Source organism: Myodes glareolus, chromosome 24 (assembly GCF_982192425.1).
Source record: "Myodes glareolus chromosome 24, mMyoGla1.1, whole genome shotgun sequence".
Lineage (NCBI taxonomy): Eukaryota > Metazoa > Chordata > Mammalia > Rodentia > Cricetidae > Myodes > Myodes glareolus.
In genome coordinates, this window is record NC_142049.1 from 15,068,067 (window position 1) to 15,185,169 (window position 117,103).

Sequence of the window (117,103 nt, forward strand, 5' to 3'; positions counted from 1 at the left end):
TATCTTTTCTATTAAACTTCTCGTCTGCTCTGACTAGCTGGGAGTTTGTTTGTTTGTTTTGAGGTGGACTTTTGCTGTGTTTCCCAGGCTGCTCTCGAACCTGTGGCTTCAGCCATCTCTCTGCTCCAGACTTCTGAGGAGCTGGGATTACAGATGTGCCCCATGATGTCAGCCTTAGTCAAGATTATTCATGGAATATCGTTGTGGTTTCGATAAAGCTAGACTTCATGCCCCAGAGGTCACACGCCAGATGGCTGGGGTGTATGGCAGTGTTGAGATGTGGAACCTGACAGAGAGGGAGCCTAGCCTAGGTCATGGGGTGATACCTCAGCGTGTTAGGTCTTCTGGGCACATTGTCATGATTTGGATGCCACATGTGATGGATGCCACACAACCATCATGTACTATGTGCAAAAGTAAGAGGAGAAAGAGAGGTAGGGGAAGAAAAGTAACTTGTTCAGAAGACAAAGTGATAAAACAGTTAATGCAATGCTCACATAATTTAAGGGGATCTCTGAGTAGATGGACGCCCAGCTTTGTGATGGTTTGAAGGAGGTAAGGAGTCGGCTGACTGAAGAACTACAAGGAAAGAGCTCTCACGTGCAAAGAGAAGAAATCACATGAACAGAGCAGGCATGGCTAAAAAGGAGGAGTATGTTAAGAGGCAGCCTTCATCCTGCGGGCTAACCCGGAGTGGGAAGGACAAGGAACCACAGAGAAAATGATGAAAGCGGAAGTCTCTGTGGATGGGGCGTGACTGGGGGGAGATCAGCTGGTCTTTTACCTAATGTGGCTAGAGTAACAATGTCCTGATTCAAAGCGGTGTTGTGTAGATTCTTCGGTTGTCATCCTTGAAGTGGCTGAGCGAGGACTGCAACAGACTCGGCTGTGGGAGAGGTGTGTGGCGTGGCCATCCTTGCTATCCTTCTATCCCAGCCAGCGGCAGGATCATCTTGCCATGTGCAGGAGGTAGGAAAGGGCCACAGGTGGGCCTTAAAACAGTAGCCACGGATTGGGAGGGGCAGCATAGGCAAGGGCTTTGTGTGACATCCAGAGAGTTCACTGCTAAGCAACAAGGTGAAATAGATGGTTTCTAGAAAAGATGTCACCTACTGTGAGGACCTAGATTTGCAAGAAGACTGTTTGGAACCCGTGACTTGGAGGCGGGTTCTAGGAACCAGAATCACCGAGGTCTCCCAGATGGGGCTGAGAAGAGTGTGGGAGTGGGGCTGTGTGCCTGATAAACTAACCAAGCCAGCCAAACCATCTGTGACCAATCTGGCACTTAGTAGGCGTTCAGTAAATATTTGCTACATTGAAATGGATGGTAAGCCTACATGTGCCTTATTTTGTATTATTTGGGTTTTGTTTTGTCTTATTTGTTTGTTTCATATGTTTTTAATATGCTGACAAAGGATCTTTTCATATTTTATCAGCTGGTATTTGGTGAAGATAAATTGGAGTGGAGGGGACTTGATCTACATCTAGAATAGGGTGGCCCGCCTGGGTGCTAAGACCACACTTTCATCTCTAGACTTCTGGTAATTACTTTAATTACTTTCTGGTAATTTTCCACCCATGTCTTCCCTCTCTCTGCTTGTGTTCACTTAACACAGTCTCCTGCATTCAGAAACCAGCTTGTGAATGGCTCCCATCTCCCTTCTACACGGTTTACATATGATATCTAACTCCCTGCTGGCATCTCCTTTTTCTTTTTCTCAGGGCCTGGTGCATGCTGGGAAAGCGCCCTATCACAGAACTAGATCTCTAGTCCAAGTGCGGCTCCTCTTGTTTGTTCCTTAGATCCCTGCATCCCAGTATGTCTAGTTTCTCTTTCCCTCCTGGATTCCACATACATGTCCACATACATGTGCCACCCTATTATCACCAGGGTACTCCATGACTCCAGGGTCTCTCATCTTGTTGATTCTGCCTCAGACATGGCTCTGGGAGTCAATCTCATGTGTTTGGTTTTTCATTAATTTTCTTTTTTTAGTTAGTGACCTAGTAATTGTTGTTAGTACTCTGATGAAAAAAAAAAAAACAAAACTGACCAAAACCAGTTTTCATCTTATAGTTACCATGCTTGGTTGAGGGAACTCAGGGCAGGACTTCAAAGCTGGAAGCTGGAGGCAGGAACCGGAGCAGAGACCACAGAGGACCGCTGCTTACCGGCTTGGTCTCCGTAGCTTGCTCTGCTTTCTTTCTTACACAACCCTGGCCAGGGCGGAACCGCCCACAATCATCATTAAAAAATGTACTACAGACATGGTCACAGGCCAATCTGATGGAGGCAATTCCTTGGTTAAAGTTCCCTCTTTCCGGGTGATTCTAGTTTGTGTCCAGTTGACAGAAACTCACCAGCAGTTAGCATGCATGGCAAGGGTTCATGTAATATTATAGTTTGTTCTATGTGTCTCTCAGTCACTCTCCTTCACTATTGCTGGTCCTCTTCTTCACCCCAAGTTGTCCCTGCTTCTGCTTTCATGCCTCATATGTTACATTACTGTCACATATGTCCCCTCTCCTTTCTCCCTTAAGGCCTCTTCATAGCTACATATTCATGTATAGATATATGCACAACTATATAGTCTAAATATAAACTTCACACATGAGAAAGCATGTAGTGTTTGTCTCAGTCTGATGTAGTCTGCTCAACACAACTATCTTCAGTTCCATCCATTTCCCTGCAAATGTCGGGATTTCCTTTGTTTTTGCGGCTGGTTGGACCCCCCTCAAGTATCGTATCTCATTGTGTTTGTTCATTATCTGCTGATGGACACCAAGGCTGGTTCCATAGCTTAGGCCTGACCAGTTTGTATCCATTGGCAGCAACAGAACAGATAGGCACATGTTTGTAAATCAGGACTAGCTAGGATGGGCCAGGTTCAAGCAGTCCCTGCAGTGCTGGTGTCTCACGGAGAGAATCCCTGAATTTAGAATTCATTTTGTTTTCCAGCCCTGTGTCCACAGAAAGTTGCTGTGGGACAATGGTCTTGTACCCTGTAAAGATTTGTCATGTGTATTGGTTTAATAAAAATGCTGATTGGCCAGTAGCCAGGCAGGAAGTATAGGCAGGGAAACCAGAATAGGAGAATTCTGGGAAGAGGAAAGGCTCAGTCTACAGTCATCACCCAGATACAGAGGAAGCAAGATGAGAATGCCTCACTGATAAAGGTACCAAGCCACATGACTAACACAGACAGGAATTATGGGCTGATGTAAGTTATATGAGTTAATAAGAAACTTGAGCTTATAGGCCAATCAGTTTATAATTAATGCAAGCCTCTGTGTGTTTCTTTGGGATTGGCTGAACGGCTGCAGGACCTGGTGAGACAGAGACCTCTGTCAACAGGAAGTATTACACTTATTTGGTTTCACAGTGTCCTTGGGGTTTTTTTTTTTGTGTTTCTTCTTCTGCAGAGCCCTAACTCTCAGGATAGCCCAGGCAACGAGCTAGGGTATGTTCCTTTTCATCACCAGCGATTTCCAAATTCCCGGAGCTCTGGGGCTACCATCTGATTCTCTTTGAACATCAGTAGGCTTTGAGAAGGCTACGCTTTTGATGGAGGAGGGCTAACTGTCTATTGTTACTTTCATTGGTTAATAAAGAAACTGCCTTGGCATTTGATAAGATAGGTGGAGAAGACAGAACAGAACAGAACAGAATGCTGGGGGGAAGAAGGCAATGAGTCAGACGCCATGACTCTCCTCTCTGAGACAGCTACAGGTTAGAATGCTCCTGGTAAGCCACCACCTCGTGGTGCTACACAGATTATTAGAAATGGGTTAGATCAATATGTGAGAGTTAGCCAATAAGAAGCTAAAACTAATGGGCCAGGCAGTGTTTAAAAGAATACAGTTTCTGTGTAATTATTTCAGGGGTAAAGCTAGCCGGGAGGCGGGCAGCGGGCAGCGGGAAGCGGCCCACCGCTCCTTTTACACGCTTTGAAATCCGCCCGGAAGTTTAAAGGCTAACTGGTGTTTGGACACCTCTTAGACCAATTATGCTCTCTGGAGGTGGGGTCCTGGTGTGAGTAATTTGTCAAGGCTCCCCAGTTGATTTTAAGGTTTAGCCAAGGTTGAGAATAGCCTGTCTGAAGCATCTATTCCTACACTCCATCCTCCTGAGAGGCTCAGCACTGTGTACACTCTCCAAATTTCTCCTTGCAAATCCTCCAGCAATAACTTGACCCTGTCCGCTATCTTTCACCCAGGAATTTATCTGTCTACTCTGTAGCTAGGACTGGGAAATAAATGTAATTATACACCTCCATGGGTATTGGATATGTTTTTGCTACTGCCCCTAATCTCTTATTCTTGATTTCCTTCTAGGTTTCTGCTTTCGTCTCAGTCTCAGACAGTGGCTGTCTTGAGACTGCTTCGATATCTTACCCCACCGTGCACGTTAAACAATCCATTTCCCTCAACCACAGTGATGGGTTTGGGGATGGAAGGGCCTGTTCCCAAGGCAGGCCTGTCAGTCCCAGTGAGACCTAATGTTTTGACTTGACCTGTATTTCTTGCTAGACTTGAACATAGGAATGGGACTCAGAAGAGAGCTTCTCTGAGCATGGGGCCCAAAGAGAGAAAAACTAACCTAGTCCAGGGGAGGGACCCTGTTCTTGAAGACCACAGTCTAGTGGAGGAGATTCAGAAGGCAGAAGGAACAGAAGGAACAGGACAGGTGACAGTCTGTAGGCAGCTCAGGTGTCGGGGCAGCTCGACCTGGATGTCCCTGTGCCCCTGTAGGCAAGTTCAGCTGGCTGGGTGGTTACAATCATTTCTATTTTTGCTTCGGAGAGTTGGATTTTTTTGGGAGTCAGCCAGTGAGGTCCAGCCTCTCAAGGTTGTGGGCTACAGAGGACAGGCCCCTCCCCCAGCAGCAACAACTTCCCAGCCCTCTTGAACTTCAGGCTCATGGACACCCCTTCTCTCCTTTCCTTGTCTTGTAGATCTTTCTAACAAGTTTCTCTTGCCTCTGGTCTCTGCCCTTCTAGATCATTCTTTCCGCCGATGCTAAGAAGATATAAGACACACATCTAGGTATCCCCTGCAGTAGACAGAAACAAGTTCAAACTTCTCACATGACTCCCTGGCACTTCCCACTATCCATCACTGAGCCAACCGCCCGGGCATTTCTGTCACCAAAGCATGTTTGTGTCATTCCCAGTAATGCCCTTGTATCTCTGTGTTGGCTCTCTGGGTGTAGACTTTCCCTCCCAAATTTCCTTGGACATCATATATGCCTTTTCTGAGGTCTCATTTTGGCAGAGGAGTACCTCATGAAATTTATTAGTTCTCTTTTGCTAAGTTGTCTGAGGTCCTAGGCCTGCTCAGAATAGGTGCTCAGTAAAGATTCAATCCGTGGATAAACCCTACCAACATCCTTGGGGATTTCTGGGGTGGATGGATTTCAGAAAGATGCAGGCCAATAGAATACAGAAGATCGTTTATAGCTCACTTTTCTTTTTTTTTAAAAATTAATTACTTTATTATTTTAAAACAATCTTTTCATTTTACATACCAATCCCAGTTCCCACTCCCTTTCCTCCTTCCACTCCTCCCACCTTCCCCCCACCCCACAACTCATCATCTCCTCAGAGAAGATAAGGCTTCCCGTGGAAGTCAACCAAGTTTAGCATATCACTTTGAGGCAGGACCAAGGCCCTCCCCCCTATTTCTAGGCCGAGCAAGGCATCGCTCCAAAGAGAATAGGTTCCAAAAAGTCACTTCAAGCCCTAGGGATAAATCCTGGTCCCACTGTCAATGGCACCACAGACTGTCCCAGCCATACAACTGTCACCCACATTCAGAGGGACTAGTTTGGTCCGATGCAGGTTCCCCTGCTGTTAGCCTGGAGTCAGTGAGCTCCCACTAGCTCAGGTCATACAGCTCACTTTTCTAAGGGAAAGTGCTTAGCTTGTTTGGAAACTGAAAGGTTGGAGGCTGGTGGTCCAATTTTATCTAGTATCTTAAAGAGACAGGTTATACACTCCTCTCTGACCACCGTGGAAGGCTCTCCACATAGGTGAGCAAGAAGTATGTGGCAGGGAGTGCATTGAGCTGCTTCCGTTAAGGGAATAGCCTCCAGGGTCCTCTGACTGACTCTAATCAAATTTGTTTATTGAGGTAGGGTCTCATATGGCCCAACAGGCCTCACACTCACTGTGTTGTTCAGGATGATATTGAATTCTTGATCCTCCTGGCTCTACTTCCCAGCTGTGGAGATTGCACACAAGGACCACTACATCCAGCTTCCGGTTAAAATATTGATTATTATGACCATATCAATTCAGGGAATGGAAAATTTCACCCTAGTTCTGCCTCCAGAGTCAGTACGCTAACAATGACTCTGCTGTATCAATGGCGTAATACAGCAGGGACTAACGGTTACCGACTCATCTATCTTCCTAATGTCCAACAAAGCATCCCACTTCAGAGATGGGAGAAGTGAGGTCGAGAGGGGGAAGCCCTTGTCCAAGGTCACACAGACAGCCAGTGGCTGAGCCAGTACTCAGGGCTGTGCCCGGTGTGGGGCCCGTTATCCCCTGCAGTCTCTCCTGTGATCCTACAGCCCTGTCCATAGGCAGCGTACGTACAGAGCATCTGTAATCCATGTTATCTCGTGAGCTTTATGTCTTTACACACATGGTGCATGCCACTGAGTCCTGCTGAGTCTCTCTCTGATCTATCCTTTGTCCTTCGATGGCGGTGGCTGGGCTGGGACCCGTTCTGGGGCCTCTTTTACTCTTTCTAAGCCAAACTTCAGCTGAGATTCCTTTCCTTTTCTTTTTTTTTTTTTTTGGTATGTTTTATTTATTCTTTGAGAATTTCATACAGATATACAATGTGTTCTGATTACATCCACCTTCCCTCCACCTCCTAAGACTCCCCGTTCCCAATTCAAATCTCCCTTCCAACTTCATGTCCTGTTTTTATTTTCTTTTTCAAAACTCGCTGAGTCCAATTAGGAAACCATGGCAGTATTCACAAGGGTAGAGGACGTTCACCCAGTGGTGTTCGTCCACTAGACTCTAGTGACTAGAGCATGGACCATCAGCGGGGGACTCCATCTCTGAAGAAATCTGACACTTCCTCCCCCTAAAGCTTGTTCCCTTCTTGTCCCTTCTCTCAGAAAACAGACTGACCTTTTACATAGGGAAACAGGTCGTAGCATTTTCAACCCATTAGTGGATTCTCGTTATGTTTGGATAAATCACAGATTCTCAGTCTAGTCTCAGGTCCTGTGCACCTCTCTCCCCTGTCTGATGCTTTGCCTGACTTCCCCTGCTCTCGCCACAGTGGCTGACCACCTTTGAGTTTTTACATGCCGTATTCTCCCTCACTCTGGGGCCTTTGCAGTTTTCCCTGCCTGGGATCTCTTGCGCCACAGCCTCCCTGACTAACGTCTTTTAGTCTCGGCCTTCCTAAACATCTCTTTAAAGAGGCCATTCCTCACTGACCTAAATTAGAGTCCACAACTTTGTATCTGCATAGTCTTTGGTTAACATATTCCATAGTTTCTTCATGAGCACTTTATCCCTAATACCATCATGGAACCAGGTATATAGTAGGTAATCATATTTTTTTATTTATTCATTTATTTATTTTTTGATTTTTCAAGACAGGGTTTCTCTGTGTAGCTTTGACAGTCCTGGAATGAACTCTTATAGACCAGGCTGGCTTCAGTCTCACAGAGATCCACCTGCCTCTGCCTCCTGAGTGTTGGGATTAAAGGCTTGTGCCATCACCGCCCGGCTAGGTGATCAATATTTGTTGAAGGAATAATTGTTTCTCTATCTTCACAAATGTGGCCTAATAGCTTTACAACAATGAATAATTATTCATTAATGACGTTAAGGTATTTGCTTCATATGCAATTGAGAGAACTGGATAATCACGCTTGGAAACCATGTCCAGTCTTTATCAGTAACAGCAGAAACCCAGCTCCCTAATAATATCATGTCTACACACTCCAGCCTAAATTTGCTGTTGAAAGAAAAACTATTTGCATAGATAGGATGCAGGTTTTGGAAGCAATTTAGTAGGCTGTGAGCAGGACTGCTTCCAGAGACAGCCCAGAAGGAAGTGTCAGCTTGCCCCGCAGGTGGGAGGAGAAGAATTGTCTTGTGTTAACTTGTTTGCATTTGATGTAGATAAGACTAGAGAGAGGGCAAGGATCCAGCTGTAGCATGAAATGTATTTCTAACCCGGTTTCAATTTAAAACACTGAAATTTGTTGAGTTCAATGGCTTGATGTAGGAGGCATGCAAACATCACTAAATCCGCAGGTTTCGCCTCGCTGACACAGAGACCGAACGTGGTTCTGATCACTTGTTCTGCGTGTTCACCCTTCTGGTCCTGCAGCTGGCTAACATATATGAACGTGTGAGAGGGTCTCAAGAATATTCCTTTTCTTTTTACAGTTATTGATAGTTTTGTGTGTGTGTGTGTGTGTGTGTGTGTGTGTGTGTGTGCGCGCGCGCATGCACACTCGTGTGCACAGGAGGATGTGTCAGAGGACAATTTACCAGTCACTTCTCTTCTTCCCCATGTTCAAGAGACCGCTCTCATGTCCTCAGAGTTCAAAAAGTGCCCTTACCTGCTGAGCTATCACCTCCGCCTATTTATTTTTTAATTAATTAATATTCTACTTCAGATGGTTTTAGACTCTGGGAAACATTTCAAAACTACTATAGAAAAGTCAGTTGTGGTGGTGCACACCCTTAATCTCAGAATTTGTGAAGCAGAGCCCAGCCTGGTCTACATATCAAGTTTTTATTCAGCCAGGGCAAACAAACAAACAAACAAGCAAACAAGATAGCATAGAGCTTTTCCATGGTTCCTTCTGCCAGATATTCCTCCCCCTTTTGTTTGTTTGTTTGTTTTTAAGGCAAGGTCTTAGTACAGCTCTGACTGTCCTGGAACTCACTATAGGGTTTAATTTTTTTTAATCTTTAAATTTTCATTTATTATTTGTGGCGGCAGGGAGGGCTTGCATGCCATGTGTACATGTATGGGGAGGTCAGAGTATATTTGTGCAGTGGGTTCTCTCTTGTTTATGTGTTTCTGGGGATTGAACCCATTAGTTGCCAGGCCTGTTTGGCAAGCACCTTTACCCAATGAGCCATCTGGTCAGCCCAAGATTTAACCGGTTTTTCTCCTGTCTCAGGATCTAATCTAGGCCCCACATTGGAAGTCGCTGTGTTCCGTAGTCTCCTCTGGCCTTGGCAGCTCTTCCATCTCTTCTTGTGTGTGATGATGTGACAGCTTTGAGGACTGGACGGTTCTCACACTCTGTCCGTAGTATTTCTCTCTAGTGGACGGGTGTTATGGGCTCTGAGGGAATATCACCTAAGTGAAGGCCCTTCTTGTCCCCCTCCCGGAAGAAGGATGTAATGTCCACGAGACATCATTGGTAATACTAACCCTAGTCTTATGTTAAGACAGCAGCTGTGAGGGGCTTTCGCTATAAGGGAACTGTTCCATTTTCTATAGCAAGTTCTTCGGAGTCACGCCATTAAGCCCTGCCTATGCTTAAGTGGAGTAGGGGTGCAGTGATGATGATGATGATGGTGATGATGGTGATGATGGTGGTGGTAGTGATGGTGATGATGGTGGTGATGGTGATGGTGATGATGGTGATGGTGGTGATGATGGTGATGATGGTGATGATGGTGATGGTGATGATGATGATGATGGTGATAATGATGGTGATGGTGATGGTGATGATGGTGATGATGATGATGATGATAATGATGATGATGATGGTGATGATGATGGTGATGATGATGGTGATGATGGTGATAATGATGATGATGATGATGGTGATGATGGTGATAATGATGATGATGGTGATGGTGATGATGATGGTGATAATGATGATGATGATGGTGATGATGATGATAATGATGATGATGATGGTGATGATGATGATGATGGTGATGATGATGGTGATGGTGGTCTAAACCATCCTACACATACTTAGTTTACACATCTTACTAATAACTTGCTGTCTATCCTTTGTATGTGTGTGTTGGGGTGGGGGTCAAAGTCCTGATATTTATTTAGCCCTGCTTGGCCTGGGTCTTCCTGCCTCTGTCTCTGCCTCTGAACTGTGGGGATTGTAAGCATATGCTATCATGCCTAGCTGTGTGTTTGTATTTGCTGCTATAGTTGTGTAGAACTCACCTAACTCTCTCTCTCTCTCTCAAACTGTCACTCTGGCCATTGGGAACTCCTTCGGTGGACCTTTGTGCCCTTTGACCCGGTGTAGGTTAGTTTGTTTAGAGAGAGCATCTCACAGCACAGCCCAGACTGCCCTTGGCCTGCTAGTGCTCCTCCTTCCTGCTGGGATTACAGATGTGCGTGCTCAGCTACGGCTGGAGTATAGGGGCATGTTCTTGTTTTTTTTTTTTTTTTTTTTTTTTTGGAATGACAAGATGCTTTGGGTGAGGGCAGCAAGATGGCCCCATGGGTAAAGTTCAATATTTAGGACTCACAGTGGAAGGGGAGGACTCCCTAAAGTCCTCTGACTGCTACATGCGTGCCCTAGCATGTATACCGGCACTCACACAAATCAGGCACACACCATGGATAGTAATAATAACAATAACTATAAAGATGTCTCAGGGATCAATTTGTCACCTTATTGCCTCACATCAGCCGTTTCTCTACGAGTTAACTCTCGAGAGCAAGAAACCAGAGAGCTATGGAGTGCTGGCTTGTTGTTGGAGCATGCGCACACTGCACACTGCTCCTTTGCCCAGGGGGCTTGGGTTGAATTAGCGGGCACAAGGGAGCCGCTGTTTCCTTTTGTTTTGACGCTAGCGGTGGAGCTTTAAGGATGCTGGGCAAACACTCTACCACGGAGTCACAGCCCCATCCCTTCACTTCCTTATCAACTGGCTTGGCTAGAGCGGGTTGATGAACTACCCAAGGTTATGTGACATGGTCCAGTTAGGAAGAAGACTCCTCAGCCCAACATCTGTGCCTAGTGGTCCTTTCTGGAAGCCTCTGATGCTTGCACAGAATGACAGGCAAGTCCCTGAGCTTGTGGTGGTCAAAGTCTGGCCTCCAGTCTTCTAAAGCACGGCTTGCCCTGCTCGTCTCCAAACACGGCTGTATCCTAACGCTCGTTTTCATTTTCCCAACTCCTCTGCTTCTCCTCCGACTTCTCCCCTGTCTGTTCTCGCCGGCTTGCTTGCTAGGTCCTTGCTTCCATAGAGGCCCTCCAGGTAAACATTCCCTCCACCCTTCCAGCCTGCCGAGGTGGTACCTCTTCCCCTCTCCAGGACTAGCTCCCACTAGGCCTAGATCCCATCCTCCCGGCTTTCTCCAAGACCACGCCCCTTTCTCACATCTTCAGCTGTCCCCAGCACTGTCCCCTCTTCAACCCAGTTGATTGATCTACATCAGCTCTCTTTGGCCAGGCCTCAACCACCAGCCAGCACGGAATCTCTCTCTTCATTTTGGCCTTCTTGAAATAGCAGGTTTCACCCACCCTCTCCATTGTCATCTAGGGCTACCGAGACCACAGGGAGAGATGTTTCACAGTGCAGTTTGCCTGCACAGGCTCCCATCGAGAGCCTCTCTAATAGGGAAATAAAACGCCGATCTCTTGGGAAGGGTCCAAGATGATGAGTGAGCGCCCGTAAAGACTGCTCCAGAGGGTGAAACGGAGTGCAGAGCCATCAGAGAGAGCTCTCCAGAGAAGCCCCCAGCCTTAGTTGAAGGAGAGGGGTCGAGAAGCAGAGGCCGCTCTCCTCGTGCCTCACCTCCGGGAGTAGCTTGGAGAAGGTGGAGGAAAGACAGCAAGTCCCTTCCCAAACCTGGAGTCTGAGCCACCTTTCCTGCCCCTCCTCCCCTAGAGCTGTCTACGCAGAGGACAGCCAATTTAATCACAGGGCACTCGACTTCCAAGATGGTTCTGCCTTCCGCTGACCGAAGCAGCTGGTGTGATTCACCAGCCCACGGGCTCAGCCTCACTGCATCTTGCCAAGCTGATGGGGGTGTGGGTGTGCCCTCTCCATCAGTGGCGCAGAAGGGAACGCCCAGCCAGGCTTTGGGTCACTCCTTGGCTCCTTCACTCAGAGACTCTGTCTTCCATACCCCCCAATACACAGGAGCTGGCTTCTGTTTGCTATTCCCCATCTGCTGACTTCTTTCTTGGACCCTACTAGTGACACCCGTAGGCACCTTGGCACCTGTGCCTGGGCTTTGGAATCCAGCTTGTGTTAGATGGACTTTCTCGAGGACTGAGTGGTAATTAGTCTTGGCTCTCAACAGGCTCACCTGTGTGCACAGACCCTGACCAATTTTGTGTAGAGGGGGTTGGGTCTATTTGCCTATGCAGCCAACAACTGTTTGTGGAAGACTTTGAATTCCCATGATAGGGAGTGGGGCTACAAAGATGGGCAATCCGCCATGCTTTCTAAGAGTTTGCAGGTGTGTCTGGAATAGTAAACCAATAATTTTACATTGGATACTACCAACAATGAGTGCAAGGAAGAAAAATGCACATGTGCCATGCCATCCATGGCCTTGGGTAGAGTCTCTAGAGGAAGTGACCGTTTAGCTGAGCTCTGGGGTATACAAGTAGGAGAATTCGGAGAAGAAAATCGTCCCAGACAGAGAAAATAAATAGCACGTGGGAAGGCTGAGAGCATGACCAGCTGGCTGGAGGGCAGAGAGCAAGGGCAAGTGAGACCAGAAAAAGCTGAGGTGGTAGTGGACTGGGCAAGCTCATCCCAAGGGCAGTGGAAGGGGAGCCATGAATCAAATTGTATTCGAGAAACTTCTGACCGCAGTTTAGACAGGGGGGTGGTGCTCGGCGGGTGAAGAAGTTAGCTAGCAGGTAACAGCTGTCCACAGGGGTATGAAGGCAGGGGCAGGTGGTGGCCCTTTCCAGTTGCCTGTCCTTGTCTTCCCTGTCCAGAGATGGTCGGTCTTCTGTGGGCGATGTTCGTGGGGCAGCAGACAATCCCGTGGAAGGCCCAGGTGTGGCGGGGTGATAGTTAGGTTGGTACCTGCGCTGGTCTTTGGTAAGGAATCAGGATCTGGTGTGTTGAAGGGGGCTGAAGAGGCCGCCTTTAGCTAAGCATAAGGAAGCCTCTTAAATTTTGCTAACCCGCTATCTTGAACATGTGCGTATCTGTCTTTACCCAGGGAAGAGTCAAGGCAGCAGTTTTGTACAGTAGGAAACCTCCCTGCTATGTTAGCCTCCAGGATTTTAATGGGGTTGTTACTCTAAGGCCACCAAGCCATACAGTAGGCAGGAAGACAAAGGTGGGCTTTAAGGGGGAAGCGGGAGCAAGTCGTGGTCCTACTGTTTCAAGCTCTGGGGACCTGAGCTCTCATGTGAGTATGTGACCTTGGCCACATCATTTCCCACTTCTGAGGGACTTGGGTTCCCCCATCTGCAAACTAAAGGTGGCCAAAAAGTCCCTGCCCAGCTTCGACTTCAAGTCCAGCAGGCGGGACATCCCGCCCGAGGCGCAGCGCCAAGCCTGGCAGGGCGCGCGGGTGCGGGGTCGACCCAGGAGAGGAGGGGGCTGCGGGAAGAAGCGGCGACTGCGCGGCAGCGCGCGCACGGTGGGGGCCGGGAGGGGGGCGCTGCACGCGTTGCCGCGCCCCCGGCTCCAGGCGGGCGGTGGCGGCGGCGGCGGCAGCCCGGGGGCCACGAGGTTACGTAAGGAGCGGGCGGGAGGCACCGGCGGCTCCGCCCGAGCGCGGCCGCCCAGCCCCCGGCCGCCCAGCCCCCGCCCTCCCGGCCGCCTGCGCCTGGCGGCGGCCCCAACACCGACAGAAGAGCCGCGCAGCCGGCCGAATGGAGCGGCGCCGTGGCTGAGCCGGGCGCACTCGGGCCGCCGCATGTGCCGCGCGGGGAGCAGCTGCCGAGCGGCCGGAGAGCGAACGCCAGGGGCCCCGTCGGAGCGGCCGCAGGAGCAGCGCCGGAGATGGGGTGAGTGAGCTCGCGGGGAGCCTGCGAGGGGCTCCGGGCCGCCGGTGGCGTGCTGCGGCGGGAGCTCGGGGGTCTCCCCCGGCCTGGGCGCGGACTTTGCGCCGGAAACCCACGGACCTTCCCCTCTCAGCCAGCCGGGCGCGGGGACACCTGGCGGGGACCCGCACCCTGGCTGGGCTCGGCGCTTCAGCCATTCTGTGATCTCCTTGCCCCTGGCGCGACCAACTCCAGGGCCTGGGTCTAGGACTGTGAAAGGCAGCTTGCGATCTTCAGGGCTGCACTTAATGCCAGCGACAGGGAAATCGAAGTTTTCCTGGAAAGGAAACACACCCAATAAAAACCCTTCGGTGTAGGGAGAGTGGACTTGCAGGCGGCGTTGAGATGGCTGAGGATGGTGGAAATCTCGAAGGAACCTAGGTGAGGCTCCAGATGCTTGGGAGGGAAGTTGGAATACTCAGTTGAAGTGACTAATGTTCTGAGTATATAAAGTAATTTTAAAAGCTCGATTGATTTCTCTTCGGCGTCTCTCCGAGCAGCAGGCGCTGTGAGTCAGGAGCCACGGTGCTAATAACACAGTAACTGCTTTCCTCTGCTCACCGGTGTGAGCGCACGCTCACGGTGTTTCTCCATGCAGGGAATGGTTAGCGTGCATGCTCTCCACCTGAGGAAACTGAGGCCGGAGTAGTTGGGCGACTTCTTCCAGCTTGCACAGCTGTTGTCTTTGTTAAAGGGGAGAAACTAGTGCGTGGTTGCTCATCGGCAGAGGCCAGGCCACGCTGCCTGACAGGGACCATGAGAATGGCTGAGTGAACCAGAGGTCTTGAGTCTCTGTCCCCTGCTGCTGAGCTCCGAGTTCTTCAAACAGCCCTAAGTGGGACCCAGTTGCTTCTGCTGTATAGGTCTAGAGAACTTGCTTCCCTTTGGGGATGGGTTCGTGTGGGAAGGCTTGGGTACAGTGAAAAGAGGCAAGATTGCCCTGGCGGCCTGACCAGTCCCTATAAGTCAGTCAGTGGCTTTGCAGTGCCTGCTCCAGGCAAGTCTCTGGGGTGGCTTTCTCCCAGGGCAGGTAGAGTTTCGGAGGGAGTGGAGGCAAGCAAGAGAGAGCTTGACTGTGGCCAAAAGGAACACGGGGGACAGAGGGGCCCAGCGGAACTTTGCTTAGGAATATTGATGCCTATCCAAGAGATTTAACATGTTGAGCAACTGGGGTGGGTGTGGGGGGCGGTGATAGACAGAGTCTACCCTAGCTGGGAGGCAGATTTTTGTAACATTTTCAGCCGTCTCTCAGCAGATAGGAAAGAGCTGATCTATGAGCAGTGGGGAATCTTTGAGGCTCTCCGATTTCATACTTAAAAACAAAATCTTTGGGAAGGAGTTAGCAGTGTAGGTCTCAAGATGGAAGATAAAAGGACCTGGTAATTTTAATTCTTCCCCTGCCCCTCCCCCTCGACTGACACAAACCCAGCCGAGCCCACTTACCTATCAAAAACAAATATTGAAACTCAGTGGTTAAAAACATGTCTGTGGAAATGAAAATGTTTACTTACAAAAGCTTAAAGAAAATACCAGAAAATATATTTTTTGTTGGTTTTGGAAAAAAACAGGGAGGAGTAGCTTGGGCATTTTGTTTAAACACCGAACATGTCTTTCATGTAATTTTAACATCACTCAATAAATATTTATTACTCATCCTTGTAGCTAATAGCTGATGTGTAGCTCTTACCTCTCCCTGCCATTTTAAAATATATTTTCTGCTGTAGTTTATGTGACTGTGCAAGCCGTAATGGTAAATTGAGATGGCACTAAAGCCTGGATAAAGGGTTCAGACAGAGGAGGTGGATGGAGGGAGCCATTTTAATAAAAAACCAGGACTACTGCCGTCCTTTCTGAGAGTTGTGTGGGATGGGAAGGAAGAGCCAATAAGAGCAGCCTGTAACAGACCTGGCTGTGGTCCTTGTCAGAGCCCTGTTGGGGCTCTATAGGAGAGACCTGGCAAGGACAGAAGGAAACAAGAAAACCAGCCAGCCACCCAACTTTACTTTCTCCGCTGAGGCTGCATTTCCCCTCCGGTGTCTACTGCCCTTTCGCTTCTGTGAAGTGTTGTCTCCAGGGTTGGTGCTAGCATTCCCTGAGGCGACTACTTTGTACAGGCTCCTTTCAAACATCCGCTTCCTTCTATACTCTTTGCCTCCCCTTCAGGGACAAAGTAGCAGCCATAGACCAAGGCAACCCCTCCGTCTTCCTGCCTGTTTGCTGAAAGGCCAGTCTTTCTTGCTGCCCAACAGCTCTCTACTGGTGTAGACTCCACCCATCCCCTCCCACCTTCCGAGGACTGCCCTCTTAATGTCCCCCAGCATCAGTACAGTAGTGTGGTCCAGTTCAGCACTGTCCGATAGAACTCTCTGCAGTGTTGGGAATGTGCTAATCTCTATGGTCAGTTACGGCAGCCATCGGCCACTTGATGCTCCTGGGCACTTGAGATATGCCTAGTGTGTTTCGGGACCTGGCTTTCCATAGCCACAGGGAGCTAGCGGCTGCCATATTGGGCAGCACAGTTTGGCCTTACAGAGAACTCCCCATCCCTGTCCCGTCCCCATCCTGTGTACCTGTCCTGCTTCTGTTCCACTCCTTGTCCTTCTCAGGATATCTCGAAGATTGGGCAAACCCTTAGTCTGCATTCATTTTCCCTTCCTACCGTTTGCTTGACTTCCACGCTCTAGCCTGGCTTCTGCCTTTACCTCAGCATAGACCCTGCCCTATCTCTTCCCACCCCTCATCCTCCTTGAATCAGCTCCCTCCCAGCTCCTCTGAGGCCACACCCTCACACCCTGTCTTTGCTCTCACTTTGTTGATGTTCCTCCTTTGACTCCCAGTGGTGAGATGCTGAGGAGCTTGTCCCGGTTCCTGTCTCTGCCAATACTCTCTTGCTTGGTCTTCTTATCCGATTCCCCGGTTTACCCTCACTGCCCACATGGCTTGAGGTATGACTGCCTAGCTGCCGTCATCCCTCCATTTTATTTCCACCATAGCCCTTTCTCCGTGCTTCCAACTCATCCGCCCTTGGAGCCCTTGCCGTTGCCTCGAGTTCCCAGCTTCCCTCCATCCTCCCACCCCAATCGATGGCCCCACTGCCTTTCTGATAATTTGCCGTCACCCTTGGCTCACCCCATCCCATATCCTGTGGGTTGCCATTGGCTCTGAGTTCTACTTCCCAGGTTCATCTGGAGCATGCCCACTCTCCAGTCACCATGGCACCGACTCCTGTCCTGGCCACCATTGCCTCCTTCCTGGATGGGTAAGCTTTCCAGCCCACTGCCATCTTCTGCCCTGGGTTACTGTCAATCCACTCTTTTCCTGGGAGCTGAGGGACTGGCTTTTAAGATTGCAAATCAGATCTTTTCACTCTCTTGTCTAAACACCCTCCAGCAGACAAAGGCAGGGGAGCTCTGCCTTATCTCCAGTGTCACCAGTCACTCACGGTGCCACTTCACACATTCTGGAGATTCCTGGTTCCCTTTCCATCCATCGCCTCCCAGTTTTCCCGAGGACCTCTTTCCTTCTTAACCTCCCTTCAGCATCAGAGTAGGAGCTCAGCATTGTCCTGGAGGACTTTGCATGCTGGGAATGTGCCAATCCATTTTCCTGGGGGCTGTGGCTGCCTGAGATCCCCCTACCCTGGCTTCGCAGACATCCTCTCCCCCTCCTTCACACTTGGACCCCAGGATGAGCCTTTTCAGCCACCACCACACCCAGAACGCTGGTTCCCCTAACTCCTACAGCCCCACCTGTGTAGCCCGCAGTCCCTTGCCGTAGCACACCTGTCGTCATTCAGGTTTTGTCGACTTATTTGTACCCCATCATCCTCCAATCATTGCACAATGATAGGATTTACCTTTACACCATTGCACCCCAATGTGCATACAGTGACTGCCATAAATACTTTACGGTCGAGTTACCATTTGCACGGTGGGAGCCTTACTTGGATGCCAGCTTGAAGGTTACAGTGCTTTTTTGGATCACCTTCTATATTCTTTTCTTGAGTGGGGAGTGCCAGGACCAAGAGAGAAAGGGATCCCATTTGGATCCAGTTTTGTTTTAACGCCCAAGCGGGCATTCTGCTTTTATGGTGATGCGGGTTCATTTTCGGGCTGTGCGCTGGCACCCAAGCCCTGGAGCTGTGAATTAGCCTCTTTACTGTTTATAAGAGGCCAGCAGAAAAGGCCGCTTGTCAGCTGTGTGACTCCTAGCTGATTTTCTCAGTGTTTACCAATAAGATCCACTGTTACTGGCTCGCCTGTGTTTTGCGCTTGTTCTCTTGAGCCTCGATTACTTGGCAGCGGATGAACCCCACAGCGTTGGTGATCTGATACAGCTGGCCGCCTTCCCTTGATCTATACTGCCTAACTTCTGATATTCTTTCCCACCTGTGTTCTTTTACAAGTTACAGGGCTTTCCTTTGGGCTTTTAGTTAACTGAAATAGAGTCTTTCAGGGACCGGGAACTTGGCTCAGTGGTTGAGAGCACTGGCTGCTCTTCCAGAGGGACACAAGCTTAATTCCTAGTGCCCACAGGATGGCTCACAACCATCAGTCCAGCACCCTCTTCTGGCCTCCTCTGGTACCAGGCCCACACGCGGTGCATAGACACGCATGCAGATAAGACACCCATCACATGAAGTAAATATTTAAATATTTAAAAACGAGTTTGTCTTCTCCTGGTCCAGTTTTTGTTGTTACTCAGCTTCACTAAGGTTAATTCGAATCCTTCATCTGTGAGGCAGGTGTCCGATGCTATTGGGGACCCAGGGATGAGCAGGCCCATGGTTAATTCCTGCCTCAGGGGGTTTATGTCTTTTAAAAGGGAGATAAGCCACATGTGTGGATACTTGCTTTGTCTTTAATGCTGTGCTGGAAACAAAATGTTCCCATCTGAAGGGTATAAAAGGTGATGGTGGGATGGCCATACATCTGGGGAATCTAGGGAAGATGTCTCGTTGAAGAGGTATCCAAAGGCTGTTGTCAATCAGGATCACTCTGGTTCAGTTAAAAAGCGGTCTCCCTCAGTGTCTGCACTGGAAAAAGCCACAAAGTTGGGAAGGGCTAGATACAAGATACATAGATATCAGCTGAGCAAGTATGCAGGTATGAAAAATATTCTCTTTGGATTTATTTTATCAAATTTATAAAATTTTAAAATTTAAAATTATAAAATTTGTTTTGTTTTATAAAATTTGACTTATTCGACAACCTTAAAAAAGTAAGGGAATGGGCTCCAAGGTGTTGAGGCAGAGTAAATTTTAGATAACCAGTTGGAAGGCCTCACTAAGAAGGCAGCTCCCAGGCCTACAGGAAGAGAAGCATGCCACAGAAGATATTTGAGGAGAGAGTGTTCTTGGAAGAGTCAACAGCAAGCACAGAGGTCCTGAGGCAGGAGCATGCCCAGCATGTTAGTGAGCAGTGAAGAAGGCCAAGTGGTGTGGAGGTGGAGGGTAGCAGGGGCTGGCAAAATGTCTAGGGTCATTTCTATTTGGGGGAGATGTCATCATTCATATTGGAAGCCTCTTGCCATCCTTAACCTTGCTGGCTATTAGGACTGGCCAAGGTCCCGTGTGTAGCCTGTGCCCAGTCCCCTGAAGGACTCGGAGCAGAGTAAGTGGTTTGCTTTTCTTACTGGACTCTGGTGTGTAGACATTACCATGTCTCTTTTCTGTGATGCCTCTGGGGGAACTTGGTGTCAAGTATGTGGTCACCCTTGGCACACTCATAGAGCTCATTTATAATTGTTCTTCCTGGCTCCTAGTGTATGTGTGCACGCTCGTGTGTGCACATGTGTGTGTGCTGTTCAGTATCTACATACATGTGAAGGGAGACAAAAGATTGGCATTGGGTGTCTCTGTATGTGTCTGTCTCTCTGTGTGTGTCTGTCTTTCTCTCTGTATGCCTGTCTGTCTCTGTGTGCCTGTGACTGTCTCTGTCTGTGTGTCTGTCTGTCTCTGTGTGCCTGTCTGTTTCTGTCTGTCTGTGTGTCTGTCTCTGACTTTCTCTTTTGTGTTTTGAGACAGGGTCTCTCACCGAATCCAGAACTCACCATGCCAGTTAGATGGCTTGGCTAGTGAGCCCCTGGGATCCACATTGGAGCTGTGACACCACACCCAACTTTTATGTGGGTGTTGGAATCTGAACTCAGGTTCTTATTGCTTCTGCACCAAGCACTTTACCCTCTGGGCCGAGCCCACAACCCTCTAACAACACTCTGGCGTAGCTTACGGCCCATCCTTATGTTGCCTCTACCCTTTCTCATCTCCTGTTTGGTTTGTTGTTGTTTTTAAACAAAATGAAAATAGCTTTGCTTTTTTTTCTAATTATAAAAACATTGCATGCTCGTACTAAAGAAGAACAGTGTGAGGAAGGAAGTGAAAGTGATTTTGCATCCCACGTCTTAGGAAGAACCTTCTTCAGCACTTGGGTATCTATCTTTGCAGACTCTCTTCCCTGTGTGTATGACTGTGTGTCTAGATGTATGTCTACAAAGGGAAACATATTTTTAACAAGATGAAATCACTCTATATGTCTGTTTTGTAGCACAATTTTTACAACAACAACAACAACAACAACAACAAAAAGTCTTGAATGGCCATCTTCTCCTGCCAGTAATTGTAAGAACACATCATCATTTAAATCTACACCTAATTCTAAGTGGTCATTTTGCCAAATGACCTGATATGTTTTTGTAAACCTGTTAAGAACAAGGCAGTATTTTTTTAAAGGACTTTTCGAGAATTCCTAAAGGCAGTTCTTGGCTTTAAGTGAATTACTGAAGGAAAAAAGAAACGGCAGAGGAGACCAAGATCACAATTAGCACCGATTGGGAGCCTGTGCGGTTCTGGGTGAGTCACTGCTCCGGAGTGAACCGTGGTGAGGATGTTAAGGACTTCTTGTTGTCGCTAAGGGTGGCGGTGGACTGAGACCCAGCACACCACCCTGTTTAGAAATGCGAGGCAGAGTAATTCTGCCCTAAGTCTCCTCACGAGCAAAAGCACTATGTCTCACTTAGGAACCTTTCTGTGTTTCAAAAGACCGTTGTCCTTCTATCTCTTCAGAGATATTCCCGTAAGGAAAGGGTTGACAGGTATGTACATGCAGGAAGGACCGTATATTCCTTTCTTAATTTTAAGACTCTTTTTTTTTTCATTAAAAAAAAAAAAACGGGACTGGGGCTGTAGCTCAGTGATGAAATACTTGCCTAGCATGCATAAGGCCCTAGGTACGATCTCCAGTACTTCAGAATACACGCAAGAGCGAACACATGTGTAAACCCAGCAGTGTCTCCTCAGCCTGCAGAACCTAAAACTTCTCTTTGGCCAGTGGGGTAGACACAGAGACCTTTCATTTGAGAAGACAAGAGCGTCCCTCAGCATTGTCTAATGCGAAGCAAACAGCATCCGCACAGTGTATTTACAATAGAGAGAAGGGACTCGCAGAACTCAAGTCCCTAGTGTACAAGCCCTAACCTTATGGATGTCGAGGGTTATATTTTCTTAACGAATTGAGCAAAGAGCTGCGTGGCGAGGAGCTGGGGTGGAAAGCTGGGGGTGCTGGTTTCGATTTCCTGGCCTCTCAACCCTGCTGTGCTGTGTTCCCGCATCTTCTAGGTACTGGGTGTGCGGGTGGCCCCCAGTGTATTTATAGGTTTGGAGGTGAGAGCTGGCATCATGCACCGGGCTCCTTAGCAGGGTGTGTTCTGTGTGGGAAGAGGCAGGATGGGAGCCTCTTTGACAGCGCAATGCAGTCTCCGGTACTTCTGCCACCAAGGTGCCGTTAGTCATATGGTATCATCCTGGTAGAAATTATTTAAATTATATTTCAAATTAGCCTGTTAGAATAGAAATACACTGTGGGGAACACATTTAGACATTTGTCAAAGACTAAAGAGATTTTTTTTCAACATTTTTATTCATAAACTCGATAGTCTCAGTATTCCTCGGAGAAATTAGAGATCATGGACTCTCTCTGCCTTAAGAAACCATTTGGTACGTGGGTGCCTCCTAGCCAAGGAGGACTATTGATCCTGGCTTCCCACTGTTCTGGCATGGGGAGGCTCAGGCAGCCTCTGCTGTTTGCCCTGCCTGGGGAAGCCTGGGTCTGGATCCCTCATGAGAATAGCTGAGGCCAGCCAAGCCTTCGGTAGCCTGGGGTATCCTGTCTGGGTCAGGGGGCAGGGCTGTCCATGGGGACCTAATTAGTGAGGAACATTGCAGACTCACTTGCTTATGCTTTGGAGCCCTTCTGAGATCTTTAATTGGGAAAGTGCTTAATTGGAGTTGTTCAGATAAGTGGAGAAGAGAGGGTTGCTTTGGCTTCAGCCGTCCTGGGAGAGAAGGGTAACCGAGAAGGGCCTCATGGGAAAAGAGATGCCGCCTGTGCCAGCCAGGATGTTCCAAGGGGCAGGGCCAGGGGCTGTTGGTGATGGTGGCACCGAGGTATAATTTAGCTTGGATGATGTGAAGAAGTGGCCTCTGCCTCCTCCAGGTGGACTCAAGCTAGGTGAGGCTGTGTCACCTGCTGATAAGCATGTCCTCTTGCAGGGCTGTCTGTCAGTGGAGCTAGAATGGGTGTGAGTGAATAGATCAAACTCCGGGCCCCCCGGCTGCTATGTGAGCATGACCAGTCCACTTGTCTCTGTAAGAAGCCCCTCTCTCCTCCCCTCCTCCCGTCTCATCCCGCTGACCTACACCAGAGTCTCAGACCCACTGTCCTTCGCTTGTTAACTGGTGGGGATGTCAGGGAGCAGTTAATCCTGCTACCAGAGTGAGACCTGACCTGGGCAGTTGGTGCACTGGCTGGAGATGAAGCAGCGACCGTGGCTGCAGGGCAGACACATGCTACCACTGGACTTCAGTCTGCGGGCGGTGGGGGGACAGTTGCCATTCCGAAGGGAAGAATACTTATTTTAGGGAAATTATTCTAGAGACAGTAATGAAGGGTGGCACGGAGAGTTAGGAGATTAGAAAAAAAAGAGACCTCACGCCAGTGGCTCTCAACCTTCCTAATGCTAGTGACCCTGTAGTACAGTTCCTCATGTTGTGGTGACCCCCAGCTGCACAATTATTTTCCTTGCTACTTCATAACTGTAGTTTTGTTAGTGTTATGGGTTGCCATGTAAATGCCTGTGTTTTCCAATGACCTTGGTCAACCCCTGTGAAAGGGTCATTTGTCCCCAAAGGGCTCGTGACCCCCAGGTTGAGGGCCACTGCCTTACAGAAAAGAGCCACCGTCCAGGCAGGAGGAGATGAGAACAGAACAAGATGAGGGCAGACACTGCACATGGTACTGTGCGAGCCTTGGGATGGAGTCCACACAGCCCAATAGACATGCGTGCGGGGATCTAACCGGGGTGGGGGGCTCTTTCTTACATACTTGTTTAATCTGGACTCGGTGAGACTGAGGTGTTCATACTCTCACATCTCATTTCATTCTTTTTTTTAATATTTATTTACTTATTATGTATACAATATTCTGTCTGTGTGTATGCCTGTAGTCCAGAAGAGGGCACCAGACCTCATTACAGATGGTTGTGAGCCACCATGTGGTTGCTGGGAATTGAACTCAGGACCTTTGGAAGAGCAGGCAATGCTCTTAAGCACTGAGCCATCTCTCCAGCCCCCTCATTTCATTCTGGAGAGAGGTCTCGCTTTCATAGTTGAAACTGGGTTTGGGAGGCTCAGTAGCCTGTTCAAGCTCTTAGCCAGGAAGAGGCTGAGTTGGGAATCAAGCGTAATCTTGTTAGAGAATAAAGTTCACATTCTCTGGGTGCAGTTGCTGGAGGCCAGTGTCTTCGTGATGGGAATCGCTGGGATGAGGGATGTAGATCGAGTTGTCAGCAGCGCGGCTGTTTCTAGGGTTTGTGGCTGATGGTGGTGACCCTGGCTTTGCTAGGTCCAGAAGAGTGGGGAAAGGCCACTTTCCCAGAGGAGTTTATTGTTTGGAGATGAATTTCCACATATGGCCCTCTAGAAGTGCAAACTCAGCAACTGGGATAGAGTCACACACGGTCTCTGGAGCCGTCGCCTGAGATGGATTGACCACCCATCTAGAGGTGGAGATAACACTTGAAGAGTCACAAGGAATGAAGGGAATGAGACTGAGACGCTGAGACTAAGATGAAAGGCTGATTGGAGAAGTGTGGGAGATAAGGCTCTTATGTGGACCGTCCTCAACAAGACCAGGGACTTCCTGAAGCGCAGAGGATGATGGGACCCAGAAGGTGGCTCCTGCAAATGTTGTGGCAGTGGGGGTATCGGGGCCCTGATGGATTTGAGAGCAGATTCAACTCCGTGGGAAAGCACGGATCCAATTACAGCAGAAACTCACTTAAGGGGTGAATGTTGGGGAGGGAGGAGAAGGTGACTGTGGACGAAGGTGTGAGTGAGGATGAGTCGGGGTCCAAGGAAGAGTGAGTTTTGTTCTGCAAGTGGAACACATTAGGAGGCAGAGAGCAAAGCAAAGGGGCTACTGGAGACATGAGAGAACGAGGCGGTGAGGTTGGAGGATATAGGAGGAGTGGAGCCTCCAGAAGAGATTCAGGAAGAACTTCAGAGCAGGTGTGTGCTGCAGCCCTCTGGTTTATCCACTTACTTGTTTGGCAGTGCCAGAGATGGAAGTCTGGGCCTCACACGTGTTGGTGAGGGCTCCGCCACAAAGCTGCACGTTCATCCCCAGGATTATTACACTTGGCAGAAGGAGGAGGGGACTTGAGCTACCGACTGTTCCCTTTCAGTGCAAATTTAGGATTATCTAGGAGCCAGGGGCTAGATCAAGGAGAAAGGGAATGAATTGATGGGGAACTGTAATGGATTGGAGCAGGGAGTTAGCTAAAGCAAATACAGATTTATCACCAGCCTTCCGGGGACTCTTGAAGAGTCAAGATTATTTTAAAGGTGGCCACAGCTAGGCAACTTGCCAGAACAATGAGAGATCTCAGTGTAGGAGCAGAGGCAGCCCTAAGTCCCGTGGTCAGTGATAGCGGCTACTCTGACCAGATTCTGAGTGCTTTGCCGTTGTACATAGGTGGGGGACTCGTGAGGAAGGAGCACCTGCTCCATCCTCTGGGTGACCCCTCTGCCCTTGCATCTTACAGTAGCATTGTTCCGCTGTTAATATCCTTCCAGACTTTCTCTTTAAAAAATGCATTAAAATTCTCACCAGCATGACCCCTGTGAGTAATGAGATCTGTAAGTTTATTAACCTCTGGGCGAAGTGGATTTTCTTACTCCATGGGAGCGGATAATCTCCGGGAGGGACTGAACGTTAATGTACAGACTTGAAGGGTCAGTGTGGGGGTGGCTGTGGGGTTCTGCCCTTCCACACTGTGTGGCTTAGTGCCCGTCCCACGGGAGACTGATGGGTGATTTCCCTACACTGCTGTCCCTCAGCCCACTCGGAAGCCTCTAGTTGAGATGGATGGAGAGACAGAACAAGAAGCCCTTGTTTCTTCAAGTTAATCCAGTTCTCTGGGTATTGGGACGAGAACGCGGAGACAGGAGTGCTGAGCCGCGAGCAGACGGGACTGTCTAGACAGCATGCCATTCACGTGGTCCTGTGTGATCATGTTGACACGCATTCTCCTCTGTCACCCCAATGATGGCCTTCAGATCGCACAGGTGTGGATACCTGACATAAGCTACTCAGGAGGCGTTTGGCTGAGTAGCGATGACGCATGATTTCAGCCTCATTAGTTTGACATGTCCAGTGTTGTCACCTGGCCCAGCCTACCTGTCCTCTCTGTACCCTGCAGCATCTCATGCCCCTCTATGTGGTTTACCACATAAAATATGTCGTTATCATTTGAAGCCATGCCACCAGTGCCATAATCTGGGCTGATGCCACCCCCGCTAACCAGTACTCTGTACTGGAAACAATTACGGCCACATTGGTAATTAAATATTTTCTAATATTATATTAAAAAAAGAAGAGACAGATGAAGCTAAAATTTTAATATGTATTTTAATTTACCAAGTCCAAAATACTATTCCACATGGAATCGTTGGTGAGTAAAACAGACACCCACCCCATCCCCTGCTATTTGCATTTTAATGAGTGGGACAGACTCTGCTTGCTCCTGTGAGCAAACCCTTCCACCTCCAAGAAATCAACCCTATAAATGAACCCACCAGTAAAAGTCTCTGCAAGTTGTCCTCAGAGGGAAAGGCACGGAGGCTGAGACTGACTTGGGAATGGTGCATGGGAGATGCGCCTCTGATGTCGCCCCTGCATGTGAAGCAGGGGATCAAGTGTCCGGGTGGAAGGAGAAGCCAGGGCACAGACCAGGAGTGGAGAGAGTGGTCCTGAATGCTTGAAAAACTGGCAGCAGATCATCCTGGCAGGAGCTCAGCAGGGGAGGGAAGGGCCCCAGGCAGGGGTTGGAGGAAGAAGTCGTCCAGGCCCAAATCCGATGTGACTGTGGCAAGTGGCAGGGACGCAGGTATGAGAGTGAAAAAAACTGAGCAAGGCTGGCAAGATGGCTTGGTAGGAAAAGGCACTTGCTGTCAAGCCTGACGACCCTAGTTCAAACCCTGAAACCCACCTGATGGAAGGAGAGAACTGACTTGTGTAATCGTCTAATCAGTCAGCTAATATCTCTCTGTGTGTGTGTGTGTGTGTGTGTGTGTGTGTGTGTGTGTGTGTGAAAAGCTGAGTAGTGCTGAAAGGTTGTGACAAGATTCTTTTTTTTTTTTCTCAAAGTTTATTAAAATACAAAAGTCTCCATTTCCGCCCCTCCTCCCAACACCCTCCCACTCCCCCCACTCCCTCCCCTCCTCCCTCTCCATCCCCAAGAGCAGTCAGGGTCTCCCGCCCTGTGGGTAGTGTGGGTAGTTCAAGCTCCTCCCCCTCCCTCCAGGTCCAGGAAGGTGAGCATCCAAACAGACTGGATCCCAAAAATCCAGTATATGCAGAGGAAACAAGTCCCAGTGTCATTGTCAATGGCTTTTCAGAAAGACTCCAGGCCAGCCACATTCAGAGAATCCAGCCTCATTCAGAGAATCTGGCTGGATCACGTGCTCGCTCAGTCCCAGACAACTGGCCTTGGTAAACTCTGATTAGATCAGTCCCCTTGTATCAGTGGGTGATCGCACCCTTCGAGGTCCTGATTTCCTTTTTCATGTTCTTCCTCCTTCTGCTCCTCATTTGGACCTTTGGGGACTCAGTCCGGTGCTCCAATGTGGGTCTCCGTCTGTATCGCCATCCATCGTCGGATGAAGGTTCCCTCTGATCTTGCCTTCCTTGCTCACGTTCTCTTTCCTTTTGCTTCTCATTTGGACCTAGGGAGTTAAGTCCAGTGTTCCAATGTGGGTCTCCGTCTCCATCTCCATCCATCGCCAGTTGAAGGATCTGGGACTCTTGTGTGACAAGATTCTTAACAGATTCCAAGTCATTGGCAGTGGCATTCTGTCTGTGGAAAATGAGTTGGAAGGGGCAAAAATTGACTCTGTAGGTCAGAGTGAATGCTGAGGCTAGCACACCACGCCACGCCACGCCGCAGCGGTTTCCATACGTGGTCTGTTAGAAGTTAGAATGTCACAGGAGGACATGACGTACAGGGCCAAGAAGAGAGAGGAAGTCAAGGACTTTGGCGTACGCTGCTGGTAGAGGTGGAAGATCCTGGAAGAGAAACCATTAGGAGGGAGGCGAGGAGGCCCAGTCACATACCAGCATGCTCTCTTTGGGAAGGAAGCAGTTGGTTATGAGACCTGGCTCGGCAGGGATGTTGACGGAAAAACCTGGGCAGTGTCACTGAAGGAGCAGGCAGGGATGAGCCTGGAGCACCCATCCTTTATTGGGTGGCCAGATAGAAGGAGCTACCAAAGAGGATGGAGGAGGGGTGGCTGGCTGGGGAGGGAAACATCCCTAGAGATAGGGTTCAGCATTGGTTGAGAGCTCCCGGGAGGTGGTGTGGTGACTGCTGGTGTCCTGGCATAAGTCAGTGTCAAGGAAGGGCAAGAAGCCAGGTGGGTTGGAAGGCCCACGGGAAGCAGGAAGGACCGTATGGAAGGACCAGGGGTGAGTGTAGCTGTGGAATAGAATGGCTGCTACAGGAGAAGGCAGGCAACAGAGGAGTCTCATCCTTGAGATGACGAGAAGCTTGGTTCAGAGCCACAGGGAAGGGCTGTCCCTCGGAGAAGCGAGGGGGACGTCTTTCTCTGACACAGGAGGCCATTGTGAGGCTTGGGTGTGATGGGAAGGTACAGGAGTCCCAGGTCTCCTGCCTCTGACAAGTGGGAGGTTGGGTCATCAGCTGAGCAGGGTGGGAGTGGAGAAGAGAGGACGAGAAGGTTTTGTCTGGAATGGACGGACGGCACACCCACCAAAGAAACACAAGCCTGTGAGTCGTTGGAGACTGACAGTTTGAGGTCAGAGAACGTGAATGTGAAGTGAAACTCATCCACCCAGTTTGCCCAGTGGCTTGGGTGTGGGCTGCCTACATTAGGTCGGGGTTTCTAATTGGGAGGCAGGGTTTCTCCTAGGACTGTAACAGTGATGGACCACAGGTGGGTGTGGGCTCTCCAGTGAAGACTGTGAAGCTAGGTCGTGGCCAATGGAGAGGGCTTAAGTCTGGATTGGAGAGTCTTGTGAGGTGGGAAAATTTGAATGGGTTAGAAGGATGGGTCACAAGAAGTTCAAGGTGGGTCCCGCATGTGGCTGTGGGCAAAGGTCCCTGAGGGAGCATGAGGAAGGAGGCACTGCCGTGGAGGGACCAAGGGACCTGGCACAGTGTATCTGGGTTTTCTATAAGGGGGACATGACAAGATTGGGGTGAGAAAGCTGGAGCTCTTGCTCAATGACAAAGTGATGTAGAGGCAGGTGCATAGGAAGCTGGTGCCTGGGATAGCCTCGCCTCCCAGGGCTTGGAGTGAGCTGCAAGGGCACCAGCTGCCTCCATTTGTGCTCTGTGTGCTCGTGTAGAGGGAACAGAGCAGCTCATGTTTTTGGTGGGGATGGTCCTCAGTCGTCTGGGTTTAGTTAAGGGGTAATGGGGAGGCGGGTTATTTGAACGGGGCAGCCGGTGCTGATCAAATTTCAGTGTTTTTAGAGAGCCCATGTAGTCTTTGGAGAATAAAGGAAGACTCACCCAGACTTGGAATACAGAGAGCCAGGGGATCTTGGGTGATGGGTGACCAGTAGCACCACTGGGTTCTCCCTGGGCTGGGGTGTGGACCCAAGACAGGGCTTTTGTAGTGAGAGAGACCTGGAGATATCCAGAGACAATGAGCTCGCCCTGATTCAGCTTAGGAAGGTGGTTGCCCCAAAGGTAAGGCTTTAGCTAAAGTATGAAGGAATTCTAAGAAAGGAGGGAGCAAGCAACATTACATTTTAGCTCTGGGCGGGTGCCCAAGGGCAGCCATCCAAATGCAGACGGTGGAAGGTCTTTTTGAGAAGCAGAATGAAAGAGTCTGGGTGTATGTTCTATAAGAATGCTTCAAGAGAAGAGTTCTGTTATGTGACTTTTCCAGGGAAATGAACAAAGATCCGTCCATCCTAGATCGTTAGTGATGGACTGAAGAAACAGTTCCACCAAAGTCTAGCTTGGGGAGCCAGTGAACTTAGTCAGTGTCACCTACAGGACAATGGGCGGGGCTACCTACAGGAAGTGGGTAACTTACTGGCTGCTCCATCACTGAAGAAAGCACTTCCCACTCAGCACTTAGAGATCCATTTGTATGTTCTCTAGGAGGGTCAGGCCCAGTGCCCCTCCCTTCTTCCAGGAGGGAATGTTAGTGGTCCCATCTCAGCAGGGTCTTGTTGGGTAGTCCTACCAACTCTGATTTAAAATGGTAACAGCTGTGTTGGGTCTGGATGAGAGAGTTCCATAAAGGGTTCCCCCCCCTTTATAATTCTGATTTCTTCCATTATAGCCTTTCCCTTGTCTTCTCAGATAAATATGTGTGAATAAGTTTCTTTTTTAATTGCTAGCATATATTACTTGTACAAAATTATGGGTTCCACTGTGACATTTTCATGTATGTGTGTGAGACACTTTGATCGTATTCAGCCCCCTTTGCCCTCCTGTCCCCTGACTCCTCTTGTTCCCACTCTTTCCAAATAGGTCCCCTTCTATTTTCATGTCTTCAAAAATCTATTTTGTATATGAGAAGGGCTCTTTTTCAATGTTTTAATATATTTAACTCTTTGAAAACTTCATACAATATATTTTAGTCATATTAGTCCCGGCCCCGTTCTCTCTTACTCTTCCCAGATCTCCACCCTAGCTTCATGCCTTTTGCTGTTTTTATTAAATCACCCATCAAGTCCAAGTTGTGCTGCCCGCGTGCTCCTGGGTGTGGGGCCAAACTCCCAGGGGCCACACCCTTAAATCTGATGCTCCCTCTCTCAGAAGCCCTGACAGTAGCTTGCTCCTCAGTTAAGGGTGGGGGCTTGAGAACCCCTTCCCTCTCCGCGCTAGAATATTGACCGGCTTGATCGCGTGAGTCTTGTGCAGGCGCCCACGGCTGCTAGGAGTTCATGAACACAGTGGCTCATACTTGGGCTCTCTCAGTCTTTCCGTGGCCTCTTCTATGAAGTTCCTGGACCTTGTGGGGGTGGGGGTGATGAGAAAAGGGGTTCTCAATGTAAAGTCTGGGACTCCCCCTCTAACAGAAGTTGGTAGATATAGATGTGCCAGAGTTTTTACCTATTTCCAAAGGGTCCATGACCCCAAAGAGATTGACCCTGCTTAAAGAACTTGGGCTTATATGAACTAAAGAACCCTTAGACCCGGGGTGAGGATAGGGGCAGGAGAGGGCTATCTCCTCATAGCTACCAAGGGGCAAGGGCCTGGCTCTGTGCTTAGCCAGCTGGTGGGATGTAGGTCAGCAGGGAAGAGTACCTGTTTGGTTCCCTCCGATCAGTCAAGGAGCCCGAGAGCATCTGTTACCCTGGGTCTGCCCAGGACAGATGGCAGAAGTAGGCGGCCCGTGATGCTGGCAGAGGCTCTGTCTACAGCTTCTTGTGTGGAGGAATAAGCAAGCTTGAGTGTGGCCAGTTGTTCCTGGTCCCCAGGAGACGGAGGGCTGAGCCCTGCCAACAGCTACAGAGCTCTGTAGACTCCTAGGCGTGCGGCTAAGGCACAGTAGTCGCGGGCTCCGGCCCATTTCCTTCCCAGAGACAGCTGTTAAATCCTGCCTTAGTCAGTGTTTAGGACTTAAGACCCCAATGCCCATGGTCCTCAGCTTCCTCCTCTGCAGCGGGAAATGTTTTATATATCACCTTTAGGTGTTAGAGTCCACCATTTAGTGACCTCAGTCACCCAGCTACCAGGCTCTCTCCTGTGATCTGGAGTTGAGATCGCAAAGCCTGGAGTCAGCACACTACCCCCCCTCTCCCCCAGCACCCGGCACTCTGTATTCCCAGTGATGGGGAGGGAGAAAACTCGCTTACTTTGGCACCAACAGAATCTGTTTTGCTAAATTTAAAGGTGGCTCCCCTGGGACCAAACTGCTTCATACATTGACTTTCTCATGCTGCCTCTTCAGACTTTTCCGCTATTCGCACCCCTCCACACAAGTTTTGGTAGGTGTTTGGTTCTGTTCTGCTTTGTTGTTGTTGTTGTTTTTGTTTGTTTGTTTGATTGCTTTTGACACAGGGTTTTGCTGTGCGTCTCAGGCTGGCCTTGAACTTGCCGTAGTCCTCCTGCCCCGTCTCAAGTCCTGGGATCACAGGCCTGCTCAGCTGCCCTGTACCTGGCTTGGTTTTTGTTGCCTTTCTTTTTCCTTCCTTCATTTTTTTTTTCTTTTTTTCCTCTTTAAGCAGGCGTGCTTTATCAAGAGAAGAATATTCTGGAAAACTGGAATTGAGGCCTGACTGAAAGACATATCATTTGCTTCAAGGGAGGGATCTAAAAAAAGCTACTCCTTGGCTTCCCCCATGAATTTTAAATGCTCTACGAGCTCTGCCCCATGAAGAAAACAAAGCCTCGTGGTCTTAAATAATTAAATGGAGAACACTGAGCGTGGCGGTATCGAGCCAGGCTCGTCACACCGTGGGCCCCAGGAGCCTCTCTCTCAAGGGTAAAACCAGCTGGGGGATCTATGGAGGTTGCAAAAAAAAAAAAATCAGCTTCAAATGCTGCCTGCTAAGCATTTGGCAAAATTGGTACAACTGCGGAAATGTCACGGAAGAGGGGGAGGTGGCACGTGTTACCACAAGAGCGTCCTCCAAGCGGGATCAGCTGTGCCAGCCCAGTGACCCCTTGTCTGGTCTCATCTGCTTCTCTGCTGCCAAGGGCTGGCCATCTGAGACGACTGTGGCCTCAGACAAGGTCCTTGTCTTCCCTACCACTGTTATATGGGCGCTGGCTTCCCTATATTCTCGATGGAAATTTCTGGAGAATCTTTGAGGAAAGGAGAAGGCTACTTTATTTTTCTTCCTTCACTGGCAATGGCGACATTTTGGGATCAGCCCATCATTTCTTGGCTGCCTGCCCATTCTGTGACTTCACGGGCTCTGCCTTTCAGGCCACAGAATGATATGGTATACAGACATAGGGGTGGCCACAAGGCCACTGTAGGACCTCACTTGCCGTCTGTGGATGAGGGCGTTCTGCCAGGTCAAGGGATCTAGTCTTTCTTGATCACTTATTATTTCATCCAAGCTTCACGTTTCAAAAATAAAGAAATTGGAGCTAAGAGAAGTCAAGCCATTTGATTCAAGTCACACAGGCCGAGAGGCACAGGATGGAAGTGGTAGTTTACATGTTGTCCTCAGAGGCACGTCACTCTACAGTTCATATTGTGTAAGACTTTCCCGGTTCCACAAGAAAGGGAAAGCAGCCTTTCAAGAGTCCAGCTAGGGATCTGAAGGATAAGGCCAGGACGTACCTTCAGGGAGTGGTAGCCACAGCGCTTTAAGGAAGCAGGGGTGAAAGGTATAGATTTGCCCCATGTGAGTCAGTCGCCTGACTCCATCGCCCAGATCAGGTGATGATGCAGCTCTCTTCCCTTCCCCGTCTCTGTCTCCCATCTCTTTTCCTGGTCCTTCCCCCAGGTTTCGGTAGAGATTCTCAGAATGGCTGGCCGTTCATCTTTTTGTGTTGCTCCTCACAGTCACACTTATTAAGGTGTTAATCCAGATTATGTAATAGAAATCCAAATGTCAAAGAAGTAAACCTGCTGGGCTGGATCTGTGGATCCATTGAGCTGATCTTGACCTTAACACAGAGTGTGGTTATAAACCCTCCGGAGCCCACACTACTTGCTTGCTTTTGGCTCTGACTCAGAATCCTTTCTTTGCTCCTCCGTCCGTCCGTAGTCGGTGGTTATTCATGTCTGAGATGCTCAAAAGCTGGTCTTTCCTCCACTGTTAAACTGGAAGGAACCTGTAGCCATGTAGGTTTCAGAATTTGGTCCTCAACCCTTCATGGAAGTTGGGATTTTTGCTGAGTGGTGGTGGCACACGCCTTTAATTCCAGCACTCGGGAGGCAGAGGCAGGTGATCTCTGTGAGTTTGAGGCCAACCTGGTCTCCAAAGCTAGTTTCGGTGACCCTGTCTCAATTAAATAAATAGACAGACAGACAGACAGACAGACAGACAGAAAGAAAGAAAGAAAAGGAAAGATGAAAGTTTCAAGCCTTGGTGGTCACACTGGCTTCTCTTTGCACATGTTACAAAAATGATTTGTGTGTAGACTCTTTCTCCTGGAGCAAATCTTTTATTCACCAAAGGATAAATTAACCTAGTGAATCACAAATGCAGCTGATGAGGAACCCAAATCCTGGACTCGTTGATGGGAAGCTTACCCTGGGACTCTCCAAGTGCTTGTTCCTGGGAAGAACTCCCCACTGAGGCCCACTGAGTAGTCTGCTTTGGGAGGAAAGTTTCAGGTGGCCTCTGAAATTTTTCTTGGCAGAATTAGTTTCCTCTGCCTCCTTGGGTATCAAATATCTGGATGGCTGAGGTAGATGTGTGTTTGAAATCCCGCTGCGCTGAAGGCCGTTTGTGGTTTGTTCTTCGGCTCTGAGGTAGGTGTATGCTCAAAACCCTCTTGCTCTGAAGGCTACCAATGGTTCGTGCTTGGGCTCCTCAGAGCCGGTAGCTTCATTAGGTTGCCTGCATTTGAGTGGCAGCCAGTGAGAGCAGCTGCCTTTGAGACACCCAGGTGGAGGTTAGCCTTGCAAAGACAGCAGATTGGGCCCAGCAATGGCCTCCTTAGATCCTCCAGCCACCCATTTAGTCGATTGATATTTACTGCCACCAGACACAGCCGTGGCCTGTGTTTGTAGACCTTACAGTATAGCCTGGAAGATGGATTGAGAATAATTATGAAATAAGTACTCGATTATAATTAGTTCCTTCACTGAGTTTTGTTCTCGGTGTTGCTTGTGGTTTCAGGAAGACAGACATATAAGAACTCTTGCTTTCATGAAGCTGACATTCTAATGAAGTACACAGTAAATGGAAACACAGGGAATAAATCTTACGCTGTATGTGTTAGGGCAGCGGCCCTCAACCTTTGGGTCACAACCATTTTCGGGGATCAAAGGACCCTTTCATAGAGGTCACCTACAACCATCAGAAAACACAGCTATTTACATTACGATTCATAACAGGAGCAAAATTACAGTTATGAAGTGGCAGTGAAAATAATTTCATTGTTGGAGCTCACTGCAACGTGAGGGAGTGTGTTAAGTGTGAGGAAGAAGGTTGAGAGCCCTGTGCTAGAAGGAACAAGAGGCAGGGGAAGTGACTGGGAGAACAGCTAAGCTGGCAGCCTGACTGTGTCCGCTAAGTTCTGAACCATTTGCTGTATCTCTGCAAGACTCTTGTTTGCAAACCTAATCGCCAATGTGATGGCGTCAGGAGGTGGAGCGTTGGAGAAAGGATTAGGTCATGAACACAGAGCTGTCAGGAGTGGAATTCATGAGAAGTCGTCTCAAATATCTTCCTTGCCCCTTTCACTATAAAGGAACAAAGCTAGAAATGCCATCTAGAACTGGAAAGTAGACCCTCCTTAGACACCAAATCTGATGCAACCTCCATCTTGAACTTTTCAAATTATGGAACTGTAAGAAATAAATTTCTATTCTTTATAAATCACCAGGCCTCGTTGTGTATTGTGATAGCCCTGGGATGGACGAGGATGAGATACATCAGTTGCAGAGAGATGGGCCACTGAAGTGAACACTGTAGAAGGATTGGGATTACTGGTCATGACAGGTGAAGACAGAGTTGAAAGAGGACGTTCAAACCTAAACGGCCGGTTGGAAGGGCCATCTAGAGATGCACAGAAGTCACCAAGAATCGAAACAAGGGTGCTGGAGGAGAGGAGGGTGATTCAGGAGCCCTAGTCACCAGGAAGCAAGGGGAGTAACAGGGATGTTCGTAGTGGATGTAGCAGTGAGGGCTTCTGGTTGACAGTCTCAGGATGAGTCAGAACATGAGGATCATTCCGTTTGGACTGGAATGATGCCCAGAGATGGACCTGGTTACTCAGAAACCAGCCAGACATCTCCAGAGCACTTCATCCTGACCATGGAAGAGAGGCAAAGGGCTGAGGGATTCTGGAAGCAAGGTAAGTAGGACAAAGGTGTGGGCAGAGCAGAATGCATACAGTGGAGCGGATGCAAGGAAGCCTGCAGCATCCCAGGGATCAGGTGACACAGGGACCATTATCTAATGAATGTAGATGAACTTGGGCAAGCTCCTTCATCTTTTCTCTTTGCTGGTTTCCTCTGCCAAATAAGCAGTGATGCTCATCTCAACGTTGTTGGGGAGATCAGGAGAGGTCAAGCGCATGCCAGTGGCCAGCGTGATGCCCACCACATGGGAAACGATTGGTAAACATTGCAATCTCTAGAAGCTACCTCTTCCAAAGCACTGCTGAGACCTTGGTAGGATGTATTTCAGCCTTGCTATGGGTCCATAGTGGGGCCTTTTCTGTTTAGAAAACAAATTCCTCGTGAAAGGAGTATGAACTACCTTGAAGCCCAAGATAAGGTGTGCTCGGAAACAGGCAAACACAAGTGTGACGTGTGCTCTGAGAAGGTGACGACGAAGTGGGAACGTGTTGGCACACACAGAGCATCTGGCCCCGAGGAGGAGCCGGGTGACAAGCCCTCAGTTCACAGAAACAAGCATGGGCTGTTCTGAGCCAGGCTGGAGCCAGGACATATGAGCCCCAGCTGTCGGGACCCTCCTGCTGGCAGCCAAACCCCCGACCTCTTCCAGAATTGAGAAGGGGCTCTAGAAGATCCTTCTCATGAATGGAGGCCCAGCCTGATGGGTCACAGCCCATTATCCACACAGCAGCCAGTGTAGCCACAGCGTGAAGGGAAACCACATGATTCTTTGCTTTTGGATCACTTTGATCTCCCAGAGACATCCTAACAGAGCCTGACGAGGTGTTTGTGCCATCCCATCCCCCTTCTCTCTGTGTGTCCTTCCCTCTTGTCTCTCTGTTGACACAAGCTTTGGGGGGGGTCGGCTGTCTCTCTGTTGACTCAAGCTTTGGGGGGTCCGGCTGTCTTGAATCTGGCTCTGAAATGGCATGTAAGACATTGTGATAGCCTGTGAGTTCACCCAGTAAGCTGTGCTTTCACTTCTTTTAGGCCAGGTAGGGCACACTGGGAAAGGTCACTTTTGCGGGACACAGGGAACAGATTTCCAGTGGGGAAGAACAAGCTGGGGTTCCAGATACATGGAACCGAGAGGGCTAGAACATGTGTGTACGTATGGGTGCTTACATGCTTGCCTAGCCAGCAGTTCTGCTATAGAAAGGGTTCTCGGGTCCTGATATCATCCAACAAGGCTCTGCTTGCTTGACTTTTGGAATTATGTTGGGTCTTGGTAACTTGGTATTGGTTTCTTTATGCTGTGTAAGTCTTGGGTTTAGTCAAGGCTTCAACTTCAAGCCCCCTGTCTAAGATTTATTTTTATTAGTTTAAATTGTGTGCATGTGTATGTGTGTTTATGTGCGTGTGTAGGTGTGTGCGCGCATATACATGTGTGTGCACATGAGTGCAGGTACCAGTGGAGGCCAAGGTTGTTAGATTCCCCCCTGAGCTGGAGTTGTAGGTAGTTGTGAGCTGCCTTATGTGGGTGCTGAGAACTTGGGTCCTCTGCAAGAGCAGTAAATATGCTTATCTGATGAACCATCTCTCCAGCCTGACACTTCCTCTCCTGAGGGACTTCAGGGCCCAGGGAAGAGCAGATCTGATCCCTGCCTGAGGGAGTCAGAGACTCGAGGGGACACCTCAAGCTACTCTGAGGTGAGTCAGAATGCTGCACAAGGGCCACAGAAGAAGCCCAGACAAAGCCAGCTTCAGTGAGAGGACTCGGACTGGTGGTTCTGATGGAGGAATTGACTGACTTGTACCGGCCTTGGAGGGTGGGAGAGTTTTGACTGGGTGGAGTGGGCTGGGCGGCAGGGGGGGGTGCTCTGAGAAAGGCATTTCTGGGGAGGGCATAGCTCATGGAAAGACAGGTCTAGCCTGCCAGGAGCTTGCATTGTGTTATGCCCATTGGCCGAGTACAGAAATTGAAGAGGAGGGGGAGGCGACATCAGATGCAGGTGGAGACCGTGTTGGGTGGTGACTGGGTTTCAGGTCAGGAACATCTTTACAACTGGTTTATGATTAGCATGGCAGGGTGGACGCCTGCGGCTGGAGAGAATTGGGCACGGATGGCCCTGGATAGCAAAATGAACCCAGCACACATCAAAGACTCTCTTTCCTGGTTTCTCGCTTGTTTGAGGTCCGTGAGGGCTTTTGTGTTGAATTTGGCCTCTCTGGGTATCCTCCAAGCCAGCTTACACCTAGTGCCACTGGGCTCTGGAGAGCCGAGGGCACAAACTATTTTTGTGTTCCCTCTAATGCCTGTGTTTATTTTTAAACCCGGGCCTTTGTAAAGTGGGATGTATCATGCAATCTTTGCTTTTGAGTAAAAAGGTTCTCCGAGGCCGATGGGACCCGCAGAAGGTGTTCCTGAGTCGTGCCGTGACAAATGCCTGTCTCTGGCATTAGAAGGAAGAACTCATTTGCTTGAAAACAAATCCTGGAAAGAGGAAGCCCTCGTGTGGTTGGCCAGTTCGTAATGTGTGCTTGAGTGATCTGTGGCAGGCAGCAGTGCACGTCCACGAAGGGCTCTGTGTTGGAGACAGGGCCAGTTGGCAAGCTGGGATGCACATCTGAACCTGCCAGTCTCCATGATCCCCCACTGACAGGAGCCTGTGGATTTAGACCAGAATGTCTGGTATCTTTTAAGCGTACACACGTTGTAACTGAAAATTAGAGATTAACTTGGAGTTCAAGATGGAGGAGTCATCTTGGGTGTATTTATACTTTCTCTGCCCAGAACCCATTAAATGATAATCAAGAGATTAGGGAAGTATAATCCCAGGGTGCCCCAATGAATAAGAGGGAATTAACAGCGATCGAAAGATTTCCACAAATTTCTGGATGGCAAAGAGCAAGTGGAGGAAAGGCAATGTCAGAGAAAGTGAGAGGAAGTCAGTCCGGCCTGCAGATCCCCAGAGGGTCTCGGCTGAGCCCACCATGCATCAGAAGACAGGAGTGAGAATCGGGGTGGTAGCTGGGCCTTTATTTGGAGGCCTTAGGAGCACTGTGCTTAGCAGAGGGTATAAGGACATCATCGAATGAGCCCAGACTGGAAGTGTGGGGTGGCTTCCTTCATCTGCACAGAATAGCCAACACTGGGGCAGGAAGAGGAGGAACCACTGCCTTGAACCTCACCTCAAATAAGGTGGACACATGAAGAGTTAGGCAAAGCCTGCTAAATGGTTCCTGAGAGAAACCTGTGTGTGTGTGTGTGTGTGTGTCTGTGTGTCTGTCTGTCTGTGTGTCTGTCTGCGTGTCTGTGTTGTGAGAGTGCAGCTATGTCCGTGCCAGAGCTTGAGAGTGGAGGCCAGAGGCCAACCTCGGGTGTCGGGCTTGACTTTCCACCTTGTGAGATGTTGTCTTTTGTTACTTTGCCCTTGTGTGTGCTGGGCTAACTGGCCTTGAGCTCCCCAGACAGGATTCTGCTGTCTCTGCCTCCCATCTGATTGGAGGGACTTCTGGGGTTACTGGTGTGTGCCACCATGGCTGTCTTGTGATTCTAGAGATCTGGACTCAAGTTCTCCCACTTGTGGAGCAAACACTCTACCCGTTGGGCCATCCTCCTGATCCTGACCTTGAAATTTCAATCCTCTTGCCTCTGTCTTTGTAGTGTTGAGATCATAGGCATGAACCACTATACCTTGTTTATGGGATGTCGGGAATGAACCCATGTTCTCATTCATTGTAGGCAAGCCCGCTACCAAGAGAGCTACATCCTCAGCCCAAGTTTTATTTATACCTGCTATGGTAGGCTGAAAAGAATGCCCCAGAGTTAGCAGTCCTAATCTCTGGAGTCTAGACATCTTACTACATATGGTAAAGAGTCTTTAAAGAGATGAATAAGCGGATGGCTCTGTATAGGAGACCATCCTGCACTGCCATGAATAGACACTGTACTGGGACATTATCCTGCATGGTCATGAGTGGATTCTGTAGGACAGACCATCCTGCATTGTCATGAGTGGACTCTGTATGGGAGACTATCCTGCATGGTCATGAGTGGACACTGTACTGGGACATTATCCTGAATTACCAGTGCAATCCTGAGTGTGGAAACAGAGAGGACAAGGGAGAACTTGCTACCCAGCCAGAAAATGGCAGTGCTGGGAGAGAAACTGGAAGATACCTTATGGCAGGTGTTGAAGACAGAAGAAGAGACCATGAGCTAGCGAGCTAGTCTGAAAACTGGAAGGGATGGGAAGGGTTCTCCCTGCAGAGCTTCTAGGGAAGCATTACCCTGCTGACATCATGGTTTCAGCTCAGTGAAACTCGTTCTGCACTTTTGGCCCCTGGAAGTGTTTGGAAATAAATTTATTTAAAGCCAGTAAGTTTGTGATAATTTGGTATAGGAGCTTACCATATTAGTACATCCAGCTACAGCAACCAAGTGTGAGGGCCAAGCAGAGAGCAGAGAGACAGAATTTCCAGTTGACTTCTCTCCCATCCTGAGGCTCAAGACCAAGAGAACAGGGCGGAGGGTGTGAAAGGGGCAGTTCACAGGGAAGGAGAATTAGTGGCTCCTGGGAGGAGCATGAGAAGAACTCCAGACAGAAGGCTGTGGATGGTGCCGCGAAGCACTCAGCCCAAGTTAGAACGGGAAGCCACGGGCTCCATGGGTACTGTCTTCAGGGCAGAGACCAGGCTGGACTCTAGACAATGGTCAGCATGGGGTAGGAACATGGACTGTGTGTCTTTTTTCCTTAAAAGGGGGCAATAGAGAGAACGGTCTCAGTGACCCAGGTACCTCACGAAGGCACTGCATGTTTGAGACAGTTGGGAGAGAGTAAGAAAGGGGGTCCCTCCAGACTTGAAAATCTTCCCCCACACACACTCAGGCCATGACATCAGGGCCACACAGAAAGAATTCCACTCCCAGCTCGTGCCTTGCCTCCACAGGGGACAGATCCAGTCAAGTGCTATTCTCTTCCTCAAATGGTCACATAATGTTCAGTTGTTTCTAGACTGACAGGACTCTTCCTGAACTTAGCAGTTAATATCTGGTTGATCTTTATACGCAATGCAGGACTTTTTGAGCTCATTTCGATTACAAAGCTTCTTTTTTGGAACTATGGGAGAACCGAATTATTGTATTAGTAATGTATAATTATGTGTAGTGGGAGGGGCCCCAAGTGCACAGGTGCCAGCTGAAGTCTAGAAGGAGGTGGTTGGCTGGCGTGGCTAATGATTGGTCCCTTTCCTGGGCAGAGCCATTTGTACTGGGCATCTGGCCAGTAGAGACCAGCCCGTCCCTGGTCTTGCGTTGACGAGCAGCCTATAGTGACTTTGCCAAGGAGGATGTTGGGTGGAGCATGCATGCTGAGGTATGAAAGGGAAAGACTCGAGCTTGCTTATCTGCCAGCAGAGAAGATCAAGAAACAGAGAGGCTATTGTGATCTAGCCAGCATTTCCCAATCTTCCAGTGTCGTGGACACACGGGAAATATTTGTAGAGCACCCAGGCGAGTAGACAAGACTGTCCCTAGCATGCAGCCACGGGACTCCTATTGCCTGGGCCCTGCCCCGCCCGCTCAGGGTTAGGGCATACCCTCCCAACAGGCCACTTCCAGCTTAAATGGCATCTTTCTACAGATTGGAAAAAGCCATTTAACTTCTTTCTCTGGCCCCCTTCCAGATACCCATTACTTCCCTGGCAGTTGGCTAACGTAAAAGGTGTGTCCATCTCTTAGACTATGCTCGGTACCCCCGAGCTGGGCACTCTGCAGCCATTAGCAGTTTTTAACACACCTGTGACTCAAGGCAGACAACTGCTGGGAATGAAACTGAGGGCTGGGGCTGCTGGGAAGGACAGACACAGATGGGGGACATTCCTCTTCCTTGGTGGGAAGCTCCCAGGATTCTGCCATGGGAGCAGATCACATGGTGAGTCGCCATGCAGGGAGATGAGGTGCATACTCGGGCTTCAGGAGGGACGTGTGAGCAGGAGACATAACCCAGGCATTATCAGGGAGAGATGATGCTTAAAGCGTGGAAGGGAACATGGTAAAGAAAATCCACAGTCAAGAATTTGGAGAACAAGTGCCCAGCAGGCCACCAAGCCTTAACTGCTAAGGTAGGGTCTAATATTCGGGAAGAGGAGAGAATCAGAGCCCCAGCTCCAAGGGCATTCTGAACTCAGGGGTACCCCGTGATTTCCCACTGTCCTTAGAGCAACATCTGCTTGGGATCCTTCTACACCTGTCCACCTCTGTCCCTGAGAGATAGAAGGACATCTGGTCTGGGACTGCCATAGCTTGTCCTGGTAGGTAAGATGGAGCTATTTATGCTCCTGGCCTTGACAGTATGGGAAGTGATAGAATGGAGTCTTGCCTTCTCAGATACCTGTGTTACAATCTCCACAATATGTTAAAGCCAAATAGTTAGGGTTGTTTGGCTTTGGGTTTCGAACTCATGGCAGTCCTCCTGCCTCAGCCTCCCAAGTTGCTAGGATTAAAGGAATGCACCACATGCCTGGCTGTGTTATTAGCGCGGTAGATATTTTGGACCTACTGTGTGCTTAGGGCTCCAGCAAATGAAGGGCTGGCGGGTGGCACACTGTCTCCACATCACAGTAAATATGCCCTGGCTTAGAACAGTTGGTTCTTACTGACCAGGCCTCCTTCCCAGAAGATGTCCCCTAATGCTTTCACCTTCTATGATACCAAGTTCTCAACACGTCCCTTCTTTGTGTGTATCCTAGAGCATGCTGCTGTCCCCACGAGCAGATCTGCCTTGCATCACATTTTTACATATGCCTTCAGTGCCAGGTACTGTCCTTGGGTGTGACAGGAAAAGTTGGCTGTTTCAGCAGGCCTCACCCAGCAGCCTGGGAGAGGGCACAAGGTGCCCACAGGACTCCGTTTTATCCAGTGAACAAAAGGCAGCTGCTCCATGTCCAGGCAGCTTGAGCTGGAAACCAGCACACATGCATTGTGCTGTTGTTGGTGTATTCTGCAGATTAGCAAGCTGTTTGGCAGTCACAGGTGACTTGGACCAATACATCTGAAAACAAATTCTCTTTTATAAATATTGCCGGAAAGACAAAAGTCTTTCACTAGTGGGAACCCCAGGGGAAGGACAGGTGATGAATGGGTTCTTCTTGGTCAGTAGGTTGGAAACCAGTACCTTCACTGTGAACTAGAAACTAAACAGATGAGAACTGAACACACGGACCCTGACCCTTTCCAGGGTGGTGCGTGGTTTGGGCCTACCGAATATAGTCCCTGGACTCTTGGGCACTCAGCTCCTTGGGTGCCAAGTCCCCGTCCATATACAGTTCTATGGAGCGGGTCCTTCTACCACCCTTAGCTGTGTGCTCACTCCTGCTTTCTTTGGTCCAGATGGTTCTGTACTTGGTCTTTAGCTTGGGGAACGAGAGATACGCTGCTCTCTTACCTGGACACGGTTTTTATATTGCAGCAAAGCCCAAGCTCCTTGTCTGGACCTTGCCTGCATTCAACAAACCAAGTCTTGGTCTTTTCAGGGAAAATTCCAGTTCTGTGGTCAGCATTCGGTGTGCCTTCCCACACACACGGGTGCTCACATGGGCAGTTGGGAGCAGCCTGGAGTCTTAAGCAGAGGTGATTACTGTCTCTGTTCTTTACAGCCGTAGCCCAAGTATTTGTTTATTAGTAAGAGTATCTATGAGGATTGTAATAGAGTAATACTGTTTGTAACCTGCCCTTTTCGCTTCACGATCTGAGTCCTAGTGTTGACTGGATATTGTTGAAATTCTGGGATCTCTGAGTTCTGACTGCGGGGGTGGGGATGTTGGGGGGGTTAGTTCTTTGAGGCAATAGATATCAAGTGATCAAGTGATATTCAAATCCTTCAGGTCTGGTGAGGAAGGTCCAGAGGAATGGGGAGATGGCTCAGCGGGTAAAGTGCTTGCCAAACCCATGAGGACCAGAGTCCAGACCGCCCCCCCCATCCCTCATAAAAATCGAGCAGGCATGCCGGGTGCCTGTAATCCCAACATTTTAAGACAGACAGGATGGCCAGGGCAAGGTGGCTAGCTAGGCTAGCTGGTGGTCTCTGAGTTTAATTGAGAGACCGTGTCACAAGAAAGTAAAACAGTGAGAGACGTCAAGGAAGATACCCAGTGTCACTTCGGGGCCTCTACATGAAGGCACACGCATGTGTGTGCATTCACATGTGTCCCCACATATGCAAACACATATACATATGCATGTGCACAACACACACACATACAGACACACAAAGAGGAAGAGACCTACTAGGAAGGTGCACCTAGTCTTAGACTCAGCAGTAGTCGGCGACCTTATTGTGTGACAGTGAAGAAGAGAATACAGCATAATGGGCTGGGGTTGGTGGCATAACCTCAGGGCTTTGCGGGTGGAGGCAGGAGGACCAGAGTTCAAGAACAACCTCTGTTATAGATTGAGTTCAAGAGCAGCCTGAGCTACATGAGGCTTTGTATTAAAAAGAAAAAAACCTAAAAGCTGAAACTCTAACAAGCCCCAGAGTGGGTGAAGACGAAAAGAACGTGTTACCATGGGGGAAGTACTCATTAGAATACATCATCGTTATAGAGGATGAACATTGTTTTGTGCACGAACACGTAAAAGTGTATTGTACATTTGCCATTGCAAGGCGTATTGGTTATTTGGGGTTTATTTTCCCTTATTCTTGTTTCTAAAGATTTACCTTCATTATTTTTAATTATGTGCATGTATGTGTTGGGGGTGTGCACCCTTGTGTTTTGTGTGCCCCTGGAGCTGGGCTTGCAGTTAGTTGTGAGCTGATACATGTCCCTGGGTACCAAACTCTGGCCCTCTGCACTCTTACCTGCCAAGCCTTCTCTCTCCAGCCTCCAGTTTTGTTTTTAATAAGCAGCTCTTTAGTGATATTCATTCTGCAGAAGATTTCTGCAGTATCTTTTTTTTTTTTTTATTGCTGTTGAACTCTTGGAGATAGGGCTGCTCGGTTCAGGAGCACGCAGCTTTAAGGCTTTGGACAACCAACAGACTCCTATAGAGAGCTACCCCATAGCCCTAATCAACAGTGATGGGGCACGGCGGGGGTGGGGGGGCGATCAAACAGCAGGGTTTCCAATCTTTTTTTTTTTTTTTAACTGTGGTAAAATGTACCCAATACAGACCCATTTTAGCTCGGAGGGTACAGCTTGGAGCACTGCCCATATTCACACTGCTGTACAGCGCTAACTACCAGCTCCAGAATGTCTGATAATTTTGTTTCTTTTCAACTTCTGCAATTTGATGCTAAAAAGGACCTCATTATCTTACCTCACATTTCTTTTTCTCCTGAGGTGTAATTTTTTTTTTTTTCAGTTCGGGGAATGGAACCCAGTGCCTTATGTGTGCCAGGCAGGCACTCCACCACTGAGCCACTTCCCCAGAGCCTAAGCATATGTGACTTTCCCTCAAGTGCCTGTAGCCAGTTTTGTTTCTTGGGAACTCTCCAGTCCTCACCCCTCCTGCCTCCCCTAAGTCCTTCCACCGTGCAGGGTGTTCACTCTTGAAAACCTGGCTTCCCCAACTCCCGGTGTCGCCCGCCTTGTTCCGTGTTCTTGTTCACCTCGTTTTCACTACTCTAGTCTTTCTCTGGCAGCAACGGGCAGTTCAGGTCACTCCTCCTCCCCTTCCATGTCCCCGCCCCCCCCAGGATGCGTGCCATCCCCAGCCTCATCAGGAGTCAGCGACCGACCAGCAGTTGCTCTAGTAAATATGCCCCCTGTAAAGTTACTGTTTCGTCATTTCCAGTCTGTGTCAGTGACATTCAGTACCTCACAGCATGGCTGTCACCTCCTTCGGTCCCAGAACGTCTTCAACCCCAGGAGAAACTTTGTGTCTATCAAACAGTTATTCCCACCACCCCAGCCCAGTAATCTCGGTTCTTTCTGTCCCTGTGAATTTGGACAGTTGACTCTTAAGTGGGCTCACGACCTTTCCTTCCGTGGCTGTTAGCGTCACTGAGCACGGTCTCTGTGAGGCTTGCCCGTGTTTGTTGACTGTATCAGATGTTCATTTTTAAAGAACATGGATACCATGTTTTTGGTTATCTGTTTACCTCTTGATGGCCCTTTGGGTCCTTTCCACCTCTTGGCTGTCGTTCATAGTGCCACTTTGAGCTTGGGTATAGAAGTTGCCTTTTAGTAGATCCACTTTCCGTTCTGTGGGTCTGGGTTAGAAGTGGAATGGCGGGACCACGTGGCGTTTCTGTATTTACTTTTTTCAAGTTCCACCAAACTGTTTCCCGTGGTCTTAAGCACACGTTCTGGACCAACAGCCTGAGAAGATGTGACGGAGGAGGGAGTTCACAGTCGCAGACTGAGACTCTGCCCTGTAGGGAGTGTAGGGCCTTCGGAGGAACTGCAGCAGGAAGGCCTCCTAAGGGAGCAAAGGTCCTTCCTGAGAACTACTTTCTGTTGTTTTAAGGGCCATGGACCGACAGACAGCATTGCTGCTGGGACGAATTCACGGAAGCGAGATGTGGTGGGGATAAGGACCAGAGAGGGCTGTTGCTGTGGGCACCTGGTGAGGAGCCACATGAGGGGTCTAGCCTGCACTTAGGAAGCTCCAGAGGATCTGAAGCTAGCTTCTCCACACAGCTTAGGCCTTCTTGGAAGTAATTAGCATGCAAAGTGAGAAAAGTGGAGGTTGTTCTTGGCCCTCAGGCATTCACAGTCACCCTTCCGTAGGGCCAACCCTCACGTGCAGAGTGCAGACCCTAGAGGGCTGTGTCTTCCTGGTCTTTGAACTGTGGACTGTGGCCCCTGCAAGCATATCTTCAAGGCCGCACTGCAGATGAATCATTTATGACTCTAATTCCTGACCCCCTTCCGTCCTCTCCGTCCCCAGCTCTGAGTTTTCAGTGTCTTCTAAGGCATTAAAATCTTTCCTTCTGTTAATAAGAGACCCTGCCGTGAGCAGCCCAGTGTGAGGCGAGCTCACTCTTCCTGCAGGAGCCATCCTAGAGTAGCTGTAAGGATGCAGGATAGACAGACACTAACGGCCTAGCTGGGCTGTGGATTGCCTTCAGGCATGTGGCTTCCCTCAGAGGTGTGCTCCGCATCCTTTTCTCACCCACACACAGCAGGAGGGCTAAATCTACAGGACAGACAATAACAAGTGTTGACAAGAAGGTGGACAAATTGGAATCCCGATATATTGCTGGTGGGAAGACAAAATGGTGCAGCTGCTTAGTGGCCTCCGAAAGTTAAGGAGAGAGTTACTAAATCGCCCACAGCTTTCCACTCCTAGATATGTATGCAAGAGCCAAGAAAGCATTTGTCTTTGTAAACTTTGTACATGGATAATCAGAACATCATTATTTACAATAGCCGAAGTACCTATCATCTGCAGAAGGCATAAGCAAAGTAGAGTATACCCATGCAGTGGAATATCATTCAGCCATAAAAAGGGTGAAGAGCTTGGGTTAGAGAGAAGGCTCAGCAGTTCAGACTGCCTGCCGCTCTGTAGGGGTCCCAAGTTGCTTCCCAACTCCAAGCAAAACCAGTGCCTCTGACTTCTGTGAGAACCTGCGTGCGTGCGTGTGTGAATAGCAAGAGACAGATAGATGATGGGGTAAAAATCATCTAATCGGGCACTTGAAACACCCAGGAGAAAAACCCAAAAAAGGCAGCCAGCTCGAGTTCCTGATAAAGTCCCAGGTAAAACAATGTCTCCCGGCGTGGGGCCTCCAAGTAAAGGAACAAACTGCAGCAGACATGACCAGCATCACCTAATGGAGGGCTTTAGAACATCCAGCAGGAACCAACCAGGGAGCAGAGGTAGTTGGGTGACGTCCCGAGATGAGCGTTCTCTCCATGAATGACTTTACCTGGCCAAGCTCTTCCCCTCTGCAGGCATTTTCATCTCATGGGATAAACAATAGGAACGTCCTTTGGAGACGTTGGAGACGGTTCACCTTCTAGTTGTTCCAAGGACTTGGTTTTTACTCTCAGGCTATTTTGCTGTTCCCTCCCCCTCCCCTCACCCGCCCTGTCACAGAACTGAGAGTTGGGCAGCCTGTCCCCAGACAAGGAGCCTTGGAGGACACTTTGAGACCAGTGTGCTTGGGTCTGGAGAGCACAGGCGGGGGAGAGGACCCCACAGGCAGAACCAGCTCCTTGGTGAGCTCTAACAGCGCATGACAGGTTTCCGATGTAATAGACTTCACACCGTGTATATGAAATGACCACAGTAGGTGGTTCATAGTCAGGAAGCAAAGCAGAGTTGTCCTGGAAGGGACTGTTGGTGAAGATGGGCTTAGATTGCTCTGAAGTTACAAGAGATGCTGGCCGGCTCCTGCGGAAGCCACCAGGGTCTGGACATCAAAAAAGTGCATTTAACGGTATCCAAATTATACCTCAATAAAATGTTTCAAAAAATTCCTTGTTTATCTAAAATGTAAACGTAGCCAGAAATCCTGTATTTTTAATCTACCAAGTGTGCCAACTCTATTCTTGCCATTATTTAATGATTAAAGCCTTATTGGAGCACATGCACACACACGAGTGCACGCGCACACACACGAGTGTACGCGCGCGCGCACACACACAGGAAACAAGCATTTGCTGGAGAGATCAAGTGATGGTGGAAATAAAACCGTCATAAGCATTCTTGAAGCATGTCTGCACCTTTGCTTTTGTGTTTTACACTTTGTGTAATTACTTGGCGAGCTGCCAGCCTCTTCACACCATACATTCTCATTTTAAACAAGTTTGGTTCCTCGGAAAACAAAAATAGCATTTTTCTCCCAAACCGGAAGTCAGGGTGGTAGCCACTCCCAGCGAGGGCTTTCTTCTAGAGCTGGGACTAAGCTGTGCTCTGCCCCTTACCCAGGACCCTCCAGGTATAGAGGACTTGTTCAGACAGCTAAAACTAGTTGTGCTGATTTTCCAGTTGAAGAAAAAAAAAAAGCTCCAGAATTCTGCATTTTTAACTTAGAAAAAAAAGTTATGGAAATTATGAAAGCACACTGATGCTCCTTTTGAAGATGTCTTTGTTTACCTTGTGGTGATCACAGGGAGAGGGGCTCACACAGGTTCTTCAGGCGGGTTCAACTGTCTAAGGGGAAGACGGGTTTTATGCAGCATCTGGCTGAAATCAATGTATTACAGTATTCCTTCAGCAAGTTGCCCTTCATAAGAAAAAGGGATTTTAATGCACACTGTCAAGTCTAATCTTTTCTTATTTCTAAATTTGACTTTACATTAGCCTTTGATAGCTTCATACAAGTATGTAAGGTATTTTTTGTTTTCACAGACAGCCCCCTGCATCATACTCACTGGTCCATTTATTGCTACCTGAATGCGCATGAGTGTTAGACCATCTACTGGGGCATTCGTCACCCCAAAGCAAACATACTGCCATTCTCCCAGCAGCCCCCAAGTGCCAACATCTCCTAATATATAAGGATGGAACTTTGTGAGTCCCACCCCATCCGTGGTGGGATTTTGGTTGGCTTGGTCTTCTGATAGTCTTGTGCCTGTAACCATAGCCGCTGTGAGTTCATGTGCATAGCTGCTTGTACTGGCCTATCCACAAATACTGTTTTCCTACAGACGTCTGCTCCCTCTGGATCTTACAACCTTTCTGCCCCCTTTTCTGTTATGGCTTTTGAGCCTTGTGTGGGGCTGAAGCAGGATACAGATATCTCATTTAAAGTTGCGTGGACCACACTACTATTGTCTGCAGGCTTACTCATTACGGGTCTGTGTGTCAGTCACCATCTACTGCGAAAAGAAGCTTCTCTGCTGAGGGTTGGGAGATGCACTAATCTATAGATATGAGATACGAACTTAGGGGGCAGTTTATTACTGTGTCCACTTAGCAGAATTATAGTCCTAGGTTTTCCCTTAGGACCTGTGTCCTAGCCAGTTACAAGTTTTAGCTGTTGTTGATACCAGACATAGATTCCATCTTATAGAGTGGGCTAAAGACCACCTCCTAGGCCCCACTTCCTAGAGGTTCTAATTCCCAAAAGCACCACCTGGGTGTGAACAAACCTTTAACACATAGACTTCTGGGAATAATCATCATCCATGAGTTAGCATTCATTGAGCAAACAGCAACAACAAAGCAAAGAAAAAAAGCCTTTAAAAAAAAAACCAGAACAAAAAAACTCCAGAGAGTTCTCATTACCGCCCATTTAATCTGTGTTGTCTTCTCCAAGGGACTCAGAGTAATTCTGGTTAGGTCCTGAGAGTTTAGCTGAGGAGGGAAAATCCACTCAGTGTTGGCGGTAGCCACGTTTTCCCCGCCATGATGGACGATCTCCTCACCTGGTGAGCCAACGTAGACCCTTCCTTTCCAAAGCTGCTGTTGTCAAATATTCTGTCACAGCAATAAAAAAAAAAAAAACCCAGCATACACAGTGCTGACTTCCGGTGCCTCAGCGTGTGTGCATCTGCTGCAGTTGGCGAAGCTACACTGGCATGTTGTCATCGTCACCCCGTGTCTGCGGAGTACAGGCTCACTCCTAGAGTTGTGTATCCGTAGGTGTGGATGTTATTGTAGAAGCATAGAGAGTAGTTTTGCTGCCCTGAAGATCTCCTGTCCCCTGTCTCATCATCCCCGTCTCCTTCTGCACATCGGCAGTCTCTGATCTTTCTAGAAGGCTTCTGTAGAGCCCTACAGATTTGCATTTTATAGACTGTTGGACGATTAGACTCAGGCGGTCTCTAGCCTTTCCAGACTGGCCTGGGTCTTTTCAGGGTTTGTCCTCATTCGCTCTCATTTCAGTTGTCCCCAGAGTTTGTTTATCCACCCACCGGGAAGGATATCTCAGCTGTCTCCATGTCTTGATAATTTGAAGTGGAGCAACAATAAACATCCACGTTCAAATTTATGTGTGGCTGACTTTCCATTCATTTGGGTAGGTACCCAGAAGTATGGTTACTGGATCATAGGCTAACAGAATGTTCAGCAAAGCTGTTTTTCAGATTAGCTGCACTTTTTTTTTTTTTTTTTACCAGAAGTGGATGATGGTTTCATGTGGTCCACATCCTTGCTGAAATTTGATGTTATTGGTGTTTGGGATTTGGGCTCCCCTAATAAGTATGTCTGTCATGGGATGTCGTTCTCCTTCGTGAGTCTCTGATGACATATGATGTTGACTGGCCTTTTGTAGGCTTATTTTGCTGGCTGCTGTGATTTGAATATTTATGCCTTGTTGAAACTTTACCCTGATGCATCAGTGTTGAGGGTGGGGTTTGGCTTTCAGAAATGATTGGGTCATAAAGGCTGTGCTTTCGTAAGTGGGATTAGCAACCCTCGTAAAGGGCTCGTAAGAGGGAATTTGCCCCTTTCTCTCCTTCCATTGGTATTCCGTACACCTTGGGCTCACCAGACAATAAACCTGCCTTGGACTTTGACTTCCCTGACCTTTAAAACTGTGAACAATAATTTTCTGGGTGTTTTTTTTTTGCCATTTAAATACAAGGAACGCTTCACAAATTTGCATGCCATCCTTGCACAGGAGCCAGGCTAATCTTCTCCGTATTGTTCCAGTTAGTGTACATGCTGCGGAAGTGAGCACAATTTTATGTTTTTAAAAATTGTTCGGTCTATGGTATTTTATTATGCAGAACAGAATGGCCTGATATATATCAACTAAATGTCCTCCTCACCGATGTGTCCTGGACATCCTCAGATGTTAGGTACTCTGTGTTAGGTGTGTGTGGGGGTGTCACACGATGATGTCCAGTGTATCCCCCTCGCTGATGTGTCCTGGACATCCTCAGATGTCAGGTACTCTGTGTTAGGTGTGTGTGTGTGTGTCACACGATGATGTCCAGTGTATCCCCCTCGCTGATGTGTCCTGGACATCCTCAGATGTCAGGTACTCTGTGTTAGGTGTGTGTGGGGGTGGCACACGATGATGTCCAGTGTATCCCCCTCGCTGATGTGTCCTGGACATCCGCAGATGTCAGGTACTCTGTGTTAGGTGTGTGCGTCTGTCCTGGAACTCTATTGCTGAGTTGTAGGCATTCTCTGTATATTTTTGAGAACAAGCCTTTCTCATGTGTGCCTTTTGGAAGTATTTTCTCATTGTCTTTTCATTTTGCTAAACGTAGTCTTTCACGTAGCAAAGGTTTTAAATTTTTAAAGATTTTTCTATAGTACAGGTTTTGAATTCATGACTCTCCTGCCCAGCCCTCCATGTATTAAAATTACACACATGTACCACCATGTCCGGGTAAAAGTTTTAAATCGTATTGAAACCCAGCTCATCTGTTATTTCTTTCATAGGTTGTGGCTGTGGTGTTGTATTTTGCATAGAAACCTATAGCTATCTACATTTTCTTCTACGTTATCTTAATCCAGGGGATTTTATAGTTCTGTGTTTTACATTTAAGTCTGTGATCACTCTTGGTTCATTTCTTTGACTGGTGTAAGATATGTGCCTGAATTATTTTCCGCATCTGAGTGTGAGTTGTTGAAAAGATTATCTTTTTTTAAAGATTTATTTATTATGTATACAATATTCTGTCTGTGTGTATGCCTGCAGGCTAGAAAAGGGCACCAGATCTCATTACAGATGGTTGTGAGCCACCATGTGGTTGCTGGGAATTGAACTCAGGACCTTTGGTAGAGCAGCAGTGATCTTAACCTCTGAGCCATCTCTCCAGCCCTGAAAAGATTATCTTTGTACCATCTAATGCCTTTTGCTCCTTACCAAAGATTGGTATATCTGTTGGTATTTGTGTGGGCTTTATGTGGGACTATTTCTGGGAATCTGTTTTATTGGTGTCTTTTATTTATTTATTTTTTCAAATTTCACACAGTCCTGATTATTCTGTGTAATAAGTCTCTCCCTCCCTTGCCCCTCTTACTTGACTCTTGGGGTGGGGTGGACATTGAACTAGGAGCCTCCTGAATGCTAGGCAAGTGCTCCACTACCGAACAGAACCCCCAGCCTCTAGTAGTTCTCAAAGATGCCAGGAGTCTTTTGCCTCCCTTTGTTTCAGTATCTGTTCAATTTCTTAATATGTACAAAATAACTTGCTGCCATCTTGACTGAGTTGCGTTGAATCTATGGATAGTGTTGTGATGAGCTGACATATTGACAATATTAACTCATCCTGTTCATGAATATGGGATATGTCTCTGCAATAGTTTGGATACGGTCCATGCTGTGAGTTAGGAAGCGGTGGAACCTTATAGAAGGTGAGACATAGGAGTGACATGGTCTTTGGTGGGGACATGGCCATTGGCGTCCCTTCATCAGAAAGGATGTTAGTTATAAGAGAACAAGCCTGTCTCCTAAAACCCTGCCCAGCTTCCTTCCTCGTGGTCCTCCTCACCTGTGCTCCCGCGGTGATGCTGTCACCGTGTGACCCAGACACTGCGTTCTCCTCAGGACCAAGCGGGTGCTGGTGGCGTCTCAACAGGAAAACCAGGGTCTCTTCACCCAGCCCTTTGCTGTTTCTTACCAGAATGTTGGGGATTACCTGCTTACTCGGCTCAGCTTAGACCCACGTACTGTCATTACTTATTTGTTCCGGAAGGACTACGATGCTATCTCTGTCAAAGGAACTTTTATCTGTCCCTTCCTCCCCAACTTGTGTGCCTTCGTGTCCTTTTCTTGTCTTACTGAATTAGGTAGGGCTTTCATCATGGTGCTGAAAAAGAAAGAGAAAACAGTAAAGCTTTTGAGGTTCTCACCACTAATTGTTATGCCTGTTGCCAAGTTTTCTGTAACTGTCTCTTGAGATGTTCAGAAAGTCCTCCCTGGTCATAGCTGATTGACAGAATTTTTTTTCCCACATGAATGAGCGTTAAATTTTGTCACACTCTTTTTCTTTACTGATGTGATAATGTGGTTTTCCTTCACCATCTTATTGATGTGATGGAGTCCAGTAATTGATTTTTCAATAGCGACTCTGCCTTATATGGTTAGGGTTTTTCACTCGGTTGTCATGGATAATCCTTTTTATACTTGGCTGAATTATATTTGATAATATTTTATTGGTGAATTTTCCTTTTGTGTTCCCGAGGGATGTTAATCACACTTTAATATTTTTGTCTGGGTAGGGTTTAGGCTACTGTCCTCTTCGGGTGAGCTAGGAAGGAGAATGAGCTAGGAGACGCTCCCTCCACTTCAGTCCGCGAAAGAGATTGTAAGGAATTGGTATAAGTTCTTCTATAAACATTTGACAGAATTCACCAGGGAGCCTCCCTGAACTTGGAGCTTCCTGTTACTACTTACTGACTGTATTGCTTCAAGGGATCCTGTCTGCATATTGTCTGCTTCTTGGCACATTTTATTTTAATCTAGGTTATGTACATCCATAGGTAAAGAATTCACAGTTTTTCCTCTGTCTTCTTAATACCACTGCATGTGTAGTGGAGTTCCTTTTTGCATTTCTAGGATTGGCATTTTTTTCTCTATTTTCCAATTATCCTGGACAACAGTTACTGGTAAACCTGATCTCTTTGTAAGAACAAGCCTTTGGTCCTGTTGACTTTTTCTCTATTGACTGCCTTCCTTCTTTGTCACTAATTTCTGATCTAATGACCATTAGTAATTTTCTTACACTTACTCTATATTTGACTTCCTTTTCCAGTTTTCTAAGATGGATGTAGAGATGATTGTCTAGTTTTTTCTTCCTGTCTTTCTTTCTTTTTTTCCTTTATGACTGATCTTTGTACAGATTCCGGGCTGGCCTTGACCAAATACTGAGATTATTAGGCTGGCTAGGAATGAAAAATTTGCATGCACACTCATGCGCGTGTGTGTGTGCCTGGTGTATATGCATGCCATGCATGTGCATGTGTGTGCCGGTGCATGTGATCATTGTCAGAGGTCAGTATTGAGTATCTCCCTTGGTCATTCTCCACCTTAGTTTTTGAGACAGTGTGCATTGAACCTGGAGCTCACCAGTGACTAGACTGGCTGGCTAGTGAGCCTCGGGGACTCACCTGCCTCTGCCCCCACAGTCTGTGGGATTCCCCTCTGTAAGCCACGAATATGTTTTATTATCATTTGTTAATAAAGAAGCTGCTTTGGACTATTGCAGGGCAGAATATAGCAAGGCAGGAAATCCAGGCAGATGTAGGGGAGGGAAGAAGGCAGAATCAGGAAGACGCCATGTAGCCACCCAAGAAGCAAGAGGTAACAAACCACAAGCCCCGTGGTAAAATATAAAATAATAGAAATGGTTTAATTTAAGATATAAGAGTCAGTTAAATAAGAACCCTGAGCTAATGGGCCAAAGAGTATATAATATTAATATTAAGCCTCAGAATGGTGATTTCATAAGTGGCTACAGGAGCTAATGAGCAGGACCCAGCAGGTGGAGAGAAACCGTCCCGGGGGACCAGCGGAATGGAGGATACTTAAGTTACAGCAGTGCATAGTAATAGGTCTATGCTGCCGTGCCGACTCTTTCACGAGGACTGGGGATCCAAACTCAGGCCCTCATGGTACAAGTCCAGCCTTTACCAGCTGAGCCATCTCACCCTGACCTTCCGTCTCTTCTCATTCTGTACTTTTCCTTCTGCTTTTGCTTCATCCTTTCCATCCTGATAAGTCACATTCTTATTTTTCATGTAGTTGTGAATTTTTAAAATCATTCTTCGTTGACCCTTGTACTATTTGGAAGTCTGTTATTGAATATCTCAAAGATTTTGTAGTTTCCAGCTCCTTTTGTTAGTGATTTATCTAGCCCCCCTCCCTCCTCATCTTTTTCTCCCTGCTGTGGCATGGAACCCATGGTCTCCTGCATGCTCCCATTCAGACTCCAGCACCTCGGTGCTTGTTAACTCAGTCAACTTGACACAATTGGAGACATACCTGGGAAGAGGAATTCTCTGAGAAAATGCCTTTATCACATTGGCCCATGGGCATGTCTGTGAGACAGTCCCTTGATTAATGGCTGATGTGAGAGGGCCCAGACCCCTGTGGGTGGTGCTACCCCAGGCAGGTGGTCCTTAGTTCTATAAGAAAGCAGGCTAAGCAATTCATGGTGGTAAAACCAGTAAGCAACATTCTTTGATTGCCTCTTCCTGTTCCAGTTCCTGCACTGATTTCCTTCAGTGATGATGGGCTATGATGTGGAAGTGTAAGCCAAATAGATCCTTTCCTTCCTAAGTTGTTTTTGGTCAGTGTTTCAACTCCGCAAGGAAAGGAGCAAGCTGATGCATCTCGCTTGTTACTAATGTTGGGTCCAAAGGAGACGCTGATTCCCCAGACTCCAAAAGGCAGTCCAGGTATCCAGAAGTGGACCACAGGAGGACTTCTGGTGGTTAGATAACCAGCATCCCTCAGGAACTTGCAAAGCTGGTTCCCCTCTACCGAAAGGAGCATGTCCCTTGTCACCTAAAGAAGGGACAAATGACTGCCTGTCCCCATTAGCGCATCAAAGCTCATGCTGGCCCCCAGACTCCTTCTGTATCCCAAGTACCGGTCATGCTGGCCCCCAGACTCCTTCTGTATCCCAAGTACCTGTCATGCTGGCCCCTAGGCTCCTTCTGTATCCCAAGTACCGGTCATGCTGGCCCCCAGGCTTCTTCAGTATCCCAAGTACCTGTCATGCATTTCAAAGTCCATGCTAGCACCCTAGCCTTTCTCATGTCCTCTCCTCCCCTAAACTTCCCTCCTGCAGGTACTCATTCTCTTTATAACCCTGCTGTTTTATAATCATTCCTGTTCTCTCCCTCCCTCTTTTCTCCCTTCCTCTGCTCCCCCTTCTCTCACTGTCTTTTCTCTATTCTCTACCCCCCCCCCCCCGCTATTCTCCCCGCTCTTGCAGACAGCCCTGGCCATGCCCAGTCTGTTGGCCATGTTCTTCTTTCTCCCTCTGCTATGAACTCTTAACTGCCTCTGGCCATTCTCTTGCTCATATCTACAATAAAAAACTTCCCCCTAACCATACCATGAAATGATCGTGTCATCAGTTTATACAATTAATTTCAAGTTTAATTACGCTCCAAGAACAGGCACTATATGACTTTTATTCTTTTAAATTTGTGACGATATGTTTTGTGGCCCAGAATGTAGTCTTGTCTTGGCGAATACTCCCTGTGAGCTGAGCTGTGTGTGTCAGCTTGTTTTCTCACGAAGCAAGCTGTGGCTCCCCGTCTTTTCCAGCTGAGAGATGGTGACACTGGGTGCAGCTGTGTCCGTACTGATACCTTTGCCTTCTGGATCTGTTCGTTGGTCTTGGGGGAGTCTCCAGCACTAGTGGGTTTATTTGCTCTTGCTCTCAGTTCTGTCTGTCAGTTTTGTCTCATGTATTTGTACACTGTTGTGAGGCGCGTGCCCTTCAGGCCTTCCCAGTCTTCTCTGAGCAGTGACCCTCAAGAGTAAGGCCCCTTTAGCCTTGATACCTTTCAGCGCTTCTGTGTGAACTTAGTCTAGCTATCTTCTCTCTGTGTTGATGAGTTAGTGTGATGTATCTTCCTGTGCTCACTTTTAATCTATGTTTAACTTTCATATTTAAAGTGGAGTTCTTCTTGATAACATATTAAGATTATTTCTTAATCTAATCTGATCTTTCAAGTGATGAATTTAAAACATTGGCATTTAAGGTGATTGGTGATAGAATTGGATTTATCCAGAGGATATGTTAATTTTTATTTGCTTCTCCATGCTGCTCTTGTTCTCCACCTTCCCCTTTGGTTTTATACTTTTATGCTTTGTGGTTTGAGGAATGCAAGGGCTTTACCACCGAGCTACATTCTCAGTCCAAACCCACTTTTGAACCCATGTTTCAAATAACAGCGCCGTACTTCACACACGGAAGTGTCTTACAGCAATGAAATGTTCTTGATTCCCCCTGCAAGCCTGTGCACAGTAAGGTACACTGTCTGCTTTCACACTTACGTCTAAGAGTATGTGTACACACAGCAAGGTACACTGTCTGCCTTCACACTTACATCTAAGAGTGTGTGCATATGCACGCACAGCAAGGTGTACTGCATTTACCCCTGTCTGAACATCATCGTTGTCTAAGTCAGTTGAAAATAAGGGACAGTGTGATTTCACCTTTTGCTTATTGCTCCTGTCTCTTTTGTACATCCAAGTTTCTGACATTCATCCTGTTCTCTTTCCCAGCTCCCTTTAATGTTTGTTTGGTTTTTTTTTATTTGGTAAGGCAGATTGGTTGTCAACAAACACCATCAACCTTGAGCTGAGATTCTTTCTTTCTTTCTTTTTCACTTCCAAAGGATAATTTTGCAGAGCACAGAATGTTAGACTTGTGTGTTTTCTCCCTCAACGCATTAAATACTGCTCCCCACTCTTGTCTTGCTTGCATGATATCTGAAGTAAGGTCAGATGTCGTTTTTATATTTCCTCCCTCATTGGTAAGGTAGGTCATTCTTCCCTCATTCATGGCTTCTTTTTAAGGTTTTATTTCTTTTTTTTTCTGAAGTTTTCATGTGATAAGTATCAAATGATATACTGGTTCGTCTTTATCAGCTTGAGACAAACTATATTCACCTGGGAAGAGAGGCTATCAGTTGAGGAGCTGTCTCTATTAGATTAGCTGTGGGCAAGTCTGTGGGGGCCTTTGATGAATGATACTGATGCCCAGCTCACTGGGAAGTACTGTCCCTAGGCAGGTCCTTGGTTGTGTAAAAAAGAAAGCTGAAAACCAGGCAGTGATGGCATACACTTTCAATCCCACCTCTGAGTTTGAGGCCAGCCTGGTCTACAAAGTGAGACATGGCATGACATGTTGGGACAAGGGTCCTAACAGTCCTACGATGGGTTCTTGATCTTTTGGTGGTCTAGCCTCCCCACTGCTCAGGTGTGGATTAAATAGCCGAGGGGTGTGGAGTTGGGTGTTCCCAGTCTGCTGGGTGGGTTGGGCTCTGATAATGCTCCTGGCACATTAGCCTCTCCGGAGGCAAACCTTGTTAAGAACAGAGCACTATCGGTGTTTTCAAAGGCTCCTTGCTCTCCACGTGCTAGCAGCATGCTTGGGTTTTCCTTTGCTCTTCAGGCAGAACGTGGTGGAGCTCCTGGAAGTAAACAGTTAAACAAGTAGAGGTATCCTGTGTTCCCCGCTTTTCACACTGATGTAGCAAAGGTGTCTAAAGGAAGGAGGGCTTTCCTTGTGTTCACGGTTTTGAGAAAGGTACAGTGGGAAGCGGCAGGTGTGTGAGGTGGCTTGTCACATTGTGTCCCCAGTCAGGAAGCAAAGAATGGGTAGTTAGGCTTGCTTTCCCCTTTTCTTCTGTATGCAGCCCAAGACCCTGGTCTTTAGGATCCTGTTGCCAGCCCTAGTGCATGTCCTCTCTACGGAGACCCCCTCATGGGTCTGCTCAAGAGACATTTCTCCTGTGGGGATTTCAAATCCAGTCAAATCGACGGTAAAGATTAACCATTATAGCTCCTTCCTTCTCAACTCAACACCCCAAACCTTCACTAGCAACCATAGCACAACTGTGACCCGGTTTCCATGGGTTTGAACCCTCAGACTTGTCCATCATGAGACTTCCGCAGGTGATCAGCTGCTGTTTGGATTTTCCTGCCCTGGTTAGTCCTGGGTTTCCACTCTGGGGAGCTGTGGTTCTCCACATCCGGGTAGAGAGCTGTGCTTTGCTGTGGCCTTGGTGACACAGCAGTGACATGTTGTTGTCAGTTAGGGTGCATGGTGACGTCTCAGCTGATCACCTGCTGGACACCCGACATTCTCCTGATGCCACTTTGGAAGTCTCAGTGACCTGTTCCTGGTGGCCCATTCTCTTTGCTCATGACTAGCCCTCACCGCTTCATTCTGGGAGGGTTGTACTGTGCCTAGGAGGAGCTTTTAGTCTCTTCCTTCCGTTCATTCTCAGTACAGGTACCAGGCACCCCTTTGCCTGGCATTTTTGGATGATGCTACTTCTTTGCTCTAAACCCAGCGTTTTCCAGTTGCCACGGAATGCCGATTTGCATGTTTAAATTTTAATTTAATTTTATTTGTTGAGCGTCTTTCAGGGGCAGAGTCTTACGAGATAGTCCTGGCTAGCTTGAACCTTGCTGTGTAGACAAGGCTGGTCTCCACCTGGAGGCGCTTGCCTTGCTCTGCTGCCAGTGCTGGGGTTACAGGCAGGTGTCACTACGCCTGACTCATCTTGGTATATTCACAGGAGAGCAAGAGAGCATAAAACTTGACATACTCCAAGGTAAAGTGTGTGTGTGTGTGTGTATGTGTGTGTGTGTGTGTGTGTATGGGGGGAGGCAGCAAGATATGAACTCACAGATAAATCCATTGCTACTGATTAATTACACGTGTAGGTAAATACTTCTGAATAGTGTTGGGGTGAAACATCAAAGAAAATTCTAGTTTATTAAGACAAGGTACTTAGTCAGACATCTAAGTTATTTTTTATTGTAGGTGAATGTAAGATCCCTCAGCATTTAAAACCGAGAACATCATTTCTTCGTCTTAAAAAAAAATCCTCTTTAGTTAAGATTAGAAATTGTGCTGCCAAGTCACAGCCTTGTGTAGCAGAGTCGGCTCTACTGCGTCTCACCGTGGTCTAATGTGAAGATGTGTGTGCACAGATGTGTTGTAGCAAGGGGAAGAACACAAACTGTTCCTTCAGCAGCCTTTTTCACGCTCTTGAATTAGGCTGTCCCAGAGATCATTAATCGTTGTGAGTCTGACAATTCACCACCTGCTTTTCCAGAAATCATTACTGGGATGTTTTCCAATTCTTGGCTGTGGGGTTCACGTTTTGTGAACTGAGAAATTCTGATTTTTGTATTCCAAACTTTCTCTACTCACCCTGATTGTTTTTTAAGACAGGGTCTCAGGTAGCCCTGTTTGGCCTCAGATTCCCTGTGTAGCCAAAGGGTGACCTAGAATTTCTGATCAGGGCTCCTGTCTCCTTTGTCCAAATACTGTGATCACAGGCATGTGCCGATCATTCCTGTCCTATTCGGTGCTAGGGACTGATCCCAGGGCTTCACAGATGCCAGGCAAGCACTCCTTCCATTCAGTCTCATCCTCAGCCCTGGGGTGAGTTCTTTTTAATACAGTAGTTTAGATATTCAATATGCTTTCTACAGAATAAAACAATGAGTCTACTATAATCCTAAGATACAGCATCTAGTGAACAGGATGCCCATGCACACCTAAGGTGGACTGTAAGTGCAGTCACACACCTATGTGAAACTCGTGTGACAGATAAAGTATGTATCATGTAGCTTCTATGTTATTTTCTAGCAGTATTTGGTCAAGAATACCATTTCTTAAAAGTGTAATTGCATAATTATGGGAACAGTAATCTAAATGCATTTAACATTTTTTCCTGCATATGTATTTTTTGGAACGCATTTGGAAGAGAAAATTGCTTTGACATAAATTTTTTGTGGTACCCAGTTGACAGATGCTGGCCCTGAGATAAAGTCTGATTTCCTTACTGTGGTGTTCATGATCCACGACTGGCTGTGTCCTGCCATTGCCTTCGTCTCCTGATGTCCCTTCCTGTAAATGCCCAGCGGTCCTAGTGAGATGCTGACCTCTGGCTAGGAGGAAGGGAGTGTGTGTGGAGGTAGGATGTCTGTGCCCATACGGAGAGGGACCATTTGTATATGGGATGGCCTTGCAGCCTTGCCTCACCCTTCTCTCGCCTTCTCACCACCCCCCCAAGCTCTCCACTGCTTTGCATTCTCAGAGGGAGGAAGCTTCACCGTCCACCAATGGAAATACTTGCTTTCCTGCTTGTTTCTCTACTGCTGGCTATTCACATCCAAAGAGTGAGAAGGGATCAGATGTCCTCCCCGGGGCAAACCACGGCCTGTGGAACTTAATTAGACCCACATCACAACAGGAGAAGGTGTGCCGAATGCTCTTTAGAAACGGCCAGACACTCCAAGGAATGAGTAGCATCATTAATCAAGCCTGTCATCGTCCATTGCCCCCCCCCGCCACACCCCCACCTTCCCTCCTCACCCCCCCACCCCCGCCACCATCTCTTCTACTCTCTGCTGTAAGGGGAAATCCCCTGTCCCTGGACTAGGAGGATTGGTAGCAAATGCTTTTCCTCTGAGGTCTCTGATTTATCAGGTGTGACAATTAGCATCTGGTGCTGTGTGACTTTAACACAGTGAGGGAGCTGTGGTCCCCTGGAAGGGGCTCAGCCCAGGCAGGGAGATAGACTTCGGGTTCAGGCCTGACCCCCGTTCAAGTTCCCTATGTAGTTGTGTGTCCTTGGAACGAGATGTGTGGAACAATTCTCTGTCCCCGAAAACAGACAGAACCGCCTGTGCCGTGCACACAGTTCCCGGGGCTTCTATTTATAGATTTTGTTCTTGTCCGTGAATGTCTGCATATTTCACGTTCCTTTTTGTTTGCTGTTAATTTCGTAATAATATATTTCAGTATCTGATATGGCTAAATATCTCCCATTGTTCTCATTTTCAGATTTTTTTGTTTTTTTTTTGAACTTTGTTAACAAAATGAGTTTTCTATATGATTGACCTTGTCTGGTTCTAAAATAATCCTGAATTATTTTCACTATATACTTACATATTAATTTAGAGGGAAGTGACATCTTCATATTGACTTTATGAAAGAATGGAGTATGTCATATTTATGAGTTTTCTTCCATGCACCTTGGAAGATTTTATTTTTAATACAGATTTTGCATACTTCTTAAATAGATCCCGAAATACTGTACTCTTTTTATTGCAGTTGTGAATGGAATTTTTGAAATTTCATTATCATTTCTGTATGATTGTTTGTACACATTGGATTATTTTTTAATCAGTGATCTTATCCTCACCACCTTATGAAAGTTTTCTATTGATGTATGCTGTCATTTCTGCCAAGAGTGGTAACCTTAGTATTTGAGTTTTCTATGAGAGTAGAACCCGGTGTGCTTGTAAATTAGATTTTCTGCTTGAGAGAATATGTGAGACTTTCTGTCTGCATCTCCACCTTCCCCTCTTGTATCTCTCTGTCTGGGCTCTGGGTATTTGGCCTCACAGGCAAGGGACCTGTTAGCCATCTGGAATGCTGGCCAGGGGCCAGGTAAGCAATGCTTCTGGTCCTTGCTTGTATCCTGAGAGAGTGTAACATGGTAATGGAGGATTGGCCAGCGTTTACAAGGTCCTAAGCACTATGAAAACAAATAAACAAAATGAAAATGAATTACACACCAGACCTCATGAGATGCTACGGTAGGACTTGACCTTCTGGCCAGCAGAGAGAGGAGATTTGAGGTCCGGAGATGGTCCTGGGTGTTGGAGCGGACATAAGAAAGTCCAGCTTGGGTCTGGAGAGATGACTCAGTGGGTAAGAGCATTGACTGCTCTTCCAGAGGTCCTGAGTTCAACTTCCAGCAACCATATGATGGCTCACAACCACCAGTAATAAGATCTGGTGCCAACTTCTGTCTGCAGGGACACATGCAGGCAGACCATTGTATACATAATAAAAAATAAATCTTAAAAAAAAAGTTCAGCTTTCAGAGCTGCTGGAAGAGGGCTGGGGAAGTTTAATGTAGAACACTTGCCTAGCATGTGTGAGGCCCTGGCTACATCCCCAGTGCTCCCAAACAACAGAAGCCCTAAAGGAAAAGAGCCTAAGGTCCAGGGAGATGGCACTCTTGCTCATTAGCATGAGGACCTGAGTCCCCCAGAACCAATGTAAAAAGACAGACTTGGTGGTATGCTCCTAAGTTCAGCAGTGGTGTGATGGGAGGCAGGCAGAGACAGGCGGAGCCCTAGGGCTTGCTGGCTAGCTAGCCTGGCCTGTGGGGTGAAAAGTCTCAGGCCAATGAGAGACTGTTGGGTCAGATTAAAGGTGGGAGAGATGCCAGGTGGGAGGTACCAGAGGAACGACCTCTGAGGTTGTCCTTCAAAGGAACACACACACACACACACACACACACACACACACACACACACACGGACAGCAGAAGCCAGTTTAGTGACAGGGCAGAGCAGGGCAGGTGGCCTGGAGCCTGTGAATTTTCCAGAGCTTGGAGCAGGCCCTGTGAGGAATGGAGCAAAGAAGCCCATGGTGCTGGCTACCATTGAGCCTGGGGAGACTCTCCTCTAGGTACTACATGGATGCTTATTTGAAGGAGCTCAAGAGTCAAGACTAAGTAGGGAACGTTATGAGACTCTGAAACATTTAAATAGCTGCAGAAATAATTTCTGAATCGCTTTTTGCAATGCAAATCAAACAGAAGTTGGAAAATAAGAATCACGAGGCTTTATGGATTTATGTCAGAAAACAGCCTGGCACTGAGCAAGTGAAAGATTATGACAAGTTAAAACCTCATTTTTCTTTCTTTTCTGCAAAAGAAAAAAAAAAAAAGAAAGTAATCGTGCCGTTCTTTTGCAGAATCACTTCACGCGGAGCCAGAGACCGTTCAGAGCCGAAGCGGTGGCTCTGCCGAGCGGTTTCGCGTTCCAAACGTACATATGTTGCACAGAGCGTCTGATTATTCTTAGGGACAATTACTGTCAGGTTCCAAAATGTGCTCAATGAGCAGCAGTCGGTGCTTATTCAGCTTTTAAATGCCTATGCAAGGGAACAGTAGGTTATATTGTCTGCCTGAAGAAACACTTTGCCATCCGGAAACATCTGCTTTCTATTTAAAGCCGCGGCGAAGGAATGGGAGTGTCTTTCAAATATACTCCCTGAGCGGCGCACACCAAAGAAAAGGGGATGGAATTGGAGCTGAAGGTGGTTTCTGGGATCCACCCTGTTCTGCTGGTCCCTGCTGGGAGGGGCCTGTGGCCTGGTGGGTAAGGAAGTCCTAATTCTGTTGACTTCCCTTACTCTGATGTGGGCACACATTGGACCTGACAGCCGTGTCCTAGATACAGCGCTTGAACTTGCTCAGGTGAGGTTAAATGAGCTGTTAAAGTTGGGGTCTGTTTCTCTGAATTTCCCCGCTTCTTGTTGCTTGGCATCAACGTGTGACCCTTGAGTTCTCTATGCAGTAACCGTGTCCACTCCTGGCTGTCGGGAGGATGCAGTGAGACCATTGCCTTCTGTGAGGGACAGTGTCTTAGCTATCTGTCTCACCGCGGTGAACATGCAGCAGATTATCAGACCATATTCCTGTAGGGCAGAAATCTGGGTGTCCTTACCTGGGTGCCATCCTGTGCCAGGTACCGTAATCAGGGATGGGCTCAAGTCTCACGGGAAGTCTTCATTGCCGAAAGATCTGGTTTGGAGCTCACATGGTTGTTGGCAGAATTCTGTCCTCTGGGGATATTGGACCTAGGGCCTCAGTTCTCCTCTGGTTGCTGGCAGGAGTCTTCTTGGTGTCTTACTACGTGGGACTCTTAATATTCCGGAAAGCCAGCAGGGGCGAGTTAGTTGAAAACAAGTTGCAATCCTCTATAACTTAATCACAAGGGGGGCAATCTGTCACCTTTGTTATATTCTGTTGGTTAAGAGAAAGAGTCGGACTAAAGTTCCAACCCAAAATTGAGGTAAAAGGATTGTTCACAAGTTCGAGGACCCCGTGGGGACTAACAGAGACCCTGCCTAAAATCCCCGGACCCCAGCAAGCAAGCAAGCAACGGCCAAAACAAATGATGTCTCGCCTTCCTGGGAGGGGAGGGCATTATATTGGGAACCACACCAGAGACTGTCTACTGCCCACTGCTCCTGTCTTAACTATTCTTACAGGACATGGTTAAGAGGGAGTTAAAGTTCCCAGGTCTGCCACTTACTGTGTGACCCAGGCAGGTCTCCTGGCCATTCTGAGTCTGTCTCCCTACCTGTACCTTGCTTTATCCACAGGACTATTGTGAAACCCCATATGCAGAATGCTAAGCAGTTGGTAAATGTCAGCGCCTGGCTGTTCTTTTCATCCTGGCCTCTTTTTTTCCCCTCTTGAAATAACATTAGACTTTTTGAATATCAGAATAGCCTGGAGCTCCCTAGTACGCTCAGATTGGGTTATTCATGTGGAAATCCCAGTGCTGTGGGTGGCTTCCTGGGTACAGAACTTCAGTTCGACTGGATGTGAAGGTCTAGGTCCCGTCTGTCCCCACCCCCCACTACATATACCCCCATCCGCATTTGCTGAGACCTCAGGGTCAAGGAATGTAGCTCTATGGCCTCAGTAGAACCACAGTTTCTTGGTACAGTGAACACGCTCAGAATGGGCCTGGTGAGGGTCCCAACAGTGTCCCTCCTAGGCCTCTTCCTGTAGAAGGCCTGGCTGTGGTGGTGACCACGGGTGTGTCCAGATGGACCCACCTTTGTATTTCTAGTTGAGGTTCTGAGGACAACTCAGGGCTCTCAGGGTCCAGGTCTCAGAGGGCAGATTTGGAGATGGGGGCCAAGCAGACTACAGGCTACCCCGGCTGTATCGAGTCACAGGCTCTGCCATCTCACCTTGCCTTCCGGTCTTTCTCCCTGCATTTCGCTGTGATTGACAGCTACACCTCCCCACTGCTGCCGGCTTTAAGGCACAGAGTACAGACAGAAAAGTCACTGAGGGAACACAGCAGGCTGCCCCGCCTACCTTCTCCCCCTTCCTCCTCCTCTGACCAGAGGCCCCCCTGCCTCCTTTCAGCCCCCTCTCCCATCCCTTGCTTCCCCAGAATCGATTCTGGGTCCCACTGTTGGCCCCCAGAGTTGTAGGAGACCCTTCAGGAGTAGATGAGCCACCAGCAGTCAACTCTGTCATTGTAGGTAGGAGATGCTGGCTGTGGGGACCAAGTCCTCTATTGTGTTTTGAATCCTTATAGTGTGTAAGGAAAGCACTTCCCCTAACAGTTACCTTGTTATAGGTGAGACCTCAGGTCCTTTATTAGAGAGTCAGGTGCCAGGAGCTAGGATAGGCTTGGGAACTAGTAATTTTTGTAAAAATGGTTATTGCTATCATGAAGGTTATCTTTTTAAAAAAAGATTTATTGATTTATTATGCAGTGTTCTGCCTGCATGTATGCCTGCAGGCCAGAAGAGGGCGCCAGATCTCATTACAGATGGGTGAGAGCCATCATGTGGTTGCTAGGGATTAACCCCGGTAACTCTGGAAGAGCAGCCACTGCTCTTAACCACAGAGCCATGTCTCCAGCTCCAACTATCATGAAGGCTTAGCAAACTAGTGTCCCCACACTGCATGCTTATCCCCAGCCACAGCCGCTCTTCCTCAGGGGGGGATCAGGATCAGAGATCCTGAAAGCCTGGGCTCTGACCCTGAAAGGGGCTACAGCTTAGTGGCCCTAGGAGAGTGCAACAGAGATTTGGTGTGATTTAATGTGCCAACTTCTCCATAGTGACAGCTGCTCATTCCTCCTTCCTCTCCTGCTTGTGAGGGGCACAGCTGGGCCCTCCAGACGGCAGTCTTCCTGGCCTCACATTCATGAGTATGTGCTCCGCACAGCTTGGCCTCCTGACAACAGATGTGAAGCGGTACAGCTGGAATCTTCCTTTGGTTCCCACAGCTGTCACCCAGCCACTGGAAGACTGTGGGTTTGGGAGGAACCAAGCGAATGAACGCAGGGGTGATTGCAGGAGAGGCCTGCGCTCACGCTTTCCTGCTCCCCGGGCCTAGAGAGGAGCAGGCAGGCCAGCGTCTGCTGCCCTTCGGGAACACCAGCTCTAGAAGCGGCTCTGGTGGCGCGGTGTTCATACTGTGCTTCTCCCAGAAGTTTCTGCGTTGCTCTAGCCCTCTGCCGATTGCCATGATATCTGACATCCCTCGTATGAGGCTCAAAGAGTAAATTGCTTTCCTAGAATAAAGTTTGCCCTTGAGAGCTGTGTTTCCAGTAATGAGTCCTCTGCAGGTGCTGTTGGTGGAGGGGGTGGGGCAGGGCTCGGAGACTCTTCTCCTCAACACCTCCCCGCTGAAAGCACAGCACGGAGACTTCCTGGCCCTCTGAACTTCTGACATTGTTGTCATTTTTATCATCTTGTTGACATTGTTAGGATTTTAAAAAATTAATTTGACTAAACCAAAAATCAAGCCTTCAGATTTAATTTTGTACCTTTAATCAATATTTAAATAGTGGTTTTTTTTTTTCCACTTTATTTTTGCATGCCGGTTCCCCCTCCCTGTTTCTGTCTTATTTTGAGCACTTAAAAGAATTTTTGATGTAGTTTGTCTATAAAAGTTTTCTTCAGAAAGCAGATTTTGTGATGAGTCTGTTTCGTTTTTCTGTGGCTTTGCTAAGCAGGTCCCTCAGAGTATGGCTGTAGCGAATTCTATTCCAGCTTTAAAGTCTTTCTTAGTAATGCCTGTTGTCAGGACCTAATTAATTCTTTGCTAAACAGAAAGAAACGTAGATGATGTGTTAACTTGGTTAATATCTTTAGCAGTCTTGGGAAATGATCACGGGCGTATAGGAAGAGAAAGACAGCAGTTCAGCGTCAGACCAGAGGGGAGAGGGGATCGGTGAGGCATAAACCCAGACGGAAGGTCTACACAAAACACCTTAAACCCGATGGAAGGTCTACACAAAACACCTTAAACCCGATGGAAGGTCTACACAAAACACCTTAAACCCAGACCGAAGGTCCACACAAACTGTGAAGGCTCCACTGAACTGTAAGGCCCTTCCTGGTTGCAAAAGCAAACTGATATTTCTTCTAAGGATATAAAATAGTTTGACCCTTCAAAATACTCCCTCAAATTTGAGAAGTACTCAGATGAAACATTAAGCTTCAAATGGTTTACAAAATCCTAAAATTGATGCAAAATCTCCCAAAATAAATTTGTTAAAATTTTTCTAAAATGAATTAGTTCCAAAGAGCCCCTCACCCCTACAAATGCCGATAGGATGCCAGAGAGAAAACAAAACAGAACAGAACACTTGACAGGATGTAAAAACTCTCAATGAAGAGTTTCATTTTAAACCAATGGCTCATTAAGAGTTGCCCAGCAGCCTCGAGGTAGTTGCCCCTAAATGGAGTGTGGGTTTGTGGGCTACAGAACCTACCCACAGGGTAGCTCTCCCTCCTCCCTGCTCTGACTGTTCTCAGGCAGGTGGGTCTTTGCCGACAAGCTATTTAAAGTCGTCTGAGACAGTGGGTGGCCTAGAAATCATAAATGAAACATTAGGTCAGGTTCCGTTGGTTCACACACATCTGTCCTGTTTCAGAGAGCAGCCCATCTTCACCACCCGAGCGCACGTCTTCCAGATTGACCCCAGCACCAAGAAGAACTGGGTGCCCGCGAGCAAGCAGGCTGTCACTGTTTCCTACTTCTACGATGTCACCAGGAACAGCTATCGGATCATCAGTGTTGATGGAGCCAAGGTACTGCCCCGCCAGACCGTCCTGACCTCCTCCCTTAGTTTTGTCCAGAGCAATATGGTACCTTTGAACGATGGAGGGGAAGGCTGTATCCCCAACGTTCTGTCTTATCCCAGAGCTTACCATAACGTCTGCGTAATCACGTACCTTGCTCTTTCTTTTCCACCTAAAATCATACAAATGGGTGACAAAACACATTTCCCCGTTACCTCACTGTCTTCCTAATTAACATGTTAATGCCTGTGCAGTGATTACATTAAGGGCCTGTCACGATCTTAATTTCTTTATGATGTCTTCAGTTTCTTGCTGTTGCAGATATTAAGCATTCCCATGCAGAGAATAACCTCAGTTGTTCATTATATATCTATTGCTTCCTTTGGACTGGTTCCTCAGGGACGATCTCTATAGGTAATATTACAGGTCTTGCTATTAACCCTGTATGGCCCTGTGTGCACATGGCCAGAGCGCTTTCTCAAAGTGTCTTTCCTGCAGCCCATGTGAGGGTGCTGGTTTATTCCACCCTTGTAATCAATGAGTATTTCCTCTAATATGGCTCTGGTATTATTAAATGTGGGTATCGGTTTTCATTAAATAATTTTGGAGTATTTCTTTTCTTTTTTAAGAGTAGAACGATGTTATATACTCCAGGCTAGATGTAAGCTAGAGGTGATCCTCCTGCCTCAGTCTCCTGCATGCTGGCATGACAGGCATGTACCATTATATTTGATTTAGTATTTTTCGCGATACTTTTTATTCCTGATATTTCATTATTTTTGCTCCCTATCTGTATTTTTGCCACACTATTTGTGGATAGAGAATGAAGGAATGCCAGCAAAAGTACTCCCATGTCTTTGAAATTAAATAAACCGTCTGCATTATAGTCTGTCTGTCTGTAGTCTGTCCACTGTACGAGTGATTTTTCTATGCTGTCACCTGATACTCAGTGTGTTTGGAGGTAAAATCCCCTGTTTACCATCTATACCAAATCTCTACTTTTATTTTCTAGTATTTATTTTCTAGTATCTATAAAAACCAAACAGAGTTTGTCTTATAGTTTTCGTGTGTGTGTGTGTGTGTGTGTGTGTGTGTGTGTAACTTTTGCCAGGCAGTGGTGGCACATGCCTTTAATCCCAGCATTCAGGAGGCAGAGGCAGGAGAATCTCTGAGTTCACCGCCAGCCTGGTCTATAGAGCAAGTTCCAGGACAACCCGGGCTACATAGAGAAACCCTGTCTCAAAACAAAGAAAGAAACAGCAAAATAAAAAACAGAAACAAAAAAAAAACCCAAAACACCAAACCAAACAAACCTGCAGCTCTTGTCATAGCACCCCTGCAGCATCCCTGCAGCACCGTGCAGCATCCCTGTGGTCCCCTGTGGCTCCTGCCTCTAGGTCAGCTCTCCTAGACGACAGGAGGTAAAGAACTGAGAGCTGAGCAGTAGTGTCTCCTTTAGAAGATCCCCCAGGTAAGACACAAGACCCACCAGGGCCCCACGTCTGTTGCAGGCCCCAGCTTTCCTCCCAGTGTCTCCTTTGGGCCTTCATTCAGCCCTGTGATGTCTAGAGATGAAGCTGAGTGGTCTCCTGGTCCTCTCTTTCTCTTCCAATTTCCACAGCCCTTCCTCCCTCAGCAAAGGACCCAAATATCCTCATTTTTTATAGCTGAGGTCCAGGTACAGGTAGTGAGGTATACTCTGGGGAGGCGTGGCAAGCGGGTGCTGGTGTCCTGTCCCTACACCAGCAGGTCCTGACTTGCTGGGTTGGCTCAATGTTCACTCCAACAAGCAGAGAAGCATTTCCTGACATTTTCCAAGCAGGGGCTGTGTGGCCCTTGTTATTTCAGAGAACAGCAGTCGGTTCGATGAACTTTCGATGAGACTGAGGAAAAAGTTCTCCCACCCAAGCAGCTGAGATAGACTGTTGGGGACGTGGTAAGGGGTGGCCAGTAGCAAGGAACTGTGACAATGACGGACACGTAACAGTGCCTCATTTGTAACAAAGGACTGCTATCCGAAAGATGCCTTGATTTTAAAGTTTTAACTTATTTTCACTTCTGGGCGGCACAGCGGGGCTGCAGCTGTAATTACCTCTTCTCTGTGCTTCTGAGCCGGAGCTGATTGGGCTCTTTCCAGGGTGTTCTGATGGGGATGGAGAATCGGGCTGACCTGCTCGCTTTCATCCGTAGATTCTGTCAGTACAGCTGCCATCCTCAGGTGGGTTTGCACTCTTATCTGAGGGTTTACTGGACTTAACTCTAGATAAAGCAGCATCCTTACAGCACAGTGCGTTGGTTATTAGCGAGGCTTTTTAGGAACTTGTCAGACTGTCAGCCACCGTATCACTCTGCCTCTGCAGTTCCTGCAAGCTGCGGCAGCGTGCTGGAGTCCAAACCAGCTGAAATGGCTCAGAGGAGTCAGATGGGTGCGGGAAGTGAGCTGTGTGGTAACTGTGTAGTGGAGGTTACTCAGGATATCCACTGAGTTAGAGAGGCACTTGGGATTGGGAATGTAGGCCGTGTAGCACCACTGAAATCCAGAGACCGAGCCCGAGCATCTCAGGCTCCCTCCCGGCCGTGTCTCCAGTCACCTTGTGTTCTGGAAGCCCACCTAGGGTTCCAGCTTTACCACTGCAGTGCAGAGAACCGTGGCAAAGGGAGCAGAAGGCCAGGAAGTGTGGGGGTGGGTTAGGCTTAGTCCCTGAGTCACTACCCTTGCAGCCAGGAGCTAGGGACGGGGTCATGTCTGGTTTGAGTAGTACCAGATGTCCAGCCACCGTAGTCCAGCTGGACCCTCCCTTGACCCCACAGCACGTAAGACAGACAGGCAACATCTAAGGGAACCTACTTCCAGCTTCCACAACTAGACAGGGGGTGGAGACAGAGCCTCAGACCACAGTAGCTATTGCCACCCATCTTGCCCTTCTCTGCCCAATCTGAAGTCTGGATGTCTCGAGCCCCAGCTCCTGCTCTGTCTGAATACTCTAGATGTCTTGCCTTCCTTGCTGTGGCTGCAGTAAATGTAATATGCTGAGCTGATTGCTTGGCACCTGTGCTGGCCTGAGGCCGCCACTTCTTGACTCTGGTCTGTAGTCTCCCCTCAACATCTCTGTGCGATCAGAAGGGCTCGTTTCTCCTGGTTTTTGAACATCCATTGTGGTTTCACGTTCACTTAGGCCTTACATCCCACAAATCATGCATGCAAGGTCCAAGTACCTGCTGTGGGCTGACTCCAGCAAGGACGCGCTCATGCCCTGGGGAATCATGGCTGTCTTATCACTCCGCTGTTGCTGCCTTCTCCACCACGTGAAAATGACTTTTATTTAGGGCCTTTGATTGTAAATGTTGATTCTGAACTGGGAACTATGTCTCAGCTCATGGGCTGTACTTTGATTACCCAAAGCAGGCCTAGGTCCTGCTTCCCTTTGTTGACCTGAACGTGTCAAACCTGTGGCCTCAAACTCGTGTTTAGCATAGTAGGCCAGCTGTGCCTCCGAAGGCTCAGGGTTTTGCTTACTAGGAAAGCGTCCTGTCTCGTCCCTCTGGGATGGAGTACATGCACTTTTACCACAAGATGCTAGGACGGAAAGGGACTCAAAGGTCATCTTGAGCTAAGGCCACACCAGATGCAGTGGCTACATGAACTCAGCTGCTGGAAGGGCACAGGCTCCCGTGGAGGGGAGGTGCTGGAAGCAGCAACGGAGCTGCTGTCATCCTGCCCCAGGCACGGCAAGTGCCTCTTCCCTGAGGTGACCAGAGGGCCTCCCCTACCTGAGCGTAGGACGATCCCATTCCACCCTGTTCTTCACTTTTCTTGAACCATGAAGACATTTCCTTTGTTCAGGCACAGTGTGGCATGTGTCCCTTCCAGTGTGGCCTAAAGACATGGCCTGGTGAGAGCCCTGCTTGTGTTCTACCTCAGGATTCCCCAAGCCCTGGGAGGGGATGTGGGGCCCACGTCTATGTGTGGGACTCCTGGATACTTGTTCCCTGCATGTAAGCCTGGGTAGAGGTATACTTGGCATGCTTACTTGTCTCAGCCAAGCTACAGGGGGAAGCACCATAGACGCTGTGATGGGGAGGAAGCTGTGATGATGTCAGGTCTGGCTATCCCTCTCCGGGTACGTACAGAAGGATAGTTAGCAAGGCCCTGTTAACTGCCGTTGGACAGATGGGGGGGCGGCCACAGAGTTACTGAGCCTAATTCCCAGCCCCTTAGAGCACTGCCGTGAGCCGTGGCTATCACAGTAGCCACACGATTTGTGGTGAGCTTGCCCAGGACGGCCAGCTCCATGATGAAGAAGGTTCCATCCCCTGAGCATTTGCTAACTGAGCCATCGCAGCCTCAATTTCACTGCCGACCTTATGAGAAGCGGCCTGCGCCTGTGAGCAGGGCTTGCCTGGCGCGGGTGCTTCTCTCGGGGACTCTGGATGACTCTCCTGCCCTTGGCTCCTGGCTATTTATGGGATCACAGAAAATCTACATTAGCAGAGACCTGAGAGGCCGTCTGTTCTACAAATATTAGCGGTGCTCACTGTGCCAGAAGTTCTGCCTGACCGTGGTGGTTCAAAGGAGAGAAGCAGCTGGAACCCTAGAATGCTTAGGATATTCTAGGAATGTCAAGTTGCTTTCAAAAAACACAATCAGGAGTTGGTAAGATGGCTCAGCAGATAAGGGTGCCTGCTGCCAGTCTTTGAAGTCTGGGTTTGGCCCCTGAGACCCACACGATGGAGGGCAAGAGCCAGCTCCCAAAAGTTGTCCCCTGACCTCCATAAATGCACAGTAATGTGCATGTACTCCCTCCCCCTCTCTTTCTCTCTGTCTCTGTCTTTTTGTCTCTGTCCCTGTCTCTGTCTCTCTCTCACACACAAATAGGTGTAATATTAAAAAACAAAAGACAAAGGTCCTATCTTCTATCCACCGTTATAGTTTCCTCTTTTGAAAAAATGTCGAGCCCCTCTGTTAAAAGAGTGAGTTTCTGGAATGTTCTGACCACACAGTAGGTTTTCTATGAATGTCAGATTTCTTTTCTCCCATCTATGAGGTACAAAGGAGACAAGGGGCAGGAAGCATCTCGCTAATCCACATTGGGAACAGGCAACCACTTTCTGGTTTCTGTACCGTGTAGCCCCTCATGGAAAACTAAGTTCTTCCAGCCTCCAGCTTCCTCTTCCCGGCTGGCCTTCTTCCAAGACCGTGTCACAGTGTTTGGGGCATCCTAAGAAAACTTGGCTCCAGTGCCCTGCTGGGACTGGATCTTTCATCAGGGCCCCATTCCATGTGGAAGTTGCAGGGAGAACTCAGGAGGTGTTTGGAGGAGTTGGCAGCCCACCTTAAAGTCTGTGCGTGGGATACCTTACAGAGGAGACCCTCTCCCCACTAGTGTGGGCTTCTCCCCAGCCGTCTCTTCCCTTGTGGCCAGGAGGCCCAGCTCTTCCATGTCTGTTAGCATGTCCTCATTCTCCTCCCACTCCAGCGCCATCTCTGTCTGTCTTTGTGTTTGTTACCTGCTCTTCCTCACATGTTTCTTGGTGGCAGGTCTCTGACCCCAGGCTTCTTGTCCCCCTCCTCTGTGACCTTCCCACTTCGGTGACCCCTTCCTTGCCTGCCCCACAGTCTCCTTGAGCCCCACCTTTCCTCTTAAGATTAGACTCTACAAGTACAGCCCCTGTGTCCTCAGTGTGACTCGCCAGTGTCTCGGGCTACATCCTCCTCTCACCCTGAAGAGGAGCCTCCCTAACAGTCCTTTACAGGCTTGAGTGACAGTTAACGTTAGTGTATTAATACTAAAGTGACCCCTCATGCATCTCCTACTCAGTTGAAGTAGGCCCCATAGCACAGAGGCCCTGTATACAACTCAAAAAGCTCAAGGCAGGTTGAAAGCAACATAGCAAAGCACTGCACTGAACACACTAACCTACAAATGCCCCAGTTCACACTGTGTTAAACACACCAACCTTCTGAATTCCCCAACTCACACCCATTGAATACACTGGCCTACTGAATGCGCCAGCTCACACTCATTGAACACACCAGCCTACTGAATGCCCCAGCTGAGCCACAGAGGTGCTGCAAAGTGCTGATGTTCACCGCGTGACCACAGGGCCGATTGTGGCACACCGCTGCTGCCCAGCAGAGGCCTATGCTAGGTATCACCATCTGGGAAAGTTCAAAACCAATGCCCTGTGTTTCAAACCCAGCACTGCAAAAATACAATAAATAAGAATTTGAAGTATGATTTCTTACGACCATGAATCACTTTCATACCATGATAAAATTGACGACTCTTAAGTAGAAATATTTTAAGTTGGGAACTGACCGTATTCCAGAAGTATGTGTGTACTTCTCCCTAATCACACGATCTCCATTCACTCATTAGAGATTTTCCTGTCCTGAAACTGGAGCAGGCATTCCCTTGGTAGTGTTGCTGTGTTTGTGTGTGTGTGAGTGTGTGCGGGCATGCATCCCTAAACCAGAGATTGGAAGGCTTTTCAACAAGCCAGAGAGTAATTTCTTTTATGATCCCTTGCAGCTTCTCTGTTTTTCCTTTGTGGCAAGAAAATGGTCATAGACTATATGTAAATGGCCAGCTGTAACCTAGTAAAACTCTTTTTTAAAACATAGTCTGCTTATTGGATTTGGCCTGAGGATTATAGTGTGTTGACCCCTGACGTAAATAGTAGGTTATTTTATCTGGTTCTGGCTTTTATACAATAGACATCCCTATGTGTTCTTTGATGTGATCCTCATAAAGAAAAGCGAATGCTATGTTTCGTGACTGACTGATGGTGATGCCCGCAGCCGTGGTTGATTTTCCTGCTAGATAGCATTTCATATGTGCATGTTACAGTTTATGATACGCCCTGCTGGTGGTGGTGGGGGTGCTGCTTCTGCAAACGCTGCCCCGTGAGCATTCCTGTACATTTCCCATGCTCTGAACTGGAGTTGCTAAATATTGAGAACCCACATTGTTTTTTTTAATAGTTTTGCTGACCTACAGCAGCCTCATTGCTCCATACTCCTGCCTAAACCCTTAATGGTATCTGACTTTCTTTGACTGTGCTGATCATGTATTTTTCCACATTGCTAGTAAAGCTGAGCTGATAAGTTCTGTCAGCCTTCCCTAGCTCTCTGTTCTCTCAGGAGCACATTATAGCCTGCCCATAACTAAACTGCCCTCAGTCCCTTAAGTTTGTATCTCTTTGTCCTGAACCTCAGGCTGTTCCCCCTGCCCACCCAGCTGCACAGGGCACTCACCATTGTGACCCACCGCAGATTAAAAGGCCTTTGGGGGGTCTGGAGAGATGGTTTAATGGTTAAGAGCACTGACTGCTCTTCCAGAGGTCCTGAGTTCAATTCTCAGCACCCACATGGTGGCTCACAACCATCTGTAATGGGATCAGATTTCTTATTCTGGTGTTCATGAAGACAGAATATTCATATACATAAAGTACATAATTTTTTTTTTAAAAATAAGGTCTATTCAGCTGGGTTTGGAGGTACATGTCTATAATCCAACACTTGGGAGTCTAAGTCAGGAGGCTTTTGAGTTCAAGGCCAGCCTGGGCTACAGCAAGGTGCTTTTTCAATAAAACTGAAACATCATTTTTCAAAACATCTTTCTGTATGTGTTCACACTCTTTCTTTCCTTCCTCCGTGCCTGAGAAGGGCAAGAGCCAAAATTCAGAGTCACCAGGAGAAATACAAAGCCTTCTAGGTGCAAACACGGTTAGCTGGGAGCGACAGGCAGAGCCTGGTAGGGGCAGACACAGAAGGAGCAGGCCCTACTGGCTGGCTGCTGCCTAGTCTGTCAGAAGGACAAGGCTATGTAGCCAGGGGCCGTTCCCATGTCAGTGGCAAGAAAAGGAAGAAGATTCCAAGACTGGGGATATTTTGACAGCATGCTGGTGGGGGGTGTCATTCTTGCTGCTCCTGCGGAGGTGGATGTTCTAGGTTTTCTGGGAAGGTAGCCAGCCAGCTGTCTCGCGTACTACTCTGGCTGCGACACTGCTCAGACTAACCACCTTGGGTAGTTAAAGCACAGGAAAGCGATGCTGCAGTACTAATTAATAGCCTTCCTTGCCACCGTTTCTTTTCTCTCCTCTCCTCTCTTCCTTCCTTCCAGAACTAGGAAGTCTCAGAACCTTGGGTAAACTGTTCAGAACCGGCGAAGGCATCTGAAGCCTGCAGGGAGCCAGCGTGAGCAATTGCAAGGGCAGTGTGGACAGTGTGGCTTTTGCTTTTCCCCCTCCTGGCTCTCCTCCAGCTCGTAGAGAAGGGCACTGGCACCTTCATGCTGATGACAGGGACTGGTAACTACAGACCTTTTAATGAGGAATGAGGAGGATGCTTGCAGCTCCCTCTGCAAAATCCTCATGAGTTCTGCAAGGTCAGCGTTTTGTATCCCAAGGACGAACAACCCTTTTTTTACCAGGGAAGTGCACAGCATAACTGTATGGGTAGGAGGAATGTCCTGGAGTTAGAGACGAAGGCACAGGGCCCATGGAGGCAGATGGGAAGGAGACAGGCGGAGTCTGCGGTTATGTGCTGCCGTTCAACACCTCCTTGTTCTGTTTTCCTGTTCTGTTTTCCGTCACATGCCACAGACGGAAGAGGCGGGAGGTGAGCAGGTGGCGAGTAGTCTTGGAATTCCTGCTTTGAATGAATACAGGGCGTTCCTGGACGTGGAGAGTAGCTGGCCTTAAACCCTGTCCAGCAAACTAGACTGGCATGCCTGAGCCCAGTTTGGCTCGGCGGGACCTGAGCAGCCGCCTTATCAGAGATTGCATGCTTCCCGTAAACATGGTAGAATAGTGTCCCAGCACATTGTGAAATGTGACTGAGTTTGTCCTGATTTAGCACTTAGCTTCTAAGTGAATTATATAGCTTCTCAGGGGCCGGGGTTCTCTCTGGTAACAAGTGGAAGAAATATGACTTTGGGGGACAGTGCTCGGGAACTGAACACGTGAAGCAAGCACTGTGCTCCATCCCTATCCCCCAAAATGTGATTTAAGGGCATCAAAGAGCTATAGAACGTTGAGGGCTAGAAGGACCAAAATTCCAGAGAGATGGGCCCGCTCAGCCAAAATGGGCGGATTTCCTCCTATAGACATTTGCCAATTTTGGATACAGGCTGACAGCTGGGGCTTGGCCCTGGCAGACATCCTGCTGAGGGAGGGGAATCAGCACTGAGCAGTGGCCAAAGAGATGAAACTGAAGACTGAGGAACTTCAAAATGGTTGGCTCCCTTCTCCCCCACCCAAGACATTTTCTTAATTTACAGTGTACAGAAACCAAGTCCCTGCCAAGGGTTTACAATAGACAACAACATGAAAGCCTCAGAGAGGGTAGAGAACGGACACAGGGATAATGGTCACCTGGACACCTAAGGACTGGGGCAGCTCAAGAGCTGGGCCCTGCAGAGATGCTTCTACTGGCAGAGAGACCAGTGGAGATCTTGATGTTCACATTGCTTAAATGGCAGAGGGCAGCGTCGAGTAACCCCGAGCACATGGCGCCTTCACAATTTACTAGCTAGGTGGTGGTGCACATGTAGAATCCCAGCACTTGGTAGGTAGAGGCAGGGAGGGCGTCAGGAGTTCAAGGTCATGCTCAGCTCTGTTGCCAGTGTGTGTAGCGCCCAGGAGGGCGGCCTAGTTGGGAAGGTCTGTGGAATTAACAAGCTGTGAAAACAAGCTGAAAACTTCTCAAGGACTGTCCTGACTCTCCACAGCCCTTCAGGATAGAGGAGATAAAGATCTCTCTGTTGAACTCCTTAACGAGCCTGTCCTAAGACCAGGAGTGAACCAAAGTTAGACTGAGTCCCATGGGAGCTGACACCCAACCTGTCCGAGTCCAGCCCTGAGATGAAGGGATTTCCTGTCTGCCTAATTCATCCAGCAGAGAGGAAGAGGGACTTGCTCTGGCAGATGGTCACCTTCTATGGAGTCTTTGCATTCAGCATGAGATTTAAAAACAAAAAAGACTAGACCTGCAGAAATCTGGGACCATATGCCTCGAGTCAGGAGGGGAGCCCAGATAATGAAAGATTCAGAGATGGTCCGGCTGTTAGTGTATTCATCAGGATCTTAAATACATCAATTTATTGAGGAAATAGAGGGGAAGTGAACAAAACAGGCAAAGGGAAGATATCCTCAGGGATTTAGAATATTGATTGATTGAGACAAGATCTCACGAAGTAGACCCTAACTGACCTGGAACTCACTTTGTAAATCAGGGAACCTCAGATTCTCAGAGATCTTTTTGCCTCTACCTCCCAATTGCTGGAATTAAAGGTGTACTCTACCATGCCTGGTTTTGGAATATATTTTTTCAAATATTGAATATGCTAGATTTTAAAAATAACTCAGCGGAGGCAGGAATGGTGGCGAATCTCAGAACTGGGGAGGCTGAAGAAGGCGGATGGTGAGTTCGAGGCTAGTCGGAGCTACAAAGCAAAACTAGCTAAGCAATTAAAACCCCTTCATTCTCTTTGTTCCTCCCTTGCCCCCACCCCCACAAGGTACTGAGTGGGTAGATTTTACAGCAGATATACTATATCAACCGCCAAGAAAACAGATCGATTAAAAATGCCCAGATTGGGGCCTGGAGAAATGGCTTAGTGGTGACGAACGCATAGTGTTCTTCCTTGGGACCCGTTTTCAATGCCCTGCACCCATGTTACAGCAACCTATAACTCTTTCTCCAGCTTCAGGGCACCCAACACTTTTAACTTCCCTAGGCACCTATACTCACAGACATACCGTCTTTCCCAACACATATACATAGTTAAAAATAAAAAGTAAATTTAAAAAAAAAATGCCCCAATTAAACTACAGAGAACCAAGAGAGAAAGGCAGTGGCGCTCGGTCAACGTAAACCAGGCTCAGCACACTCCTGAGGTCTGGCGTGTATAGCTGGAGTCGTGGAAAAAACAAGGAGAAAAGACGGCACAGGAGCGACCTGGGAAAAGAATGGCTGGGAGCTTTCCAAAGTTGCTAAGTTCATAGGTCAAGGACGCTGAGCTGATCCCCAAGCAGGATGAATAGGTCTTGCCCTTGAAATCAGTTAACCACTGCTTTGAGAGCAAGACCCTTCTAACCACTTGTTGGTTTGTGACCTTGAATAAGCCACTTGACTTTATTGAGCCTCAGTTTCCCCTTCTTTAAAGATAAGATTTAGATGAAATAACTTAGAAGCTGTTTAGTTTTAAAGAGCCATTGCAGCGAACTCTGAGATAGTCTGCTGTTGCCTGAGAGCCTCTATCTACTGGCATCCAAAGAACCCCTAAGGATATGGATGTGACCGACCCAGGGGCCACCTAGTGCGCCCTGCATTCATTCCTTCAAAACACTGGATATTAACTTCATGGCAGCCGTTCTGTTAACCAGAAATACAAAGCTAGAAAACACATACACCTCATGGACCCTCCATTTCTTTCTTCATTTGAGACCAAGGGGTGGTAACAGTCAGGGCCAGGCCCCTGTGCCCTCCCTTACTATTGATCAGCCCCCTATGCTTCAGATGGGAATCTTCTCCTTCCCCTTGGGACGCAAAGGCTGGTGGGAGTTTTAACTGGTTCGGCTGGCTGTTAGAGTACCTGGGAATTCAAAAGGGAGGTGGGGTGTCGCGGGGAGGGCAGTTCTGGGAATGCACACGTGGCCAGCCTTTAGGAGACTTTGATACTTGACATCTGTGCAGCAATAAAACATCAGTTTTGGAAATGGTTCTCAGGGGAGATGTTTTCCTATTGGTATGAGGAAAGGTCTATCTTAGGCTTCCATTGCGAAGTGTCTGGAGTTGCCCTTTGTCGTGGTTGTGTGTCTGCCCTGGTAAGAACAGCCCAGGAGCAAATCCAGCAGGACAGAGGAAGCATCCTGTAGCCACAGCCTTTGTCAGGAGAAAAGGGTCCCGTCCACAGCTAACGCCCTCCCCCTCTGGGCTGTCTCCTGCAGGTGATCATAAACAGCACCATCACCCCGAACATGACTTTCACCAAGACCTCGCAGAAGTTTGGGCAGTGGGCTGACAGCAGAGCCAACACAGTGTTCGGTCTGGGATTCTCCTCAGAGCAGCAGCTCACGAAGGTAAGTGCCTTCCGGCAGGCGACACAGTGGACGAGGTGGCCCCTCTCTCAAACAGCAGACTCCTTGAAACCTGCCGAAGACAGGAAGTTCATCGCCAGCAAATGCCGTTCCCTTGGAAGCCTGAGAAGCTCCACTGGCCTGGTGACTCTTTGGGCATCCACTGGCCCACTTATTTCCTGGGGTTAACCCCCCACACTCCTCCCCCCTTCCTGGGGTTAACCCCCCCACCCCAGATCACAGAGTCCAGAAACAGGGCAAGAAGCAGAAGTGTTGAGGTCAGGAACAGTTAGAATGTGAAATCATCCCCCAAGCCCCTTACTGTTTGGGAAGGCCGTAGAAGCTTCAGGGACCCTAATGGAGGAAGTACATCACTAGGAGCCAGCCTGGAGATTTTATAGGTTGGCCTCACTTCCTGTCCACTCACGGTGTGGCCAGCTTTTTCCGCCCACTGCCGCGCCTTCTCATCCATGATGCTCCACACCCCTTCCTAAGCACTAAGCCCTTCCTCCCTTAGGTTGTTTCTCGGCAGGTGCTTGGTCACAGCAGAGAAAAGAGTAGCAGGCCATGAGCACTGGCTATCAGGATGGGGCTCTCCTCGGCCCCCTCCCCCTGTGCTGGACCTGTGGACTGTGACTCTGGCCGGCGGGATACTCCAGTAGGGATAAGCCCAGTGCCAGCCTGCTGCTCTGCTCGGGAATGCGTTCCAGGGACCTGAGGGGCCTCTGGCCTCCAGACTCTTCCTTCTGTGTGTTTATGAAGCTGCAGTCTCCACAGACTTCTGAGGTCTGCGGTAGCATGGTGGATAAAGGCGTGAGGAGCAGGGCACGCTGGAGAAAGGGCCCAGTGTGACCTGCTGCTCCAAGGAGGAGCTGTTCTCTATGCTCTGTGGTGCTCATGGCTGCGCCCTTAATGACTGGACACTCTGTGGGGTCAGAGGTCAGGGTGACCGTGGAGAGCTGGCGGGTGTCTTGGATAGGATGTGTGACACTTTTTCCTCTGGCACGTGGCCTGTTTATCTCTGGATAAACTGGATCCTAAGGAGGCTGTACCCGAGCACCCACAGAGCCTGTGGCTGTATGACTTGAAAGATTATCTTCTAAAGAGTAGGGCTCTCTAAGGGGCAGACACACAGAATATGATTGCTTTTAGGCTCTGGTTACGCTTGAGCCTAGTAACATTGCTAATCCCAGTCTCTTTGTCATTAGTTGTGACAAAATTGTCCAGCTCTGTTTCTTCCTCTCCTGTACACCTTTGACCTTGACCATTTTCCAGGGTCCAGTACAGATCTGACTCCAGGCCACCTTCCTAGTGTGCTTGGCTCAGTAGGGTGTCCCACAGCTGCTCCCAGGGGTGGCCCATTGTCATTCCAAGGGCAGGAAGCAGCTCCAGCCCTGGCACCATGATGTGTATCACAGAGGGAAGCTGCAGACACTGGCCATGTCTTCTCTGATCTGACTCCCAGAAGCCGCTTCTGGATGGTCTTGCAAGACATACTGGGGTTTCTAGATTTTATCCTGTGACCTTTGAAGGATTTTAGCCCCAAAAGTAAAGTGATCAGATTTACATTTCAGATATTCTTTTTCTTTTTCTTGTTTTTCCTTTCCTGGAAGTGCGTTGGATTCAGTCCAGGGTAGAGCTGATGATGATTTGAGTAAGAGATGAAGAATTTTTACGAATTTTTAAAAATTGGCAGAACTTTGTCATACAGATGAGGGGAGGCCAAGACTCTGGTTGATGAGGAACGGATGGTAACAGCAGTGGGGAAGGAGAACAGAATCAGCTATGGTGCCTGAGAATGAGTGGCCAGAGCCTCTCTCTGAGGTGGAGCAGGGCTTCCTGTGGTTTCCATCCCACAGAGCTGCCTGCTACAGAGAGGAGATGCCGGGGAGCCCCTTTATCATGCCCAGCACTCACCCCTACACCTTCTACGTATCTGCAGGCCTCAGGCTGCTGGGTTAGCATCTAGTCATGTCTGCGTCCATCTCAGCACCTGCTTCTGCTTCTGTCTGGGGCCAGAAGTCCCCCGGAGCCCAGGAGAGTCTGAAAGAAGCACTCCTAGCTTCCTGGTCCAATCTCTTTTACTCCATAGAGGAAACGAGGTAGTGAGGACAGATAAAGGGGAAAGAAAACATCCCTGAAAAGGAATCAAAAGGAAAGCTCCAAACAGAAGTAGGACAAAGAGTGAAAGTTCAGTTCTTCCTTCCCTGGAGAATTGAGAAGACCTTGATCCATGCTACTTCCCGTTCTTCCCAGACAAAGAGAATGTCCTGTTATTAAGGAGGCGTGTCCCGTCCTCCTGAGTCACCCAGGGCTCTGGCAGTAGTCTCATCTCTGCTCTGACTGTGGACTGCCATCATCACAGAGATTTCTGAAGCCAGCTCTCAAATATGTCCTTTGTCCAACATATTTCCAATCAGCGTTTCCTTTCTCTTTGAAGGCGACGATTAACCACACACTGATAAATTGCCACAAATAGAGGCTAGCAGCCGCGACAAGCGGCAATTAGCTCGCCCGGAGGGAACCTGGGCCCGAGGGGTTCCTGAGGCTCATATGCTGGAAGACAGCTGTGACTCAATATTCCCGCCTTCTCTGCGCAGCCGCCCACAGACCTGCAGGGGGATCAGTAATCAGAAGTTGTGGGCTGGACAAAGAAACACCAGTGTGGACATTTTCACTTAGAAACGCTTTCTGTGAACTTTTCTCTCCAACCCCCAGAAAGAAAATAGATACCTTGTTCTTAGCTTTCATTTAGAAAGTGCACTCAGCAGCCACAGCCCAGGAAGTATCACGCGGAAACTTTCGGCTCTATAGACAGGCTTTCCAAAAATAATAAAAGCTGTACATTCCTGAAATGGAATTGGGATCCGTGTGTCCCCTGGAGAAGTCATGATACTTCAGCCTACTGAGGACTGTTGGGATGGAGCATGCTAAGAAGAAGTCGTGGAACAAGACAAAGGAGGTGGACCAGGGAGAAGAATCGTTAGCATCTAGTCTCTCTGGTGGACCTCACGTGCCCACCATTCTGACTTTGCTTCCTTCTCATTCATTGCAGACAGAGGAAATGTGTTCTTTTGGTAGGGCGAATGGCCCAGAATAGAGTCCGCCCTGCTCTATGGCGGACGCATCTCAATCCACACGCCTATGTGGCCTTTGCCTTCAGCTTTAATACTTTAATCTGGGTGTAGTGATTACCTTCATTGCTAACTCGACACAATGGATTACCTTCATTGCTAACTCAACACAATGGAGAATCACCTGAGGGGGTCTCCATGAGGGATCATCTGTTTTAGGTTGACTTGTGGGTGTGTCTATAGGGGACTGTCTTAATTACTCTGTCCACCGTGGGCAGCACCATTCCCTAGGCAGGGGGGTGCTACACAGTGTGAGAGTGGGGGAAACTGAGCTAAGCACAAGCTCCTGATGCTGGCTTCCCCACCGTGATAGGATATAACATGAGACTGTGAGTCAAAATAAACCTTTTCTCCCATAAGTGGCTCCCCCCCCCCCCGCCAGAGTATTTTAACCTCATCAACAAAAATTAAACTAAGGCAGGGGCCCAATGAGTTGTCTTGGTTGCTACGGGCATCTGCCACCAAGTCTAATGACCTGAATTCAACCCCTAGGACCCATATGGTGATGGGAGAGAAACAGCTCCTGCAAAGCTGTCCTCCGACCTCCACATGCTTGTCATGGTGTATGTGTATACACAATACAAAAATGTGATGCAGATTTTAAATAAAAATAATCTATAACCCACATGCCCCCCCCCCCGGCATTCCCTTTATTAATTGAGTATAATCATAAGAGGGTCACCCAGCCTCCTGTCTCCCAGTTGTCTGATTTAAAGGTCAATTTTCTACCTGGGGGCCATTCTTCTGATATGTTTTAGAGTACTTTTGGCTGCAAGTAACCGAAGAGATTAGGATTATTATGTAAAGTGAAGTCCTAAGGCACTCTGTTGCTCACACCATGTGGTGACTTGAGTAAGAATGGCCCCCATAGGCTCATCTGTTTGATTGCATAGTCATCAGAGAGTAGCATTATTGGAGAAGGATTGGGAGGCGTGGCTTTATTGGAGGAAGTGTGTCACTGGTGGTGGGCTTTGAGGTTTCAAGCTCACACCAAGCCTAGCATATTTCTCTCTCTCTCTTTCTCTCTCTCTCTCTCTCTCTCTGCCTATGGATCATGATGTAACTCTCAGCTACTACTCCAGCATCATGCATGCTGCCATGCTCCCCACCATGATGATAATGTACTAACCCTCTGAAACTGTAAGCAAGTCCCCATTTAAATGCATTCTTTTTAAGTGTTACCTTAGTCCTGGTGTCTCTTCATAGCAATATGACAGTGACTAAAACAATGTATGTATATATGTATGTACATATATATGTATGTGCATGCATGTATGTACATGTGTATGGCTGTATGTGCATGTATGTATATGCACGTATGTATGTATTTTTGAGACAGGTTTCACTCTGTAGCCTGGACTGGCCTCAGATTTGTCACCCTCGTGCCTCTGCCTTCTGAATGCGAGGATCATAGGTGTTTTCACCACACCTTCCTACCGTGCAGAGGAGAGCTCTGCTGGAGGCACGAATGGAAGCGTCACCAGTTAGGAAGCTGTAGTGCACACCCAGGTCACAGATGGCAGTGGCCTGGACCAGAAAAACAGTGGCAGTGTCCAAACGGATCCAGTTCAGGATATATTGTGAAGGAGGACCCAAGGAGGTGACTGAGAAGTGATGGAGACACCCTGGCTCCAGGCTGTGGGGCCGGAGAGTTTGCTGCCTTTTGTTTTGTTTGTTTTATACCTTGTCAGTCTTTCTTCTCAAGCTGCGTTCACCACATCTGCATTCATGGAGAAAGCAGAGAGTGGTACCCAACACTCCCTGAGAAACACTGGGACAGGCGTCGTCTTTGGCTCCCTTGTCAGCCCTGGGTCCTCAACCCACCACACCAAAATAAATAAACAATAAAGTAGGTGGCCATGAGCAGCCTAGACTGCTCTTGCTCCTCACTGTTCCAGGCAACTGTGAGATTCTGTTAAGCTGATAAAAAAAGAATTTTTAGTGGGCAGGCAATAGGGTTCAGGTCTTCCAGAGCAACCCCACCTGCACCCCAAAGCAGAGGCACATACGATCAAGCAGTAACAGTCTCATTTTCATAAATTATGGTAATTTTGATTAAAATTATTACAACTTGAGAAAATGACCTCAGAATTTTAAAAAATGTATTTGGCAGTATATTTCAGAAAACTCTGTTTTGATCTCCTTCGATCCATGAATAGGTGTAAGGAAATATTGTTGGCAGGATGCAGCTGCTACGGGGGATTTCTTGCAGGATCAGAGAAAGAGACAGACAGACAAACTAAAAAATCCAACAAAAGGGAACTGGTGACCTGGACATGGTGATGTATTGTCTGGAATCCCAGCAGTCAGGAGGGAGAGGCAGACAGATCTCAGTGAGTTCCTGGCCAGCCAGAGCTACCCAGCGAGACCCTGTATAAAAAAAAAAAAAAAAAAGAAAAAAAAAGGAAATTGATTAAATAGTCCAGTGTATCTTTCAAGAAAAATATTGTACAAACATTAAGATCATTTAGTAGAAGATCATATAAATGATTGAAGGCCATATTATTAATTTCAAAAGTGATTGTAAGTGAGATACACAATATCATTTCATTTTTAGAAGATGAATACATATATAAAGCTTACGTGCTTGGTGCTCATGTCTGATGAGACCACAGGTTCTAGAAACATCTTCTGGGGCTACTGATGACTCAGCAGGTGTAAGGACACTTGCCGCACATCCCGAGTTCAATCCCCAGAACCCACATAAAAGTGGACGGCAAGAACTGACTGCAGAAACCATCCTGTCCTGCGCATGCACACATAGGTGCAAAAAACTAAAACAGCATTTTCCCAGGCTTACGAGTGTGTGTGCTTTGTAGTATAATCAAGGAGAAATACTAGAAATATTAGACCCGGAGGCGGTCTCTGCCAACGATAACTTTTCGGGAACTTCCGAGCCTGCCTCTGCTCTCCTGGCAGTCCGAGGCTGTGAAGGGATCGCTCTCCCACCAGCCCCGCAGGCCTTGGATCATTTCCAGTTTTTCATTATTGTAGATAATGCTAGGATAATGATCATTATATCCAAGGCCCCTTTTCTCATATTCTCAATTACCTTCTCTGCAGTTTCCCAGAAGCGATATCTCCACGTCAGTAGGTATGAATGTTTTTGTCACTTACAATATGTGCTTCCAAACTGCTTCTCAGTGGGGCTGTACCAAAACATGCTACCAGAAGGATCTTGCCAGCACCCGGGTTTATGATTGTATTTAGTGCGTGCTAATTTCACAGACAAAGAACAGCACCTCATTATTTTGCTTCAAATTTCCAGCCAGGCCGAGCAGCCCTCCTCAGAGGTTGTTTATTTACTGTATGCTTTTTTCGTCAGGAATTTTACTGTTCATCTATTGGTGTTTTTAATCTTTTCCTTTTCATCTTGTACAAACTCTGTGAAAAAATAATGGTTTTTTGTTTTGTTTTTTGTTTTTTTCCTGTTGTCCTGTCCTGGGCTGTTGTTTCCCTTCTGAGTTAGGGGTTTTGCTTTTAGTTTTGTTTGTTTGTTTGGTTTTGTTGTTGTTTTTATTTCTCCATTCAAAGGCTTTGAACTGTTATATAGTCAAGCCTGCCCGTCTGTGATTTTTCTTCCCTGGCCTCCAAGTTTAGAAAATTTCCCTCCTAGCCCTCAAGCAGCAGTCTGATAAATGCTTAATTCTGTTTGCACCCCGGCCTGGTGTTTTAAGGTTGGTCTTTCTCATGGTAGCCTTTTAGCTCTGCAGGGGCTCAGCACACTTCCCCCCCCTTACCAAGCAGAATTATCTTGCCGTTAATGTATGTTCCCCTCCTGCTGTAAGCTCATTCTTGTTCCGTTGATAGAGGCCTGTTCACGTGTCTGGTTCCACTTCATCTTGTATCAACTGATAACGTGTAGATCTGTTTGTTCTGTTTTGTTTTTTGTTACTGTTTGGGGGATTTATTTATTTATTTATTTTTGAGATAAGGTCTCGCTTTATAGTCCAGGCTGTTTTAGAACTCATTGTGTATGCAAGACTGAGTGGCTTTGAACTCTCAGTAATCCTCCTGCCTCAGCCTCTCAAGTACTGAGTACTTGAGCTACCATGCTCAGCTTACTGTATATCTGAGCATGTGGTATATTTTAAGTGAGAGTTTAAAAATGTATCTGCTAGGACTTCTCTTGTTTGTAAATATGTACTTTTACAATTTATTTATTTTAATTTTATGTGTATGAGTGTTTTGCCTGAGTGTACGTATGAGCACCATCTGCATCTGCATGCAGTACCTGCAGAGGCCAGAAGAGGGCATCAGAACCCCTGACACTGATAATAGAAATGGGTGTGAGCTGCCACGTGGGTGCTAGGAACCCAACCCTGCCCTGCGTGAGATCAACAAGTACTCTGGATAGCTGTAAGCCATCTATCTCTCTAGCCCCAATCTCCTCTTTTATTACTTTAAAACTTTTTTCTCCTGAAATTTCGTTCTTAGTTTGTCTCTGTTGAATGTAAGCAGAATCCTTTACAAACTTAGAGTTCCTTTGTGCAGAGGGACCAAGTCTTTGACATGACTGTTTCCTTTCTCAGTAGGCAAGAGCTCCTTCAGGAATAAACCCACATGTACCTGGGGCTGGGAGGGGGCGAAGGGGCAGTTTACCAGAAGGAGAAGCAGGGCCCCTCCATGCCAGGGATTCCCCAAAGAAGGAGTCGTGGTCTCCATACCCAATGAGTCTCCTTTGTTTTAAGCAACATGTAAAGTGACTTTTCCTTTGACAGCTCTGGATTGGTCAAGACATGGTGGAGCCCCATGTCTGTAGCTTCGTTAGTAGCCCTGCAGGGGGTGCAGGTTCTAACAGGAAGGGTGCTCTTTTCTGCTGGGGGTGGGGTCAGGCTCTGGGCTTGCCAGCACCCACTGTCTGTCGGGGTTCCCAGTGCTGCTCAGAGAAGGGAGCTTGTGCTCACCCCAAATGAAATGTCAGGGTCGTGTAGCTTGCTGGCTTTTATTATTTCCCGGTGTTGGCATTTTTGCCCTCCCCTGGTTTATAATACCAGCGTTGCCTATTAAGCCATTCTTAGTGCTAACAGCATACTGCTAACGGAACTCAGTCCTCTCGCCACTGCGCTAACAGCGTACTGCTAATGGAACTCAGTCCTCTCGCCACTGCGCTAACAGCGTACTGCTAAAGGAACTCAGTCCTCTCGCCACTGCGCTAACAGCGTACTGCTAATGGAACTCAGTCCTCTCGCCACTGCGCTAACAGCGTACTGCTAACGGAACTCAGTCCTCTTGCCAGTCAGTGACTATGAACCAGCAACCGACAGGATTTTCCTGTGACTTTAGGATTTTTAAAAAGAATCTTTAAATGTTTCCTTTAAATTATGTGTCTATGTGTATCTGAGTGTGGATTTGTGCCCTGAGTGCAGTGCACAGAGACCCCAGAAGAGGGTGTTGGGTCCCCTGGGGCTGGAGTTCCAGGTGGGTGTGAGCCACCTGACATGGGCGTTAGGAACCAAACTCACGTCCTCTACAAATAAGTGCTCTTAACTGCTGAGCCATCTCTATAGCCCCGACTTTAGGACTTTTAAATTATGGAAATATTAGAACATTTTTCAAAATAGAGACAATATAATAAACACCACACTTATCACCTAGATTTCAATTTTCTTAGTATCAGTTCCTTCTCTTATTGCTGTAATCAAAGCAACCTAAAGCAGGCTTTCTTTTGGCTCCTGCTTTGAGGGTGCAGTCGGTCAGGGTAGGGAAAACAGGAAGTGGCTGCTGGTTCCTTTGCCTAGTACTCAGCCCCCACCGCCTTTATGTGTTCTGAGACCCAGCACACAGGATGGATTCTACATTCAGGGTGTGTCTTCCCACCTCAGTCAAACCTCTGTGACTTACATACAGAGAGGTGTGTCTCCTAGGTGGCTGCCAAGGGAGTCAAGCAGACAGTGAAGGTTAACGGTCATGTTAGCATTTTGTCACATGTTGACCATCTTGCCGAAGGATTTAAAACCAAATTATGTGATAATTAAAGAACTAGTCATGGGCTATTTATTGCATTTCTCTATTTTGTACCTGAAACTACCCCCCCCCCCCGACATTTTTGGTGTCCGTTTTGTGGTGGTTGTTGTTGCTGCTTGTCAGGGTCTAATTATTTATACCAGGCTGTCCTAGACCTCTTTATATGACATGAACTGGCTTTGAGGTCTTAATTCTGTCGCCGCAGCCTCCCATGTTCTGGGGGTGCAGGTATGCGCCACCAAACCCAGCCTCTCTTTCCTTTCTCTTGGCTTTAATTTCCAAGTTCTTGAATTCCCTCCCGTGGCGTTTGTGGGTTTTCTCAAACTCTCAAAATAGAGCCTTCAGCACAGGCAGGCTCTATTTCTGTGTCGCCTTTGTATTAAGTGCCGTTAACCAGAGGATTTAAAATGTGTGCTTTCTCTCAGTTATTGCATCCAGTTAGCACCCATAACTTTGAAACTGCTCCCAGTGTGACTGTGACCAGTCGTGTGTATTGGAAGTGGGGGGGGGATTTCTTATCTGTTTCATTTTAATGACAGATAAAGATTTTCTGCCGTTTGTACAGAATTTATAGGCTTAAAATGGATACAGAATAATAAAGGTGGCTGTTGGGTATGGCTGGGAATAAGATTAAAGTCAGTCCTGATAGCTGTTCTGCATGTTCAGTTTGCAGAGAAGTTCCAGGAGGTGAAAGAAGCTGCCAGGCTAGCCAGAGACAAGTCCCAGGAGAAAATCGAGACCTCGAGTAATCATTCCCAAGTAAGTAATCTGTCCCTAAAATAAATATGGGGGGTGATGAGTAATTGAGATTCCTTCTTCCTTGTCACTCTTGGCAAGAGGTAGGTAATTTTAGCAGCAGGGCTAAAATCCAAAGGCATTTTTCAACGATTAGCCCGCTCTCAACAAGATGAGGCGACTTGGCGTTTATGAGGCTTTGGGGTTTCTCAGGCATAGTACTGGACTCTTGGCAGAGAGCTATTGATACAGTCAGAGCTGCCTGTCCACAGGCCGCGAAGCGCTTGTGCGGTGACTGTGTTTAAAGGTCAGGGTGTAGCGCGGTGGTAGAACACTTACTTAGCCTATTCCAGACCAGGCGTGTGCCCAGCATTGCAGCGGGGCAGGGGCGGGGCTTGGTTAGCGCACAGTGTCCATGTTAGGCCCATCCTGCTAGGTCAAGGGCAGTGTTGGGCTTTCTAGAATTCCAGCAACCTTGAGGACAGGCGGTGTGAGAGGTGAGGCAGTGTTTTCTGACTGTTGGGAAGTCCACAGAGGGATGTTCTTCAGGGCCGCACTAGAAGAACACTAGAGAAAACGCTCTCAGAGGGAGAGAGCTCCGAGCCTCTCCGAGCCTCTCCCTGTCTTAACAAAAGATAGGTGGGAGGGGCTTTTGCCCCTGCAAGCTGAAGTCTGAAGAGATCTGGCTGTGCCAGGATTTGATTAGTCTGTCTGCTTAAAAATGTGATGATAATGTCTATAAAGGACCCGTTTAACCTGAGAGTTAGAAAAGTACCAGCATGCCTGGTGTCTTTGTTGATGAGCGAAGGCTTGGCCGTCTTATAGGTAGGAGCAGGGGTGGTCGAGCCAGACAACCTGGATATCTGCCTTGCACACTTCCACATCGGGTGTGGAGATAAAGCCTGGAGATGCTGTGAGCGGGGAATCCATTTCATTAACTAGGTAGTCAGCAGACATCAGGGTTGTTATATAGCTAGTGATGTGGGGTTGGCGTGAGGATGATGTAAGAACTTACTGTGTCTCAGGGGGCTGTGGGGTGGGGTGGCGGGGGTAGTGGTTTGACCTGGGTAGCTGTGGTACGGTGAGAAGTATTGGCAGGAGGGGACAGCTCTCAGGAAGGAGCCAGGAAGACCAGGCACACTGAAGTAGTCATGCTTAACTCCGACCTGGCCATGAGCCAAACAGAATCGTCAGGGCCTAGGAAGTAAGGTCAGGAGCGAGAGTCCTGATGGGAGAACCCAGCAATCCCTCAGAGAGAGAGAGAGGCCACCATGGCACAGGCTTGTGGCAGACTTGGTGGCTGGGGTGATCCACCCGGGGAAGGCCTAGGCCTGTCTTGAGGTACATGCTCATTCTGTGTCCTGGGCTTGCCATAGTAAAAGACACTCCAGGTGGGTTTATGGGACAGAATCTATGCCAGGCCTCAGATGGACAGGAACTTTCCTGGACCTTTCTTAATAGTCCTTAGTCCAAGTGACAACCTGATTCAGTGGAGTATATTGAGTAATCACCCAGGGTAAGTTCTTGAAATGGAAATGTGGGTAAAAACTGTAGACATTTTATCTCTCTCTCTCTCTCTCTCTCTCTCTCTTTAAATTTAGTGTTTAATCATGTGCGTATGTGTATCTGTAGGTCACGTGTTGGGGAGTGGCCGAGGAGAGCAGTGGTATCAGGTCCCCTGGAACCGGGTGTTTGCGGGCTGTTAGAAATCCCCTGATACACATGCTGGCAATTGCCCTGGGGTCCTCTGGAAGTCTAATGTGTATCTTGACCACCGAGCCATCTCTCCATCCCCTACGCCCCATGCATATTTAAAGCTACCGAGATGGTTCCTGGTATAGAGAATTCTAACACACTGTCTTTTCCTGAATACGACATTTTATAGTGATATCTTTAAATTTAAATATCTGAATTTATCTGAAAGATTTTGCTTTAAGATTATCTTGTTGAATAAGTGTGCCTCATAAGATATTAAGTAGAAATTAAGCCTTAGCTTTATCCGTCCTCGCTGATGCGTCGGTGTCTGTTTTCCTTTGAACAGTCAGCCACTGATCTTCCTGAATCTTTCCCATGAATGAACACTTTAACCACGTTTTTCAAATAGTTGAAAATTGTTATGCAGTCAGATTACAAAGACTCTTACAGGTTTTATGCATGTGTAAGAGCAAAAGAGATACAGCATAGCTTGCTATGGAGAAAGCAATGAAGCCGGCCCGCTCTCAGGTTAGGGAGTTTAGTTACAGTTTAGAGCAGAATGCTCGCCCGAGGAACACAAGGCCCTGAGTTCCCACCCCTCACCAGAGAACAAGCCCACACCCATGTGCTGTGTCACCATGGCAGGATAGGTCGGTAGTATTTGAAAATATGTGTTTTTAGTATACCTTTCTAATACATTTTTTGTTACTCCTTTTAACCGTTGACGAAAATACTTTGTAAGCCACGAGCGTTTCCTCCTGGCTTCCAGTATTTCCTTTCAAAACTGCTTTACTGCCCGAGTAATATTCCAGTTTGTATCGTGACGCATTCCTGTCGCCTCTTACAATCTGGGGCAGCTAGCTGTTCTTCTTTTCCTTCTCATTAACATATATACCATGGCTGTAAGCATCCCTGCCCATCTGTGAGCATTGGATCATTCTCTGCAGGATAAATTTCGGAGATGGAAACATGGCTTGAGGGGTCTTCTCTTTAGCCTACAGCGATGATCAGTTCCAACTCCCACCAGCAGTGACTAAGACTTTCCCGACCCACACCTCACTAAGAAGACTTGTTGATTTGACAAGTTGTATACTATTAAATATGTAATGCAATATTTTATTAATTCTTTGAGAATTTCATACAATAGAATTTGATTATATTCACCCCCAACTCCTCCCGTATTCACCCCCATCTCCCCTCCTAACTTCTGACCTTTCTCTCTCCCTTCTTCCCTTCCACCCTCCCTTCCTTCTTTCCTTTATTTCTTTCTATAACCTACAAAGTCCAGTTAGTGTTGCCCTTACACTTTCAGATATAAGACTGTCCACTGGAGCATGGCTGACCTACCAGGAACCACACCCTTAAAGAAAACTCAATATCCCGCCTCCACAAGACACCACCTGTCAGCAGCTCCTTAGTTAGGAATAGGGGCCCTGAGCCCCACCCTCCACGCCAGACTGTTGACTGGCTTGATCATATGCAAACCTTGGTCAGACAGCCACAGCTGCTGATTTTAGATATTTTTTAATATCTGTGAAGACTTTGGATGTAAATTGAATGATGAACCTCAATGACCAGTTGTTTTGTTATGGCCCCTACTTCTGTTCCCTGCCTGTCCCATGTTTTAAAGGAAATCCAAGATATCTGAATACATCCAAAAATATCTCAGTATATAATTCTAAAAATTGAGGAGTCTTGGGCCAGCGAGATAGCCCAGCGGGTAAGAGCATTTGCCATACAAGCCTGGTGAACTGAATGACGTCACTTGAGTCCAAGGCGCCTGCAGCTGAAGAGAATGGGCTCCTGAAAGTTGTGCTCTGACTCCACACACGTATTTGCATGTGCGCGCTTGTGTGCGTTTGCGTGTGCGCACACCCCACACGCATGTATATAAAATCTTAATTTTAATTTAAAAAACGACTCAACAAAGGATATTTAAATTTCACTTCCAATGCCTACTGCGTATATTCTCCCTGGGGTTTCATTTGCATTTTAATTTTGTTTGTGATTTCTGCTTTGTAATGCAGAAATTTAAGTTAGTCAGATTTATACATTATTCCCTTCATGCTGCCTTTGTGCCTACTGGAGGCGAAGATCTAAGATCTTATTCAAGACTGGATGAAGTTTTTCCTCCTGGTGGCTTGGTTTATTACAAAAAGACACTTCAGGATATTCATAAGAATGCTAAACAGTATTGAAGTCAGCAAACACCGTATCTGATTCCTGTGTTTTTAATAAATGTGTTGATCTAGCTCTCCGTAGCCAGGGTCTGTACATTGTCTCTGTTTCTGATACTTTCTGTAGCCTCAAGGATTTGCTACTCCTGGGGTTCCTTACTGTATGTAGCAATCCCTTTGACAGTAACTTTGACAGTAACTTCTGTCCTGGGGCCTTTAAGGAGATCGGACATTCAAGCTTGGCAGAGCTTGAACACAGGAAATGGGAACATAAAGTTTGAATTAAAAATCTGTGCATGGTGGCCCCAGGTCTCATCTCATCAGTAAATTGCAGGCTTTATGAACTTCCTGTGGCATGTTCAGGGCCTTTGGGACCTGGGATTGGTTGTCTTGGTCAGCCTTTTTGCTGATTAGTCTATACTGCATTCTGGTTCAATGAATCGGTTTGTCCAGACTCATAAACACATATTTTCTCGTTATACCTAATTTGCTGCCAATATAAGGACAAGCAGTAACATGTGAAGATAATTCACTTTGGCCAGGAATCTGGGTGTGAAACCCCGTCTTCCACTCAGGCATCCAGTGTCAACGGAACGGACGATGAAAAGGCCTCACATGCCAGCCCCGCCGACACACACCTCAAGTCTGAGAATGACAAGCTGAAGATCGCGTTGACACAGAGGTGAGGCTGCTTCCCGACCCACACCCCCTTTTCTTTGTGCTCTGTATTTCTTGGAGGCCTTTCCCACTGGGCAGGGTTTCGGGAGCTGGAAGAGAAGATTGTCCGGCTCCGTGCCTCACATTTTACCTCCTGGTCGGAGGACGAAGACCAGTTGACGTCACTAACCAGTGGCAGTCAGTGTGTATGAGTGTGTTAGTGTGAGCCAGTGTGTGTGGAGGATATAGTTATGTGGGAATGCGTGCGAGAAAATCTGTGTTTTGTTTGTGAAGAGGAGCCTTTACCATTTATTCATCTTCGACAAGAAAGAGTTAAACACCCCAGAGAAGTCTATAAAACCCTAAGAAACGTCAGCTGTCTTTGAACAGCCCTCACCCACACTCTCAGGTGTGCCCTGTGCCTTTCTATTACCGCTGTGCTTCAGATCTAGGCGAAAATGCCTTCAGTTCTGCTTTAAAAAATTCTAAGACCATGAAAAATAATATGAGATCACACAAAATAAATAGTATTCCTAGGATAATATTTGGAAAAGAGATTTCCTTTATAAAATTAACTGGAGCCAGGCGGTGGTGGCACACACCTTTAATCCCAGCACTCAGGAGGCAGAGGCAGGTGGATCTCTATGAGTTTGAGGCCAGTTTGGTCTACAAGAGCTAGTTCCAGGACAGGCTCCAAAGCTACAGAGAGACCCTGTCTCAAAAATCCAAAATAAACAAATAAGTAACTGGAAAATGTTGGTGGGGAATGTCCAGGATGACACGGAGCACATGGTTATTGTTGTTTTGAAACAGGGTCTTAGCACAAGTAAGCCCTGACCTCACTCTGTAGCTCACGGTAGTCCTGGACCTCTGGTCTTCCTGCCTCGGCTTCGCCAGTGCTGGGATCATACACACCTCTCTCTTTAAAGTGATTTCTGAGGGTCACAGATGAAAAATTTAACACAAAAATATGTTGCTTATTGTCTTTAAAAATATTTATGGGGAAAAAAGAGAGGGGGGAAATGTATGGAGATGAGAAAGATGGTTCAGCATTAAGAGTACTTGCTGTTCTCACGGAGAAAATGAGTTCTGTTGCCAAAGCCCACGCTAGTGGCTCGTGATTGCCACTGCAGGGAAACTAGTAGTTTATTTGGCCTCTGAGAGCCCCAGCACACGTGTGACACACACACACACACACACACACACACACACACACAAATGAAACCACAGATCTTTACAAATATTTATCGTTAACACATCGTTCTACATATTTATCGCATACAGCGTGAATATAATGTGTTGGTAAAATCAGAGACAGCAGTCCCTTCACTTCAAACACAGGCGGCTTTCAGCCGAGAAGGGGTAAGAAGCCTGGGTTGTTCACAAGGTTTTGGTCTCTTCAAAGTGGTTCTGTCTGTTAGCACGATACCAAGAAGTCTTAGATGTCAGATGACAACACAGGCTGCAGATGACAACACAGGCTGCCTTTGTGTTTCCGGGTCTTCAGGGCTGGCTTGACACCTTCAGAATTACTCTGCTCACCTAGCTGAGGACTTTGGCAAGATGCCCTCAGTTTCCTCGTCGTGGCTAGGAGGACTCTCTACTCTCTCCAGACTTCCCATGTCAGAGGCAGATCACCTTCAGGCCCGTCCCGTCTAAATTTCCCCGCTGGACTGTTGAGGAAACTAGACGCAGTTAGTAAAGTGACTCCCTGCCCAAGGTCCCAGGACTGCCTTGTTTGCACTTACCTCTGCACACAGTCTCCGCAGCCCAGCTGGAGACCCCAAAAAGGCTGCCATTCATTGCTGTCGCGCAGCATCCTGGCCGCTGTTTGGAACTTAATTCCTGTGAGCTGACCTAGAAATTCCAGAAAGCACAGGAGACTTTTCAATACCATCTTCTGGTCTGGATGCTGCCTCTTTTCAGATGCTTCAAAGACAAAGCTGACCAGTCTCCTTTCTCGCCTATTTTTGGTTGTTTAAGTCACAGTGGGATATCCAGATGAAAATATTCCAACCCCAAAAATAAATGTTTTAAATCCAAGCTCAGTGCAAAGGAAGGTAAAGGGAAGCCATGAAGCCGTTCTCCTAAATCGCCACTTAGCTGACACTCGTCACCTCTAAAACTCATCAGATAAAAACATTTTGCTGGGATTTTTTTATTCAGTGTGTCACATTTAAAGCCGGAAGCATGCATTTCCCAATCACATCATAGATTCATGAGGAAAAAGGTAGAAAGATGAATATGGCTCAGGTATAGTATATTTATCTAAATTTTTTTCTTTCAGTCATTAGAAAATGGACATTTCTCTGCAGGGCAGAAATCCTCTTTATATGTGTGTGTGCATGTTCCTGTGTGTGCATTTTAGAGAGGGGGAGGAGGGAGGAAGGGAGAAAGAGAGAATGAGAGAGAGAGAGAGAGAGAGAGAGAGAGCGCACATGTATGTGAAGGCCAAAAGTCAACTTTGTATGTTGTTCCTGGGAGACAGAGACAAACGCCGAGCTACTGTGTCTGTAGAGAGCAAGACTGACTTTCTGTGTGTGTCTGTGTGTCTGTGTGTCTGGGGCATGTGCATGCATGTGGGTGGCGTGCACCTATGTGTACTTCCAGAAACCAGAAGGGGATGCTGACATTTTCCTCTGTCACTTCTCACCTTAGTTTTTGAGTCAAGGTTCCTCAATGAAACCCAAAGCTCACCATTCAGCTGGGCTGGCTCACCGTCCAGTTTCTGTGATCCGTCCATCTCTGCCCCTCAGAGCTGGCATTGCAGGCACATGTAGCCATCTATGCCAGCTTTTCCATGGGTGCTGGGGGTTTGAACTCTGGTCCTCTTGCTTTTACAGTCATTACTCTTATCCAGCCCCATTTTTGTTGTTCTGTTTTGTTTTAAGACAGGGTCTCCCTGTAGCTCTGGCTGTCCTGGAACTTGCTCTGTAGACCATGATAACCTCAAACTTGTAGCGATCCACCTGCCTCTGCCTCTCCAGTGCCAGGATTAAAGGTGTGCATCGCTATGCCTGGCTCCCGTTTTGTTTTGTTTGTTGTGTTTTTTTCTTGAGGTGGGCTCTCTCACCGAACCTAGGGGTCATCAGTCATCTAGGCTATACCTCCAGCAAGTCCCAGAGATCCTCCTGCCTCTGCCTCCCACCACGGGGCTTACAGAGGTGTGCACTGCTCCTGGCTTTTACATCATGCTATAAATCAGACTCAGCCCATGTGACAAGCCCTTTGTAGACAAAGTTGTCACGCCAACCATCAGCAGAACTTTCTATGACCTTGTTCTGTCAGGCTCTGCTCCATCACGTCAGGTCACACTCAGTGCAGGACTCTGAGACAGAAATGAAAGGGGAAAAAGGGTGTGGTGGCCAAGACAACCTGGAGCCTCATTGTTGGGAGGGTCTTCTCCGAGCACAGAAATCAAAGGTGAAACGGGAGGCTGTGTGTGCTCTTAAGGATGGAGCTATCCTGGCCCCTGTTCAGGGCAACTCTTTATGAAAATGGCTGGGTCAGGGGACATGTTCACACTAGAGAGACTCCAGTCCCCCTTGGCAGTTGGTGCTGACTGCGAGACAGGAGTCTGAGCTTCCCTTGGGGTGAGCGGAGGAATGGCAGTGTTCCCGTTCCCCAGCAAATGGCAGCGCAGGGTGACAGACGCGGCTCCTAATCTGTGCCGTCACCGGTCACCCCTACAGTGCTGCCAATGTGAAGAAGTGGGAGATTGAGCTGCAGACCCTGCGGGAGAGCAACGCCCGGCTGACCACAGCCCTGCAGGAGTCGGCGGCCAGCGTGGAGCAGTGGAAGAGGCAGTTCTCCATCTGTCGTGATGAGAATGACCGACTCCGCAGCAAGGTGGGCTTCAGCCGGGAGCAGGACCGGGGGCCTGGCCAGCCGCAGTGGGCAGCCGGAGATGGGACACTGAAGGCCCTTGGCCTCCCTCCTCTTTCGCCTCCCTCTCTCTCTGCCCTCACCCCACGGGCAGGAGAAGACATTTTTATCTCCTCCTTGAACATCTTCCTTTCTTAGTAGGACGTCAATGATGTCAATTATCGACTTTGAATTTTCGTTGCTAAGGAAGAGATAAGTGAACCAGACCCCCTCTCAAGGGTTCCCCCATATTCCTTCCAGGCTGGCCTTTGCTGTAGGTGAGCTTCCCTTAGTGACTCTGTGGCTTGGGCTCTCCAGTGGAGGAAAGGGAACCGAAGGATAAATGAGAAAATTGATCCAGAATGCTGAGGCGTACAGAAACTCTGCTCCCTCCAAACCATTATCTCCACAAATATAAATTTGAAAGCAAAAAGAGGAATCTGTGTTGAAAGAGGAGAAAGATGGGTGTCAACTGTGCAATGCTTTCTGTTGTCCCGCTTTGATGACTGAGGGTTTAAATTGGCTCGAAGTTTCCCTGTAACCAGCCCTATAGTCAGTCTCTGTTCTTCTGCGGCATTGATGCAGAAGTTTGGGGCACTCAGAGATGCCCTGTAGAGGCTCTCAGGTTTCTGTTTAGACTGTGCTAGGTATGAGCCCAGAGGGCTTCAGACAATGCTCCGGGTTTGCAGGGTTTGGGGGGACCTGTCCCTTGACCCTGATTGGCCGATGCAGAGCCACTGAGGTGGAGCCCCACATTGCCACCTTTGTTGAGTGCTAATTGCCCACAGAGCTGCCTCGTGTCCATGTTCCATGCCTGGGACGAGCTTGCTGACAGTCAGAGCGCTGGGCCGGTCGCTGAGTTTGTGTGTTCCTGTCTGAGCCTGAACTGATCTGCCTGCTGAAGGGATCGATTGCTTCTGTTGAAGCAGAGATGATTTTCTCACTCTGGTCATGACAGTCAGATGCAGTGCTGAGGTGTGGGGTAACGTCACCAGAGCCCAGAGGTGTGGGGTAACGTCACCAGAGCCCACAGGGGTGGGGTAACGTCACCAGAGCCCAGAGGTGTGGGGTAACATCACCAGAGTCCAGAGGTGTGGGGTAACATCACCAGAGCCCACAGGGGTGGGGTAACGTCACCAGAGCCCAGAGGTGTGGGGTAACGTCACCAGAGCCCACAGGGGTGGGGTAATGTCACCAGAGCCCAGGAGGGCGTGGGCCTCCCTAGCATGAGCTCTTTGGGTGCTGGATTCCAGGCTGGGGGTAGAAGCTGGGATCATCAGTGTCAGGGGGGCTGAGGGTTCAGGTCCTGAGGGCTGGTGCGGCCACTGCTGGGAAGAGGCCTCCTGTCAAAGGCTGGCATTGTCTGGGTGTAACAACGCAGGGTGTCTGCTGTGGATTGTATGTTGGCTCCGCTCCTGCCGTCCACTCCGCACACACATTCAGGTTTCTAAGAAACATTGAGCAACTGGTGATGGAGTCAGTATTGAGGGCTCTGTACGTCCCCTCTGTCTGGTTAACCCTTTAGCAGGGTCAGGCCCACGAGAAGATGCAGTCCTGGGGTGTTCTAGTTCGTCTTGAAGATGATACCCCCATACACTGCTCCCCAGGCAGGACCCTCTCAGTGGGTGGGGTCATCTTGATATGCGGTGATTGAGATGTCTTTGATTTCCTGTCCAGTAGCATTGCTAAATTCTGCTGCCCTCTTAAATCCTTGAGATGAAAACGCATAATTCCAAACGTGATTAAGGTGATGTCAAAGCCATTCTTGGGGAAAGCGGATCAGTTCAGGGGACCTCTGGCCTGTGACAGATCCACAAAGCGATCCTGAGTCTACTCCCATGTGATCATAAAGAAACCCAGAAGCCCAACACGTAGGCCGCGTTTCATGACTTACTGGACCTATTGGTCTTAAGTAACAAGTCTCAGGCAAGCAGGGCCAGACGGCCCAGGGGAACAGCATGGTACCTGTTTGTGGAAAATACGGAAGTGGGGTAGTCTATGCCTCATTTGAGACGAGAGCCCAAAAGAAGTCATGGCGAGCTCATGCTTGGCGACTGAACCAGCTCCCCCGCCCTGTCGTGTTCTTTAAGATCGAGCAGCTGGAAGAACAGTGCAGCGAGATAAACAGGGAGAAGGAGAAGAACACTGAGCTGAAGAGCAGGATCGAGAAGCTGGAGTCCGAGCTCCGGGAAAAGGAGACGGTGAGTTAGGAGCTCTGGGGGCCTTGGCGACCTCTGTGACCTCTGTTCAAAGTTACGACAGGTGACCTGGGACCGCTGGGACCACCTGGGCAGAGAGCCAGGACTCGCACCGTGGTTCAGCTTCTCTGGAGCCAAAGCCTCATGCTGCCCCTTGCTTGCAGCATTGTGCCTATGACTCTCTAGAGAGAATTGTGGGTGGCAGGTGTGGCTCCAAAAGTAGAGGGCTAGCCTAGCACTCATGAAGTCGTGGAGTTTGATCCCCAGTACCACGTAAACCCACCACGGTGACACTTGGTGATTACCAAGTTCGGTAATCCCAGAACTTGGGTGTAGAGGCAGGAAGATCAGAGTTCAACGGCCATCTTCAGTGAGGCCAGCCTGGGCTATCTGGGAAAGAAGAAAAGAGACAGGAGCCTTACCAAAAGCCCCACACGGTGTTAAAGATGACCCACCAGTAGAAGGGGCGTTCAGAGCCAGCCTCACACAATAGAACATCCATTCTCACGGTCATTTGTGTTCTGGGAGGCAGAAAGTTAAGCCCATGACACTAGAACATGGGCTAGTTAATGAAACCGCCCTAGGCCTCAGTTTTCCCCACAACGGAACAGCAATGTCTGTGGGTACAGATTTTATGCGATGATCCATCTAATGCACTAACCCTGAGAGTCATCGAGGCTTCAGAAGAGCGCCCCCCACCGTCGTTCATGTGAGCAAGACAGGCTCTGAGAACAGCACACACTAGTACACACACAGCTCAGCCATTTCCAAGAGTGTGTTCTTAATGTGTGTGTGTGCGTGTGTGTGTGTGCGTGTGTGTGTGTGTGTGTGCATGTGTGCGTGTGTGTGTGTGTGTGTGTGTGTGTGTGTCTTTTTAAAACTATCTCTCTCTCTCCCAGGAGTTGAAAGACCTCCGGAAACAGAGTGAGATCATACCTCAGCTCATGTCGGAGTGTGAATACGTCTCTGAGAAACTAGAGGTAAGGGGTGTGATTGTGTGACCCGGTCCCGAATGATTGGCATATCCATTATCTCCCCCCTCACCTCCAATTTTGCATCTAGGAGGGTCAAGGGTGGGTTTCTCCTTACAAAACAAAGTTAGTAATTATGTGTCATAAGCACCCCTGGGGGATGCCTCCCCAGAGTTAGGTTTTTGGTTTTCCCATTTACACAAAGGGTCTTGTGCACAACCAGAGTGTGGGTGACTGTTTTCTCACCCACAGAAAAATCCCTGCAGAACCACAGCTGATTAGGAAAGGGCAGATGTGTACAGGGTCAGGGACAAGGCCACCTTGGTCTCTCCCCACCTTGTGACTTTGGGTACTGACCTTCGACCTGCGTCAGCTTCCTGGTCTTTCTTCACCCCTAGGGGTCGCCTCACTTCAGTCGCTTTGATACACACATGGGACACTTTACTGACGTACACAACCCCAGGGCGGTGTCGATAACAAGTTTCTGGGCATGTGTTCAAGAAAGTCGTAGTTCATGCCCACAGGATAAAGCTCCTCTATGGTGTTAAGCGTCCTCCCTCACAAAGGACTGGAGGTCAGCTAGAAGCCAAGGAGTGCTCTGTGGAGCCAAGGAAGCAAGCCATGTCACTGTCCCGTGTGTTCTGGCTTTGGTAGGATATAACAAAAGGCGGTCTCTGCTGACAGCTCCAGGACGGGGCCCAGATTTCCGAGCTTCTCTGCTGGAGTCTGTGGGAAAGTCCTCTGGATAGAACTTGCAGTCTGCATTTCTGCTTGCTGCTTAAGGTGTTCAGACCAGCTGTTGGTCACCTACCCCTTTGACTCCTCCTGGGGAACCGTCAGGACTCACATCAGGGCACAGCCATCTTGAGTGGTGGCTCCATCCTCCATCCATTGCTGTCTTCCAGACCCTTCTCCCTCTTATCTTGTCAGGCGGCCGAAAGAGACAATCAAAACTTGGAAGACAAAGTGCGGTCTCTAAAGACAGACATCGAGGAGAGCAAATACCGACAGCGCCACCTGAAGGGGGAGTTGAAGAGCTTCCTGGAGGTGCTGGATGGCAAGATCGATGACCTCCATGACTTCCGCCGAGGACTCTCCAAGCTAGGCGCGGATAACTAGGCCAGGCCAGGCCACGAGTGGCAAGTGTGTGTGTGTGAGGTGAAGTAGGCATAGGACATCCTCCATTTGTGTCGCTTCTGCCAATGCAGGTGCAGCCTGTCTGTCTCCAGACCAGTCGTGCCGTCCACCCAGTCCTCCCGGATAGAAAATCTCTTGCTTCTCTGGCCTTGTGAGGTTGTGGACAACTGGAAGCTTCTGACTCAGGAATCCAGAACTCGGTCTACCTTAGCCGTTTATGCAGTCAGGCAGGGATGTTTATATCTTTTTTTTTTTTTTTTAAGGGCTGTTGCAACCCTTTGAACTGGGTGGGGGGGCAGCATTTTCTAATCCAACTATCAATGTCCTTTACAACAGGCTACTGGGCGCCTTCTACTGAGTAGCGTTCAGGGTGTGTGACTCTCCGGCAGATTCTAGTCCACGGGGCACACGAGGGGATCATCTTTTCCCCCCGTCTGCATTTTGATGCTTCAGCTGATGTATCTAACCTTTTGACGTTGTGAAACAGCTTCGTCATCCATAAAGTTGACACTCAAGGACTGACTTACCCACAGAGAAATACTTGTCAGAAAAACAAACCTTACACTGTTTTAAGTCAATTTACTGTTTTGTGTTGGAGCACATTCTTAGTTATCCTTGGCTACATGTGGGCCTCAGACTATAGGTCGGGCGTACCTTCTTGAAAGGAACCTTTAGTTTAACCTTTAGTGGAAACTTTACCAGAGGGAAGAAAGCCCAGAAGTTTTGGGGTGTACCTACAGACAGGAAATCACCTGTATCCGTTGTGCCCCATCTTCCCCCGATTACTACGGTTGCGGCAGTGTTTCTTCTCTTGTGTTTCTTTTTTTGTTTTGTTTTGTTTTTGTTTTCTGTTGTTGGTTGGTTGGTTCTTGTTTTGTCTCTATTTCCGAGCCTATGCTTGCGCTGTGGGAACGGATGCAGGAGTGTGCTTAGCATACTGCTGGGCACACCATAGGTGCTTAATAAACATTTGTTAATTAAACATATAAGCAGAACTTAGCGCTTTAATCGGATCCCACAGCAGAGTTCAGGCCCTTGTTGAGTCATGCACCATCTCCCTTGGGCTGAAGAGATGGCCTGCAGGGAATGCAGGCTGCTGCAGGCAAACCCAGACATGGCTCTGAGGAGGGACACCGGCAATGGAGTGACCCTGGAGTGACCCTCCTGCAGGGTGCCTAGCCATGATCCCCATAGAGGCCATTGCCTTCAGAACTACCTTCTCTTCTAGGCAGAGTGCCTATAGTCTGAGGCTTCTAGGATCCTGGGAGAGCCTGGGATAGGAGCTACCACGGGCCTAGAAGCTCAGCCGGGTTCCTATAATGGGCTTGAACAACCAAGAAGATGTCCTACGGGCCATGAGGGTAAGAGAGCTGCTCAGGTGGCAGCCCTTGGCCTTGGTGACAGAGCAGCTCTGCTCTGCCCGGCTCTGCCTTCCCTTTCTTAGGTCCTAAGGAAGGACCTGGAGCCCTAAAGCTCTCCTCTCACAGACTTTCTAGTGGGGCCATTGGGCGCTCAGATCCACTCACAGGCATCCTTCCTTAAGAGATGCCCACGGAATACCCTTCTAAATGCCCCGGTCAGGGGGAACTTTGGTATTCCCTAGCTCTCTAAGAACCCTCTAGATAGGAATTCACACAGTTAGGAATTCATCCTCGTGACTTTGCGTGAACTCTGGTTCTTGCAGACAGCCTGAGGAAGGGGCCGGGCTGGCATGTCCGCCACCCGGGCACTGTGGTGACTTCCAAGGCCTCATCTTTCCCTGCTGTAGCAGTCACCCTCTGGTCAAGGAACTCAATTGGGATGGGAAAGGAAGGAAGGCTGGCGATATGGAGTGTTCAGGTGTGTTAAGAGGGGACCCATCAAATTGTGGTGTCTTGTGCAATCAGAGTGGTCACCTGTGATGTAATTCACCCCAGGGTGTGACTGGCCCCGCCTTCCCCTGCAGCTCCCAATAGGTCTCATCAGTAGCAGCTCGTGCTGGTCCACTAGGGCACAAAGACTAGGCTGGCTGTGACCCAGCCTGGGTAAGGGGCTCTCTTCTTAGACCATCTTGGCCTCCCTGTCTGTCAGCAGCCTGGGCACATGGCTGCCCAGGAGCAGTGAACTCCGGGATCCTCATCTTGGGCTTCACAGGTAGATAGACGTAGACATGTAAAAGGAGCTCTTGGCTGGCGAGGGTGTGAACTGGTGACAGGGCCGTATGAACATAGCTGCTAAAGCCCCTTCTTCGTCCTCATGACAATGACTTCCACAAGCGCTGAAAATGGAAATGCAGAAAGTTCTGGAAGTCAGTACCACAGTGGGTCGAGTCTGTGATTCTTGTCGTTAGCCATTGAAGAGTCTGGCAGCTTCTCGTAGCCAGCAGGTGGGGAAACTAGAGTTTTGGGGCATCCCCCAAACTGCCGCAACCCAGGAGCCTGAGGGCCCAGGACCTCTCGCAGGGTGATTTAGGCTCCACAGCAAACATGTGCAAGACTAAGCACTGGCCTTCCCTTCCACCTGCTTTCTCTAAAGAGCTCATGTTTCTTCGTCTGCTCTCTTTTTGAGAACAGTCGTGACCCAGAAGCAGCCTGGGTGGCCAATAGGAGGCTGGCCCTGAATACAACCTCCAGCACTGCAAAAGGTGGGCTCTGTACAGAGCAAACGAGCCACTAATTGTTAGGTCTCCGCTCACACTGATGTGACATGCCTTCAGTTTCTGTGATGTCCGGCCCAGCCTTGGGACTGCTGTCATGACCTCAAACCCTGTGCAGGTGGCAGTGAGCTGTTGACTCCCAGCGATTACTGCTGCGGTGTGCCGCCTCTGAACCAGGTGTCCCCTGAGCTCTCCTGGCCTTGACAACTCCAAGATTGGCAGTCTGTGCCTTACTTAGCTGGCTTTCTGCAGCCACTCACACGGGGCCTAAAAGAGGTCGAGGAAAACTCGGAGAACCCTTTAACCGTCACCCGTGTGCATTTCTGACTCAAGGCTGGTAGGGACAGGACCTGCTTCTGGTGCCTCAGGGATGTAACTAGAAGCACAGATTGGGAGAGCCACACAGAGCCCATGCTAGCCCTCAGATCATCCCCCCACGAGCTGTCACTGTAGACCTCCATTGCGGGAGAGAACTTGGTAGAGATCATCAGCAGGAAGCTGAGGCAGAGTGGCGTGCCCAGGGGACCCCAGCTGTGACCAGCAGCACGGGCTCTTGGGTCTCTTGTACCTTGGTCCGCTGTTCTCCTCAGAACCGTATCGTGGTTCTCCTTTGATGTTTCTTAGATACCAAGAAGAAATAAATACTCGTCTGCCCTAGTAAAAACACACTGTATTATTTCAGTGTGTGTCCACAGCACGGGGCAGCTGGCAGGGGACTGAGGCCGAATCGTGCTTCCGCTCACCAGACATAGTGAGGCCCGTTGCTGAATGGTTTTGGTCTGTAGGGGACTCTTCAGTAACCTCTGTGCTCTGAGAGGCCAGTTTGGTAGAACACAGACTGGCTTTAAGTTCTCTACTGATGGTTTTCATGGGCGCACACTCATCTTTTTCAAGTAGGCAGCAGGCCTTTGACTGCAGAGACGTAAACGGTGTTCCGGCCCAGAGGTGGTCAGTCCAGATGAGCCACAGCTTGGGAGCCGCTGCTTGTCCAGTGCTTAGAGCAGTTTGCATGCATGAGCTGCCCGCAGGGGCGGCTACTCTCCCGCCTGCAGGCTCCACAGCCACAGCCTTCAGCTATGTGATGGGCAGGAGCATGTACTACATTGGATGAGAGACATCAAAAAAGGGTGGCGTGTCACATAGTCCGTGTATGGCCGTAAGGCATCGTGTCCACTTTGCAGGGGCTCTTTTCCTATAGACAAATCCCCTCTCCTGCAGACGCCAGGGGCAACTGCGAATGAGACCCAACTTGAACCTCAGGTGTGGTAGCCAGGCGCCTTCTTGGAAACAAGGCGACCTGATTGGAGCTCCCCTTCAGGGAGCGGCAGCCACTGCTGTTTGCTAAGAACTGATAGTGAGTCACTAGAAGTTACAGTCAAAATTCAGGGGGACCCCACTGGAGTTTGAAGCACTTGCAACACAAACCAGAAGCTTTCCAGTCAACGTCCATCCGTACATATTTTGAGCAGTAGGCATGATTTAAATAGACTGAGACTTCTGAGTACGTGGCTTCCCCAAAGAAATAGACGATATTCTGGGGACAGTGGGTGTGACGGCGTGGAGCAGAGCCCTGAGCAGAAGTGTGAATGATTTCATGTCTTTTCCTTACACCTTCCCTCTTTAAAATCAAATCTGGCAAGAATTCCTACTTTGGTAGGAATTCTGAGCTGTGTCAAATGTCCGTGTGTGTGTGTGTGTGTGTGTGTGTGCGCGCGCGCGCATGTGCATGCATGCGTGTGTGCATGCACATGCAGCGGGGAAGACAGCCTGACGGAAAGCCAGGGTAACACCTAGGAGAGATCAGCTCCAGCTCCGTAACCAGAAGGCGTCTTGGAGTATTTCTGGTGGTGATGCTGAATGTTCTGGACTTCGCTTTCAAGGCCTTGTGGGTCTTCAGTGACAGTGCAGCCCTTACTGCAGAGTGAGTGGCCTCTGGGTCACAGGGACCCCTCCAGAAGCCCAGGTGGGCCACAGTGGAGTCTACGCTTGTGCACTTGGTCGAGAGGGTGGCAGGAGACTGATGCTTCACAGCTGTTGGGGATACATGGCTGTCTCCACCCTCCCCTCCCCCTGCCCCGTACCTCTTTTGATAGGCAGGCCTGACTTTCAGTCCCTTGTGCAATGTCTCATGAATTTCTTACATCTCCATAAGAGCTTAGTGCTAAGTATGGATTGGATAAGCAAACTATTTCAGGAGTACACCTTTTTTCTTTTGAAATGCTTTTTTGGAATATAAGTAATAGATACTTTTTTTTTTTTTACAAAAAGAAACTAAAGATAAAAGGAACAAAAAAATCATCTGTTGTTCCACCGTCTGATTGTAACCACTGTTAACACGCGTGGCTCGTCAGCTTCCCCGCACAGCCGCTCCTGTTCCTTTTCCGTGACATACTATCTCATGCACACTCTCCACGTAATCCACTCACCCCCTCCGACACTTGTGAATGGACTTCTCCGTCAGTAGATACGAAACTACTGCTTTTTAACCTCTGTGTGAATCATACCTTGGATGTCTAAGCTGTTTCCGATTTTCTACCCTTGTAGTCAGGACACCATGAAATTGTTCTGACATCTTTGTAAACTGTTCAGAATATTGACTTAGAATCCATCACTAAACCAGTCTTCCCTGATCTCCAGACCGGGGCTCCTTTCCTTCCTAGACATGAGAGACTCCACTCACCAGCCCCGCTGTGGTCAGTGATTTGGGACCCTGTGAGTGAATCCAGCCAATGAGATAGGAGCAGAAGGAATGCATGAAACTCGAGCTAGGACTGTAAAGCGTCCCTGATCCTTTGCCTTAGCAAGTGGTGACATCCCAGGGGTAGACCGTCTTCCAGCCTGGGTCCTTGAGTGACTGACTGTATGGGACATGGGGCAGCTCCTTTCTCTCCACCCCACCCACCAACCTACATGTGGACCTGTGGTCTGAGCAGAGATAAACCTTACAGCTTTTACCTCTGGGATTTCAGGGTTGGTGTTTTTTTTACTGCAGCATAACATAGCCCCTGTTTTAACTAGTAAGAAAAAAAAAGGCATGCGTGTTTTTAGGGTTTTAAACATATTTCAAATTGCCCTTCAGAAATATGCCCCCCAAGTATCCCCACACTGGCAATGTGTGGGAGCACCCTGCTCCCTCTGTAACGCTGTCATTAGTATGGAAGCAGGAGCTAACAAAGTTACATTTTTTTAATTAAAAAATGATCCTTGTTGACAAAAATATTTATTAGACTATATGTTTTATGTCTTCTGTTCATCTCTGGCCAGCTTTCTTATAAGGTCTTTAGTATCAATCGCACCTAATGTATAGGTGTTTTGCCTGCATGTATGTCTGTGTATCACTTGTATGCCTGATGCCCAAAGAGGCCAGAAGAGGCCATCAGATCTCCTGGAACTGGAGTTACAGAAGGTTGTGAGCAGCCATGTGGGTGCTGGGAGCCAAACTCGGGTCCTCTGAAAGAGTAGCTAGTGCTCTTAACCACTGAGCCATCTCTCCATCCTCCAACCCCTTTTATTTATCTTTGGTTTCGTTTTTGTTTTTTTTTTTTGTTTGTTTTTTGAAACAAGGTCTCAACTCTAACTGTGGCTAGCCTGCGACTCACTATGTAGACCACACTAGCCTTAAATTCATGGCGGTCCTCCTGCCTCAGCCTTCCAAGTGCTGGGGTTACAGGCTTGCTCCGCCACATACAGTCTCATTGATTTCAAAGTTTTTTCAGAAGTATTATATAAAAATTAAAGTTGTATTATGGCTCTTAGAAAAAAATGCTTAAACATTAAAAAGAAACCTTTTTAGTCAACTCTTGTCTTTTTCTTTATAGTTAGCCCTTTGCTGTCATGGTTGTGAAAGGCTTCTCAGTTCTAATTCTAGTCCATCTTACACATTCGTATATTATTCTTGTATATTCATTGTTTCTTTTTCAACTGGTGAATCCCTGATCTAGGCCAGGCGTGGCGGCACACTCCTGTAATCCCAGAATTTGGGAGGTGAGGCAGGAGGATTAGCTGAACAGCAAGTTTAAGAACCAGTTTGGCCACAAGACCCCCCCATCTCAAAAAACCAGCCAGGTGTGTGGGACACGCCTTTAATCCCAGCACTCAGGAGGCAGAGGCAGGCAGATCTCTGTGAGTTTGAGGCTAACCTGGTCTATATACGAAGTCCCAGGCCAGCCAGAGTTGTACAGTGAGACTCTGTCTCCAAAACAAAATAAAACAACAAGAACAAAAGCTTCCTTTCTATTCTGCTCGCAATTTAATTCTAAATTGCACAGCACTACCTGGGGGAAAATGATTCACTCTCTCCTGTTATTAAACTGCATATTTATTTTCGACCCCACCCTTCTAGTGGCTGTTGACTTCCCTGAGTTGCCTGCCTGTATACTGGTTCTGTAGTGCTTGGTAATCCTAACTTTAGGTTTAAAAAATTCCCATTAATGAAATTTTCTAAATTTCCTAGTCCGTTTTACATACTCATATTTACCGAAGAAATTCAGGGACCATTTTATAAATTCTGGAACCATTGGAAATTGAATTATATACTATTTCTGTATCACAAAAGAAGTGGCCTCTTTATAACCTCTCTCGTTTCACGAAATTTATAATGCCCAGTTTTATGTCCCTTGGTGTACTTTTTCCAATAAAGGTAATTTTTTTTATTGTGATTACTGTTGTAAATGAGATCTTTTCCAACAGTCTACTCTATAACACTGCATTGTTAATGGAAATCCTTCCCCTTGGTTTTCTAATTGAGGATACTACCTAAATGTAAACACGAAAAAACTGTAGAAAATCAATGTTTCTCCTATAGTCAAAATTCCTTCCGATCCAAGATCCTCAACAATTATGTAAAACACACATACACTGCCTCTCACACACACTTTCTTTCACACACGCACTGTCTGTCTCTCTCACACATGCACATGCACACACACACTGTCTTTGTCTCACACACAAGCATGTGCACACACACACACACACACACAGTCTCTGTCTCACACACAAGCACGTGCACACACACACAGTCTCTTTCACACTTTTTTTCACACACACACTGTCTCTGTCTCACACACAAGCATGTGCACACACACAGTCTCTTTCACACACTCTGTCTCTGTCTCACACACAAGCACGTGCACACACACACACACACATAAACACGCACATATTTTATCATTTTGACGGTTTGATACAGCCCTTCTGCTATTTGCATCCTTTTCTCGGAAGGTCTTGGCCGCCAGGAAGCATCCATCTACCTCATTCTTACCTCTGCGTAGAAGAGTGTGTGTCGGCAAACAGGTTTACATCATCCGTATTCAGCCAGTCACGATTCTTTTCATCTTAATACTTTTGTTCTTAATGCCATTTGCCTTCTTCATGGGTGATAGTTTTGATTAGTGACGATAATTTTCTGTCCAGATTTGTCCATGATTGTGCTGGTCTGGAACATGCTTCCCCATAGCCCCTCCCCTGATGAGTCTTTCCGACAGCACACATGTGACTCCATGTTGAATGCTCAAGCCATGCTCTTGTGTCTCTAGTGTGCTGGTAATTTTACCAGTAAGGGATACTGGGGCTTTAGGAAGCAAATCTTAACTCCTGTCAAACTGATCAAATGATGTTTCTCTGTCGTGACTTCCCAGTGGGTGTGCTAATGTTAGTAAAGCCCTCTCCTGTTTCTACAGAAGCCTGAAGCAGTCAGTTTTTATCCTTTTACCAGACATCTCCTTCTAGAGTTAACAGTGGCTACTCACGATCGCTTGGTCTTTGGCACATTTTTACTTTGTCTTATTTGTGCTTTCGGATTTTTCTATAAAAGTTGTATAATAAAATGAAGAGCGTTACAACGAGGAAATACTCTTCTTGATTTAGTGGGTTCCTTTTATTTTGGAATTTCATATCTTATTAATGAGATGAGTGTGATTTTTCTGCTGTCTTTGTCAGGTGTTTTTATGTGAAGTTCCTTTAAACTATATCTTGGGACACTTTCTATATCTCTTTCTAGGCCCTGGGACAGTTCAAATAATATTCAGAACTCCCTGCTCTTTGAAGTTTTTATAACAAGCATAAACTGTCCAAGTCTAGTGCCTTTTAAAGAAATAGTCTTTTGATAAGTTAAATCTTTTTCCATGTTCATTGGTCTCTTCAGAGTTTCTTCTTCTGTGAGATTTTTGACAAATTTAAATTTTCCCAGATGATAATTGTCTAAGTTTGGGAGTCTGTTGACATGGGGTTGTTATTTTTTCCTGAGTGCTGTGTGTCTGTGCTTCCCATTGTTATTCTGATTATTTTCAATAATTAGTCAGTGTTCACTCATCTTTTCAAAGAACCAGCTTTGGAATTTACATGTAAGTTCCTAGTTTTATCATTTTATGATTGGTTTTCTATTTTCCTTCCCCCCTGGCGTTTTCCCACCTTTTCAAGTGAAAGGCCATCTTGACTTCCTTGTCAGTGAAAGGCACACTAATTCACACTGCGGGACTGTGACCTTTCCTCTGAACATATCTGTATCCCATAAATGTATATGTATGATATGATTGCTATAAATAATTTATCATTTCAGGGTGGAGGCTACCTTTTACTGAGGAATTATTTTAAATTATATTTAGATTTCCAGATCATTTGGTATTTGTTGATGTTGGCTTTTAACATTTGTTATAGACCTTGCTGTCAAAGAGGATGATGGCCGGCGTGTTTTTTGTGTGTTTTGTGGTTCATTAACAGTTTGTTGAGACCTGATATAGTTTTAGTTTTAATAAGCTCCCCAGGAAGTTGAAGAAAGTATATTCTTTGAAAGCAATGATATTTGACCTATGTGTATTAATTTGACCTTACTAAACATACTATTATAGACCTTTAATTTATATTAATTCATTATTAAATAATTATTAAATAATTTATATTGATTCATTAAAGACCAAGAAAGGCTTGTTCCCTTTATCACTGTCGTTTCTGCTTGTGTGTTTTTGTTTGCCATAGAAAAATGACCAATCGCTTTCTTAAAGGCTTGTCCCCTTGGATTTTCCTGGTTTTGTTGTAATAGAGTTATTTATGTAGAAATACACACACAGCTCACCAGAATCTTTGCATGTGTGTTTAAGCTGACAAAAGCCTCTTGGAAACCCTTGTGCCTTGAGGTATTTGGAAACGCATGCTGTCCTCCAGCAGGCCGATGCCCTTCCAGAGCAGACCAAGGGTGCCAGCCCAGGTGGAGGCTCCCTAGCTTCTGCAACAGAATGGAGGTTCTTTTGAGCATCAAACATTTTTGCTTCCTGTTGAGGGGGGCAGTCCTATGCATAGGGACACTTAGGGGTTGACCACTACTCACAGCTGATGTTACATTTCTGCCTCTGTGGGCCACACTGTGGCTCCCCCCCCCCCCCCACGATGCACTTTTCTTGGGCAGAGGACTAGCTTTCCGAGAGAGGCACTGAGAGTGGACGCCGGTTGCCTGGATACGGAAAAGAAAGCCAATCTCGGAGACTTATCCAACTAGTGCAGGCCTTTCCAGAAGAATCCAGCAGGCTCTGCACCCAGCCAAGTCTGTGCCAGGCACAACCACCTTTTCCCAAATGTGTGGGAGGTGTGAATCCCAGCCCTCGGCTCAGGCGTGGAAGAAAGATGACCTTGTTGTGCCTTCATTTACTTTCTATTTTAAGTCATATTGCACCAGGCTTGTGCAATTCTGGGTTCTGTCTTCCTCCCAAGGTGAGTCTTTGATGGTTTGGGGAGGGCTTACATCTTCCCTGGGTTGTTTGGGGAGGGGGCATGTGAGAAGCAGCCCGTATTGCAGAGATGTCCTCTGCCCAGTCCCAGCTGCAATCCCACTGCTGCAATCCCAGTGCCTCTGTGCTCTTGGCTTCCAGGGCCCTCTCTAAGGCATCTTCTGCCCGGCTTCAGGTTGTGGTGCCTAATGGTAAACAAAGGGTCTGTTCCATAAACCAGATGAGTAGAAAAAGGAGTCCTTGCCCTCTCCCAGCGCAGGCTGCCTTTGCTGGTGGCCACAGCAGCAGGCCTCTACAGTCCCCATTCTTGTCCGGCCTCTGACTCTTTCCTTCTCCTGCTCTGGTTCATTGGGTCTCCAGTGCTTTCTCCCAGACAGCATGGAGGTGTCTCTAGGCACTTTTCAGCAGCCGCTTGCACCTAGCACATTGCCTTAGTGCGTTCACACTGCCCCACCTCACTCGCGTGCACAGACCACATACATGCCAGGGCTGCCCCTGCTGGTGTCATCTGTGCCCTCCTGCTCACACCTGTGCTCACTGCTGCTGGGATTACACCGTCCCTGCCCTCTTCCTGGTCCCCTCACTCCAGGGTCTCTTCTGGTTGCTCTCACACAAAGTTGCCAGAGATTTCTGGCAAAACCCTGGAATTAGATCAGCTTCCAGCCCTCCCCTCCCCTCAAGATTTATTTATGATGTATGCAGTGTTCTGTCTGCATGCATGCCTTCAGAACAGAAGAGGGCACCAGATCTCATTACAGATGGTTGTGAGAGGCCATTGAACTCAGTCAGACCTTTGGAAGAGCAGCCAGTGTTCTTAACCACTGAATCATCCTCACCCTCACCCTCAGACCCATCTCTCTTATTGGCTCTTCCCCGCAGAAGGCCATACTGAAGAGGTCTGGCTGATGCATGTTCTCTGTGTCCTTTATTCATGCTGTCTCTGAACCCTGGAATGTTCTCTGTTCCAGTTCCACCCCTATTAGGCCCAGACTAAAGGTCCCTCCCATGATGTCCAACCACCCTCGGGGCTTCTTCTGCTCTGAATACCTTACCATATATAACAAGATCTGATTTTGTTTAGACAATTTTGCTTATCCAAGGCTGATCTTGACCTCAATCCAGTGACTTTTGTGGGTGGTGTTAGGATCTTATTAATAATTCTCTGTGTTTTCATCTGTTTTCGTGACTCTCCCAAGGCGTGTGGAGATCCGAGGACAGCTTGTAGCAGGTGACTTTTTTCTTTCTGCATGTTCAACCTGAGACTCTTGAGGAGAAAATACAAACCTACAATTGTCAGAGTAAAGAAAGGTGCATTTGAGGGTACAACAGGACTGGCCAGTCGGGATTTGAGAGAGCAGCCCCTGCCGGCCTCTTGTAGTTCCTTTTATAGGAGGGGTAAAGTGCTCACAGGAGTAAGAGAATCAGCTGTTACACACTGTTAGAAAAACACAAAGAAAGGGAAGGAACAAGGGTGAGGATACACATCCTATGAATGGGCTTACAAATTTAGGATAGATTGAAAAACATGTTTTGCAATTTACACTGTATCTAACCAATAGAAACTTTGTTTTTCAAGGCAGGGTTTCTCTGTCCTGGAACTTGCTTTTGGAGACCAGGCTGGCCTTGAACTCAGAGGTCTACCTGCCTCGAGTGCTGGGATTAAAGGCCTGCACCACCACTACACAGCCAGGAATTTATTAATTACAAATAGAAACCTTAACTTGCAAGGACTTCACGCAGGACGAGCTGGAACTTAACTGTCTTAACTGCAAACAAACTTTTTCGCATTTTTCGGCCTCCACAGTAGAAGGCAAAAGGGACCTTCAGGTGGGTGTTACCTGTACTGTCTGGATGTATCCTGTATAATCCCGTGAGTTTTTATAGGAAGCCACATACTGCTGCTTTGGAGACAAGAGGCCACAGCGAAGGAACACAAGCAACTTCCAGGAAGTAGGTAAGGAGAGGAAATGGCTTTCCCTTGGCACCTTTGGAAAGCACCTACCGAAACCTTGATTTTAGCCCCTAAGAGCCATGTCAGACTGCTGCCCAGCAGAACCCAGTGAATGAGTTTGTGTGTGGAGAGGCATAATGGCATGTTCCTGCCTGTAATCCCAGTGCCTGGGAGGTAAAGGCAGCCGATCAGGAGTTCAAGACCAGCCTGGGCTATATGAGATCCCCAGTCTAAATAGTGCGCAGTTTTAAGCCACTGCGTTTGTAGTGGTTTGTTAGAGCAGCCACAGAAAACTGGACATTCCCATGAACTTAAAAGCCTAAGGGGTAAGAACAAATCCAGTCTCTGGTTTCACAGAATACGTGGTGATGAATCAAGACCTTTTCATTCTAGCTCCTGCCACGAGTTATTTGATTTCAGATGCAAATGAATATTCAAATGAACAAATCCATTTGATTGGTACAGCTCAATCTGCTCTAGCCAGAACAGAGGATGCTGCCAGTGTGTATGGCCTCCTCAGGACCAGATCCATCTCCAGTCCAACAGCCCAGTGTGAACACTGCCCACTAGACTATCCATTTATCTCTTGGGCTGAGTCTTTAGCATCCTAGGCTTGCCTGAGCTTAGGATGCAGCCAAGGATGAAGTTAACTTCGGACCTCCTGCCAATACTTCGAGTGCTAGAATTACAGGTGTGCATCACTAAGCCTGCCTGTATGCTATGCTAGGAACTGAATTTAGGGCTTCATGTTAGGCAAGCATTCTACCAACTAAGCTCTATGTCCCTGGCCCACGGATTTACCCCTGTAGTAGCGCAGTGGGCGAGGCAACAACACTGATGTCCAGAAGAAGGCTCAGTGGTCATGTGAGGGAAGGGAGCAGGGAAGATCCCAGAGAGGAGACAGCTATGGAATTGGGACAGAAGAACATGTCTGAGTTTGCCTAGCTGAAGAAGAGTGTGTGTGCGTGCGCACAATTCCAATCATTTAAGCTTCAGAGCAACACTATGGGAAATAGAGGCAAGCGGTCTGAGGACGTAAGATCAAAACCTGCAGTAGGAAAGGGAGATGTCCAGGAGACCGCAGCCAGGCTGCAGGGCTGGCCTTCACCTTGTGTGGGTCGGAAATCCAGAAGACTACGTCAGGGGGCACAAACCAATGGGCAGCGCTCAGGAGGGCATGTTGGGAAGTTTGGAGACAAGACCAGAGGACTCACTGCCCCCTTCCATGGTCCCGAACTCCAGAAATCAGAGTATGCTGAGGGCTGAGCTGAAAGAAGGGCAGGTAAAGGAGAAACGAGGCCAAAATGAGTGAAAGTTCAAGAAGTTTTACGATACTAAAGAAGTTTTACAATACTAAAGATATGATTGGATCACAGACTTAGGGAGAACTCGCCTTTGAAGAGCCCCCAAAACCACTGACAAAAAAGCAAACTTTTGACAAACTTGAGTTATCCAAA

The 117,103-nt window shown here is 47.9% G+C and overlaps 1 protein-coding gene and 1 non-coding gene across 4 annotated transcripts; one reads left to right on the top strand and one right to left on the bottom strand.

Moving 5' to 3' along the window:
• Positions 1-13,794: 13,794 nt before the first annotated feature.
• Homer2 (homer scaffold protein 2) lies at positions 13,795-110,635 on the top strand. 3 transcript variants are annotated; one of them, XM_085683061.2, is made up of 9 exons: positions 13,795-13,966; positions 68,576-68,732; positions 80,679-80,810; positions 90,575-90,667; positions 95,058-95,197; positions 98,865-99,021; positions 101,127-101,237; positions 102,134-102,214; positions 103,136-110,635. In XM_085683061.2, the coding sequence occupies exons 1-9, from the start codon at positions 13,962-13,964 to the stop codon at positions 103,322-103,324; spliced, it is 1,065 nt and encodes a 354-aa protein (XP_085539187.1). In that variant the 5' UTR covers positions 13,795-13,961; the 3' UTR covers positions 103,325-110,635. The 3 variants fall into 3 exon arrangements, with proteins under 3 accessions (XP_085539187.1, XP_085539186.1, XP_048291245.1); XM_085683060.2 differs by lacking the exon at positions 13,795-13,966 and adding an exon at positions 14,366-14,383; XM_048435288.3 differs by lacking the exon at positions 13,795-13,966 and adding an exon at positions 14,366-14,383 and having other exon boundaries at positions 95,091-95,197.
• On the bottom strand, positions 50,987-51,091 carry LOC125401132 (U6 spliceosomal RNA). The gene has a single exon (XR_007232217.2). It is a non-coding gene; the product is annotated as a U6 spliceosomal RNA (small nuclear RNA).
• Positions 110,636-117,103: the final 6,468 nt, after the last annotated feature.

Coding starts and splice junctions, on each gene's coding strand:
- Homer2 (XM_085683061.2), top strand. Junction 95,198..98,864: donor AAGATCGCGTTGACACAGAG/GTGAGGCTGCTT, acceptor TCACCCCTACAG/TGCTGCCAATGTGAAGAAGT. Junction 101,238..102,133: donor AGCTCCGGGAAAAGGAGACG/GTGAGTTAGGAG, acceptor TCTCTCTCCCAG/GAGTTGAAAGACCTCCGGAA.